The sequence below is a fragment of the Saccostrea cucullata genome, unplaced genomic scaffold (genome assembly GCF_032062105.1).
Source record: "Saccostrea cucullata isolate Sc308-1 unplaced genomic scaffold, CSIRO_AGI_Scuc_v1 ctg735, whole genome shotgun sequence".
Classification (NCBI taxonomy): Eukaryota; Metazoa; Mollusca; class Bivalvia; order Ostreida; family Ostreidae; genus Saccostrea; species Saccostrea cuccullata.
The window spans coordinates 137,926-266,979 of record NW_026928570.1 but is presented as its reverse complement, the minus strand read 5'-3'; the positions used below and the strand labels follow the sequence as shown (position 1 = coordinate 266,979).

Here is a 129,054-nt window from a genome sequence, read left to right as displayed (position 1 = left end):
TTTTATTTACTGAAAATTTCGGTAAAATTGATAGGTACGCGAACTCCTGTGTATTTCATGAGGTCATCTCAGTATTCCATTTATCACAGACTTTATGTTCTGGAAAATATTTTTAAGAAGCTGTCCAAATAGTTTTAGATAAAAATAGGTTATTTAACTTGAAAAAAATATTAATACAAATAAATCAAGCCCCCCTCCCCCTTTTAACATATTGGAGGAGGGGCTGGTAACATTTTATTGCCCCCTCACTTTAAACCCTCAGAAAACTATTTCAGATAATTATATTTTTCCCTGTCATATATCGATGTATACTTAAGGTATTAATATTACACTCACTTTGAGTCAAAATGAGGTTCCCTGTTGATTGAATTTCAAAAGATTATAGGGAGTTCACTCCCAGGGGCATAGTTTTGGACCTAATAAGAGCGGCGGTGGTTTGTATTATTATATGCTTTCCATCAATTCAAATATACAACAAGTAAAATTGATGCAAAGCATCAAATCGGCCGCAAACAAAATTTAGCATTTCAAAAAATACTTTCACAATTTAAAGCATCCATACAAGGAAGGCATAAGATATGTTCAAAGCTGAAATATAACACAAATAATGATTGTTTTTATTTCAGGCTGTCTTCAAAGTAAAATAAATATTAAATAATTTTCAAAAATTAAGTAGAAGTTTTAGTGCACTTGCTCATCAAATGGATTCATCGATGTAATAATGATTAATGGTGTTTTATCATTATCAAAATGAAGATGTAGGCATCTCAAGATGAACCACGTGCTGATACCCTGGATCTTTGTCATAATGCCAATAGTTTCTGCAGAGTAGGCTATGCTGCAAGACTCGGTGCAAAATTTAGGAATAAAAATATCCTTGTATCATCGTACAGCTGTAGCACATTCAAAACAAAATTTACCAGGTGAACAACTTTATAATTTTTTATCACCATGTACTTTTACAACGTCATTATTATCCGGAAAGTCATGACGATTTCTTTTCATATCTTACACACTCCCAGGTTGGGGAGTATCTATTGTAAACTCTTTTTATTTATCCAAAAATAATCAAATATCTGATGAGAAATGATAATGAAATTGAGATATAATAACATCAATTAATACTAAGTTTAAAGCAAGTTTTTAGAATATAATACTAATGATTTTATACGTGTTATCATTTAAGATTTATTTTACCGAACTAAAAAAAATAACGTCTCATTTCCCCATGTGCACTTTCTAACACTACCACAAATAGATCGGCCGCTGCTGCGGCCGATAATCAGTAAACATTTAAGGTAATGATGAATTAATATCAAAAAGTACAAAATCTAGCTTTAAGATAGAAGAATTTCTTTAGATATTAATTGTAATTAAATCATTTAATTTTTCAATCGTCGATCGTGAAATTTTTTTTTTTTAAATGGTCTAATTTCCTTATGAGGTTAAATTGACTTACGAGCATATAATTTCCCAAACGAATGTGTTTCTAAGACGTAATAGAATCGCAACAAGTGACGAAGTGGCCGCTTATTACAGTGTCAGTTAGGCTGTAGGTGATGATTTGAGTGGCCGCTGGCCGCGTTACACAAGTGGCCGTTTATTCCAGTTAAAATAAAAAGTAAAAATCGTCGGGGGGAACTAAAAGTGGCCGCTGACGGCGAGTGGCCGCTGATTTCGGGTGGCCGCTAAGACAAGTTTGACTGTAATTGCACTTTCCCTAATACTTATTTTAACCTCTTTGCCTTAATGAGAAAGAAAAAAATCACAAAATCTTCAAATTACATACTGAATTTTGATTGTCATTCTTAATGTGTATGAAGGACACCTATCTCTGCTGGGAAAACGTCAACAATTTTTTTTATGTATGGGACGGACAGACACACGGATAAACAGGAAGTTGACATCATATTTAAACTCAAATGTTACCCACCATGCATATGGCATGCCTTAGCAATTACTGTGCTAAAATTTCAAGCATCTTCAATGAATAGTTGCTGAGAAACTGCAATCGAACATTTGCTACGTACAGACACACAGGCAGACAGCTAGACAGACAGACGGACGGACTGACACACAAAGGTAAATCAGTATACCTCCCTCTCCTTCGTAGCGGTGGTATAAAATTCCTTACGAAAGGAACAGCAAAAGATCATTTCAACAACAGCAAAAACAAGTTGAATCGAGGAGGGGGGGGGGGTCACTCTTGACTATGCGATTTTCCTACTTAAACTAAGAGGTGCATGTATATGTTAAAACATTTGTATACTGTAGATTCCTAATTATACGCGAGGAATTAATTTCCGCGTAATTTCGCGAGAAGCATCACTCGCGAAAAAATATTACTCGCTTTTATTTTTATGGTGTTAAAATCTATGTAAATTCTATTAATAAACCGTCCATTCGCGAATTATAATTCTCGCGATTTGACGTTAAACAGCCAGTTCGCGATAAAAAGTACTCGCGAAAAATAAGGAATCTACAGTATATGTTTTAATTAATAAAGCAAGTTGCTTCCAAAAGATCGGTCATGATTTTATGTAGGTATTTATTGTTTCCATGGAAACAAATCCTGCTGCATTCCTGAATTATTTGGTTACCATAGCAACCTTTTTTTTAAATTATGAATTTCTATTTTCATGTTAGTGAAATGACAAGGTTTACATGGTTTATGGAATTTTTTTCATTGAAGAAGTTATATAATCATGCAATAAAGCAGTAGTTTTGTATATGAAACATATCAATGATTTGTATATGAAACATATCAATGAAAAGGATTTTCCTGAACTATTGGCTGCCATAGCAACCATTTTTTTCAAATAAATTAAAAATTAATATTTTGATATTTAGTGAAATACAATTAAATTCAATTCATTTTATCGAAAAAGAGAAAAAAAAATCACGAATGAAGCTAATATATTATCCGTTGTATACTTGTCAGTATCACAAAAAATGTGATAGCAACCATTATAAGGAAGTGTTCAAAAACTATTTGGTTACCATAGCAACATGATTTTAGACGTTTGAGTTTTTATTTATTTCTTTCTTTAAATGTACATAAGTGAAATAACAAATATAATAAGTGTTATCTATTTATTGAAGAAATTAAATCATGCACTGAGGCCACGGATTCTGCAAAATGTGTTTTTCCTGACTTTTTGGTAGCTAAAGTAACACATTATTTTTGTTTAATTTTTATGAACTTATATTTTTATCATAAATTCATACAGTGTAATATTTCAAAAATATGAGGTTTAGTAGTGTGATTTGTTTTACTTTTGATTCTTTTTAAAGCTATAATGGACAAAAAAGAGCCAAATGATGAATCTACAAATTAATCCAAAATCTCCATAGCAACCGTTTTCGTTTTATTTTATTTTAAGAAATATCACCTCTCTAGAAATTTTATATTTTGTTGAGTAAGGAATGACCTTTTCAGTGATGGTTGTTGTTTGTTATGGATTGCCCACGTTTTCTTGCTACTATGCTTAGAAAATGCCAAAAATTGGCATTTTCTCAAATTTGTTAAAATTTGAAAAATTCACTTTTCACTGAAAGACAACTCTTTTATGTCCAACTACTGAATAATTTCATCAGTTGTGGTAGTTACTCAAATAGATATTCTATCAAAGTAGGCAACAATTAAATCTGTAAATAATGTACAGAAAATAGATATTTATGATGAAGATGGTATACTTTCAATAGGTTGCTCTGTATTTTTGGCCTCAAAATGGTGGTTTTGGTTACCATGGCAACCGGGACTCAAAACAAAAAATTAACCCCAAAAATGTTCTATACATGGTGTTTCTACGTGGGTTGTTCGAAAAGTTCGTGGACGATGTCCATCTTCCTTATATTACTCAATGGAAATTTAAAACAAGCACATTATAATTTGTTTTGTTGATTTGTGAAGATTCATTCCATTCGATTTAACACAAATAAATTTACTTCATTTTAAAATCAACATGTTCTGTACCCGCGGAGCAACATAACGTCAATGAAACGTCAACATATAGCGTCGAGAATTTATAATAGATACTATACCTATATACATTTCACACAGAATATTCCATTGCCCATTCATTAAATTCTTTTTCTAATATTTGACATTTATTTTCTAAGAATTGATCTCATTGTATAATTTCCTTTGTTAAGGTTTTGATTTATTTTAGTACTCAACACTGCTTTCACAGGATCAGCAACTCTAAGCGCCTTTGTCTTTCATTTACGTTTCAAATTTTAAAGTTTTGTTCAGATGTTTACAGTAAAACCGTTACTTCACAGGTCATCCTCATCCGATACAGAGTCTCTGTCACTCTAATATTGCCTGTACTATTTTTACACACATGTACAACTCGCTTGTGACTTATTTTCTTGATTCCTTCAACATTTGTAGAGTTTATTCAGGATTTTTCCCGATAAAAACACAAAATTGCTTCGGTATCTGCGGCTCCGTGACGTTCTAAAACGTCATCGTTTTTGTCGTTTTAAATAAGGACTATACTTATCTTCTCAAGTTGATTTCTTTTCAGCAATGCATAATATAAAACCATAACTTGGTACACCTATCGATGTAACAATTCTTAATTTGAATTTCTAGTTAGTTTTTCGTTTTCCTCCATTTTACATAGAATATGACTATAGACATTATTTATTGTATTGTCTGTAACTGACTAAATTTTGACCTGCTCCGCGATCCGATTTTTACATTTTTAAAATCTGGATAAGTTTTTAATCAATCGTAATTTTTTGTCAAAATTAATACATATCATTTGGATTTATTGTTAAAATATTTCTATTAAATTTGGATAAAATATGACGTCAAATAAAAAAGATATGACAGTTGTCCACGAACTTTTCGAACAACCCTCGTACATTGCATGCAAAAAATCAGCCAAATCTGTGATGTACCATTTCCAATTTTTTTTTAAAATTCTTTGATTCTTACAGAGATTGACTCTTAAATAACCACCGAGACAGAAAGGCTTTCAGTTATGTGGAAGCGTCCTTGGGTTAAGTGAAGATTCTCAATTGTTTAAATCATGACCAAGGGGGTAGGGCAGGGCCATAATAGTTAAAGTTTTACATAATAAATTAACAACATTGATATATAAAAAGTTAAAGACTATGCTTAAAAACTACTTGGCCAGAAAAGCTAAAAGTTACACGGAAGCATCCTTGTTAAGTGTAAAAATAAACTCTAATCAAAGTTTTACATTCAAAGATAAACATTAATTGTTTTAAAATCTTTTTCTCAAAAACTACTGGGCCAGGAAAGCTGAAACTTATTTGGACGTATCCGATTCGAAAGTAATCAAATCATGACCCCCATAGGTAGGACGTGGCCGCAAAAAGGGAATCAATGCAAGGCATTATCTTAATTTTAAATATATTGGGGGGAAAATATATCTTAAAAATCGTGTGGCCTTTTGTTTATAAATACCAGAGGCCATTCATGCAAATTTTAAGAAATTGCAACAAGTTAACCCAATATGCGTGTTCTGTACAGATACGAGGAAGAAAGATGAACTTCACACAATTTATTCTCATCTTACAAATACAAATATTAACTTAACCCAATTTAACCTTAATTTTAAAAGACTAAAAGCTATCCACTCCGTAGTGTAAAGAATGTAAACAAATTAAATGCTAAATAAATATGAGAATTTTTGATTACCGGTAAACATGTCCATTTGAACTATATTTCACCTAATTATAAGAAGCTGCATAAATCATTTCGAAAACATCTTCTTTTTTTTTTAAATTGAATGTTTATCGCGTATAAGTATGTTTAAATTTTTTATCCGGAGAAGAGAGAAGAAACCGCTTCATGGGTATAATTTTATTGTTTGTTGCAAAAGGAAATCTAAGAATTCTTTTTTCTTTGAGTTATCTTAAAATAATTGTTATTAATTTCTTACCGTCGTATGCAAATAAAAAACAAATTCCGAATTTCCATGATGAAAGGGTGTTCATGCTTCAAACAATTCTACTTGTGAGTAAATCAATGGCTGGATATTTTGTTTTAAATTAAAAAAAGAACACAAATGATGTGTTGTAGAATAAAAAACAGCACTGCATAACTATTGATTTTAAATACCAATGAACGAAAGTCCTGCTAACATGATAGGACTTCTAGAAATTATCATTCTTTATATAGGTTTTCTTTCTTATGTTCTCCTTCGCTTCTCTTAGCCGAACATAAATCATGTCTTGTTCTAATTTGAAAATAAAACAAACTAGGAATATAGGATAAGACAAAGTTAGCCATTTATTACAGCGAACGTCCTACAATATCGCGTACGTAAGAGGGCAAAATAGCAATATTGGAGGATTTCTTAATGGAAAACAATACCAAATTCTGCTGCTGAAAGGTAAAATCAGTAAAACATCCCTGATTGAGAGATGTTTCCTGTCAATATTCAACAAAACTTTATTTAATATCTGAAAATACATCTAAAAAAAAATCATCAGATGTTATTAAAACTGTGATTAAAATAATCGAATGATTATAATAACAGATTCCAAAATGTAAACACCCAAAACCGAATGCCTGAAAAATACTTCGATAAACAAGATAGTGCCACTTCATGTTACCAACATCAACAAATAAAATAACAAGTAAAGTTAATACTGGTTCGATTGAATATCCGGAAGCTTTCAAAACCAAAGGACCCCGGTTCAGATCCACTGAGGGACACCCACTTTTTTTTTACCTTATTAAAAACAAAACAAAAAATTATTACTGTAGATTAAAAAGATACATGGAAATCTTTATCATTCAGACATGAATTCTATATATATCGTTTTTCAACACAACCTTAAGTACTTAACTAATAATAAATAAAAAACGGCAAAAAACATGCACCTAAGGACTCCTCCATGAAAATAATTAGGTATCGGTTGATGTCCATTTACTGTAGAATCATTATTTTTCGTGGGGGATCAATTTTCGTGGATTTCGTTTATGGTCCGTATCCCCACGAACACTGAAATACACAAACATTTAGCACAGTCGATAGATTTATCTTAATAAACTCTGCAAGTTACCCGCGAAATTATGTCCCCACGAACCAGTGAAATTTTCTTGACCCACGAACATTAACTCCCACGAACAATGATGATTCCACAGTATTTAGATCTCGCTTACGTTTAGTAATTATCGTATGTTTAATTAAAACTCTTTTTTGTTTCATAAACATCCCTTAAAAAGCAGTAAAGAAGAATTTTAAATGAAACAGGCTACAATCAATCATTTAACATACGAGTAAAGGTGCATGTCATCTCAGTATGAGTGCCACATTATCGAGAGGGACTTAAAACACTGTGTTTAATTATCTATAACAGCATTATGGCCAAGAAACCAAAGTGCAATTCGCATTTTGAAATAAACTTCCTTACATGTAGAGAAAAAAATGTAGGTTATTGATGATAGTATTGTTCAAATATAACTAAAACTATTATAAAATCTATGCTCTGATCAATACAGTTCAGTCGGAGATTTTCCGGGTTTTTTTTCTAAATACAGTAGCAGTCTTTTGTATCAAAAAACTAGGCTTATATCTGTACAAAGGGTGCTAAAAGCTAAGTTAAAAGTTTTGACCATTAATGAGTAAAATGTGCAAATTCGTTTTTTAAATATTCGATGGAATTCTGGAAAAAGAGCACCCGAAGTACAGTATATATTACATAGTATATTAGATATCAATAGATGAAAAATATGGAGCATGAAACCTATGGAGATAACAAACAGTATTCAAGATCATAAGTCAATAAAACAATAAGAAATAGGGGCAGAGCAAATACTGACCTCCAAAACATCAGAGGTGTGATCATGTGCCATGGAGGAGTGAGCATCCTCTGCCGACCGGTCACATCCGCCGTGTGCTCCTTGTCTGTCGGTAAATAATGGAAAAATCCGTCGTCAATTCAGTGTGTAAATAATGGACTAACAATTAGTATGAAAAACTTGAGTCAGAACTCAGTGATAAATTGTATTTACTGACAAGGTCATTGTATCGACCATAGAACTTACGAAATGGTGACTCTAAACGAGATTGCTGATATTCATTTTTCATCAACTTAATTGTCAATATATAATTTACCTATTTGTTTTTGAAAATTGTTCATACATGTACGTAGAGCATACTCTTGCATATCGAATCAACTGAGATGTGTAAACTCCGTATGCAGGTGAAGGTATATTGCTTCATAAGTAGGGGAAGTTTACGATTGTAAAGTTAAAGTCATCACGTTTAGCAAAGAACTTGGTTGTTAGATTACCAATAACGTCTTTTTCAAGTAATTATGTAACAGATGTTTCAGACTCCTCTGTGATATCTTCTATCTCAAGCTCACTAGGATATATCCTATCGACATAGGAATGGAAATGACCATTGTTAATTGACAATACGTCGTCGATATATCCAAATGTCGAGTTGAAGGCCAAGTGTTTTCTTCTTTTCAAGCATACGACTTTGCAGAAATTCTGCTTCATACGAATACAAAAAATAGGTCTGCTAATGACGGGGCGCAATTGGTACCAATGGGATTTCCAGTAGATTGTTGGAAGTCCTGGACTCCACAAACATGATGTGTCAATCTCTGTGGTATCATTTATTTCAAACGAATCGGGATTTATCGTGTCGACATAAGAATGGAAAGAACTTTTGTTAATTGACGATATATCTAATGTCGAACTGACGGCCAAAACAAGTGTTTCAAAGTGTTTCCTTCTTTAAATACATTTTTTAATAAAATTCTGCTTCATATGAATACAAAAATAGGTCTGCTAATAACAGGTTGCAATAGGTACCCATGGTAATTCCAACAGATTGTTAGAAGATCTGGTCTCTAAAAACCACATACATATTGTCAGTCAGTAAACTCGAGCATCTTTTTGGGAGTGAAAAATTCTCGAGAGGGACATTAAACATAATACAAACAAACAATTGCAAACAAAACAAATTAAACTAAACATGAAAATTCATGATTTAGTAGATTTCTTTTTTGTGATTAATACATGTACACTTGGCTGTTAAATTTAAACAGCAATTTAGAATTTTTTTTAAAAATGTATTGTACTAAAGAATCTCATACCATTGAATTATTTAAAATATTGTATAAATAAGAATCTCTCTAAAGAGCTAGAAATGAAAATTTCCCACAACAAAAATAATATATTTGTGAATGAAAATGTTAAAATACTAAAATATCTCTTCATAAAATAAAAGCACAGTCTTCCTATTAGAACTTTGGCTTGGCACCTTAATTTTTATTGAATTACCTACTGTAGATTGTTTAATCATGAGTTAATGTAAAATAAGTTAATGTAAAATAATATCTTTCATTAAATTATTGAAATATTTCCATATCTCTGATAGGTTCAAGTCTGTTTCTTTCATTGCATTTGGTTAGGTTTTCAGCAAATGTAAGCAAGTAAGATGGAATGAACTTAATGACTTTGTATCATTGAAAACACGTATTGCTGGGTTTTTTTCAGTCAATACGATGACTAAGCCCCCTTCGAAGTTAAATATCCACTTCGTACATCGAGCACAGTGAATAATGTACTCCTCAATTGGCTTTTTCATCGTATCGACCTCTAAATCAGCAATATTTCTATTTTATACTTTTACATGTATTAAGACTAGTGTTCTTGTTCTATTTAGATATGCATTTAAAAAATATTGTTTTTACGTTGGATGCCTGAAAATTTCTTTAGATAAATACTAGATCTCGGTTTCCGTGTTTGGTACAGAAGACATATCGTTGCTTTAATGTCCACCTTTGCTCTTGCTTTTGTTATCTTTATTTTACTGTAATTTATCATTACCTGACATACATCCATAATTTACCCAATAGTTTTGTTTATCGGCTAGCTTTTCAAATAAGTCAATATTTTCGAACAATTAACTAGATAACACTAATCAAATGCTAGACTGGTTTCATCGTATCACTTATAATTTAGTATAGCCCGGACACTATTCTCGCATCATGTCATTAACTAACGATGTTTATCAAGACAGAGCGTCTCGCATCATTAACCGAACGCGATCGCCATATTCTTTCTCAGTACTTTACCTTTTCTTAAACTGGACTGATATATGCTGGCCATAGAGATTGGTAGGATACCCGATCAAACTTCATTGTAAGGCTAAACATTCTTTTTCGGAAATTTTAGTTTTCAAAATTTTTAATTCATAGAATTGTGGTCCCCCGCTTTCGGCGTCTTCGTGGGTGTGATGTCATTATTTATCACAGGCAACTGACGAATGGATGGTATAACCCCCTTCCCCCTTCTGAGAAGTTTTATTAGACACAAAAAACTATCGAAAATGAATGATTCACCAGTCTATAATTCGCAGAAAATCTCCATCGAATCGGGGTATGTGTTTTCGAGATTTTATTTCTTACCTCTAGTATTTTTATATACTTATGTCCAAACGACATATCCCGATGAGCTTGAGATAAAAGATGCCACAGAGCCTGACATATCTGTTTCATATTTGCATATTTTATTCCAAAAAGAAAGGTAATCTAACAACCAAGTTTTAAGATAAACATGATGACTCCACTTATGCAGTAATATACCTTCATCACATGCATACGGAATTAAATCTCTCAGTTGATTCGATATGCAAGAGCATGCTCTACGTATGTACAATATCTAAAACGTGGTAAATTATTGACAAACAAGTTGATGCAACAAGGATATCAGCAGTCTCATTTAAATAACCATATCTAAGTTCTATGGTCGACACAAGGACCTTGCATTTTTGTCAGCAAATACAATTTATCATTGAGTCAAATGCTGACTGACGTTTTTCATACTATAATTGTTAGTCCATTATTTACACACTGTTGTGACGACGGCTTTTCTGTTATTTCCCTATTATGACCAGGAGCGGGGGATGGTCACTCCGTCATGGCACCTGATCCCACCTCTGATGTTTCGAAGGTCCGTGTTTTCTCTGCTCCTATTTTGTATTGTGTAATGAACTTTTGAGCTTGAATACTGTTGGTTATATTTTTAGGTCACCTGAGTCAACTCACTGACCTATTGCTATCCGTTTTTGTCCGTGCGTTGTGTGTAAAAATTTGAACATTTTCAGCTTCTTTTCTGCAACCACTCAACCAAATTTGGCATAAAACATATATGGGTGAAGAAGAACAAAAATTGTGAATTTCATGATCCCTGCCCCCCCCCCCCCCAGCTTGGGCCTGAGAGGTGGGGCTAAGACCACTATCATAAATGTAATCTTTAAAAATCTTCTTTACTCCTGGACATTAAGCAGTCAAACTGATTGCATAATTGGAATCAGCATTGAGTCCTCCAGGATCAGGGGTTCCAGTGCTAGGGCGGGGCTAAATAGATTATATAGTGAAAATGCATTATATTTTTGAAAATCTTCTCTGCTCCTGGGCATTAAATAAACTAAACAAGTACATAGTTATGTTGAATAAGGCTGTCTCTTCCAAAATTCTGAATTTCATGGCCCCGGGTTGGGGGTTCTGAGGTTAGGGTGGGGCTCTATTGATTTCATAGTGAAAATACATCAATCCTTTGAAAATCTTATTAGGGTTGGGCTCTATTGACTATATAGTGAAAAACATTAATTCTTTAAAAATCTTCTCCTCTGCTCCTGAGTATTAAACCAATGAACTATGTACATACTTATGATGAGGAAGGATGCCTCTTCCAGATTTGTGAATTTCAGGGCCCCAGGGTCAGGGATTTTGGTGTTAGGGTGGGGCTGTAATGATGATGTAGTGAAAATACAAGAATTCTTCGAAAACCTTTTCCTTTGCTCCATGGTATTATGCCAATGTTCTAAGTACATATTAATGATGATGAAAGGTTCCTCTTCAAAAATGGTTAATTTCAGGGTTCCCTTGGTCAGGGTACTTGGGTGGGGATGGGGGTTACATAGACTGAAAATAATTTAATGCTTTGAAATCTGCTTTTTGGTATTAATCAACCGTTTATGATGAAATAAAGTTTATGATAAAATTTCCAGAATTTTGAAACATGTGCCCCCAGGGTCCGTGGTTCCTGTGGGGTGGGTGCACAACTGGTTATAAAGTGAAATGCATTTTCTCTTTGTTACTCTGATCTACCTCGGGGTATTAAGAAACCCAAGTAGGCAAGCTAAGTGTAAAGTTATGATAAGCAATAATGCCTCTTTCAAAATTTTTAATTTCATGGCCTTTGATATAAAACACAAACCAATTCAAATGTTGGAAAGCTGTTACATGATACTAAGGTGACCTATAAGGCCCATGGGCCTCTTGTCCTTAATGTTTATTTCCTTTGACCGTCTTTGGCCAATTTCTAACGCAACAAAAGCCGAAAATGATATCAGATATCGAGATATGAGAATGAAAAGTAGGTCAAACTTCCATGGATGGTCAAGGTCACGAGGTCAGAAACCAAAGTGTATTCAGAAAGGACTTCTTATAGGTAAAACACAAGTTTAATATGAAAGCCCAATCTCCCTTATTCAAAAGTTATGACCATTTCAAGGTAATGTTTAAATTTTATGAAAGTAGGTCACAAGGTTAAGGTCAAAAGTCATAGTGTGTTTTGAAAGCTCTTTCTCAGACAATACACATGTTTAATATGAGAGCCCTACCTTTTCTCATTCAAAATTCATGACCAAGGTTAAAGTTATAGAAAATTAGGTTAAACTTCAAGGTCTCGAGGTCAAAAATTATTGTGCATTTAGAAAGGTTTTGTCACAGGTAATACAGATTTTACTATGAAAGTCCTACATTCTCATTCAGATATGTTTGCCATCCTGTAACTTTTTTCCCCAAAAATAAGTCAAAATGTTAGAGAAATTATTCCACTGTAGAAAAGGAGTGTTGTCATTGGTACTGGCATTGGAACATTTTTATTCATCTGTACACCAAATTGTTGTTTTTACTGAGCATAGTCCACTCAAATTTATAAAGAAAATGAAAAACAAGAATCAGAGATGGAGTTCAGAACTACAGAAGCACGACATTGTCATTAAAACATTCGAGGAAAAGAACATTTGATTACAGATGCATTGTCCAAAGTACATAGTGATTAAAATGTTATATTATTAAAATTTATGTAAATTTTGTAAAATCATATTGTTTAATTGCAATTAGTTTCATTACACTCAAACTTTTCTTTAAGGAAGAGGTGTTATTCTAATGTTATTAACAACTTTGTTGTTTCTTTTATGTGTGACGTCACTCGTTTCCCTTTGTGTAATTTCCGGAAGCTATTTAAGAACATTTGCACGCGATTGTCTGCCAGGACGCAGATTCAGCAGATTTGGGATTATGATGGTGGACGTTTGTGGACGCACTTTGTAATAAGGTCTTTTAACGTAACTGCGGGACAGTTCCTCGCACATGCGCACAAACGCTTCCGAGTGGAAAGCGTTATTAGAAACGGAAATGGTGAAATCTTGTTGTGTTTACAAGTGTCGAAACGTTTGTAATGGGGATTCCAGGTCAAAGGGTGTCAGTTTCTTTCGGTTTCCCAAGAACAAAAGAAAAAGAAGAGCTTGGATAAAAGCTGTGAACAGAGACGAATGGATACCAAACGAGCATACCTGGATCTGCTCTGAACATTTTATTGATGGATGGCACGGAGATGAACCGAGCGATGACAATTATGCCCCAACAATTTTTGCATATAAACAGAAACGATCAGAAGGGGATTTTAACAGGGAACAGAGAAGACTTGATCGAGAAACAACCAGGGTATCTACTTCTGACTTTCACAATTATAACTGATAAATGAAAGGGTAAAAAAAAAAATTAAACATTTAATTATGTTTGACAGGTCCAGCACAATACCCTGATAAAGGTATATATATATAGCTAGATAAAGCTATATAGCTTTATCAAGGTATTACAAATACCTTGATCAAGGTATTTTATGTCATGAAAATTAATAAAATATTATTCAAAAATCTGAATACTGAAAGTCGAGTTCTGAGTTGTTGTCAATGTGTCCACTCGTGCATGAAAAGAACTCGAGTATCAAAAAGAAAGCATAAAATAACGTCTCCTCACACGACACATTTTTATACTGAATTGTTTGTGTTTGAGTACTTTACATCCATGGGTGAATTTACTGACAACAACTCAGAACTCGACTTTCAGTATTTGATTTTTTAAAGATTTTTTTTTTGAATTTTCATGACATTAAATACCTTGATCAAGGTATTTCTAATACCTTCAGAGGCTGACAAATAGATTATTAAGGCACTTGCCCAAGGGCAAGTACATGGTCAAAATTGACTTGCCCTACCTGAATTTTTGCCTGCCCTACCATTAGCTTATACTGTATTTATAAATATTTCAAAAAAGAGAAAGACAAATACTGAGTTGAATATTGGCATACATATTGATTTTATTTTTGATAATTGATTAATTCACTTGCCCACGGGCAAATGGTTGATAAAATTTTACTTGCCCAATCCTAAAATTCACTAGCCCCGGGCGTCAGGCAATGGGATTTGTCATCCCCTGACCTGGATAAAGCTATATACCTTTATCAGGGTATTGTGCTGAACCTGTTTGATATGAGGTACAACTATATAGAGGTCGATCGACGTCAGACATGTTTTTTACCCAGATCTCATGGATCTTATTCACATAATTTTGCACATGATTCATAAATTACAGATATTTCCTTGCTAAATTCATAATTATACATGTAGGCCTATAAAATATGCACTACTTTTTTTAACTAGGAAAAACAGTGTTCAGAGAGGATAAACAGGGAGAGAGAATGTGCTAATTTAGAGTTTTCTCTGCTTGCGCATGGTTCCTACTGTAGAACAGATGTGTTTGGTGATCACAAAGTACAGATGCAAGTGCTTTAATCAGTGCCTGTGGTCATGATGAAAATGGACCAACAGATGATGTTGACATTAAACTGACTTGTGATTCAGGTACATCATGAATGAATTGATTAACAGTAAATTAGATTTTATTTGCAATATACATCTTTAGCAAGATACGTACCAGTATGTCAATTTCAATATCAATATAAAATATACAGTAAATTAAAATTTGTAAAATGTAAATATTTTTTTTTCATTCTTCTTGCTATAATTAAATTATTGATGATATGAAACATTTAAAGGTGTACAGTGTGAAGATGACCCCCTCCTGCAAGAAAACAGGAACCTTAAAGAGGAAGTAAGAAGACTCCGAGAGGACCTACGAAAACACAAATTCTGCTCTTAAAGATGATGATGGCATGACACGTTTTTACACTGGCCTACCTTCGTTTACAATCTTCTTGTGGCTGTACAAGTAAGTTTTGACATCTTTTTCTCAACTAATATTATTTTCACAAATGAATCTTTATACAAGTTAGGAATATAATAAACAATGAACATAATTACTTTCATGGATCAAAAACTGATTCACCTTTTTTCAGAGGTAGTGTACTATTTGTTTATGCAACAATTAAATTATATTTCAGTTGTAATTGACTGCTTAAATTTTTGGATTTTAAATATTACTATAATTTAAGTTAGCTTTACAGATGTGAGAATTCGAATGTTAATTCTGCAATTTCATTGGTTACAGTTACCTTTGTAAATGTTCAAGGATGACATATTGGAGAGGGGAGGGATTCGTTTTACAACTAGAGACAGAGTTGTCCGGATAGAATGTCATCATCTTGCTTACATCCAATTGATCAATTATTTGCCGTCCTTATGAGGTTGAAAGTTGGATCTTGTGCAGGATATATCAGAGAGATTCCAATCAGCAGTGCTTCATTTTCTATGTATTTTACTACCTGGATCAGTTTAATTCATGCTGAACTTAAGTTTTTAAACCCATTTCCACAGAGATATAATCAACAGAACTATGCCTGAATCCTTTAGATCTAAGTATCCATCAACCAGAGTGATTATTGACATACAAAGTCTTTTCAATCATCAAGAGCCTTATAAACCAAAGCCTTACATTTTCTAACTACAAGCATCATACCACTTTAAATTCCTAGTTATAAGTCCATGTGGAGTAATCACTTTTGTTTCTGATGCATGGCCAGGAAAAACTTCAGACCGTCAGCTAACTGAGGAATGTGGTTTTTTGTTGAGCCAAATGACAGTGTAATGGCAGAAAAGGATGTTACCATAGCTGACTTACTTGAAAAAAGACAATGTTCCTTAAACATTCCACCATTGAGGTATTTTTGAGAGCGCTAAGTTGTAAATGAAATCTTAGATTTACCCTAATCCCATATCTTAATTTAATCACCCCCTCCCAGTCAATCAACTCAGCATATATTTGTTTGTTTTTTGTTTATATTTCTTTTTTTTTTTAGATAAATCAGGAAAACATTGCATGGTAACTAGCTTAAAAAATTTTCTTAATATTGTATTCTAGGCACTTCTAACCAGTTTTCGACAGATGAAGTCTTCAAGACCCAGGAGATTGCTCAACTACGGATCCATGTTGAAAGAAGCATTGGGCGTGTGAAGAACTTTCACGTTTTAGAAGGAGTAATCCCCCTAACAATGGTCAACTTCATTACAAAGATATTCCAAGTATGCTGTTGGCTGACCAACCTAGATTATCCCCTTGTTGATGGGAAAAAGATTTCCACTGATGAATCATAACTCTGTAAGTATGATATCTAAATTCTTGTTTTGATTTTAATGAATTCACACCATAATGCATATTATTCATAATTATGTACTTAAAGCTGAACGTGACATGTAAATACTAGTAGGCATACAAGATTGCCGATATCATGCACACAATATACAAAACATAGAACCACTTAACAGGACCTCTCTTCTAGCAGTTCATAACACATCGCTATGCATCATTAGACATATTTCAAGACTTGTACAATAATGGATAAATTTGATCCATGTAAAATTTCACTAACTTTGGCATCATAGAGTAAACAAATTGCTCGTCAAAAAGAATTCGTTCTATAAAGATGTTGTTTGCCTTTGCTGCTGTCCACACAACAAAATCCACCCAAGGTACTCCCTTGATGGCCATTTCTCCCTGTACCTGAGCATAAAATTTGTGCGATTTTCTCAAAGTTGGCCCACAAGATGACATCTCAAGACAAAACTGTCTGTCATTCAGTTCTAAAATTTCTGAAATCTCACACTGGGTAATATTTTTACCCTTAATGGAAAAGGGGCACTTAATTTCAAGTAAGCCAATGTCTCCATTTTCCATTATCTTTCCGTCACTGGAGGCTCCAAGAAATGAGTATGTAGGATACAGCGTGATCCCTGTAGGAAGTACATCAGTGTTTTCATTAATGGCCCTTTTCATGGAAAGGTACTCCTCTCTGGCATCTGCTTCGTGGTCAATCCCCCACTGGACTGGTGGTGGTAGTGATGTGTATCTGAAATATTTTAAATTCAGAATAATAGAAAGGATAAGGTATCCTACATACATATTGACTACTTTACATTCTAGGTACATGTTGCTTCATCATTTGATGTACAAAAAGGGAAATAACTCCACCTACCATAATTAATTGAGCTTTAATTACATAAATAATATTGTTTTAAAAGGAAAATTACTTTTCAAGATTTGATCCTTGTAAGATCTGATTGACGAGAGATTTTGCTGGGGTTTCTCTTGCTAGAAGCACATCACCAAACATAGAACTTGTTATTCTGCCAAGGTGGAGAGCTCTCCACATTTCACAAATTCTCTGTCCCCTTGTCTTCTCCTCTATAAAGTTCATTAGTTCTTCATCTATCACAGGTGGAGGCACTGTTGAAAATTAGGATTACTAGTTAACAGTTACTAATTTTAATGAGATTGAGTTAATAATAATTGTTTTAATTCTATTTTTGGAAATTGGTCTATGTTTATAGGTTTATATTTAGGTTTTTTGACATATAGGATCAAAATTTTACTTTTAACTAACAGTTTTCATCTGATAACACCATCTTTTCCATTTTAAGGTACAATGGGTGCACAGATGTTTCCACCTCCACTTCAGCTTCTACAGCACTAGGGACATTGGAGTCTGGGATATTCCAGAGATGAGCCATACCTAGACAGCAAAGATTTTATTATTGAATCACTGCATAAAATGCTAAACATGTGTACTATAATCATCTAATCATTTTATTTTAAGATTTATTAAATATTTTTCCCTTTTCAAATTTTTTTTTTAAATTGATACTTATCTGGTAACTTTATGTTTTTTACTTCATACAAAAAATACCTCAATATTTATAATATTTATATATACTGCTCTAAAATTGAATAAAACAGTCATTAAAATATATCTTTCTCATTGCAGTGAGATGTTTTTTTTATATTCAAATTTCATTTTTTTTTGTATTTCGAACACGAGAATTTAAATATAATTTAAACCTGTATGAGGGAAACAAGCTCTTAGTTCCCTACGTTGATCCAGAGACCAAGCAAGGTTAGGATGTTTGTCCTCAGAATGACGAGGGTCGAACCTGGCCATTGCAGAACCATGGGATGGTGACATAATCTGGCTACATCATCATCAGCATCACAGCTTGCCATCGCCTTGGGTCTTGAGAGGTCAAGGTTACTTATAGGTTTTGGCTTTTGGTTCATTGATCGTGGCACTTTCCACTTGCAGAGTGTTGACGTACAACTTTGTTCCCCTTGTAAAGGTGCCTTTGCAGTGGATTGCATATTGCATATTGTGAAGAGTAGCCCCCCAATATGACTACATGCTTGAGCTAATCTGTATATGTAATTTACAGAAAATAAGAACATGTATATAACAACATATTTTTAGAATAACATAAAATGAAAAATTAGATTTCATATGATAATTCAATTATCTTTTAAATAAGAATTGTGAAATACCTACCCTATGGGGCATTGACAGTAGGCAAAATCCACCCTGTTTGAGCCATTGGCGTTACTGATACACACAAAAACCTGGTAACGTTGCTTTTTCATTGAGGCTAGGCAAAATGCTCTTATATACACTGTAGAGTCATCAATCTGAAATTTTTTGAAATAAATTATTTTAAATATTTTGTCATTTTTGGGGAAAAAATGACAATGAATAAGTATATAATATAATAATTGTTTTTGATGTCCAATTCCTGTTGTCTAGTCAAAGAGCCATAGCGCATTTGATAGTCACTTTCACCTATTCTAGTAGTGATTTTTTAAATACATTTTTTCACCAAAATTTTGTCATATAATGTTAGTTTATACATGCTTTAAAGCAATCACACAAAAATAATATTTATATATTAAAAGTTTGCTCATATGATAGATATAAAAATCCTTCAGTTTATATGGAGAATATAATAAGAATTATTAGGTATCCCCCTAAACAGTGACAAACTGTAGCTTAAGACCACCCTTAACCAGAAAAATAACTTCTTTATTAATAATTTTATTTGGATATGACTGCTCTTCATTACATTTAGACAATTTTGGTTAAAGGTGGTTTTCATATTGAAAATGTTGAACTATTCTTATCACCCAAAGTCATAATTGCTAGCTTCTTTTCTTTTTTATAATTTTCTAAATATCTTGTTTAGAATAAGGGTATTGAACAAGTAAAATGATTGTCATGTAACAAACGTGCAACTATGAAAATATAACATTGGTCTACAAATGATTACATGCATGTAAGTCCATCTTGAATTGAAAAGGTACATGTTTAGATCTATAAATAGAAACAGGTGATTTCCTTTTAAATACTTGGGTCAGCCGTGTCGTCGGTAACGCAGCTATGGCTCTTTGTAAGTTGCATGTTGCTCTTGAAAAAGATTTTTTTAAACAAAGACTGGATTTCCATATAATATTATTAACTTACCTGTGCAATACACATATCCTGGACATCACCAGCATCAAAATGCTTCACAGACTTATCTAGTCCTTTGAAGTTTTGCATTTGGATGCCTTGATCCCCCTGCCTGCGCCTGGTTATCATAAAATCATAGACTGTAGAAAATGAAATGATGGGAGGTTTAAGATCGTTGGTAATTATCTGATAATGAACTGAATTAAAAGGGGGCAAGTTTTCCTTGAATTGAACGTCGGTGGGATTAACAGAGGATGGTAATTGCACAACTGGAGTTAATAATTCTGATGGCGTTTGGCGAGACAATATATCACATATGAGATCATCCTTCTTTCTTTTTGTTGAATTGATCCCCAGATCAGCTGCAATGGTGCGTAATATACTAACATTTGTTTTTTTCAAGTTTTCGCGGGTCGCCATACTCGTTGCCAATGTAAACAAGGTAACGATAAACAGGAAATGTTTGTCACTCGTACATGAATTGATATAAATAACATAAAACATATTACAAACCAATTTTATTCAGTTTAATAAGCAAATATCAATTTAACAAAACTGTACGACGATTTTTTTCAAAATACTTTTGACGAAAATGAAGCGTGGAATGTTGCGCAGAACGACTCGTGTTTTATCCACTCGGAAGTACTTCTGCGCATGTCTGCACATATTATTAAAAAGGTCTATTCGGCCTGGACCAACCGTGGAAGTGCACATGTATTACACCAACCTGAGTAGCGATTGATGTCAGCGGAGCTGACTAATTTGATGGAGGATTTATGTATGAACAGCTGAGTAAATTCAGTCGGTATTGTGTATTTTGTTTGTAACTGTGTTTGGTTACTATTTGTTATTATTTGTTTTTAACCATTAAAGAACTTTATTCGGTAGTAATTAATATTTGCCCCCCAAATCAAACTTTCACGGAGAAATATTTTATTATGTTCTATAACAGGGGGATATATGCTGACTTCAAAGCACTGAATATTTTTATAAGCAATGACATCATATGTTTGAAATGACGTCACGAAAATGACGTAAATTTAAAATTTCCATGATTTCTACAGAAAAAGGTATATATTACATCAATATTTTGAGTAAAAGTCACCAAGCGCAGGTCTGATCAGGCTCAATGTTTTGATTGATATAATGTGTAGAATGATAATATCAATGAAATATGTAAATATCGTTCCTGAGCAAACTTGTGCTCTATAAATTTTAAAGCTAAAATTGTTGAAATTTTGTCCATTTTGTCCTCTTTCTAAAAAATGATGTGAAATCGGACTAGTTTGTGACGTCATAAAAACAAAAATTGTCAATAAACTACTTTGAAACTATGATATGTTCTGTTAATTTATATTTCTCATATTAAGGAATTCAGCACATTTCAAGAATTTTTCAAAATGTGACTTTTTGGGGGGCAAAGATATGCAATATACCGCATATAGTTCTTTTGTAAAAGTTAATTCGTTTTAACTGCTGTGTTGTAAGTGTATGTCATTGGGAGCCAAAAAATAGAATTGTATATTCGACACACGTTACAACCAATACATACATGTAGTTAAATGAATGGTTCGCGGCGATTTATATTCGCGAGTTTAAGTAGGTCGTGAAATCGCGGATATTTCTCGCACTCGAATGATAGTTGGAGTAAACCAAGGTGTCGTGTCACAGTATACGTAGGTGCTGGCACGAAAAAAATCCCTCGTTGCTCAGTAGCCGACTATAGGACAAAATTTGCAGCTCTCCATCGGCGAGTGGTGGCGTCTCCATGTGGATGAAAATTATCGAGAGGGATGTTTAACAATTTACGAAGAAAAAAAACTTCTTTAATGAATTAACTTGGGTATTCATAGATATGAATAGATATAAATGCAGTTGGGACAGTTTGGACAGGTTTTTTCGGAGACAACGAATCATAGGTCAAAATTAGCTTAAATGTATACCAATTACATCCATCATCCTATCTAAAGAATGGAAAAATTTGTGGAATCCTTTTGTCTTATACAACTCTTCTGGTTTACATTAAAATTAAAATTAGCTTAATCGTGGAAAATGATGCACCCTGATACAGAAAAAAGGCATGCACAGATCATAGGCATTGTTTGGACCCCGGGCCCTTTTTTATTTTATTATTCTCTTTAAAGCTTGGGTCGCGGTAGTTCGAATTCGACCGCGACCAATCAAAGTCGATTAAAATGGGTAGTAACTGTTCCCACGATGCACTCGGTACTTTGGAGTGAAACCTGCGGGTCCCTCGGATGAGACCTTAAAGACTCTCTCCCAGCAGTCGTTGGCATGATGAAGATCCTTCACTGCTCAATGGCGCTGAGTGCTGAGTTAAGGCACAATTTGAAGCCCTTTACCATTATATTGCGACAGTCCTGTATGACTTAAAAATTCTGCAACAAGACGTCTGTGATCCAGTGCGCACTAGTAATACCCCCGCTCTGATGTGAAGATACACTTTCATGTTAATATACACAAATTAATTTATGGAGAGACATACGAATAAAGAGGAAGATTTAGTTGATACCAGATCTGAGGTAAAAAAAAAATATGTATACCCTTTGAAAGGTCTTGTCACAGTGAATACACAGATGAAGTATGAAAGCTCTAGCACAAACTGTTCAAAGGTTATGTCCTGGGTTCAAGTTTGCTATTTGGTTTGTAAAAGTAGGTCACACCCCAAGGTCAAGAGGTCATATTTGACGTTACTCAAAGAAAGTCTTTTCACAAAGAATATAACTCTGATATATGAAAGCCATATTCCCACCCACTCAAAAAGTTATGGGCTATCTTAAAGTTGACAACAAACAGACAGGACAAAAACAATATACCACCGGGATCTTTCGATCCAGTGGCCAAAAAAAAACCCATGTATTACAGTCATTTTACCAGTAACGAATATTTACCAGTATCGAATATTTTTTTTATTTAAATATTCTAGAAAAACATAGTGACGGGTTTATAAAATCTTACTAGGTTAATACAATAAAAGGATGAATATTCTACCACTGTGTTGTGTTTTTGTAATATCTGCATGATTATTTCCAACAGTATTTACAATTTGAACCGATGACCTAGAATTTAACATGCGCAAGTGCAAGTCTAAGAAAACGAAAGTGTGTCGACAAATGCGTCTGAATAAAAATTTCGATATGTTCTCGATCCAGATTGAGTATTTAATCAATATTTAGGATAAATACAAAAAGATCAAATATTAAATTCAACGAAAATTGACTTCTGAATAAAATTTAACATCTAAACTTACCACGTGTTGTTTTCTTAGTTACGAACCACGAATTTTGGAAGAACGAAAAATGCCGTTTTACGGGATGCAAAAACAAAGAAAGCTGACAGGAGTGAAAATACAATCAAAACGATTTATAAACAAAAATATTCCATGAAAATTATGACCCAGAGATGATTGATTTATTATAATAACGCATGTCACTAAAAGTTTCTCATAAAATGCAACATTTTTCATATTGTTTAGTTTTAGAAAAATAATCATTTGAGTCAACAAGTAATGCATATATACTTTATGTAGAATTTTCTTGAAGGTATATTTCTACAATGATTTCGACCAACCGATTTCATTTATTAAGTCAGCAACAATAGAGGGCACCTGATTCGATACTGAAAAATCGATTCGAAACTAGAAAAAAAAAGGGGGTGTTATATTTGACAGCTCTGTCCCTGTACCGTTTATATTTTGGAATTTTTTGTACTACTTGTTTGTAGAGCTTAGAAATACAAATTAAACAACAACAAAGAAAATTTGGAAATTCAAAGATATGGGTTGTATTTAATACGAAACTAGAAACCGATTCGTTACTGGTAAAATGACTGTATTTTGGATGTTAGGAAAAATTAAAAACACTTAACTTGTTAAAGGGATTTAATAGTTGCTGTTTCTGATCGCGGTGTACTTTTGGAGCGGCCACTGGCTTATTCAGTATAGCAACCCAGATGTAGTCCTCAAGTCATAGTGCATAATGCCAACCAAAATAAAACGTTCACCATACAATATTACATAAAAATGGATCAATATTAACAAAGCTATTAATATAAATGTGCAGTATTGACCTATATTCTATGTTATCCATTTTGCCATTGATGAAATTGTTTACTGAGCAAATTCCATTAAACATTAAGATGTCACTTGAATGTCAAATAATAACTGTTTATTATTACTTAGTGAAAGTCGATGAATGTGAAAGATTCAATAATTACAATATTAATTTTATTTATTGATTCCCTATGCTTTGATTGAATGAGAACGAAATCAAGAAAAACATTACACTTCGATAAATTGTTGATTGTCAATGAATGTCCAAGATTCAGTAAATTACTATAAAAGCGCCACTGTACCGACACACCAATTGAGGTCGGGTTCGACGATAACGCCGCAACGACTTCCTGCATTAAAAATCACATCTGTTGACACTTAATGACTGCTATGGTTATGAACAATTAATAAATAATATAGCAGTATCATGATCAAAATAAAGAAAGTACAAAATCAATTAAATTTGGCAGGTTTTAGCATTTGGCATCTATAGGTGAAGAAGAACAAAAAGTGAATTTCATGATCCCTGGGTCCTGAGGGGTTGGTATTAAACCATCAAAAATCTATGTCTTCTTTTATCCTGAGCAGCAATTTGTCAAAATATTGGCATGATTGTAATACACATTAGGCCATTTACTAAAATTGTGAAATTCATGGCACCTGGGTTCTAGAGTAGGGTGGGGCCTGTGTTGATCATATAATGAAAAGTGATTTCTAAAATTTGAAAATCTTTCCCTCGGCATATTCCGATATTTAAAACTTAAAAACCTTTGCCTAAATTGACATTCTGGGGAAGTTGCATAGTGAAAAGTGTACACATGGCAAACTCTTCAATCAAAAAAAAACAAAACAAACAAATCCCTTCGTCTTCGCATCAGGTGAACGTGAAAATATATGATAAACTTTGTTAACGTACGAAGAACGATAAGCTGTGCAGAAAATCTAGAATTCAATGAAGAAAGAGTGATAACTCTAATTGCAGTAAAATTCCAAACCTGATAAACCCTTTTTGTTTTATTATTATATAGTAAGTATAAATATTCGATGTTTATACCTAGTAACTACATGTATATGAAATATATGGAGATAACGTACAGTAACGAACAAGCTCAAAAGTTCATTAAACAATACAAATCAGGAGCAGAGCAAACAAGAACCTCTAAAACATCTGAGGTGGGATCAGGTGCCAAGTAGTATTGAGTATCCCCTGCGGATCGGTCACACATGTGCTCCTCGCATGAACGGGATATAACGAGAAAATCCGCCGACAATTAAGTATTTTAACAAGTTGCCGTAATTTTAAAAAAGGAATGCAATACGTGGACCATATGAATGTGTTGGTAACCGAAATTTAATTTATGAAAATCTAGGTTCAGTGAATATTCATGTAGGTTTGTTTACATTTTCTACAATGATCTGCCTAGTTTGACTGGTAATAGTACGTTCATGGCAAAATTATTATAGTGTATCTCCCATTCTTTAAAAAATCGGACATTTTAATACATGTAATCCATAACGGCTGGGGTTTGACATCTGTTCTGAATTTATAAGGAAGAAATCTATCGTTAGAAAATAATATCTGATGTTACACGTGTAGCACAGGTCTGTAGTACGCAGATTTTTCCCGGAGGTTCCCCCTCCCCTACATGGAAAACCGTTGCTACAGGCCAGTATAAAGCTGTATTTGGATTGATGTATATCAAATTACTTTGCGAGCCTTGATGCACAAAACTAATGCCGGTGAGAACTTGTTCTATCTCCTAAAACCTAGAAGTAGTCATTGAATGAAGTTTTCATGTCAAGTTGCTTTTTAAAATGTTTGTGCCATAGAATCAATGTTTTGTTTGTATATAAAAGCATATGTTATAGAATAGAAATTCGGATCCACCAATGAATATATAAATATGATATGAAGATTTAAAAGCGAGATTTGCCAATGCATGGCATATTCTAATTCGAATAAAGTGAGTTATTCTACGTGAAATTTATCTTAGGGGGCGAACTCTCTAGCATTCTGCGTAGCCTGACGTATGCCCATGGTTCCGGTTTAACCTCGCTTGTATATTATCTGTGGGGACCTCAGGGTCCAGGCAATAATTCCCTGACAATTGGTATGGAAAACATCAATCAGAATTTGACTTAATGATAGATTGTATTTGCTGACAAGGTCATTGTATTGACTAAAGAACTAACGAAATAATGACTGTAAACGAGACTTTTAATATTATCGTTTCATCAACTTGTTTGTCAATATCTTACCTTTTTTTCAAATTTTTCATTTGTTGCGCCACAGGCACTTGTTTCAGAAATAAATTTTTAACAGACAGTATAATAAAAACACAAGTTGTCTAACTCCGAATTACACTCAGTGGCCCCAACCTCAGAAAAGCACTCATCTACTCTTTCAGAGAAAATGCACTGGCAAAATGTTTATTACCGTTGTCTTCTACGATAAAATATCTACACAACCATACATGGCATGCATGTCTTTGTTTTATTTTATCTCCTTAAACAACGTCAAAACTCTGCTCGCCGACTGGAAAAGTCGAATGCAACCATCAAATGGTATCGCTAATCTCAGGCAAAGAGCAACTTTAGCACCAGTACCCCTGACCCTCTGTGGGGCCATATTTAAGTTGAGGGTAAATGCTTATTACTATCATTCTAACAGTTTAACTTCTTGATGTTCTGGAGGAAAGAAGAAAATATTTTAAGATGGTATTATTTTGATGGTTTAAGCATACTCCTCAGGCCATGGGGGATCAAAGATTTCACAATTTTCCTTTCCCTTAACCCATAGATGCTGTAAGCCAAAATTGTTTGAAATGTGTTCCGCTCTTTCAGAGAAGAGGCTGAAAATGTATAAATGTTAACACACGACTCCGGACGAAGAGATAGCTTTAGGTCCGATGAGTTTTTTTAAATACTTCGAAAACGTTATTTGATCATAATATATTGTGTGCCAAGTCTTGTGGGCCGAGGTTTTAAAATTTGAAGCCCTACATGAGGGCATGTTCTCTTGAACTGAGGAGTATGAATTATTCTGTTTCAAAAGTTCAGCTGCACTCTTATCAATGCTGACCAAAGGTTCATGAAGAAAGAAATTCGGTAATAACCAATATTTGAAATCAAACTTTGATGGAGATATATTTAATTAAGTTCTTATATAAGGGGAGTATATGCTGACTTCAAAGCACGGGATATTTTCATAAGTAATGACGCCATATGTACGTAATGACTACAAACATGACGTAAATTTCAGTTTTTTAAATTTTACAGAAAAATGGACATATTTCGTTGATATTTTGAGTAAAAGTCACCGAGCGCATGTGTGTTCAGGATCAATATTTTGATGTAATGTGTAGAATGATAATATCAATGAAATATGTCAATATTGTTCCTGAACACACATGCGCTCTATAAATTTTAAAGCTAAAATTGTGGAAATTTTGTCCATTTTCTCCTCTTTCTGAAAAATGATATAAAATCGGACTAGTTTGTGATGTCATAAAAACAAAAATTGTGAATACACTGCTTTGACACTATAATATTTTCTGTTAATTTATATTTCTCATACAATTTATTGAATTCAGCATATTTCAGGAAGTTTTCAAAATTTGACTTTTGTGGGGGCAAATATATGCAATATACCGCATATAGTTCTTTGAAAAGTATTACGTCAGAGTATAACGAGTTCTATAACAGAAAATGGAGAAAAATAAAGATTTCACTTTATAATAAGTATTCCTGAATAAATAATTTCTCCTGAACATGCAAACTCTTGTAATATGAAACCTAACTTTCATGTTAGCCTTTACTTAAAATGCGATTTTCGATATTCCTAAATACAAATTAACGTCCTTACAAAGTCATCTGCCCAAGGTTACATTTATAAGCTTTCCAGAAGTGACATACATTGGAATTTCTTCACAAACCCTTTACCAGGTGATTAGTTTCTAATTAGTGATATAGTGATCAGTCTGTCCCTCCGAAATCTCTTGTCCGGAGCATATCTTCTCTCCCCTTGGTCCAATCTGGCTCATACTTCACCCAAAGAGTGCCTTTGGGTATCGCTTGTGCAGTGACCTTAAACCATGTTTCTAGGTCAAAGGTCAAGGTCATAGCAGAATTATTTGAAAAATCCTTGTCTGGAGCATATCTTCTCTCTCCTTGGCCCAATCTGGCACATACTTCACCCACAAAGTGCCTTTGGGTAACGGGTGTGCAGTGACCTTAAACCATGTTTATAGGTCAAAGGTCAAGGTCATAGCAGAATTATATGAGAAAATCCTTGTTTGGAGCATATCTTCTCTCTCCTTGGCCCAATCTGGTTCACACTTCACCCACAGAGTGTCTTTGGGTAACAATGTATGCAGTGACCTTGAACCATGTTTCTTGGTCAAAGGTCAAGGTCAAAGAATTATATAAAAAAATTCTTGTTCGGAGCATATCTTCTCTTTCAGAGTGCCAGTAGTCAATGAAAGTGCAGTGACCTTAAGCAAAGTTTTAAAGTCAAGGGTCAAGGTCAAAAATACCCTTTCTGTTTAAATTCTTGTCTGGAGCATATTTTCTCTTTCCTTGGCCTTATCTGGCTCATACTTCACCCACAGAGTGCCTTTGGGTGAAGGGTGTGCAGTGACCTTAAATCATGTTTCTACATCAAAGGTTAAAGGCATAGCAGAATTATATGAAAAATCCTTGTTCGGAGCATATCCCTGCCCTTTGTCCAAATAGGCTCATACCTCACTCACAGAATGCCTTTGGGTGAAGGGTGTGCAGTGACCTTGAACCATGTTTCTAGGTCAAAGGTTAAGATCATAGCAGAATTCTATGAAAATTCTTGTTCGAAGCATATTTTCTCTCCTATCGATCCAATGTGGCTCATACTTCACACACAGAGTGCCGTTGGTCAGTGAATGTGCAGTGAATGTGACCTTGAACAAAGTTTCTATGTCAAGGGTCAAAGTCAAAAATAGCCTTTCTATTGAATTTCTTATTCGGAGAATATCTTCTCTCCACTTGGTCCATTGTGGCTCATACTTCATTCACAGAGTGCCTTTGGTTAAAGGATGTGAAGTGCTTTTAAACCATGTTTCTAAGGTTAAGGTCACAGCAGAATTACATGAAAAATCCTTGTCCGGAGCACGTCTTCTCTCCCCTTTTTCCAATGTGGCTCATACCACATTCACAGGGTGCCAGTGGTCAATTCTAGGTCAAGGGTCAAAAATAGCCTCTCTGTTTAAAACTTTTGTTCGGTGCCTAATTTCTTTCCCTTTAAGTCCACTCAGCCTCAAACAAATTGACTAAGTTTGGAACATTTATGATTTTCCTTAAATATTTTGATACAGGATATGCAACAATTCTCCTGGAGGATACATTTCTTAAAAGTTTTCTAATTGTATTATTTTTCAGGGAGTAGTTACTTTTAAGTCTAGGGGAAAAGAAGTTATATGACGATTTATTTATAAGGATTTGTCTGCTTCCACCTTCTCATTCTCAAAGGAAAAAACGACCGCAAACTTTTCCGTATTATTTAAATCACACGACGGCGCTATATTCTGAAAAGTAACGCTTTTAGTGTAACGTTGTGACCGATGAACTGACTGTAAGATTAGAAAAATGTATAACGACGGTCAATTAACGATTTCTATGCAGAGTACATATTTTCGATTAAAACTAGAGGTACTGTGAGCAATTAGCTCACTAAATAATATCCCCGCCTTCCATGAATATAATGGCAGTGCCTTTGTTTTGCTATGGGAAACCCCAAATATGTGTCGGATCAAAAAGTAAAATAGGAGGTGCACAATGGCAATATGTAATAAAGATTCTTTGAAAGTTTCATCGAATTTCATTTAATGGAATGAGAGGAGTTGCAGATAAGAGATGGCGTCAAAGCGAAACAGACAGACGGACATACTGATTACTATAATATACCCTCCCGCTTTTCATGCGGGGGTATATTTAGGGTTTGGACCAAACTGATTTTGTACTCGAGTTCAAACAAACAATTATGATATATTACAAATACCAAAGCGCAAATTTTGCTTGCCATTTTAGGCAAGTAAAACATGTAACATCAAACGCCAGTAATAGTATCCTTAACATCTTACAATACGTGATATTGCATTGTAAATCCTTAGAAAGTGGAAAAAGATGATTACCCCGTCTGTCTATATCGATGTTGGGGAAATGATAACAGCTTTTAATATTATTTTGTATTTTTATCTAAGACATCAGAACATGCGTCTCGGCTCGAAAACAAGTTGAATTCACTTTTAACCCACAAGTTTATATAACACGATCGAACGTAGAAATCATAAACTTGAGCAGAAAAACATATTGTTGTCGACTCACTGGCACCGTCTGCACATGTACGAATTAATTTTAATATTGGTTTTTATATTAGATAATTTATTTCTCCAGGGAGGTTCCATGACAACGTCTTGTGTCTTGATGAGGTGGGAATATTGTTCCTCGTCAGATAAATGCCCCGTAACTAGGCTGAACAGACGCTGCTCATCATGTCAATTACAGGACCCTCCCTCGCACCTGAACCTGATGGCTCCCCACCACGATAAGGGCACCTTAATGGCCTGACACTCTAAACACAATTGGTTACAGAGAAATGCTCATAATGTTTTGTGGTAATCAGCTTTTAACACTTCTTTTAAAAAATGTACTTTTAATTAAAGAATGGATCCATACCCATCCCGTTTTAAAATTAAATAATGAATTACCACAGACAAGAGGTTATCGAATGTATTTTTTCTAGGTGATTTTGTGAATTTAATTCAGAATGTGATGCGATTTCAGTTATTAAAAGAGAGAGAGAGAGAGTGAATTGCCTATTAGACAAGGGATTTCAAACGTGGCGCATTTAAAAATTATACCATTTAATTCATCGATTGCAAAGTTTATAGAGGCAACATTTTTGTATTATTGAAATTAATTAAAGTATATTGACACCAGAAATAAGAAATTAACGGAGTTGTTTAAATGGATCCCAGAACTAAATATGGCAAAGTGCAGACAACTGAACCAACAGTTTCAAATATTTTAGCGATTTAAAAAAATGTTTGCTAAAATTTTAAAAGTTCAGTAAATGACATTACAATTATTGACCTTCGACCTGTAATGTGACTGATATGACTTTGACCTTAATTGGATTCCTCTACTATTTGTATTTAAATATCAAAAGTTACTATGTATATTTTGTAAGAGGCGGTTATAATACATTTAGACAGCATCAACCTATTCTGTATTATAGACTCCCATATGACCAATATAGGAGGTCTTTCATTGATTTTTTGACAATGTAATGATATTCTTTTTCTTGTATACTTAAAACAGACTTCTTGCGTGATCTGCACAACCTTAACAGCTTTATACTAAATTGCATACTGTAAATCACTTTTTATTCGCGAGAACTTTAAATCTCGCGTATAATAGAATTCCTCAAGATTATATAGAGCAATGACCACTATTCGTGAAAATTTTGTCTCGCTAATGAAGAGTCATTGACTATCTCGCGAAAAATAGGTGTCGCGAAAATTAAGTGATCTACAGTATAACTTCTGCTATTCAAAAGAACAACAAATACTTCTGTCTGGAATAGCAATTAAATTGTTGACAATGAATTGATTACTAGACAAAAATACTTCTCCCCTTATGATTCCAAATATTATTTTTAAATCATAAGTAGGTATTACGGAGGTCACCCCGAGGAGTGTTGTGTTTAATCAAGCCAAAGTCCTACACAAAAAATAAAAATCCAGTAGTGTGCAATCTTAGACATGTTAGATGTAACATATACTGACACGCAAAAGAAAAGCAACAAGCAGTATTCTAAAATGTTTGAATTTTTTATCTAATGATTTTCAAAAAAGAATACAGTAAGGCTTAACTCACTTTTCAGAACATCAGGGAATTGATAAAAATGTTAAATGTTTATCTTTTAACTTTACTAATTAACATATGACTGTTAAAACACCCCCTCCCAGCCATTCAATTACAACGTGCAAGACTGTCCTAAACAACAATTGCAGCTTGATTTTTACGATACAATAGGTTAATCAATATCGAGATCTGAGCGAAGGAATTATTCTTTGCCATTTTTAAATGCCTGTTTTTGAGATGATTAGGTCGAATTTTCTCTAACTTAGCGCATTGTAGTAACCCTTGGACTTCCGGTCCAAGGACTATCATTTATGCATATGATACATTAGACCCCGTTGAGGCGTAATGCAGTGTATTTTTGCATCATCAACTCTCCATCACCTTGACGTTGAGATTTTCCAGTTAGGCAATGAAAATGCTTACTTAAGACATTTTCGAGAAGCCCTAGCATCGTAACGGGAAACGAAAGGAGATTTTATTTTTTTGAAATATTGCTGCTTTACTTAAGATGAACAGTATAAACCGTTTAAACTCCCATAATATTGCCAAATGTTTTGTTAAACATGCAATTTTTGATTTATGTTAAGCAGACTCAAACTTGACTTCCGGTTATTGTATGAAAATCATTCAACTGTTAAATTACCAATATTTACCAAATTGAAGATATCTATAATTTTAAGATACAAAATTCTTTACATTACATAATTATTTCTCTCAAAGTAGGGTGTTGCGTTTCTTTTGCGTGTCAGTATATAAGCAATTTTGGTATGAGAGGACTTGCAATTACTTGGGAATGAAGTTGTCTAATTAAAGAAAAAATTAATTCAGCGAGACATTGCAAGTCGACACCAGCAACTGAAGAATTTCATGCCTTGATGCTTCATTCGATGCAAGTCTGATTTAGACAGGCTTATTTATTATTTTGGTAATAGACCTACTATTTAAAACTTGTAACATATATGTTAATTGTAGGCTATATCCAGCATCTGGGGCAGCTTTGATTATGCGCAACCCTTGTTGCATCGTCCATGCAAGTTTTAAACAGATAGGTTAAATAGCTTCAGGTCTTTCAATCTACTTAAAAAAACTTGTATCTGTTCTCTCATCTAAAAAATGTAGGTCAAACCCTGCATCCAAAGCAAATCTGCTCCAAAAACGTTTAATATCATGGGACCCTGACGGTAGTAAATCTTAATATTAAACATAACTTCGTTGAGGTAAGCTAACTTTAACTCGTCAATTCCATTAATCTTCATACTGACTAATTCGTTGAATGAGTATTTCTATATATGCAGAAAAAAGTCTAAATTAACAGTGATAAATCCATTTAAAAATTGAAACTATCATGTTATAAGGATAAATAACACAAACAAAAAGTTGATGCATGGATTGATAAATATTTTTTTGACTATCTTTGACCAAAAAAACTTTGATGTATCCATCAATTGTCGCCCGGGATATAAATGAAATAAACAATGGAAATAAGTACCAAACCACTTCGATATGTGTGAAAAAGACGTGTTTAAATGATGGAGACGATAGTCATAAAGATTTTGAAACTTTATTTTAATAAAAATCGAACAAAAACGATACCCTTTCAAACTTTATCAATTCCTTAAGTAAATGTTGGCTGCATAAAATATAAATTTAAATCAGACACCTGCAGCACCTAATTTCAAAAATATATTTCACTTTAAGAATATAAAACGCGAACTGTGTAACGTACGTTTTTATGCGATAAGTAAAATTCGATGTTTAAAAAAAAAAAATAAAAAGACCTGTCGTGTTTTTTTTTCGATAGTAAATGATAAGCAACTTTATATATTAAAATGAAAAAACATATATATTTAAAGATCCATTGTATTGAAGTAAATATATTATGTATCTCGTAATTTATATAGGGAATTCAAATGACATTAATTCTGATGTCGAATCTTTTTAACGTATAGTTAACCTTTAATTCTGAATAACTTCTCCCATCTCAAACCCCAGACACCAACATCTCACCTAAACTTATATGTATAGAACAGCACGGTCCTCCGAGCTGCAATAAGAAATGGCATAAATAATCCATAAAATATGTTGAAATCGTAAGATTTTTTGGTTATTAGAAAAGCACTTCTGAGTCGTTTTCTGTATAATTTTACAAAAAAAAATTGCACTTATGTGTAATATTGTGACAAATCTTAACGAGTTCTCTCACTTCACCTGGCAAACATTATACAGGTTACGTTCTATGAGAAAATATTGCTGATGTGTGAAAAAAGTGTGTTATCTATCCATAAGCTGAAGTACAGGACACTTATCAATTGTAAACTATATTTTAATCATAAGTAGGTAGTATAAGGTGTTCCTTATCGGTAAATACACAAGGATTTATATGTAATCTGTGGAAGTTTTCCTAAGTTTTTTTATTCCAGCAAACCTACCTAGCAATATTCAGAACACCTCTCAACACTAAGAAAAATATATGTTTCCGTCAAAAAGGTTCGTGTGTATTATTGGTTAAGATACGTGTAAATATTGACATACCATTTTGTCCTTTACTTAGGCATATTAATTTAATTCCCAATGTCATAAACGAAAGAATCAAAGCCCGCCTAGAGAAAATTACCCATCCGAGGAATGAAAATGGCGTAGATGTAAAGACAAGTACAGAAACTTCAGTTAGAAATGTCGATAATTTTTGCTATCATTGTCACTTTTTTCTTGGATATGCCAATTTCGGGTAAGTCAACCATTAAACTAATTATCTTGCATTAATTTAAAGAGTATATATATATATATTTTTAAACTTCTGAAAATTCAAACCGTTTACATGATTAAATAAACAATACTCTCATAATCTGTCCTAAAAAATTTTCAATTTGAAATAGTGCAAGTTGATTTTTATTTCTAAAATAGGTACCTGAATAACCTATAATTTTACCATTTCGTCCGATAACAATTTACGAAACTAATAAGTTGTTTTATCGTAATTAATGCAAATTAAATTTATAGGCGCTAGGGTCAAGGATAATGTATATTTTCGATATAATCAGAAAAATGTATCTTTATAGGCTAATTCAGAGGATCTGTATCCCCCGTTAAGGAATAAAACAGTATGAGCAGATGTAAATATGAAAGGGGGGGGGCGATAGGACGGATTTTAAGAAGGGCCGACGGGGCCATAGGGAGATATAGTGGTATAAAATGTACAATGTAATTGCAAAAGTCAAAAGTTCCTTGAAATATCGCCGGGAAAAGAAATGTTTCCACCGCAGAATTGATGAATTTACGACCTTTACTTTTCGATCTCGAAAGAAATATGAGTCTTCCTTAGGTCATAGGGAGTTGTGGTATAAAAATGTCATCACAAAAGCTCAAAGACTTCTCGATATATTGCGTGAAAACAAAAGTATTACAGAGAAATAATATCAACTACTTTTAGCGGTGGAAAAAAAAGTAAATTGGAAAATAAAGTTACAGGAACAATTTTAATTTTCTATATTGTCAAAGAAATTCGAACAATGTTCGTACCATTTTTTTCTGTAAACATTTTATGCCCCTTTCATCGTTTATTCGGGGTATATAGTTTTTGCCATGTCCGTCCGCCTGTCTGTTCCGATTTGTGCGAAACGGAACAAAATGCCAATATTAAGGCATATTAATCCAGTGGTAAACTACATTATTAAATATATATCTTAATTGACAGAATTTTAATACCTTTCACTGAGCCTGGAAAGTTTAGGGTAGGGTAGAGATGGACATTTGACACTTCTTTGAGGAAAAGGGGGGTCATCTCTAGTTTATGGAATCCCCTCCTCGGGTTTTATAATATGTGAATAAACAAAGGGATCCGAGACATGGGAGTCCTTTATCCCTGGGATTGAGATTTTAAAGGGACATGGACACAGTTTTAGCGAAAAAAAAAATCAAATTTATTTTTCCCTTTTTTACGTTAACAAATACTTAACAAAAGTATATTTAATGATTATCAAAAATTTGAATTTCAGTTGTCGAGATGCAAAACAGATTTAGAGCTCCAAACATTTGTTATGTAAACAAGGCCCATGCCACGTTTTTGTTTACAGAGATGAAATACAGTGTATACTAAAATATATTCGTTTTTTTTTTTTTTTTCAATAAAGAATTTTTTTTTATTTATTTTCATACCAAACACACGAATATACAGAATTTTTCACTCACCCTTTCATACATGTTGGAAAAGAAGAACATAAATACGTATATTTACAATAATTATGCAACAACAATTTCAAAATTAAACACACAAAAAAGACATTTCCAATTGAACATCTTTTTTATAAAAACTATTTTCTGATAGTTTTTCTTCAGTATAGTAATTATATAAAACTCAAAATATCTTTGAAAATGATACAAGACTAGTCTTGTTTCTAGAATGCTGAAATAAGTATTTCTTCACTAAAAGAATAATCAAGTTTATAGCTACATGATTTTTTTTTTCAAAATTACCAAAAATAACAGTCTTTACATCAAATTCAATTCTTTTAGCAGACTTTTGAAAAATCCAATCTGACAATGTTAGGCAAATCATAGAAACCTGTGGACAGTAAAAAAAAAAGAAATGTTTAATTGTTCTGGTTCTTGTTCACATAATGAAAAGTGGAGAATCTTTAATTTTAGACAAGTGTAAGTATTTATTTGTACCTAAAATTCTATGAATAATTCTATAATTGAATCATATTAGTGCTGAATCTTTAGTTAAGTATTTTAAGTTTGTATAAATGTGCTTCCACTTCAAATCAGATTCCAACTTTAAATCAATAGCCCATTTGTTTTCACAAATAGGCCTGTGCTGTATTTTAGACATTAAATGCTGATAAATATTTCTGGATCCTTTTTTATTCTGATAAAGTTTTTTTTAAAAATTCAGGTTGGTATGGTTTACCATAAGTAGTTTTTGACAATTGTTTGACATATGGCCATGAATATAAAACTGTTTGCTTTAGTCCCTCATAAGTGGTGAATGGCAACTTAACTAAAATAATCATTTGTGATACTTTCATAACTAATAAAATTGCCTTCTGTATCAAATAAATCATGCACTACATGGAACCCTTTTTCATACAATGTTTTATAAAATACACATTTACATTTTGTATTTTGAATCTTATTATTATACCATGATGGTTCTTACAATATATCTACATCATGAAAATTAAAACTTTCTAAAAATTCAGCAAAATAAAGAAAAGTTTCTTTCCAAAAAAATATTTTGTATGATTTTTGCCCTTTGTTTACAATATTCAGATCCAACCTGACAAAGTTTATTAATATTATTCAATAAAAAAAGTTAATTCTAAATACGATTAGACGGTTTCTAGTGATTTGCTGAATCCCGTTTTGTTATAAATATATTTTCTACGTGTAAACAAAAACAAAGCATGAGCCTCGTTTACATTATGAAGAATTTTAAGTTCTGTATCCTTTTTAAATCAACAACCGATGTTCAAATTTTGCTGAGCATTTCAATTGTCTAAATAAGGAATTGTAAACATTAAAATAAGGGTAAAAATGGAATTATTTCTAACTGTGTTCATGTCCGTTTAAGCATTGTTCCTTAATCTCAAGTGAATCGGTGTAACGAACACCTCCCTCCTTTTCTCCACAGGAGGAAAAACCTAGAAAGAATTTATACCGCACCAAAATATAGAAATGAAAAAACATCAAATATTTTTTCTGTAGGTGGAACATCTTGCTATGTGTGCGAGGAAACCACGTCGCGACAGACCTGTAAATCTGGGGTGAAACTTCTACAAAATAGAATAAAAGGAGGACTCTTTATCCGAAACTGCACTACAAGCAGATATTGCAAGGTTGAAGCTATAATGAACGCAGGAGGTAATGCTACGCTCGTGAATAAAAACGCAGGAATTGCATTTAGCAAGCGTATTAATTGATAGAAAAGATGGTGAATCATTATACAGCTGTAAATTTTGATATCTTTGGCATCGCCGGATTTTGATTCGAACTAGGTATTATTAAAAGTCATATAATTACAAGTAAATCAATAATGATGTCTCAATTTTGTCATCATTTATATTACATCCATGTTTAAATTATGAGGAAATAGAAGCATGTGTCTTGATTAGAACGTTTCGTTTAGAATTCCGAGATCATACAATTATTGGTAAATAAATCAATGTACTTAATAATTGATTTGCATTTTGTCGTCAGCGATACTCTTTAATGAAATAAAGGAATTGGATGTCAGTGTTCATTAAGAAAATTGCCTTTTTTCAAATGGTTTCCCAATTACAATAATAACCAAACTTATTGCAATTTAATTAGGTACATTGCTCGGTCATTTGTTTCAGTGGTAAATTTTGTCAATGGGTTAGACAATTTATTCAGTAATGGGTAATGTTTAATCACACAAAATGAAATAATTTTGTGATGGAACATTTCATTAATTTGATAGTTAGTAGCTTGTATTCTTTAACCAAAAATTAATCATATACAATAACAAGAGAAAAATATAGGATTATATGAAGGATTATTTTATAATGATCGTCGATTTTTTGAAAAAAAATGTTATTTCAGCATCAGTTGGCATATATCTTGTTCCTTATAACCATGAAATAATTTTGTTGCAGGTGCCACTGTAAGCTTTATACGTGGTTGTACAAATGGTGAATACTCCGGTCAAAATGTCTCTATACTGGCGAAAACGGTGCATCCAAACAACCAGACTCAGTGCGCTTATGATCACCTCTCCGGACTTACGTTTTGTATTGCACTTTGTCATACTAACTACTGCAATGGTCCCCAAATAACAGATACATCCGGAGGAACAATTTCACATGAAGTATTTTCACTGTGTATTACACTCTTTGTTCTGGTGATGGTCGTCGTTCGTACGTACCGGTGAAATGGTGGTGCCGGATGGAGTTTCTCTTCTTCACACACTCAAGAACAGTGCACAAGGAACAATAATGATCTTGAATTAACTGATACTCATCTCAGAGTTGAATGATTCAGCATCAGAAGATAAGACATATATTTTTATATTATGTGTGAGGAATACATGTAGGTTTTAATATAGACCACTATAATTCCATTCTAATGTAGCTAAGGAGATTATTTCTCAGTTTAATGATATTATAAAGGATTACAAATGGATACATGTATTATTAAAAATTTCGAAATAATTTCAAGTTCATGTGTTTCTTCGTTTATCGTCCTTTTCGAAATTTTTCACTCGTGTCAAGACCTGAATACACATGTACGTGCTGGGGAAGGGTTGCAAATTTAGACCTATACTGGCTCTCAGATAGGAGTATTTAAATGAAATCACATACTGCAACTTGATCTCGGTTTATGTTTCATCCGAAAAAGCGGTCTCTACGTCGAACCCGCAATGTAAGGACCAACCCCTTCTCGATTCTAGATCAGACGCTATATTAAATGATTGATTGATTGGATGTCGTTTAATGCCCCTCTCGAAAATTTTTCACTCATATGAAGACACCACAGGCACTTGTTTCAGGAATAAATTTTAACCCATAGTATGATAATGACACAAGGTATCTAACTCCGATTTACACCGAGTATCCCCCTCTCTTAGAATCGCGCTCATTTACACTTTCAGAGGAAATGCACGGGTAAACTGTTTATACCTATGTCTTCTACGATAATTTATCTACACAACCATATCTGACATGCTTGTCTTTATTTTCTTTTATCTCCGTAATCAGCTTCAATACTCTGCTCGCCGAGTGGAAAGTGAAACTCAACCATAGAATGGTATGTTCTAGTCTCGGGCAAAGAATTAGACATCGAATTTGATTGGCTAAAAATCTGTTTCTAAAATTACACCGGAAAAACATCCTAGTGTTTTTATGGAAAATAAGACACTATAAAATTTTACTTATTCAATGCAACATTTAAAATCTGGAATTGAATTTTTAAACCCACGCATTCTTTAATTTTTCTCTTTGCCCGAAATTAGCACATACCGTTTTATAGTTTAGTTCGACTTTTCTAATCGGCGAGTAGAGTTTTGACGCTGTTTACGGAGATTAAAGAAAACAAAGACAAGCAAGCCATATATGGTTGTATAGATAAATTATCGTTGATGGCATAGGTATAAACAGTTTTCCACTGCCTTTTCTCTGAAAGTGCAAATGAGCGCGATTCAAAGGAGGGGGTACTCCGTGTAATTTGGAGTTAGATACTTTGTGTTATTATTATACTATGGGTCAAAAATTCATTACAAAAACTAGAGGTACTGTGAGCGATGAGCTCATTAAATGATACCCCCCGCCTCCATATAGTTCATTCGTAACTACTCGGTCATTCTTCGAAATAGAAATAATATTTATCGTTCAAGGAAATGGCCGAGTAGTAACGATTGCCATATAGTTATAATGGCAAAGTCCATGTTTTGCTGTGGCCGGGAAACCCAAAATATATGTCGGATCAAAAAGTAAAATAGGAGGTGCACAATGGCAATATGTAATAAAGACTCTGTGAAAGTTTCACCAAATTTCATTCAGTGGTATGACAGGAGTTGCGGATAAGAGATGGGTACCCCAAAGCGTAACAGACGGACGGACAGACGGAGGACGGAATTAACGATTACTATATACCCTCCCGCTTTTCAAGCGGAGGGTATAATAAGTGCCTGTGGAAGACACCACCACTTACAATTGCCGACGGAGAGCTAAAAATGTTATCAAATGATTCGAACTTGCGATGTAAGGATCGACTCCTTACTTTGCGACTCTAAAGAAGACGCTCTAACCACTGCATCACGCTGGCGACTCACCATATTAAAACCCTGCCCAACACGGTCGAAATGCATTGGTAAGGATTAGAATTCAAAACATCCAACTTTTACTAGAGACAACCTTCAACGCGTGCAAGTCTAACACCATTAACAGAGAGTGATTGGTTCTCAAGTATATTATTCTATATGCAAAAAATTAATGAGCAAATTTTGATTGATACTGTGACAATTAATGAATTAAAAATTTAAAAATTCTCTTTTTGTCATAATGGTTATTATTAGCTTAAATATCATTTTTAAAATTTCTAATCAGATATTAGTATTTTGTAAGGTTATAAAAAGTTGTTGCATGAAATGCTCCACAAGATGGGGATATAAACAAAACATATTGAATTTCCGGTATGAATTGCAGTGCTTGAAATAACAAATAAATTGTAAACGTCTTTAAATGAAGTGAATTTTTTTTATACATTCATAACAGTGGTAAATAACACAACGATTTCTTTTTGCACTTCATATCATTATGGTCCATGAATCAGCAAATGAAGTGTGTTCGTCCTTTCTTTTCAGCATTCTGACATTCATAATTAGTCATTTTAGATACATGTACATGTATGAGCTGGATTTGTATTTGATTTAAATTTAGAATGATTTTTAATAACAATGGAACTCGTAAATTTTCTTACCTTGTCATTGGTCATTTGCAAAATTTTTTTGTTAAACAACATTTAGTTTGTAATCACAAGAACTCTAAAGTTGATCTCAAAAAAATGCTTGAGTTTTTGATTGTCAATATCTATGTGGTTTTTGGAGACCAGGTCTTCCAACAATCTATGGGAAATCCCATGGGTACTAATTGCGCCCCCTTGTTAGCCGACTTTTTTTTGTATTCATATGAAGCAGAATTTGTGCAAAATCTTATGCGTGAAAAGAAGAAAATACCTGCTGTGGCCTTCAACTCGACATTTAGATATATCGACGTCGTATTGTCAATTAACAATGGTATTTCCATTCTTATGTCGATACGATAATCCCGATGAGTTTGAAATGAAAGACACCACAGAGTCTGACACATCTGTTTCATATTTGGATATTTACTTGAAACAGATGTTAATGGTAATCTAACAACCAAGCTCTATGATAAACGTGATGACTTTAATTTTTCTATCTTCAACTTCCCTTGCTTATGCAGTAATGTACCTTCATCAACTGCATACGGATTTTATATATCTCAGTTGATACGATCCGCAAGAGCATGCTCTACGTATGAACAATTTCTAAAACGAGGTAAATTATTGACAAACACGTTGATGAAAGAAGAATATCAACAGTCTCGTTTCGGGAACAACCATTTGATTATGAGGGGAGGGAGGGGGGGGCTTGCAGATTTTGGAAATATGTGTCCTAGAAAATGTTGAAAATAAATAATCTGTCCTCCACCGGACAGGAAATAAATACTCTGCCCCCCCCCCCTCCCCCCCAAGAAATAGAGTTTTGGACTTAGATATTTTCCTTTTTTTTCTGCTTGTCAGACTTAAAGAAAATTAATAATCTGACCTTGATCTCATTGGAAATAAATAATCTGTCCTTCACCGACAAGAAAATAAATCATCTGACTGAAAAAAAATGCCAACCCCCCCCCTTCAGAATCAGATAGTTGTCCCCTTAAATTCTTCATTTCATAATTTCTATGGTTGATAAAATGACCTTGTCAGCAAATACAATTTTTTATTGAGTCAAATGATGGCTGACGTTTTTCATACTAATTGTTAGTCCATTATACACTGAATTGACGACGTATTTTTCCGTTATTTCCCGATCATAACAAGGAGCTGAGCATATGTCGGTTGTGAACGGTCGGCAGGGGATGCTCACTCCTCCATATCGCCTGATCCCACCTGTGATGTTTTGAAGGTCCGTGTTTGCTCTGCTCCTATTTTGTATTGTTTTATGGACTTCGATCTTGAATACTGTTCGTTATCTCCATATGTTTCATGATACTATCCATTTTTGTATCCATAAGTTTTTTTACCTTGTTTGATCACACTGAAAAAATTAAAGTATAAAAAAAAAATACAGAAAAAGTAAGGTAATAAATAGTTTTTAAAAGAAATAAACCATGTATGGTACATGTACATGTAATTTTTTCAAGTTTAATATTTGGAACCTTTGGATTCCTTTTAGCGAAGATTTTTTAAAATGCTTAAATGATTTATTTTTCGGTCGATTTGATGCTTTGCATCAATTTTACTTGTACTTTCTTCATAGTTGCTTTAATTATGATATTCTCGGGGTAGTTATAAGTAGTGAGGGATCTTTTTTTGTGCCAGTACTCTTGAAAAGGGACTTCGGTTAAGAAAACAACATGAATGTACAATAAAGGTATTTACAAAAGAATAATATTCTTCTCGCTCCCAAAATCATTTTACATGCAAAATTTTATGCACTCTATGTATTTTTCAATTAAATTCATTTCGTCCTACCGTCGAAATAAAGTCCGATGTCTTATAGCGTGCTGGGTAATCTGCAGAAACAACTTCCCAACGGATTTTCTGCAAAATCCATTGAATTTTGTTTTTTCAAAGCCCATTAATGGTTATATTCCAGAAAACGTGGCGAACGGTAGGAATTTTAATTATTCTCACTAGAATTCTTCTCAGGATATTTTTCCCTTCAAACGGTTTGAAGATTCTAATTAAATAATCAAGATGTCTACTCAATAAATTGCGACCCCTGAGACGTCTGTAATTGTCTTTTATTACAAATATTTCGCATTTTTTAATTCAACGTCATAGACGACAACATTAAATATTTTGTAAATCAGAAATTTTCAGATTTTCCTCAATGCAAACAAAGCCTTTGAAGATGTATCTATCTCGTTTTTAGAAAAGGCTATCATTACGTTTTTAATGTTCATTCGGAAGTTGAAACAAAGAATTGTAAAGGATAAAAAGAATTTTCTACCCCTAATATTCTTGAATTGACCGTGTCTTAAAGTTGAACGAAACTTATGGATAAGGGATTTTAAAACCAAAACTAGGATAAAAGGATTGCATGAGGCGCCTTTATATCTGGAATTCTTAAAATTAAATTACTTTTCTTTTTAATAGTCATTTGCAAAATTACTTTGTTAAAAACATTGTGATTATACGCACAGGTACTCTGAAGTTGATATAAAAAAGATGCTCGAGTTTCTGTTTGACAATATCAATGTGGTTTATGGAGACCAGGTCTTCCAACAATCTATTGGAAATCCAATGGGTACCAATTGGGCCCAGTTGTTAGCAGACGTATTTTTCTACTCTTATGAAGCAGAATTTGTTCAAAATCTTTGGCTTGAAAAGAAAAAAGACACTTTTTTGTGGCCTTCAACTCAACATTTTGAGTATATGGACGACTAGCTGCAATAATGCCGCCCCCCTCTCTCTCTCCTATTTTTTTTGGAGAGGGCTACAACTCCTTAGGATCTCCACAATGGTGCAAATGCAGGAGTGATTCACTCCCGCACAGATTTCGGCTCAAATTGTCAGTAAATGGCTATTTTATGAACATTTCTTACCTGGACTTCCAAATTATAGTTATCCAAGACATGCAGCTGTATACCGATCCAAAAATATACAGAACGATCCACATATCGGTTATTTTTCGTGTATTTCAACATCAAAACTTGAGTTTATTCGCCAACTTTCCTTACTTGTGCAGCAATATACCTTCATCACCTGCATACGGCGTCTTTATATCTCAATTGATTCGATACGCAAGAGCATGTTGTACGTATGAACAATTTCTAAAACGAGGCAAATTATTGACAAATAAGTTGATGAAACAAGAATATCAGCAGTCTCGTTCAAAGTCATCTTGTAAGTTCTTTAGTCGATACAATGACCTTGTCAGCAAATACAATTTATCGTTGAGTCAGATGCTGACTGACATTTTTTATACTTATTGTTAGTCCATTATTTATACACTGAATTGACGACGGATTTTTCCGTTATTTCCTAATCATGACAAGGAGCACACGACGGGTGTGACCGGTCATAAGGGGTTGCTCACTCCTCCATGGCACCTGAGCCCACCTCTGATGTTTTAGAGGTCCATGTTTGTTCTGCTCATATTTTGTATTGTTCTGTGGACTTTTATATATTGAATACTGTTCGTTATCTCCATATCCTTCATCTAATCAAAAAATTGCAAAATGGAAGATTTGAGCCTCTGGCTGCAACTGATGGAGTGATGGAAGCAGAAATTCTTCTATCATCGACTGTGACCGAAGAACGTTTGAAATTTAAAGAAAATTGATATTGAAAAGTTAACTGAAGTGGAGTGCACAATATTTTTCAGGCTTGAAAAAGATGATATTGGAATTTTATTCCATGCATTACAAATACCCGATAAAATAATTTGTCCGTACGGGAATACTTGTTTTAGACTTGAAGGGTTCTGTTTTTGCTTGCATATCCTAATAGACTTCCCAACATCAGCAAAATATCTGGAAGGTCAGATAGATTCCTCTCTGTCCTTCATTATTAACAATAATTTATTAGAAATATTTTTTTAATCATTCTCATCTCTTAGTCGACCTTAACAGCTCATGACTGTTAAATCAGAGTAGATAAATTATCCCATATTGTTCACATGGCAGGTGCCTTTTTTCAAAATTGTTGGGGATTTATTGATGGAACTATTCGACCAATTTACCTACCATTTAGAAATAAGAGGATAGCTTTTAATGGACAAACAGTAGTCCACTCACTGAAATACCAAAGGATAGCTTTACCTAACGGTATAATATAGCCCACATGTTTGAACCCATTTAAGGGAGGGGACATGTTACAGGATTACCGAGAGAAAGTCACTTAGATGATCAGTAAGAGAGGCATATAACTCCAGTTTGTGATGTATATGTGCTATATGGGGACCCATCGTATGTATATACCGTATAACGGGTATTTGCAGCCCGATGGAACGGGCTGCTCTATACATATAAGTTTAAGTGTTGGTGTATGGAGATTGAGGTGGGAGAAGGTATTCAGAATTAAAGGTTTTCTAAACTTTAGAAAGATTGTCAATCGGAATGTTCTTTACCTTTATAAATTACGAGATACATAATATATTTACTTCCATAAAGTGAATTTGTAAAATATATACGTTTTTGATATTAAATATATAATGTTGCTTCTCATTTACTATTGAAAAAAACAACAGGTCCCTTTTTTTAGAACATCGGATTTTACTAATCGCATAAAACGTACTCTACACAGTTCGTGTTTTATATTCTTAAAGTGAAATACATTTTTGAAAATAAGTGATGCATGAGTCTAGTTTCAATTATATTTTGCGCAGCCAACATTTATTTGAGGAATGGATAAAGTGTCGTTTTTGTTCGATTTTCATCCGACTATAAGTTTTCAAAATATTCTCGACTATCGTCTCCATCATTTAGACGCATGCCTTTTTCACACATATCGAAGCGGTTTGATGATCAAGACTCATTTCCATTGTTTACTTTTTTTAATTTCCCGGGCGACAATTGATGGTTACATCAATGTTTTCTTGTTTCTACTGTTGGAAATTTTTGCGATTTGCCCCCTTAAAAGTAATAAATTAATTTCTGCGTTTTCAATTTCTGCGACTGCATTATACCGCAAAAATTAATTTGAAGAGGAAGTGACAACCAGCTGTTAAGGGAAAATAACAGTTCAAAGAACCAAACAACTCGCATATTACAACCTTTTTATTCCCGTATCATAAAATGACAAGTCAAAATTATTTTAAAAAAATTTACATTCAAACTCTGAAAATTAAAAGTATACAAATGTAAAAGTAAAATTTCTTCGATCTCTAGAAAAACATCACAAACAATGACTTGGTATATTTGCTCAATAACACTAGTAAAAATGTGAAACAGCGAGATCTATTTCACAATTCACAGGATGGGAACTTGTATCCAACGGCTTCAGCGTTTCCACTTTTTTTCGAATCCTTTGTTCACCAGCCTTTTGTCCGGTTTAATTTTAGCATGAACTAAAATTCTGCAGACAGTGGCTTCAGAAAAGATAGTCGGAGATCGGGAATCAACGTTTTGTCCGTTTTACCTTTCTCTAAGTGCTTCGAGATAACGAACAACATTCAATATCAAAGTCCATAAAACGATACAAAATAGGAACAGAGCAAACATTGACCTCTAAAACATCAGAGTTCGGATCAGGTGCCATGGAGGAGTTAGCATCTCCTGCTGACCGGTCACACCCGCCGTGTTCTCTTTGTCATGATCGGGAAATAACGAAAAAATCCGTCGTCAATTCGATGTACGAATGAATAATAGACTAACAATTAGCATGAAAAACGTCAGTCAGCATTTGACTCAATGATAAATTGTTGACAGTTGTTTCATCAACTTATTTGTCAATAATTTGCCTTGGTTTAGAAACTGCTTCTGGGTATTAAATAAACTAAGTAAGTACATAGTTATGATGAGAAAGAGTGCCTCTTCCAAAATTCTGAATTTTTTGGCCCCAGGGTCAGGGGTTCTGGTGTTAGGGCGGGGCTCTATTGATCATATAGTGAAAATGCATTCATTCTTTGACAATCTTCTTCTCTACTCCTGGGTATTAAATAAACTAACTAAGCACATAGTTATGATGAGCAAGAGTGCCACTTTCAAAATTGTGAATTTTATGGCCTCAGGGTCAGGGATTCTGGTGTTAGGGCGGGGCTCAATTGATTATATAGTGAAAATGCATTAATTCTTTGAAAATCTATTCCTTTGCTCTTGGGTTTTATGCCAATGATTCAAGTATATATATATTTGTGATGAAGAAAGGTGCATCTAGCAAAAAGGTTATTTTTTATTTCCCTTGGGTCGGGGGGGGTAACATAGTCTGCTTTGAAATCTGCTCTTTAGTATTACTCAACCATTTTTGATAAAATTTGCAAAATTTTGAAATATGTGGCCCCAGGGTCAGTGGTTCCTTTGGGATGAGGTGCACAACTTGTTATAAAGTGGAAGTGCATTTTCTCTTTGTTACTCTGATCTACCTCTGGGTATTAAGTAAATAGAGTAAGCATGCTAAGTTTATAATTATGATAAGCAATGGTGCCTCTTTCAAAATTGTGAATTGTGAATTTCATGGCCTCTGGGGTAAAACGAACCAATTTTAATTATTTGAAAGTTGTTACACGATACTCAGGTGACCTATAAGGCCCGTGGGCCTCTTGTACATTTTCATATTCTCAAGAACCACTGGGCAAATTTCAACCAAACTTGCCACAAAGTATCCTTCGGTGAAGGGAATTCAAGATTGTTCAAATGAAGGGCCAAGCCCTCTTCCAAGGGGAGATAATTATGAAATAATGAAAAATTAATGGCATCTTTTAAAAATTTTCTTCTCCAGAACCACTGGGCCAGGAGAAATGAAACTCATCTGGAAGCATTCTCAGGTAGTGTAGATTTAAGTTTGTTCAAATCATGACCCCCGGGGGTAGGTTGGGGCCACAACGGATGATCAAAGGTTTACATAGGAATATATAGTAAAAACTTTCAAAATCTTCTTCTCCAGAACCACTGCGCAAGGGAGCATCCTCAGGTAGTGTAGATTCAATTTTTTTTTTTTCAAATCATGACCCTCGGGGGTAGGGCGGGATTACAATGGCTGATCAAAGTTTAAAATAGGAATATATAGGAAATTATTTTTTTAAAAAAATCATCTCCAGAGCCATTGGACCAGGAAAGATGAAACTCATGTGGAAGCATCCTCAGGTAGTGTAAATTTAAGTTTGTTCAAATCATAACCCCCGGGGATAGGGCGGAACCACAACGACTGATCAAAGTTTATATAGGAATATATTTTAGAAAAATCTTTAAAAATCTTCTTTTCCAGAAGCACTGAGAAAGGAAAGGTGAAACTCATGTGGAATCTTCTTCTCAAGAATAACAAAGCCATAATTGATCATATTTATATGGAAGCATCCTCAGGTAGTGTATATTCAAGTTTGTTCAAATCATGACCCCCCGGAGTAGGCGGGGCCACAATAGCTGATCAAAGTTTAACATAGAAATACAGCATAAAGGAAAAATATTCAAAAATCTTTTTCTCCAAAACAAGTGGGCCGGAATGGCTGATCAGAATTTTACATAGAAAAAATATTTTAAAAATCTTCTTCTCAAGATCAGCAAAGCTATGATTGGTGATATTAATATGGAAACATCCTCAATTAGAGTTAATTCAAGTTTGTTCATGACCCCTGGGGTAAGGTGGGGCCATGATGGGCAATCAAAGTTTTACATAGAAATATATAGGAAAAATCTTTAAAACTCCTCTTTTCAAGTATGACGAAATTATACATGTATGCTTTTTTGATAAAGTGACATTCTCAAGTAATAAAGAATTTAAATCCCCCTCCCCCAACAAGTAAACTTTTCAATACAGAGTTGATTTGTGTTTTTTTTTAACTAGCCCATGTGCCCAGGTGAGCGATGTGGCTCATGGGCCTCTTGTTTGTTTTTCGGATATGGGGCATGAGAATCATTGACGTGTACTCAAGCTGTGTCATGCTGTTAGCCCAGTGGTTGAGACTTTGCGTTATATGCAAAGCTAATGGAAAGTCAAAGGCTAGGTGCATGCAAAAGTTGTCCCTTTGTAGATCAGCTGAGCAGGTATAAATTCACCTGTTTCACCCCATTTTCCTAATAAAATTATAAAAATGGTCAATCTCAAATATTGTAAAACAAACCCTTAAATTTCATTTTGTATTATTTTATATCTAAAGCAAATAACTTTAGATTTTAGTTTCCCCAAACGCTCCCCAACTCCCTTTATGTGCCATATTCCCTGTTAGATTAAATAAGTTTCATTTTTGAACTTTTACAACATTTTCCCAGTGGTATATTCAAATTTTAGCATTGCACTCAAGTGAATGCATGTGCGTATGACCATATCATCTTGTCTACACTAGGCCTATCTATATATTTTGATATACTGTATATTAAAGCATTACCAAAAGTAATAAAAATCACTCATTCAAATGTATTTTTAATTTTACTTTTCCAAATGCACGGTGCACGTGCATGATGATCAAAAATCCCTTACATACGTACATTTAAATACTCCTGTTTGGTTGAAAAACAAGGGAGTTATAACCATTTCAAGTTTCAGCCAATCAGATTTCAGCACACGTGCATGCGCATGATTTCATGATTTTTTTTAATATCATATTGTAGTATATCCTAATTCATGACTATATTTTAAGTTTCAAAGAATTTCGTCAAAAAACAAAGGAGATATAGCCATTTAAAGTTTCAGCCAATCAGATTGCAGCACACGTACATGCGCGTGATTTCATGAATTTTTTCTATATCATATTGTAGGATATCATAATTCATGACTATATTTTAAGTTTCAAAGAATTTCGTCGAAAAACAAAGGAGATATAGCCATTTAAAGTTTCAGCCAATCAGTGCAGCACGCGCACATGCGCATGCTTTCATGAAAATTTTATATATCATGCTGTAGATCTTCATATATTTATGTTCAAAATTTCAAAGGATTATGACGAAAACATGGATATTGCCATTATATTCATAATCAGAGCAAAGCGCAGTGCATGCGCGTGAGATCTTATTTTGTGAGCTTATTGCTCACAAAGTATCATTACATTATGAGTTTCAAAAAATTTCATCAAAAAATAGAAAAGTTAAGGCAATATCCATTATATTTGTCATTTTACGTGTTGCACCGCGCTCTTGCAAGCCCACTTGACCTGAATTTTAAGGTATTAACTATTTCACCTAAGTCAGGTGTAACAAATGCAGTGAAAACTTTTCCCAGAGGAAAAATAATAATAATAATAATAATAATAATAATAATAATAAGAAACAGAGTAAAAACCCCCAACTTCTCCCATATGGGTGGTTATAAATTTCTGGTGAAAAAGTCCATGTTTTCCTGTGGCAGACAGGGAAGGACATACAAAATATGTGTTTTCAAGCGGGGGGTATAAAAAAGTAAAATAGGAGGTTATACCCCCGCAAAAGCGGCAATATAGTAATCGTTAAGATTCTGTGAAAGTTTCATCAAATTTCATTCCACTGGGATTTGATGAAACTTTCGGAATCTTTATTACATATTGCCATTGTGCACCTCCTATTTTACTTTTTGCGTATATTTTGGATTTTCCAGAGGAAAACATGGATACTGCCATTATATTCATATGGGAGGCGGGGGGTATTATTTAGTGAGCTTATTGCTCACAGTTCCTCTAGTTTGTATCGGGATCGATGTCGAATACTGCCTTGTATTACTATATACCCTCCCACTTTTTTTAAGGTATTCGGGGGAACAAATGCAGTGAAAATTAATGCAGAACAGATATGTAAATGTTGAATACTCAGTATATTTAGACACAATTACCATTTATTACTACATTTGTATTAGAATGTAAGGGTGAGATATGTCTTAAATTATGACCTTGAAAATTGTTCTTTGTACAATAAGTCTCCTAATCTTATTATTTGCATTTTTATTTTTTAAATAAATCGCTTTCCCCAATAGACTTGAATGCAATCTTGGTTAATTAACTACTGCTTAGGTAATTAATTTTTGGAAAATTTTCTCTCAGTACATTCTTTACTACTAACATGCATTAATTTAATATCAGAGTGCTGTGTACTTGATAGAAATTTAAAGAAGAGAATTTGCATGGTCCTATTAGGGATGGAAATCCTTAAGTACATGTACGTTGTTTACAAAATAAATCTATACTTATAAATTTTGCAAATAAACTCTTAAACGGCTGTACTAGCGTTCTTATTTATTCCTCTAGGAATACGCTACGTATAAGATGATGTCCGTAACTTATATTCAGATTTCACTCGCATAGTAATTATCGTACATTTAATTAAAAGTCTACTTTCAATTTCAGCCTCAAAATAACACAAAAGAGAGAACGGCTGTGTTTCCGGTTGGCGGATCTAAGACACTTGCATTGTTTAATGAAACTGACAACAAGCAAGCGCTTAATTATTTCATGAAACTTCATAAATGAATACGTCAATCAAAACTTGATGTAAGTGATATAAAAGAAATAAGTTTATAAGCCGCGATTACTTAATAAAAAAAAACAAAAATGTGCAAATCCTTTCCTTTTATGTCCGATTTCACTCTTTATTGAAAGTTCTAGAATGTCAGATAGTATCAAACCCAATGTTAAAAAGAAAATCATAGAGGTCATCATGAATGGGCATGGAAATAAGTAACACAATGAGTTTATTAATATATCTATATATTGAAAGTAAGTGATAATAAAATTTACAAAAAAATTAATGTCAATTAATGGCTATGGTTATTTGTTTTCAACATAGGTAAATTTCAGTGATTTTTGTACATACAGTCTTTTGTATTAAATACCTATACATGTATATACCTACTAAGTCTGTTTACATATTAAGTGAATACCTAGTCAAATTTCATTTTAAAACAAGATGTGTTTGTGAAACACTATGCGCCCGGCGGCAACAAAGTTCGGAAAAAGCTATTTTTAGCATTAAGGTCACAGTCAAGGTCACAAGGTCATTGACCTTGGTGTCATTTGAAAGAGCTTGTCAATGATTAGTCCAGTATGCGTACCAAATAATCTCTCATGGTTCAAAAGTTATAGTGAGGGTTCAAAAAAGCTATTTTTAGCATATAGGTCACAGTGAAGGTCGCAAGGTCATTGACCGTTGTGTCATTTGAAAGAACCTGATTAGTGGAGTATGCATACCAAATATGAAGTCTCTGTCTTTCATGGTTTAAAAGTTATGGCAAAGGTTAAAGTTTGCAGAAAAAAGCTATTTTTAGCATTACGCCACAGTTGAGGTCCAAAGGTCATTGACCTTGGTGTCTTTTGAAAGACCTTAATTAGTGGAGTATGCATACCAAATATGAAGTCTCTATCTTTCATGGTTCAAAAGCTATGGTGAAGGTTAAAGTTCGAGACAAACAAACAAACAAACAGACAGGACAAAAACAATATACGCCCTGGATCTATTGATCTGGGCGCATAAAAATGAACATTATTTGCACGTTTGCTTTTTTATCTTTGATGCAACTGTAAACAGAGTATCTGAAGTATAAGAGGCAATAAAATAGTTCTACAGATATTGAATAAGGTTTTTAACATGTGAAGAGAAAATCTCAATATTTGCATCCAATGAATAATTTTTCCTTTATTTCTTAAGAAAACCCGTTGCGTTAATCACTGCATGAGATACATTAGGCATGTCGCCTGTACAGATTTCTTGATCATTGGCTGTTCCATCAATGAAACGTATAAAGACGTTCGCATCATTAATACAATGATTAAACTTTTTAATCCTTCTTTAAATGATTATTTAAACAGATATAAATATAAACAATAAAATGTCTTTCTTGGTTATTACTGGAATTAACGGTCGCAGCTATTGCAGAAAAAATTTACATAACCCGCTTACGCGGATTATGTATTTTTTCTGCAACAGCTGCTTCCGTTAATTCCAGTAATAACAAACAAAGAAAGCATTTTATTGTATAAATATTTAAATTTCCAATAAATTTCCCTTATGATTCTTTACAAAATAGAATAGTTCATTTTCTCATGAGCTACCATGAATGAGCATGAATATCTCCATTGTTAGGTCATTATACCGCAGTCGACGTCAAAAAAATATGGTGCAATCTGTTTTGCTTTGAAAATGACAATTCAATGGCGTAAATCTATGGCAACTCATCAGAAAAATAATGTAAATATAAGAAATGAATTTCATTTTTGAAGATTCATGAGGTTATGAACTACGACGCTACACGCCGGCATACATGTTTTCATGAAGCGCTAATGAACACCAGACCAGATGTATAACATAGTGCAACAGGTATTAAAATAAAGTTTCTTTATAACATGTAAAGAGAAAATGCAAATTTATTTAAGTTACATGTAAACAAGGCGGGGGGGGGGGTGTACATATGTTACACTTCTTTATTTCTGTTTCTTTACTAACCGTGGGGTTTATTCGTCATGCTATAAGCCTGTATATCTAACTGTCGGTAGAAACTGAAAAATGCTTTTTGGAATATTCCTGTTAGCAGTAAAAAAAAAAGAAGATATAATTAGAAAAACTTTTCCCGCGCGCTTGCGCAGGGTATCATCTAGCTGAAATTAAATTAATCCAAAGCGGAAAATGTATATATTCTTTTTTTTTTTCATATCTATTAAATCTCAATTTCTTAAACCTAAATTGCGAACCCAGAGATATATACATATGTACAGTTTTCATTAGAAAGGAAAATGCGTTTTATTAAACTTTAAAAAAAAATGTCCCGGTTAATTCTTTCATTTGATAGTGATAAATAAGCTATTGATGTATTACTTTCACTTTTATCAATATAAAGTGAAGGAATCAGTATTGAATTATATAAAGATTGCAGATATTTCAACCCGACCTGATTTCGGCGCAAAGCACATAGGGTCTAATGCTATAATAAAAAATGATAATTATCCAACACAATGTGATTTATCTTTGAACATTTAATTTAGTTTTTTAACACAAGACATAGAAACATTAAAACAAAATATTTAAGAGGAGCACAGATTGGCCCGTCTGTTTGCGTGATATAAATTGATGAATTTGAGAGAGTAGCAAAATAATCTGCAAGTAAGTAAACTGCAGAACACGTCTGACATTTCAGAAAAAGTCAAAATCTTTTCAATCATGTCTAGACAAAAAGATAATTAAGTTTGTCGATTACAAAAACAAAGTTAAAGTAAAGGAAATGAGATATGTTGGACACGATTGATCTCTGTTAATGATCAGTTGAATAATGTTAAAATGAAATTAATTATTCAGTGTATCTGATTTTATGGTTTTTTGACTTGGTTGCATGAAAAATGATTCTGTTCTCAGAATTACAAAAATACCCATCAAAGTTTTTGGATGTAATCCAACGCAGGAAAAATATAATTAATTTACCATCAACAACCGAATAGAAATTCTCAATCATTTTCTGAATTTAGAACCTTTTCGTAAAAGCATGGATTAATAAATGAAAAAAGGGGTTTACATTTTCTATTGTCGATATAAAAATGATAATGGATACGAACATTACATGAAGGCTTGAGCATTCAATATTTCTAATACAGATAAAGCTTTTAATAAGGAATACATGTAAACATGAACTTAGTTTACAATCTGTCTACACCATATACTTAAAAAAACAAACTCACCGCAACGTCTAACATATTCAAAAATAACCAGTTTTGCATTTACACAAGAACAAAGTTTACACATCGGAGTCTTTGGTCGCTTGCGTGGCTTGAGCCGCAGTGTAAGTGTTTTTGGTCCGCCGGTATTCCTGATGAAGAACGTTTTTGAGAAATAATTTCAAGAAAGTGTCTCTGAACTGTTTGCTCATGGTGCAGTACAAAACGAAATTAATTCCATTGTTTATCAATGTGATTATATCCAATAAATCCCCCAAGGGGAGATAAATATGCATGAAAAAACTATCGTCTAGACCACCCATAACACTGAGGATCCCTTGAGGCGTTTCTGTAAGTAAAAATAGAATTACCACTGCCAGGAGCATCTTGGTTGTCCGGTTACTGCGACTTTTTTTCTGCTTCCGTGATGCCGTCGTCGTGCTGCTAGCACTAGTGGCCCCATTCTCATCCGACATGGGGACATTATTTAACAATTTCTTCCTTCGCTTTTCAGCATTTCTCATGGTATTCACCAGAAGAATACTAAAAATGGTCAATAGGAAACTTGGTAGGAGTTTAATAAGGATAGCTTGTATCCAGAAATTTATATTGTACAATATCTTTTCAAACTCACTCTCTTGTTTCATTTGTATGGTGTAGGTTGTTCCGTTTGGTATCACTCCATTTGGATCCGTAAAATTATGTTCTCCTATTGTAAAATTTACCGAGTACGGAACGCATACTAGTGAGACAACTATAACTACTGCCACGACTGCGATCTTCGCCTTATGAATGTTACAATACTGCGCACCCAGGCGAGGGAAACGAATGAAAATATATCGAAACAAAGCTAAAGTAACCGTTAGCCAGATTGATATAGAGTGAACAACAACACTAAATAATGCGTACCCGATATGAAATTGAGCTACCCCGTACGAATCTCGGATTGGGGTACTTCTAGTTCCGTGAATTACATACAGCAATAAAGCGTATGGAATGTAGGCAGCCATAGTTAAACCGTCTGATATAGCCAAACCAGTTAAAATAACATTTGTAGAAGTCTGCATATTCTTCCTTGTCAATACAACTATATTCAAAATATTTGCAACCACACCGAAAATGCAGATGATTGGTGCAAGGTAGCCATGAATTATCTGGTATCGGCTCTGGAAGGCTAACAGTTCTGGCACTTCACTGATGCCTCTCACAACTCCCATGTCTGATCCTGTAGTGTCGGTGGACAAAGGGCCAGAAATATTAAGTGTCATATCGGAAAACGTTGAGACATCAGAATAGTTCATTATTATTGTGCGCAAAATCGAGATGATTCTAGATGACAAGGAACACGGACAATTTTTCAGGCAAAGTCTTAATTATGTTAGCCTTTAAATGATGTTGCACAACTCTTGTCAAAAATTGCACAAATTATAACAAATAGATGTCAGGGGAAAATCGGGTGCAAACGGTATCCAAGAATGAGGTGACATCGTCCATCCAAGTGTTTGTTACCTCGTTAGCGGACACTGAAATAAAATAACAAACAAGAGAATTAATGAATATTGAGACGAACCATGACAGAAAATATAATAATAGGCATGACCAGAACACATAATCATAAGTAAAAGGAATTTCAATAGGACAATATCAATCAAGCACCAGGGGGCGAAAATTGTGAATTACAGCTGGATATAATCAAGGCATTAGGAGTAATATAATGTTTACCATCTTCTTTACTATGGTTTGAATTACATGAAACTGAGATTCGTGCTTTAGCGTATTATTGGTCTATGAGTGTCTCGATAATTCTTGACGAGGTTCTTTCGGCGATATCGTGCGGAAATGTGTCAATTCTTAAATACACGAGACAAGATCACGGCCAAAAGTAGATCACAAAACGCATATGTATAACAAATATGATTCAAGTATCTCATTTGATGCTGTATGCATTACTCGACGACAAATGTAAAGTTGATGTTGATTGTTTGTGTTATAATTAAATGGGCAAATTTTCAATTGGTTTTCCAAACTAAAAGAAAAAGCCTTTGCCATTCCCATTATAATCGAGACAGACGCAAAATAGTGCGAACTTTAACATACAAATACATTAATTTTAGTCTTGCTATTTTCCTTATTATTCAATTATATTGTTAATACGCAGCTAAATCATATACTCGTAGGCTGTTCAAAACATGCCAAATTTAGTAGTGAAAGTCAAGACCTTTTTGTACTTTCCTTAAAAAACCTTACTCTTTTTATATGTGACATATGAACTGAAGCCATTTAATTTTTTGATAGCAAAGCGAAATAGAGATTTCGTGGACAGGGCACTCGGCGCTTTTGTCAGAGCGACTCTAACAATGCTTTGAGTAATCCTCTGATCCACTTCATCTTCATTTTTGCTGTAGGCATCACGGAAAATCAATGTGAAAAGGATCAAGAAAACAGAATTTACGAATCTTGATGTCACTTAGGAAATACTTAAGTCCCTATGTTGGATAAGAATGCGCTCTAATCATGCCTACTTTAAACAAGAATAATTGACTCCAGTAATGCATTTCACATCTTTAATAACATTCTTTGCAACTATTCGGTCTGAGAACCATCTTGTTATAAAACCAAACAGCGAAAAAACATTATTTGGATATCAGTTCTAATTAAAACACTAATCAGATTGCAAAGAAGGCGTATTCGGCATGGAATCTGCAGAAATCAAAATGTAAGAATCATTCACAGTTTAAAAGACGATATTTTCGGCTGACCAAAAGTAGGCATACTAAACGCGTACGTGATCTATATAAAAGTTTACATAATATTGAATTTTTTTTTTTGGTTAACGTCTCTTTTGAGATTTTTTTTTTGTGGGAAAAAAAGTTTTCTTCACATCAAAAACTCCACGACTAAAATCATACTATTTATAAATAACTAATCATTTTGTTTGATAAAAAAAAAATAAACCTACAGGATCGAACCATAACATGTACGTTAAAATTGATTCCTTACTTATTGGACAAGTTGTATTCCACTTTGCTACATATATCATCGCCACGTAAAATAAGAATCTTTAAAGTCAAAATTGGAATTTTTCTAAGTCCAAGGGGCATAACCTTGTCAAAAATCGCTCGAAGGGGACATACAAAGTAATCTTTCCCATGTCTTAAAGCTATATACATGTATATCGTATCTAAGCTAAAAAAAATAAGTCTAGATTTACAATTTGTTATTTACGTTCGAATCAAAAATTTTCACCGATTATAAACTTAAATATGACCATGTTTCTATGGTTAAATTGACTTTAAACTGTTTCTGGTATATACATGTATTTAAATCCGAGTCGGAAAGAAATCGGTTAATGTTTTAAATCTCTGATATCCTTAAAACGCGGCTAGCTATAGATTCTGGACGAATTTAATTCTAAAGAGCCTTCGCTCTTTGAAAATAACAGTGTTATCCATTTGTACAAAAATTGTTCCATGTCAACTGTATCACACTTCTCTAAAGTCATTACGCTCAGCCCGTAGAAGAAAATAATAAATAAATATAACTTAATTGTGCTCTTGTTCAAGTCATTTGGCACAATTCTTCGAAATAATACCCTTTTAATGGTCCAAATTAGCGAATATATTTAATGGCATCTCCTCAGACAGAAACATTGGGTCTTTAATAACCATTCCAACAAGGCTCTCTCTTCTTTTGGGGGGTACCGGTAAGATACAAAACATACGTGCGAAGAATATAAAAAGTTATTTTTCTAAATTAATTTGGGCTTTATAAACTTTCTATTTATTACCTGGTGTCTATATAGTATATCCGAAACATGGGACATATAGTTTTGTTAGGTTTCTTTGTGCTTTCTAAAGAGGAAGAAAGTCCATCTGAATTAATTATTATCTTTTAAAATTGCAACAATATTAAATACATGAATATTGTTTAAAAGAAAAACTGAAGATAGGGATTTTTAAAAATATAAATTTTTGATAACTTTGGATAGAAATTTGTTGTACGCTGTATAGCATGTATATATATATATTACAAAATTCTCGCAGGAGAATTTGAAAAAAAACACGTTAAAGACAGATGATACAAACAATTTTTTTTTTGAAAAAAAATTGAAAATAACAACTTGTGTCATGTTTTAATGAGTAAAATGAATAAGTTTTACCGCGTAGATTTTAACTTTTTATTCAAAGTTTCGCAAAAATGTAATTTGAAGTGAAAAATATTTTTATACATTAATAAGGATGGTTTCAGAAATTCAGAATTTTGAATATCACAAAAGGTTTACAATTTCTTTATATTCTAGAAATTTATTATTTGCATCATTTGCAATGAAATTAGGCCAAAAAATATATACCAATCCAGGCATCCATATTTTATTTGTATCATCTGTCCTTAAAAAAGAAAAAAAAATTGCATAAAAATTGTCCGTCTTGTCATATCCATCATCAATCAGGGCAATTACCTAGTAAAAGAATATCTTTTACTCACTATTATCTAGGGAAAAATCTACAATTTAATTTTTTAAACAAAAGGCCCATGGGCCTTATAGGTCATCTGAGTATTGTAACAACTTTCCAACAAATGAATTTGGTTTGTATTTTTGACCTGAAGCCATGAAATTCAGAATTTTGAAAGAGGCACTACATTGATTACTTAACACCCAGAGACAGAGCATGCATATTCACTCTATAATCAGCTAGTAGTGCCCCACCCCACGTGCACACATTTCACAATTTTGGAAAAGACACCCTTGCTCATCGTAAATGTTTCATTAGCCCTAATACCAACAAATGGCAGATTTCAAAGCTTTAATTCATTTCCAGTATATAATCCTTAGCGAACCCCCCCCCCCCCCGACACCTCTGCCCAAGAGCCTTGAAATTCACAATTCTGGAAGAAGACCTTTAAATTTGCTCATCATAACCTTGTACTTAGATCATCAGCATAATACCCGGCAATAAAGGAGATTTTTAAATAATAAATGGATTCCTGCCCTGGAACACTGGAACCCATGACCCAGGAGCCATGAAAATCACTTATTTTGGAAGAGGTAACATTCCCTATCATAACTATGTACATAGTTTATTGGCTTAATCCCAGGAGCAGAGGAGAAGATTTTCAAAGAATTTGTGCATTTTTACAATATAATCATTATGGAGCCCCGCCCTTACACTAGAACCCCTGACCCATGGGCCATGGATAACATAATTTTTCTTGGTGGGCTCAATGCTGATTACAATCATGCAAACAGTTTGGCTGCTTGATGTCCTGGAGTAAAGAAGATTTTTAAAGAACCCCTCAGGCCTCAGGGGAAAGGGACCTTGAAATACACAATTCTTATTTCCCTTCATCCATATATACGCTATAGCCAAAATTGTTTCAGTTCAGTGGATTCAGAGAAGAACCTAAAAATGTTTAAATGTTAACACACAACGGTCGACGCACGACGACGGACGAAAACAGATACCAATAGGTCACCTGAGTCAACTCAGATGACTTAAAAATGACACTCTTTTGGTGATATTCGTGTTAGATTGAATTGTTCGAGGTATTTGTTCCAAGGCAATTTTGTACCCTTTACAAAACAAATCTGGCGCAAAATGCCACGCCAAGAAGACCACTATTATAGACAAACGTAATAATTGGTATTTTTAAACCCTAGAGGAGTTACTTAACATCGACTTATCTTTTTTTCCGATCTGGGAATACCATAACGCAAACTTCATTTCTTGCGGTGTACGAGATTTATTGTTTGACCCTCTAATTATATTCTACCATTTACGAAACTTTTCAAAAGCTAATTTGACAGTCTCACTTCCGATGGGTTTATTTGAAGATGGCCCGCGAGGTGTTGAGCGTATTCCATGAAAACAAAATAATGAGTTTATTTCCATAATCAATATTTGCATGCCGGATATTTCGTCAAGGGTGATGTCAACAAATTTAATGTCAATAGAATTGTAATGCATAAATCCTTCAAACATCAGAAAAGATGCCGAAAATCATGTTTCAAATTTGTTTCAAGATGTCTGGATTGTGGACAGGCTTATATAAATCATCTTTTTTAAACAAATGTTTGACCTCTCTCTAGCGATTGGCTAAAAATTTTACATTCAAGGACACGAACCAATAATTTTATAAATTTTCTGGAAAAAAAGATTTTCGTACCTACCCCGAGTCGGAAACAAACATTATGTTAAAAATTGTCATATTTTCAACCCCCAAAAATGGAATTAAATCACAAAATAAGATTATGCAAAATATAATGTGCAATAAGAACACATTCAGTTTTATAGTGACCTAACTTGTATAACAATTTCTTTGATTCTTGTTCATTTAATTATTTTTGAAGTAATTGATGATTTTATTGCAAAAACTACATGTACATAAAAATCACATTGCGATAGCAATTTAAGACAAGAGGCCCATGGGCCACATCGCTCACCCGAGCAATATGGCTAGGAAAAAAGCAAAAATCAGTTTATCATTCAAAAGTTTAAACCCAATAGTGGTCCCAACCAATCCTTAAAAGGGAGAGGGTATGATCTGAACAAACTTGAATCTGCATTAACTAAGGATGCTTGCATATTTCTTTGACTACCTGTGGCTGAATTACCCCTTACATTTGAACTTACAATGTGCCCCCCCCCCCTACCTCCAGGGGTCATGACTTGAACAAACTTGAATCTACACTACCTGTGAATGCTTCCATATAAATATTATTATTCATGCCTTTGCTTTTCTGGAGAAGATTTTTAAAGAATTTCCCTATATATTTCTATGTTAAACTTTGATCGGCCATTGCGGCCCCACCCTACTCCCGGGGGTCATGATTTGAACAAACTTGGATCTACACTTTCTGAAGATATATCCCTATAAGTTTCATCTTACCCGGCACAGTGTTTCTTGAGAAGAAGAATTTTAAAACATACTACCAAATTTACACTATTTCTGAATCATCTCCCCTTGAATAAGGTCGTGGCCCTTCAATTGAACAAATTTGAATCCCCTTCACCTAAGGATATTTTGTGCCAAGTCTGGTTGAAATTGGCCCAGTGGTTCTTGAGAAGAAGTAGAAAATGTGATAGTTAACGACGACAACGACGACGACAGACAACGGACAAATTCTGATCGAGCCGTCAGCTCAGGTGAGCTAAACAAAATCAAAAGAGATGTTTGTACAACACTTATGCCCTTCCCCAGACAATTGGAATTTTTCAAAGTCGAAGGGGCATAAACTTGATCGTACCCATAACAAAACTTGTTCTGGCAATTTTTATGAAAAATCTTTATACCAAATTTCATTTCAATAGGTGGAAACTCAGTGAAGAAAATGAACGGAAATTGCTAATTATTGGAAATTTTCCAAGTCTAAGGGGCATAACTCTGTCCAAAATGGTTCGATTATCCCAAAAAATCTGTGTCCCAAATTTCATTTCAATATGTGCAATCTCTGCGAAGAAAATGACGGAAACTGATGGTGGACCGACAGACAGACCGACCGACGGACAGCAGCAAATCAATATGCCCTCCCTTCTTCGAAGGGGGGCATTAAAAAATATTCATTCACAATCTGATCACATTAACACCCTTCCCCACAGTCACGCATTTTAACGCAAATACCATTTCCTATTTCTAACGCAAAATCACGCATTTACCGTTTCCCCGCAATCACGCATTTTCACGCACTTTAAAAAGTTCATTTAATCTTCAATTTATTGCCAAATTCCAACTATTTTATACTTGCTTGAATCTCATAAAATAAGAAATGATATTTTCTAATTAAAATATTATTTCAGAATATCATTTACGCTGAACTTTAGAGAAATTTGTATCCCGCTATAAAGTGCTTGCGGGGAAATGGTAAAGTAATATATCTTTGACGCGAGGATTCAATGTATGTTGCATAGCAATTCTGTAAGTTGTAAAGAGTTAAAACCTCTATTTTTAATATCAGCGCGGAAACGACGCCTTCCAATCTAAATTGTAAGAACGGTTTTATTCTTTTTTGAAGGGGATGTTCCATATTAACTGCTAATATTATATCATCGCTATGGAAACGTTGTCGACAGTAGACTTACGATTCAGGAAAGTCCCAAATGACATCATGAAATTGTGATAAATCACCACGGATCGGATTAAACGGGGAGCTTTCTTCATTTATCTTAGTAAATAGCATTGGTTTACCGAAAATGGCGTTGTTTGAACGGGAATTGGTGGCCCCAAGTGTAGATCCACAAATTATAACATATGACTTTTTATTGTGGATATTAAACAGATTCATGTTTGTTTGAAATATTATTTTGTGCAGTGTTGTATCGTATACATGTATATTACATAATGTTAATATACTGTTCTGATTTTGGGTCGACTTTTATTGTAAAAATAAAATCTCATTTTGTCATGTGTAAGTACTCCAGCACATCGTTTTGACAGTCGCAATCAATCCTACAATTGACATTGTAAACAACTGCAGACATCTGCAGTCGTGACGAGACATAAGTAAAATTACAGGAGAATGAAATAGCAGAGAGTTCTTTCTGACTTAAACGCAATCCTCAGGACTCGTTTAATAGAACAAATTTCTCTCAGCAAGTGTCAATTAAAATAGTCTCAGTCTATACAGGAAAATTGGGTTTTTTATGCGCCCGGATTGAAAGACCCGAGGCGTATATTGGTTTTGTCCTGTCTGTCTGTCTGTTTATCTGTTTGCCTGTAAACTTTAACCTTCTCCATAACTTTTGAACCATAAAAGATAGAGACTTCATATTTGGTACGCATACACCACTGATTAAGCTCTCTTAAATGACACCATGGTCAATGACCTTGTGACCTTGACCTTGACCGTGACCTGTACGCTAAATATAGCTTTTTTGTCGGCAAACTTTAACCTTCGCCATTACTTTTGAACGAAGAAAGATAGAGACTTAATATTTGGCAAGCATACTTCAATAATTAAGCCCTTTCACATGACACCAAGGTCAGAGACCTTTTGACCTTGAATGTGTCTTATATGCTAAAAATATTTTTTTTGAACCTTCACTATCACTTTTGAACTATTGAGAGATAGAAACTTCATATTTGGTATGCCTACTTCACTAATCAAGTTCTTCAAATGAAACCAAGATCAATGACCTTGTGACCTTGACTGTGATCTATAAGCTAAAGATATGTTTTTGTAACTTTGTTGCCGTCGGGCGCATAGTGTTTCACAAACACATCTTGTTTTTAAAAGTATAGGTGTAAACAGTTGGATACCAACATTATTCCTAATATAAGTACATTCCTGTATCCTCTATATAACAAGAAAATACATATAATTTAAACAAACTAAGGACATAAGGCTTCATCTACGAAATGTTTAATTCTTTTTAGTATTTAGTGTTTTTCACGTTATTTTCATTAGATATTATACTTGTGGTCATTGTAGTTAAGAAATAATTATATTTAATTACATTAATTATGCCCCCTTCGAAGAAGGGAGTGCATATTGCTTTGCTGCTGTCTATCGGTCCAAAGTCACTTTCCATTCATTTTCTTCGCAAAGGTTGCACATATTGAAATGAAAATTGCATGGTATACATATTTATCATAAAAATATTTAGATCAAGTTTTGTTTTCGGTATGATCGAGCCTTTTTTGTCAGAGTCATGCCCCTTGGACTAAGAAAAATTCCAATTATTTGCAGTTTCCATTCCTTTCCTTTGCAGAGGATTGAGATGAAATTTGGTATACAGATTTATCATAAAAAAATATATACATGTCTATTAAGTTCTGTTTTGGGTATGATGGAATCATTTTTGACATAGTTATGCCCCTTAGACTTAGAAAACCTCTAATTATTTGGGCGAGGGAGCATAAGTGTTTTACTCAAATCTCTGGTTTTGACAAAGACTTTTTAAAAATGGAATGCATGATTAAGTGATTGAAAAGTACAATTACTGTATTAAACCTTAACATTAAGCTTACAAAACAACATATATTTCATGTTTCCTCATTTATTTACTATTTCAAACTATCATATATTTTGTTTTTTAAAGAAAGCAGTTGTTCTTTTTTCAACAATTCCTCGGTATAAAGGTTGTAACTTTTACACAGAGGACCTTTTCGCCGTAGACATCTAAGAGAAACAAGAGTCCATTAGGAGGTTGGTGACGAGTTAATGGAGTTTAAAAGTTCTTTGCATTAAACTATATACCCAAAGGTATAGGAGCCCCTTAAATGTACATCATTTTTTTTTTAAATACTGTGCTCCATGTTTACTATGAAGGATATCAATGGCGTTTTTTTTAATGCAAATTGGACTGTAGACGCGGCAACAGAAATGTTTTCTCATTGTATAATATATCCTTATTCTGCCAACTGTTCGTTACACCATGTACATTTAATTACGCAGAATTTGTAAAGATAGCATTGTGTAGAGTACGGAAAAGGCAACGTCTGAATGCTTTTTTGTGATAGGTAGAAGTCTCTCAGCTGGCCGTATCGGTTATCTCCATATTGTCATTGGCTATCACTACATTGTTACGAAATCCGTCATTCACACTAATTGCATAATGTATTATTGAACCTTGCTTTCTACAGGTCCTTTGTCTTCACTTAATAGAAAAAAGATAAAGTTTCAGAACAGGAATTATGCAAACGAATCCATTCCACCGTCATTTTTTTTATCTGGAGATAAGTCAAACAAGTACATGTACTAGTAAAATATATTCTGGAATTTAAAGAGGTATTCATTGTTACCACATATTGACATCCAACAAATTGATGGAATTCCAATGGGTTTCTTTATGCGCCTTTTATAGCCGACTAGTCTTATATTCTTATGAAGCAGCATTTATTCGCAACTTTACATTAGAGGAACAAGTATATACTGACAAAACGTCAGAAATACTCAAGCTGTAGAAAGTCAAATAGGAAGTATCATTATATCCTAAAATGGTTTTAAGATGAGGGCTATATATATTGAGTTCAGTCCTCTGTTGAATAAACTACATGACTGTATACATGAAACAACATTCATATATTGAATTTTATTAGAAAAAAAACATAATCAATCGATCGTACTTAATTACTTTTTAAGATGAATTTACGTGACACACTTTCAGGAATATTTTATAGAGCATAGTAACGTTTCCGTTTCTTAATGAAATATTTTATGTAGACATTTAGTATACATGTACTTCAAACTATATACGTTTTTGTATTTTTTGCTTAATGACGTACATCTCATTCAATATATACATCAATTAAGATAGCTTGCTAAAAGCCTGTAGAAAAGTTTTTCAAAGTGAAAGGTCCTTCAGCTTATCATATAAAAAATCCACGTGACTACGGGTTCATACATCGTTGCAAACCACGGACAAATGTCATCCTCTCATTATCCGTGGCTTGAGATATATGGGGTTCATCTATCTGAGCGGCATGTCCAATGCATATTCGGTACGAACCAAAAGAAGTATATAATTTCCGGTACCAAAGCTTAATACGAGAATTTAATATTGATTTTGTGCTTTTATTTTACTGTCTCTCAAATTACACATCATTTGCAGGCCCGTGAAAAGCAATTTCAGTTGGGGGGTACAGACATACATTTTCTGGCCATGCATTGTAGAATTTGTTAACATGTTATAATATGTTATAATATGGTTTTTTAAATAATCATTTCCGGTAACCTGCGTCACCTTTCAGAGTCTGCAGTGGACTCGTCCAAGGATGCTTTGTCGGCGACTGTAAAAAGTTGCCTGAGATTCATACGCAAAGGAAAGTGTGAAATCTCTGTATAGAAACTGTTGCGGCTGCGACGCTTCACTCATTGTTCATTCGCCATAGAAAATATATAAAGCTATTTAACACTTAATATCTTTGAATATACAGACGTTTCCAAGATTGCCATTTTTGTTTCTAGAAATATTTTTATCTACAAAAATAATATATTTTTGTAATTTTAAACTGAGTAATTCGATGACCTAGCATCGTTTTAAACAGAATAATTTTGCCCCTATATACAGTAAAAATAGCTGTGGTTTCAGCTGACCTAGGGGCCATGAAATTCATAATTTTGGAAGAGGCACCCTTGCTCACCACAACTGTGTATGCAGTTAGGTTGTTGATACTCAGGGGCAGAGGAAAAGATTTTCAAAGAATTAGTGCATTTTCACTATATAATGAATACAGTCCCGCTCTAACACCAGAACCCATTAGCTTGGGGTCATGAAATTCGTTATGTTGGAAGAGGCACTCTTGCTTATTACAACTATGTATATTATAGGGTTATTGAACTTATATTGGTAAATACTGGCACAAGTTGGATGTGCACGAGCTTGCGAGTGCACTTGAACAGCCATCGAGCGTCCAATATTACATCATTCCGATGACCCTACCGAGCGATATGATTTGCTTATTTAGGTTTAAATGGGTCCAATACGTACTATATTGTAATAGATAATTTCATTTTTCTGTGAAAAATAAACACATCTTACCCAGATGCCACTTCCTTTCTTTAATTTAGCTCTGAGAATTTGACCAGACGACTTTTTTCCTTTTTTGTTTACAACGGGGCGTTCGATATTGAACGCTCGTGTTCGGAATGTTTCGGGCACATTCGTACACGTAATACAAACCCAGCGTTCAATAAAACGTCGAGACAGGCGCGGATTTTGACCTATTCATATTTCATATGAATTGAAGTTAGAGGGGGCGCCAACAGTTAGGCAAAAATTCCAAATTTTTACTTTAGGCCCCCACTTTTCCAGGGCAAAGCCCTGGTGGGGGCCCATATTTCACAAGCTATACTTTAGAGATTTTGTAGGGTAGAAAATTTTGGCCTACCAAGTATGCATATTTACATTTTCTAGAAAACTGTGAGTTACGTTAATTTTGACAATTAAAGGGGGGGGCTTTCGCGCCGGGTGCGCCCCCCCTTTCATATCCGCCACTGCAAGATATTGAACGCTAAAATTCTCCAGATTTTTTGCAGTATTTTATTATAGACTATTTATTAGCTATATAAAATAAAGGTAGTTTATAATAAGTAGTTTGACGAATGTTTAATACCAAGGAGCGGAGAAGAAAATTTTTCATAGAATTAATGCATTATTCTATATATACTGACACGCAAAACAAACGCAACAAGTAGTAATCTACAAATGTTTGATTTTTTTAACTTATGATTTTCAAAAGCGAATAAAGTAAGGCTAAACTCACTTTTCAGAACATCAGAGATTTGATAAAAATGTTAAATGTTTAATCTGTTTACTTTACTAAGTAAACTATGACTGTTAAAACACCCCCTTCCCAGCCATTCAAGTAAAACGTGCAAGACTGCCCTAATCAACAATTGCAGCTTAATTTCTACGATACAATAGGTTCATTTATATCGAGATCTGAGCGAAGGAATTATTCTTTTGCATTTTTAAATGCCCGTTTTTCAGATGATTAGGTCGAGTTTTCTCTAACTTAGAGCAGTGTAGCCACCCTTGGACTTCCGGTACAAGGACTGTCCTTAATGCATATGATACGTAAGACCCTGTTGAGGCGTAATGCAGTGAAATTTTGCATCAGCAACTCTCTATCACCTTTAAATTAAATTTTCCAGCTACAGCAATGGAAATGCGTACATAAGCCATTTTCAAGTAGCCTTAGCATCTTTACGGGAAACGAAAGGAGAGTTTAGTTATTGAAATATTGCTACATTACTTATGATGAACGGTAAAAAACTCTTAAAACTCCATAATATTGCCAAATGTTTTGTTAAACATGCAATTTTTGATTTCTGTTAAGCAGACTCAAACTTGACTTCCGGTTATGGTATGGAAATCCTTCAACCGTTAAATTACCGATGTTTACCAAATTGAAGATATTCATAATTTTAAGATACAAAATTCTTTACTTTACATATTATTAATTATTTTCCCCTAAAGTAGGGTGTTGCGTTTCTTTTGCGTGTCAGTATATATAGCCTCGACCTACCATGCAAGACAGCCGCCAAGTTCTAAATTTAGCAAGTTCGGCAGAATGTCATCCAAAACAATGAAAATAACAATCTGAATCCAAACCACATCTTTCTCTTATGTGCCAATTATTGTCCCCTGCTTTTGCGAAAGCCGGGGGACATTAAACCTCACCCGTCTGTCTGTCCGTCTGTCACAAAAACTTTAACCTTACTCATAACTTTTGATTTAGTGGAGCTTTGACTTTCATATTTCAGATTTGTATTCCTTGTGACAAGACCTTTCTTTGGGTACCACCAAATTTGACCTTGGAGTTTGACCCACTTTTAAATAAAAAGAAATTCCAAACTTTTACATTGGCCATAACTTTTGATCGATAGAAAATAGGGCTTTCATATTTCATATATGTATATATATATATATATATATATATATATATATATATATATATATATATATATATATATGTGAAAAACCTTTTATTGAATACCAACAACTTTGACCTTTTGACCTACTTTTTAAAAACTTTAACCTTGGCAATAACTTTTGAACGATTCGGGCAAGGGCTTTCAAACTTCACCTATGTAATACTTGTGGCAAGACCTTCCAACAAATTTGACCTTTGACTTTTACCTTTGAGATTTCCGTACTTACGAAAAAACTTCAACTTTGGCCATAACTTTTCAACGGTTAAAGCTTGTAGTACAGTCTTGATAATAAACATGTAAGAGAAGTTTTATTGAAAATAAAATTTTTTCCCTACCTTGATAATGTTGTAACAAAAAAACCTTATTACATAGCTTTTGACACATTCGACAAGGGCTTTCATATACTTCATATATGTAATACTTGTGACAAGACCTTTCATTGGATATAAACAACTTTGACCCTTTGATCTTGACCTTGGAATGTGACCTTCTTTTTAAAAACTTTAAGCTTGGACATAACTTTTGAATGGTTCGGGCAAGGGCTTTCAACTTTCACCTATGTAATACTTGTGGCAAGACCTTTCTTAAGAAACTCTTTGACCTTTTGACCTTGGAGTGTGACCTTCAATCAAAAAAATTTCCTTGAAAAAAAAAATTTTGAACTGGTGGTCTGAATATTTACAAATTTTTCTTGAATGACCTTACTTTGGGTACCAATGTATTTAATTTGCATTTAAGAAAAGTTTAATCTTAGCTATTTTGCCAAACGGGGTCATCAGTGTTTCACTTCCTTAAAACTTTTTATTGAGAAGAGGTATGACTTTCAAATTTGACATGTGTATTATCTGTGACAATATTTCACACAATACGTTTATTTAAATATATATCAGTGGAAAGTACTAATTGAAATAACTTTTGATAACAATAGGCCCATGGGCCTTACCTGTTAATAAGAAAATTACCTGAGCATCATGCAACAACTTTGATTTCCAACGATTGAATTTGGTTTATGTTTTAAACTAAACGCCATGGCATTCACAATTTTGAGAGAGGCACCATTACTTATCATAGCTATACACTTTGCGTATTAATTTATTTGCTTAATACCCACCCTTCATTCTGAACATGTTAAATAGTAATCTCCTCTCTGTACCCTTAAATTGCTTTTTCTGCTGATTTTTTTTAAATGTCAATAAAACGTGCAATCGCAATTAAAAATTTCCATTTTGTTTACTTTCAAACATTACCATGAATGTGATCAGAATTTTCAATATGCAAGAGAGAAGCAATCAGTGATAGAAAATTAAAAATACAGCTGTTGACGCCCAGTTTGTTTATTTTAAACTCTGCTTCGGGAAAAAACCGAAATATATACCCAGAAATCGTAACAAATTTTGGACTATTATAATTACTTCAATGACTTATAAAATCTTTAAAAACATGTTTAAACATTGCACGTTAACAAAAAATTCATATTGACGTCGTTTTGAGTCACAATAATCCGTAGAGCCACTAGCACACATGAACCCCTGACCCTTGGTCCACACATTTCACAATTTTGGAAGAGGCACCCTTGCTTATCAAAAATGTTTGATTTATACCAAGGAGCAGATTTCAAACAATTAATTCATTTTCAGTATATAAGTATAGCTCCTCATGGTACCCCTGACCCAGGGGTCTTGAAATTCACAATTCAGAACGAATGACCCTTGCTCATCATAGCTATATATACAGTTCTTCTGCTTAATACCTAGGAGCAGAGAAGAAAATTTTCAAAGATTTAATGTATTTTCACTATATAATCAATAGAGCCCCACCCTTAGACCAGAACCCTGACCCTGGGGCCATAAAATTCAAAATTTTGGAAGAGGCATTCATCCTCATCATAACTATGCACTTAGTTTATTTAATACCCAGGAGCAGAGAAGAAGATATTTAAAGAAAAAATACATTTTCACTGTATAATCAATAGAGACCCACTCCAACACCAAAACCCCTGATCCTGGGGCCATAAAATTCAAATTTTTCAAAGAGGCATTCTTCCTCGTCATAACTATATTCTTAGTTTGTTTAATACCCGGGTTCAGAGAAGGGCTTTCATTAATGTATTTTCATATATAATCTTGTGACAGAGCCTTTCATTGGATATAAAACACTGACCCTGGGGCCATAAAATTAACAATTTTGAAAGACGCATTCTTCCTCATCATAACTATATATACTTAGTTTGTTTAATACACAGGAGCAGAGAAGAAGATTTTCAAAGAATTAATGTATTTTCATTATATAATCAATATAGCCCCGCCCTAACACCAGTACTGATCCTGGGGCCGTAAAATTCAAAATTTTGAAAAAGGCATTCTTCCTTATCATAATTATATACTTATTTTGTTTCTTTAATACCCAGGAGCAGAGAAGAAGAATTTCACTATATAATCTATATAGTCCTGCCCTAAAGCATTAGAACCCCTGACCCTGGGGTCATGAAATTCACAATTTTGGAAGAGATTCTTCCTCATCATAACTATGTACTTTCTTAATTTATTAAATAACCGGGAGCAGAGAAGATTTTCAAAGAAATAATGCATTTTCACTATATAGTCAATAGAGCCCCGCCCTAGCGCTAGAACCCCTGACCCTTGGGCCATGAAATTCACAACTTTAGTAGAGGACTCAATGGTCATTACATTCATGCTAACAGTTAGTTGACTGCTTGATGTCCAGGAGTAAAGAAGATTTTTAAAGATTGCATTAATTTTAGTGGTTTTGGCTCCACCCCTCAGGCCCCAGGGGAGCAGGGACCATGAAATCAAAATTTTTGTTTCCCTTCACCCATAGATGCTTTATGTCAAATTTGGTGGAAATTGGTTGAGTGGCTGCAGAGAAGAAGCTAAAAATGTTCAAATGTTAACACACGACGCACGACGACGGACGAAAACAGATAGCAATAGGTCATCTGAGTTGACTCACGTGACCTAATAATATTTGATTAATACCAAGCAGCAGATTTCAAACAATTCATTCATTTTCAGCATACAAGTACAGCCCCCCCCCCGTCCTCCTGACCCTGGGGCCTTGAAATTCACAATTCTCGAAGATTAGGGCCCTTGCTTATCATAACTATATAGGTAGTTCATCTGCTTAATACCCAGGAGCAGAGAAGAAGATTTTCAAAGATTTAATGTATTTTCACTATATAATCAATAGAGCCCCACACCAGAACCCCTGACCCTGGGGCCTTGAAATTCACAATTCAAAATTTTGGAAGAGGCCCTTACTTATCATAACTATATAGGTAGTTTATCTGCTTAATACCCAGGAGCAGAGAAGAAGATTTTCAAAGATTTAATGTATTTTCACTATATAATCAATAGAGCCCCGCCCTAACACCAGAACCCCTGACCCTGGGGCCATAAAATTCAAAATTTTGGAAGAGGCAATCTTGCTCATCATAACTATACACTTAGTTAGTTTATTTAATACCTAGGAACAGAGAAGAAAATTTTCAAAGAATTCATGTATTTTCAATATATAATCAATAGAGCTCCGCCCTTACACCAGAACCCCTGACCCTGGGGCCATAAAATTCACAATTTCAGTAGAGGCACTCTTGCTAATCATAATTTTGCGCTTATTAAGTTTATAAAGTACTTAGAAGCCGCGAGAGAAAAAGATTTTCAAAGAATTAAAGTATTTTCACTATATAATCAATAGAGCCCCGTCCTAACACCAGAACCCCTCATCCTTGGGCCGTTAAATTCACAATTTTGGTAGAGGCACTCTTGCTCATCATAACTATACACTGAATTAGTTTATTTAATTCCTAGGAGCAGAGAAGAAAATTTTCAAAGAATTCATGTATTTTCAAGATATAATCAATAGAGCTTCGCCCTAACACCAGAACCCCTGACCCTGGGGCCATAAAATTCACAATTTCAGTTGAGGCACTCTTGCTCATCATAACTATGCACTAATTGTTAGTTTATTTCATACCCAGGAGCAGAGAAGAAGATTTCAATCAATAGAGCCCCGCCCTAACACTAGAACCCCTAGTCCTGGGGCCATAAAATTCACAACTGTGGTAGAGGCACTCTTGCTCATCATAACTATGTACTTAGTTTATCTAACACCCAGGAGCAGAGAAGAAGGTTTTCAAAGAAATAATCCACAGGGCCATAAATTTCACAATTTTGGTAGAGAACTCAATGCTGATTACCATCATGCAAACAGTTTGACTGCTTGATGTCCAGGAGTAAAAAAGAGGAAAATTTTAAAAATTGCATTAATTTGAGTGGTTTTGGCCCCACCCCTCAGCCCAAGGGGGGGCAGGGATCATAAAATTCACAATTTTTGTTTCCCTTTACCCATAGATGCTTTATGCCAAATTTGGTGGAAATTGGTTCAGTGAGAAGAAGCTGAAAATGCTTAAATGTTAACAACATGATATCACCTACGGAAAAACGGATAGCAATAGGTCAGAATTTATATAGGGGGGGGGGTGATATCACTTTTTCACAAATTTTGTTACCCTTTACCCATAGATGCATTATGCCAAATTTGGTGGAAATTGGTTGAGTGGTTGCAGAGAAGAAGCTAAAAATGTTCAAATGTTAACACACGACCCACACCGCTGGACGACGGACGAAAACAGATAGCAATAGGTCACCTGAGTTTACTCAGGTGACCTGAAAAATGACATCCCATCCACATAGACACCGAAAGCGAGGGACCACAATTTTTTGAATTTGTTATTAAAGTTCCCATCCGCAAAATAAATCACTCATATAGGGCGCCGTTTTGATATTTACTGCCAAAAAGTGATTTCACCTATTCAAACAGGTGATATCAACTATTCAATTGGTGATATCACCTATTCAGATTTTGAATAGGTGATATCACCTATTCCAAAAGGTGATATCACCTATTCCAATAAAAATAAAAAGTGATTTTAAAAAAGCTAATCGATTTATATTTACAATTCAGAATCAATTAGACAATGAACGTTTCCTTAATTAAACGGGAATGATATTGGGATTGTTTTAAATATATTATGAGGCCCAGATTCAAAATTTTAAAACAGAATAGACTTCAGAATTTGGAAAATTTGAAAGAATTTGATGGGACGAGCTTTCTACATCACTTCTCACTTCTGACACGAAATGCATAATTAAGCGGTATTACTCCTGTTCATTGTCGAACTGAAAATTTGCCTATCATTAAGTCCAAAAATCAATCTTCATAATGCTGTAAAGCTCGAATTCAGACGGAATTATATAATGATTCCATCTGAAATATAGATTAAGTTTTTGCTAAATATTGAAATCAAAGGCGTCTGAGCGGGGGTGGGCTTGCGTAAAATGATAAGACATAAATTGGGGCTTTATGCCCATAACGTGTTTTATTGGTTTTGTCCCATACTTTTATTTTGTATCGTACTGTCAATTTTCGTGCAGTGGGTATAGCGTATGCTCTAGGAGCTGAGCCTTACGTCGCGTGTTTGAATACACTGCGGGACGTGATATCCATCTTTCGAAAGAGAAAGTATTAAATCGAGGTCCCTTGTCGCAGTAAGCGTAAGCAAGAAAAAGATCCCTCATGGCTCAATGGTTCTAAGTATGAATACTTAAAAGTTTGCAGCGCTCCCTGGCAAGTGGTGGTGTCTCCATTTGAGTAAATCATTTCTCGAGAAAGACGTTTAACGTCAACAAATATAGCAACAAAATAATCAACTGGCTTCCGGCGCTTATGGACATGAGGGTGGATTTCAAAAATCATAGAAAGGAAGAGCGGTAGGCCAGTTGTAGGTCTTTATATTACGTCGCTGTCATGATTTGAACAATTTAGAACCTTACACTACTTCAGAAAGCAGCTTTCACAAAAATTTCTAAATTTCAGCTCTTGTGATCTAGTGGTTCTATAAGATTTTTAAAAAACTTTCCCCTCTATATATCAATGTAAAATTTAAATCCGCTATTGTGGTTTCACCCTAACACGGGGGCCACGATATTGATTATTTTGAATTAACACAACCTCAGAAAGCTTCGAAATTACTTACATCTGATTCAGTTGTGTTGTGAAGATGTTTTCTAAAACTTCAATTTCTAATCGTTGTCCAACCCTACCCCAGAAATGGAACAATTTAGAATATACATTATTCTAGCCCAGTGATGCTTGAGAAGAGTTTAATTTAGAATAAATTGAATTTTTCTACAAATTATTCAAATGATCAATATGAAAATTTGCAACGAAAACATAACTTACAGATCAAAAATTGAACAATGCGAAGGGAAAATCAGAATACAAATAAAAATACAATAGTAAATGGAAACTTATTCAATAATAACCACTGGTTTTCTAATATCAAAATTTTATTTTCATTTTGACGTGGAATTTCGTATGCCACAAAAATATTTACAGAGCAAACGAGTCTTAACAACCAACACGAAGAGAGAAGATTGCACATCAAGGGCATGTTACGCCGAAATGACTCCCGTTATATGCCTGAACGCGTTTTTTCCCTATACTAACTGAGGGAAAGTCAATACTGGTTTTCACTTTATTAATTTTCATGATGCCGTAGAGTTATGTGTTGTTCGTTTTCCTTGGAAAAGCCAACATTTCCTATTCTGGAATTGCATATCAATATAACTTCTGAACTATTGACTGCTAGTGCCAGACGAGTCAAATTTACTCATTTAAGATGAAAAAGCGAAAGAAAAGTATTGTTTTATTAATTGTTAAAAGAAATGAAGATATTTGTTTATATGAAGGACAGCGTACTTTCAAGGCATTATTCTAGTGATAGTTGACATTTTTTGGCTATCTTTTAATTAATCACATTAAGTACAGCTAGGTACTTTCTTGGCACTACATGTATCCGTTATTTATTCATATAAAGACTACAGTACATGTTTTGGCACTATCTGCTAATTATGCATATAAAGGAAAGCGCACATGTACATTTTTACATTGTCTGAGAATTATTGCTGTTAAATGAGAATGACTTGTTTGTACACAACCAAAAATTAAAAGTCCTGGATTAAAGAGTTCGATCTATTTAAACTCAATCTGAGTTTGAGGAACGAATTTAACAGTGTTAATTCGGATCAGAAAGAATTGTTCCTTTTTCATTTTTCACTCAACATCCAAAGGAAAAAAAAAAACACTTTTTATAAGAACGTATTGCAATTAGCAATCTTCATCTTTTTCCGTGACCTCAGAAAATTATCATTTCACTCGCCTCACAGGGAGCAGTGAAAATTACATTCTAATCTAAATCTAAATTACCGTTCGTTTTGCGATATCGTCTTTTCTGTCGATACCAAATCAATTTGTACTTATTCCGGCGAGGCATGTGGAGGACTCTTAAATACAAACGCAGTCCATGATAACTAAAATTCAATAACCGTTCCAAACCAATACCAAGATACGGTATTGATAAGGCGGGAAAAGTGAAATCTTTGCTGAAACATGTGATAGATGAAACCAAAAAAAATCTAATTACGATGGCCACGTTTATTTTCCTGTCAAAAGGTATACGTTAGGGTTCAAAACATTAAGCTCAAATCACTTGCCATTAAAAAAATTACTCTCTTCCTCCAATTTGAATTATGATATATCCAGGCATCTTTAATGTGGTAGTTTATTAAATCTGTATTTGATATATTGCGCGGAAAAAAATTATAAAGTTTATGACAAAATTTGGGGGGAAATGGGTTTCTCGGTACTTAAGTATTGACACAGTAAAACTTCCTTAAAATACTTTGATATGCTTTTCATGAAAGCTTGTAAATGAAACCTAGGTTTGCAATCTAAAATCTTAGTATAAAAAGGAGCATAGATAATTTTGCGTAATCGTGTGTTTGAATCCAGAATGGTATGACATGTTACATTCAGACTATTCATGCAGCAAGAAAAGAAGGACAGAGGAATGAATAGTTATTTTTGTTTTATGCTTTAAAAGTTTTTGCATCATGTGAATTTAAAAGTCATGGACTCCAAGTAATTAGCTGATCATTAAATACAACATTATATAACTCTTTCATGTTTAATTTTCTAGAACGTTGTTTATACTTTTCTAAAACGTAGTTTATACTTATCTTTTTAACATGTGAATGATTCCTTTTATATTCTAATATTGCCTTCCTGCTTATTTACTTTCTTTTCTTTGAAGTTTTAAACACGGCAAGTCAGAGTTCAGGAAATCAATCTTAATTAACTACTTCAGAAATCTGTACAATAATATCCTTATTTTATTCCCTTCAGCAATCGCCTTGAATTCTATTTAATATGTGTAAAAAGCTAATTCATTAATTCATTCGTTTGTGAATTGTACCCTTGATGCACGACATAATTGAGTGATATCAGTCCTATGCCTGTTATAGAGACTGGCCCGCAATTTTTCCGGACAAGATGGAAGTCGGTACATAGCGAAGTAGACCATCTCTTATCAAATGGTTAAATGTGCAAGTGGGAGGGAAAAGGGCAGCATGTGTCAGGTCTGATGGTCATTTCTGTATTATTACTAGAAATCTAAATGTGTTAAAAGCACAGAAATCAATCCCTCTAGGACTCCGTCCATACAAATCGCAATAAACAGTCGCAGCAAATCCCGGAGGTTATTTAAACTTTTCACTAAAAGAAAAGATATTTTGAGGCATTGAAGAGCATTGTAACAATACCAAACATTTGAAGCAATTTGTGATATTTTTTTTAGCACTAGATGCTTTGACACCAGCTTATTGATATGACAAACATATGACAGTGAAGTATAGCTACCAGGTATTTATTGGATAAATATTCTCCATGCAAGGAGCTTTATATCTCTCCATTGTAACTGTAATGTTCATTAATCAATGCACTCATAATTAAGGTTATATTTGTGTGTTATGTGTAAAATGTTTCATACCTCATCGATTTCTAGTCACCTATCTACAGTATTACATATGCTGTACATTTTAATATGAGCCAAGGGCCTTTGCAATAAAAAGATCTTTTAAGTTTTTTTTTTGTTTATTTGGTTTCTTTCCTTTTACATTTTTATGTATTGATCAATGTGATTTATTTTAAACTTTACTGGACAGTTATGATTTCATACTCGTGTATAAGCAAAAATGAAAGGAAGACTGTTCAATTTGCAAAATTAACTTCAATGCAATCATAGTCCTTTAATTGATAATTATTTAATCATTATAACATACCTTTCTTGGATGAAGTCGAGAAAAAAAATAATCCACTACAATGAAAACATTCCTATTTATCATCATGTAAGGGGGAGGGAGTTACATGTAGCGAACATTTTTAAAATTGCATTTATATAAGGATATCCCTTTCCCTTTAGTATAACAATTCCAAGCACAACGAGGAAAGAAGGAAAAGCGTGCAGTAAATATCATTCCCTGTTATAGCTTATGCGTGAAATTGAAAAAAAAATGTCTGTTTTAAACCTTGAAGGCAAAATAATTTGCATCAAAGTAGAAGGAACCTGACGTGCTAGTCACACAGTACTGCCAATAGGTACCCCAGAGCTATTCAAATCAAGAGTTGTATAATCAGACTGAGCCTGTGAGTGATTTGTACATTGTACGTTAACGTCTTTTAACACAAGGTAAAACATTATAGTTTAAGTTTATTACCAGGTAAAGACATAAATGACTAAGAAACCAGGAAAACTCCAGTCTACATCGGGAACATTCTGAAATACTTTTTACAAAATCAGAAAGAGCAGGATATCTCATTAAACATTGGAAGCAGTAATCGACCCAATAGAACAGTATTTTAAATAAATAGCTTTTTCTCGGTAGAAATGTTTTATGGAGGATATGTTACTGCACAAAGCACCCTTTTAAATTCTCCTCTTTTTTATTTCCGGAATGGTGAAGGCATTGAAATTCCATATTGGAAATCAGTCAGAATGTTAAATGGCCTCCATTCGCACGTTGCTTTAGACGTGAAAAATATTATTTTCTTTTTTAGTTAGCACATATCAGTACAATTTTCACTTAATTATAAAAATTGAAGGACATTTAGCTTCGTATATTAAAGCAGAAAATTTAACTTACCTGAGCCGTTAAGATGAAATCTTGTTCTGCACATCAACTCCCGTTCGCTGTAATTTAATAAGATAACATCTTAATACAGGCTTCAAACTTTATGTACATATAATAAAAAAAAAGATATGAGAACCTATTGGTCGTGATTCATAATTAGCATAGAGACCGACTGAAGCTCTCACACTATCAGTAAAAAAATACATCAGATTTCTCCCTTTGATTTTTTTTAACATGTATGTCTTCACACATGTACAGACTGTATATAACGTACACGTTACAAGTATACCAGACACTAAATCTGTCACACTACATCAATTTATCTTTTAAGAGAAAATTTGAAAATTCTTGTATTCCAAATAATGCGTTGTGAGACAAGACATATCGATAAGCGCTCAACTTTTCAGAGAAGGCAAAAAAAATCCTTTATTCTAAGTTATGCTCCAGTAAAACAACTATTATCATTCAATCTGAGTTATGTTCCATCGAGTCAAGAGGTTGTAATACCATATAAGGCCATTCCAAGTTTTTTCTATGTTTAGCGTCCGCGTGTGCCTTGGTTTTTGACACCCCATATTATTAGTTACACAGTCAGTTAGTGACCTAATACGGATTCATACAGGGTGTGAAATGGAAATCCGTATTGGGCGAGGCGAAGCCGAGTCCCAATACGGATTTCCATTTCACACCCTGTATGAATCCGTATTAGGTCACTAACTGACTGTGTTACGAATTTATCCCGCTGAAGACCTTTTTCAATATAAAAAAAAATATCTGTGCATATTATGAAAATATTAAGTTTTAATCCAATAACAATCAACATAAAATATCGTTACGGTAACAAGGAATTTAACTAAACTACCTACGTAAACCGTTTCTTAGCCACTATTTTTATTTACAATAACAACGCTTCGAACAGAATCGCGTGCCCGATTTTCATATTACGCCTTGACGGAGACGTATTTCAGGGCGTCACGTGATTCGCTTTTATCCAATCAGTAATCGACAAATTTGTCTGAAGCGGGATAAAAGAAAAAACACAACATCAGGAGTCCTGAAATTGATTAATTAAATCGAAATTTTAAAATTTTGTCAATTTCTTCAAATAATTCTATACAGTAAGTTAAATTGGGTGTATTTAAAGCATTTAATCCCTTGTTTTTGCTTAAGAATAGATATTTCTTCTATTAAAGCAGTTTAGTTAGATCAAATCATTTGAAGGGCGTCATTTTTAGCCGGGCTTATTGCTCAAAGAGCAATTGCCGGCTTATGTCATCCTGTTCAAGACAGGATGTCAACCCCATAGTCGCCGTTTTAAAGTTACGTGTAAAAATATAGTTCTTACTCTCAACCGCTTCTGAGATAATTAAAACGCTAAATAAAGCAACATAAATAAAACGAAGTTTTATCTAAATAAATAAACATTAGTAATAATGACTTTGAAAACTTCAGTCTTAAGTCAAAAAACATAGTTTATTGGCGTAAGGATTTCTGATAATCAGTGTTATCGTAGTTCTCTACACTAACGAGGAAAAACAGGAGAGAGAACCAGACTGGCCTGTTTGTTTACATTTAGCCGTAATACCAGGTTAATTTTGATTCTGACAAAATCGGACCGTGGTATTTGGATCGAAAACTCACTGTCAGTGTCTTATATAATTTATACTGCTAGTTTTAAAATAGTTTTTTCATAAGAATTTTTAATCTGATATTCTTGTTATTTATCCGTTAATACAATATAAACGTATGATTCATGTAAGTACTTCTGAGTACTTTGATTATGACTTTTAAGCCTGTGTTTTATGTTTTGGCTTGTGTGTTTTTTGCGAATAGGTAGGTAGGTTTTTGAAAGATGGGTGGACGCTAAACAGAGAAAAAACTTGGAATGGCCTAATTATTTAAATGTTTACAATTTAAAAACAAACGGTCATAATGTACCGTGAAGACGATTGAAAATTAAAATGCGACTTCAGGACGCACACGGATATATAGATTCTTCTAGAGGTTCTCAATAACTGCTATTAAAGACAAAGATTGAAACATTGATTTAAAATGGAAAAACAATTTCTTATACGTTATAGAGGGTCTCTGTTGGTTTGAACACTAAAATATATTAATATTAAATTCGCTTTGAACATTTCTACTTTTTACATTGACAGTCAGGCAGATCATGATCAGATAAGATATAAAGAAGAAAGACATACAAAATATTGACAAAGTAAATCGGACATTTCTGATTGAACATTGTTTTATCGAAATTAAAAGAGCGTTATTTAGAACTTTTTACTTGTTTACAACATTATCAAGGGAATATTACTAAATTTGATATTATTTTCCAACATTTTATGTACTCTGATAATACAACTTCATAAAAAAAAATTGTGATTGGTTATCCAGAAAATCAGCTTAATTTCATATTTAGCATCAATGGTCTGGTCTCCAAAGATTACAAAAAAGTTGACAATTGGGAAATCAAGGATCCAACAAACTGCTGGAATCCCAGTGGGCTTAAATGTTGCTCCATCATAAGCCGACATGTTTTTACATTTTTATTGTTTCAAATTGTTTGGTATATGAATTTTGAAATTGATTGCAGATGTTCCATCTCCCTGGTATAGTGCTCTAGGTGGATGCGACCTCTCTAAAGATGGGGAGTGCTTACTCCTCCCACGCACCTGATCTTACCTTTTGAATGTACTGATGATTTTATGCCCTTTTTATCAATTTTAATTGTTAGTTGTTAGATTAATGTTCGAATTTTTCTACATTTCATTTCTTGTTAATATCATATTAACACATATTCCTGGTTATATCATATCAAAACATACATTTGTGCGCCTATGTAATGCGATCGAAAAAGAATTTTTAAAATTTAATAAAAAAGCCAGTGCAGCCAATCTACTATTACTTGTCTGTTTTATTTACTATGATTCTTTCTAAAGAAATGTTCGTCAAGTCGGAAATGCATTAAAGGATGTTATTCTATAGACAAAATGACTTTGCCGTTTATTATACGTGCACCGTGCTGGTTTACATGATTATGTGATTATCAAGACACTAAATGTATCTGACTTGATAAGGTTTAAGTGACACTTTACCATGCATCTGACTTGATAAGGTTTAAGTGACACTTTACCACTCTTAAAAGATAGATGCTAGTGTCATCCTTTAAAAAGCGTTTCGTTTTCCTTAAGCTGTGAATGCGCAGCCGTATCACAAATATTAACTGAAGACACCAAGTTACCTCGTAAGACTTACCTCTTACAATGTATCATACAACCTTAGAATATGTCATGACATTAACACCAACCCCCCCCCCCTTTCAGCAATAATTTTGTCGATGTATTTAATACTATAGAAAACTAAGCTACTATATGCTTGTGTCTCCTAAATAAAAATGTCTGATGACCTTTCTTTGTCTGTTCAGAAATTTTTGGTAGTTGATAGTGCCCCCCATTCAAAATGTTTGCCCCTCCCCCCATTTGAAATTGCTTCGTATAGTTACGCCTCTATATGAATGAAAAAATTCTCGAATGGACGTAAAACAACATACAATCAATCAATCATATCTACCTCATAAACATTGTATCTGTAGAACATTTTCAAGAACAAAACCTTGTATATGAGTGTCTAAATCATAATTTTAAAAATGTTTTATTATTGCATCTCTACGAATGGGATTTATAATTTCGAAAGCGTTGTTAGCAGAGGTTTAGGTATTATTTGAGGAAAATTTTAGCAACAATCAAATTTTCGTCCAAGTAGCTCTATAAAATAGGGATCAGTTAAATATTGGTGCAAAAAATTTTTTTAAAAAATATTGTAAAAAGCCATGTACTTTAAAAATTATCTCCATGATTTCCATGTATTATTTGATATATTATTTCTAATTTCTAATCTTCCTCAACAATACACTTAGGTCGATATTGATCATAAGCGACAATAAACGGCGGTGATAATAACGAGATACTACAGTAACAAGTACATGTATATAGTAGGTAACTATATTGATAGAAAACATCAATTTCAAGAAGTTTAAAAGTCTTATCGGTCACCTTCGTATAAAACAACATTTTAGAGGATCCTTACAGTATAGCATTAACTGAAGAATAAGCTTTTATGCCTAGAAAAGAAATAGGTTGCATGATCATGATCAATGAGTATAGTTTAGTACATCTATTCCGTAAGAACCCATAGATAAAGTTCTAAAATCTCCATTTATCATATCACCAAGGACACTTTAAATAAATTGTTTGTGTCTTTACTATTTTTAACCCCATATCATACGAAAATGTAACTTCTCACACACGCTTCTCTTGGTCTAATAGGTTATTCTGTCAATTTCTCACACAGGCTACTCTTGGTCTAATAGACCATTTTGTCTTTTTTTAATATATCTATTTAGTACAAGGCAACTAAGACTTATTGTATTACAACTAAGATTTAATGTTTTATAGAATAAGATTTTCTAATAATTGTTTTACTCTATTATAATCTAATAGAGCCTTGCCCATGAGAGAACATTTGAGAAAACATTTGTCCAGGTGTTACCAAATCTAGTAAAATGCCCTGAATTATCAATAAAACTTACTCTGTGTGCCTCAGATATAGCAGAGATTCATTGATTGTATTTTGTTTAACGACCCATTCGAGAATTTTTCACTTATATAGACACCCCTACAAATGTTATTGTGATTTAAATTCAAGACACGTGGTTTAGGTTTACCTATTCAAAGGTTATAGGGAAGAACCAGTTTTATAAATAAAATTGGCAGTAAACAGGAAATCGCTATAGTCTGTTTCTTCTGAAAACATGCCCTGTGAAAAATGTGTTTCCACACCTTTCTGAAAGACTTTCATGATTTTCAACAGAAATGGGTGGCTTAAAGGGGGGGGGGGGTTTAAATATAAATTAATACATCTTATCATAGTTTACTGCAAAAAATTACAGCTCACTAGCGACCGATACGCTGGTAAAAAATGTGTAATATCATCTACACTGACAAACCTTTGTTTGCCTTACATGGCTATTTCTATTAATGCGCACAGAGGATCTTACCACGAGCAACTGACCAATTGTTGATTGAATACGTTTACGCCAAATACCTACGGTACATGTTTACATGTTATTATCAAGCGTAAAATTCCTGTAGTATTCGTATAGTAACCCATAATGCAATTCTCATTCATCTGATTTGTCAGATCAAGTCACATTGGTGCCTCATTTGCTAGTCTGACGCCAAAAAATATAGTCCCGGTTCCCATGCAAAATATTTGTCCAAAAAGAAATTTTAATTTATGACAGCAGAAAATCATAGAGAATACTTATAATTTAAACTTGAATGAATTAAGTACATTTCTACAGAATAATATTATAGGGTGGTGAAAACTAAAACGCAACATAACTTTTCTGTTTACCATGTCTCCACGTGCTAGTCACTTCCTAGCCACATTTCCGTGAATAATTTACCCTATCTCGCTGAAGTCTTGCTAACTTTCGCCAGAGCCAATGTCAGAGCTACTCTGAACTCATCGGGTTTTACAATTTGCATAACACCGAAAAAGTAAAGGTTCCGAACACATCAGCAGGGGTGATAGAGACGTCACCATATACCGATGAAGGGCTTCAAATTTTCACCTTTACTCGGCACTCAGGGCCACTGAGCCGTGAGGGATCTTTATCGTCCCAACGCCTGCCGTGACACGGGACTGTTATTTTCACTTTAAATAGCCGAGCTCATGCCGAAAACGGATGATACCACTTTTTATCCCATGTTAACCCCTTCTTCCCGTGGATATAGCTCATGTGATATCGTTTTCGTATCCCACAGTTGTGACGTCAATGGTTTAGGTTAGGGTATTGAAGTAAGACAAGATGTGTTTGTGAAACATTATGTGCCTGGCGGCAACAAAGTTTGAAAAAAAGGTATCTTAGCATATAGGTCACAGTCAGGGTCACAACGTCATTGACCTTGGTGTCTTTTGAAAGAACTTGATAAGTGAAGTATGCATACCAAATATGAAGTCTCTATCTCTTATGATTCAAAAGTAATGTCGAAGGTACAAAAAGCTATTTTTAGCGTGTAGGTCACAGTCAAGGTCACAAGGTCATTGACCTTGGTGTGATTTGAAAGAGCTTAATTAGTGGAGTATGCATACCAAATATGAAATATCTGTCTCTCATGGTTCAGAAGTTATGGTGAAGGTTTAAAAAAGCTATTTTTAGCATATAGGTGACAATCAAGGTAATAAAGTCATTGACCTGTTTGACATTTGTAAGAGCTTGATTAGTGGAGTATGCATACCAAATACGAAATCTCTATTTTTTCCATGTTCAGATGTTATGGCGAAGGTTAAAGGTTGCAGACAAAGACGCTATTTTTAGCATACAGGTCACAGTCAAGGTCAATGACGTTGGTATCATTTGAAAAAGTTCAATTAGTGGAGTATGCAAACCAAATATTAAGTCTCTATCTTTCATGGTTCAAATGTTATGACGAAGGTTAAAGTTTGCAGACAAACAAATTAAACAGACAGACAGGACAAAACAATATACGGCTCGGATCCGAGCGCATAATAAAGTGGAGTCCTATATATAAAAACTGTGTAAAACATTGATTGTTGAATATAAACCAAATTATAAAACATGGGATAAAAAGAATATCACATGATTTGTAGTTGGATATGATTTGTATCCATTTCGTTGTGTGTTTTATCCCCACGCCAGGCCTCGGGGATATAAGACACACAAGTCGTTGGATAAAAATCATATCCAACTACAAATCATGTGATATCCTATATTTATCGACTTTGGTCAGTCGCGCGGCCGAAATTCGAACTAAAGACCTCCCGATCATGAAGCGAGGGCTCTACCGACTGAGCTACATAATAGTACCAGGAGAAGAGAAGAGTATTACAAAAACAATGCATTGTTACTATAATTTATTCAACCCTACCCTTACACCAAAACCAATTCACGAATGTGGAAGAGGTACCCTCATCATCATCACTATCCATTTAGCTGAAATTTTCCCAAGAATTAAGAACAACAATTTGCCACTTTATATATAATCATGAGCCCCCCCCCCCCCCCCCCCCCCCCCCCGGAAAACATCAGATCCCTCTACCTTAGGACCTCACAAGTTTTAAAAATTTGTAACACACGTTTACCAACTATGCACTATGTTCATCTGTTCAACACTAAGGAGCAGACAGGACTATCGAACATAGTATTTTATTTTAATGTTATTAAATAGAACCCTACCCATTCACCAAAACATTTAATCCAGAAACCTTGAACCAAATACTTGCTCATCATAGTGATACATATAATTTCTTTATTTAAAACCAGGAGTAAAAAGGAATACATGTATGTTAAAAAATTCAATGTTTTAGTCCCAACCTTTCACCAGAACCCCCAACCCTGGTGTCGCGAATTTCATAATTGTTGAGACATCCTTACTTGTTATAATTATGTACTTAGTTTGTTTCAATAATAGCCAGCATCCGATTTTAAATGTAGAACCAACAGTGCTCCGCCATTACATCAAAACCCATGATTAAGGGGCCATCAAATTCACAATTTTGGAACAGGTAGCTTTGCTCATCACAATTTTTTTATCTAGTTACTTTGTTTCGAAATCAGTACCGATGAAACATATTGAGATAACGAACAGTATTGAAGATCAGAAGTCCATAAAACAATACAAAACAGGAGCAGAGCAAACATGGACCTCCAAAACATCAGAGATGGGATAAGGTGCCATGGAGGAGTAAGCATCCCCTGCCGACCGGTCACACCAGCCGTTTGCTCCGTGTCATGATTGGGAATTAACGGAAAAATCCGTTGTCAATTCAGCGTATAAATAATGGACTAACAATTAGTATGAAAAACGTCAGTCAGCATTTGACTCAATGATAAATTGTATTTTGCTGACAAGGTCATTGTATCGACCATAGAAATTACGAAATGATGACTTTAAACGAAACTGCTGATATTCTTGTTTCATCAACTTGTTTGTCCATAATTTACCTCGTCTTAGAAATTGTTCATACGTAGAGCATGCTCTGGAGATCCTCAAAAGAATTAATGCATAATTTTCACCAAAGAACCCTTAGAGTCCTGTCCTAGCACCAGAACCCCTGACCAAAGAGACGTACAGTACATGTAACGTTCACAATTTTGGTAGAGGGCTCAATGCATTTTACACAATCATAAAACAGTTTAACTGCTTAAAGTTCAGGAGTAAAGAGGGTTTTTTAAAAATTGCGGTTGGTTAGGGACTATGATATTCAAATTGTGTTCCTCTTTACCCATGGATGCTATATTCCAAAATAGATTGAAATTGGTTCACTGCAGTCCAGAGAAGAAGTTGATAATGTTTAAATGTTGACGGACGACGCACGTAGTCAGACAAAAATGAATACCAATGGCTCACCTGAGTGACTCAGGTGATATAAGAAAGGATTTTCACCCAGCGAAATATTTTCCTTGATGGATATAAAAAAAGTTCACATAATAACTCGGTTTTAAATATTGAACTCTTACTCGAGTAAATACAGGGCAGTTTTATAAGCACTTAGGTAGAAATATCTGCTAATAAGCATATTAACAATATATATTTTCAATATCATGGGGATGTAGTCAAAATATTGATTGTTGAGGCTAATGTACTGAATATAATTAGACTGACACCCATTATATTCCTTCTTTGCTTACATCATATTTTCCCTTAATATTAGTATGCAGATATATCTAATGAATTGGAGTTCTACATCTTCTCAGTCAAAACAGCCTTTGTGTCTGCATTAACTTCTTCATCATTGTTTAATAAACTAGAAAATCGAGTTTTTGTGGAGGAGATTAGGAACTACAGTAACTGACAATCGTTCTGTTCGTCCACTGATGATCCAATCATAATTTTAAAAGTCAAATTATTTAAAAACGATTGCTTACACACCTGGAGGTGAATAAAAAAACCCACTTTGGCGAAGGTATGGTCACTGGAAATTATGATATAATCTATATCCTGAAGTTTCTAATTATACTAGCTCTGATGGTTAATACTTACAGTGTGTAACGAAGGAAGAGAAAAGTAGCATTTGAACTTGAAACTTTGCAACGGCAATAAATTGAAAATTGTTCATTGGTTTAATGAATCTTTTCTTGGCAAGATTAATGGTAATCGGACAAAAACTGTAGGAGGAGTAACATTTTAAAAATTTCTCATGTGCCAAATTAGTTTGAAATCGGACCAAAACTTTAGGAGGAGCATTTTTGAAGAATTGTTTAAACAAACAGGCGGATACCTTACTATCGCATAACATCTTCTAGAACTTCCCAGGACATGTAGTTTTGGTCTGTCTTTATGAATTTTATTGTTTGCACGCACATCTTAAACCTTGTCTGTATCTTATAACTTGGTTGAAGTTACGACGTTCATATATCACTTGTGTTCTTTGGTGTCGAGACCTTTCCTAAGATACCAGCGTACTTTGACCTCTTTACCTTATAGTTTGAACGACTTTTTCAAATTAGTACCAAAGTTTACCCATGGCCAAAACTTTCTTTGGAAAACACGTTTACCATTAGTTCATTAATTGAATGAATTTGACATCCATTCGAAAAATTTATCCTTAATTTTGTCATAGCTTTCATGGCCGTAGGAACCGGGCGAAGGGGGGGGGGGGGGGGGGCAGGGAATAATTTTACCGATATATAGATATCTATAGAAAACATAGATACTGTTTGAATGCGCTCAATAAAAACGTATGATTTTCTTTTTGCCTGTCAAAGAATTTTAGGTAGTTGATAGCGCCCCTCAACTGAAAATGTATGGCTGTGACCGCCCAAACTGGACTTGCTTCATACGGGCCTGGCTTTAAACGTTTTGTACTCGGACTTTCATACATTACTTCTGTAATATTGTCAAAGCGTTTTGGGGGGCAATGTGACCTTCAACAAAGGTCACTGATTGAGTTATACTTGAGAAAAGTATAAAAATTCCATCTCTATTAAGAGAAGAGAAACCTTCATAAAAAAAGAGAACTATCGGAAACAGATATTTGTTAGAAACATTGAAATTAAAGCAGATCCAAGTCTAATTAAAAAAAAAGATATAAAGTTGTGTGTTGTCCATTACATTGTACTTTGTTACAAAGAAACATTGAAGCTTTGTTTTTCTTATGGCTGGATGATACAAACTGTTTTATCAAAAATCCAGAAAATACCAACCTTAATTATATTTACTGGGATATATGAATAAAATAATTTAATTTTTCAGCACAGAGTTTTAATCCGAAGTTTCACAAAAATGGAATTTAATGTAAGAAAAAATTATAATAGATTAGTAAGGACGATTGCAGAAAGGTTGAATTTCGAACATCAAAGGGAGTTTTCAAATTCTAAATTAATATGTTTATTATTTGCATTATTTACAAAGAAAAGAGTTACAAAATTATAAACCAATCCAGGCATTCATGGTTTTGTTTGTATCATGTGTCCTTAGGTACATGTACCAAAGTACTTGACAAAATGATTTCTAGGTATGTCTACACCTTGGAAGTATCATTATGGCAAGTTCAAGGATAATTTCTATGCAATGCATGATTTTTACTTAGCCAATTATTGGTAAAGGATTTCAGCAACTTAAAGGGAGGAAAGGGTACTGACTTTAGCTAGTTGACCTTGTCTAATTCTCGGATCAACGACATGGCACATTCCAAACGCAGAACAGATTTAAAATTTCGATCCGCTCTATATCTTAGTAAATGTATCTTTGAAAGGAAGAATCAATGAAAGCATATTTCTGATACGAACTAGTTTGCAAAAATATAATTTTGTGAGCACTGTCCAAGTTTTTTGTTCTTCAGCTTAAGATTTCTTGAAATCTACATCTTGACGATTTAATATTCACAGATTTTTGTAAAAAGAAATCTGACTGTGCGAAGTTATTATAAAGTAGTATCCATGGAAAGATTTCAATAAAATATTCTCTGACTGTAAATAATTTTTTTTTATCCTTTCATATATAAAAATTATGGGAAGAATAGCATTATGAATCTATTACATTTGTTTCATTTATTTATTAACTGACATAACTTCTTTCTTCGAATTCAAAATCAATTAACAGACTAGATAAAGTTGTTAATCAATATGTGTAACACACCATGCAATGTTTTGTCAAATTGTTTTGTTTATCGAAATCACATGAATAGAGAAATATTATGATTTATTAAACTGTTTTACATGTACAAGTACTTGTGTACCAATGATATTGCATTCATGATATAGCTGAAGACATATCCTTGGCGAGCTCACAAAAATATTACTCCGGAGCATTTTTTTTGAAATTGCCAGATACATCTCAGCCTGGGTTATTCCCTAGGATGCAGAGTCCGACATATCTGTTTCATATAAGAATATTTTTCTACAAACAGATAATTATATGATAAAAGTGATGACTTCATCTCTTTTATCGTCAACTTTCCTTACTCAGGACAGGCAGTTATATACATATATCACCTACATAGCTTGCACGGAAAAGGTCCCTATCTACACAGTGACCCTGGTATCTGAGCATACATGTACATGTGGCTCTCCTCTGGTAAGTGGTGGCGTCTCCATATGAGTGAAAACTTTTCGAGCAAAACTTTAAACAACCACAAAAACACACAAAACCCATATTACATACAAATTGGATTTATGTCTGCCAGCTAAATTGATATGCAAAATAAATTCCTACGTACGAACAATTTCTATAACAAGGCGCTTTTGACAAACAAGTTAATGAAACAAGAATATTGACATCGTTTAGAGTCATCATTTCACAAGTTCTATGGCCGATGCAATGACCTGGTCAGCAAGTACAATCTGTTCAGTCGAATGCTGACTGTTATTTTTATACCTGTTGAAAGGTCACCATTACAACACTGAATTGTCTTCATATATATTTTTCCCGATCACGACAAGGCGTACACGGCGGGTGTGACCGGCCGACACTGGGGGATGTTAACTCCTCTGCAACACCAGCTTCCACCTCAGTCTGATGTTTTAGGAAACCGCGATTACTCTGCTCTGCTCTGTTTAAATGAGCTTTACTGAGCACGATTACTCTTAATTATCTTCATATTTTCTTCCCATTATATCCAATATTTCCTTTTCCAAATTTCCTACTTTCATAATGCCGATTTGGCGTTAATCAATATGCATGTACAATCAATAAGTCTTTTTTCAAGAGCTGATAGTTCTTGCACAGAAGACACTATCGGGGATATCTTTAAATAATGTCAATGAGATGTAAACAAAAAAAAAAAAAAAAATCAGTATTGCAGATATCCACTTTGTGTCAAATATTTAAAACATGTTCATGATGACCATGGTATTAAAGCATGTAAACCTGCAAAATATATACCAATCATTCAATTCGTGTGACCACTATTAGTGTCCTTGACGAGAAGTTCGACACAACTTGCGTGCTTCTGTCACCAAAGTGAAGCATCAGTCAAGACCTATTCGTGTCGTTTGAGCGAACCAAAGCAAAGCGAGTAATTTCAGACCGTTAAAGTGAAATTCTTAGATTTGTTAGAAATATTTCGTAACCACCTCAAAAGAATCAATAGGCTTCAGAAAATGAGTTGCCTCAATAGTTTATGGCAGAAATTAAAGCAATTTTTAGTGACAATTTGTGTTTCATGGAAGTCACACCGATTGGTCATGTCAATATTTGTCTCACTCTCGTGTGCCTGTAACATCTAAATATAATTCTTCTTGGAACGAGTTTATTACCTTGTTAACTTTAGGTGATTTTGAGGACACTTATTTTTATGTATTATAGTTTCCTGATGAATATGACCAATTTTATTTTTTTATTTTTTTTTTTCAGAATTACAAGGGATAATATTTTTTTTATCATAAATACTTAAAATTTTATCAGTTTTAAATGTTATTAAATAATTATTTCAATTATTCAAGGATCAATTATTTCAATTATTCAAGGATCAATTGTATGGAGGAGGAGTTGATTTAAATAGCTTCATGTAAACTTGATAGAAAGCACTGAGTTAATTTCATTTAATTACAAATAGAGATATATTGTATTTTTCCCCTTAACTCATGAATGGGGTGGTCTTTATCTTTTTACTTGGCAGTAATACTCGCTGCACTGAATTCAAGACATCGACAGAAAGAAAAAATTTAAATAATAAGTAAACGTTCTTCCATACTGGATAGAAGTTATGGAGTGGGCGTGCTGTTTGAATTAGCAAAACATTTTATTATGCAGTCTTCCCATTGTTCTAGGAATTGACCCTTATGTCGCAGGTTCTTATTGCGGAACGTGGAGATTGGTCCTTTGGACGAAACCGTGTCGCAGTAGGTGCTGTCAAGGGAAAAAAATAATCTTATAGCTCAAATACATTAAGTGCCGATGGAGAATTTGCAACGCTCCACCGCCAAGTGTCGCAGTCTCAATATGATCTCGAAGGGATATTAAACATACACACCAAAGTCTTCCGAAAGGGTTCTAAATTTATTAACTCGTAAATCGTACTACTGGCAATACATGTTAATGAACAACTGAGGCTTTTCACATGTTTGCTGTTACATAAGAATGAAGAAAAGTGAAGAAAGCGAAGTGTTTGATCGTTATCTCCATATATTTTATCTTAAATACCAGTAAACCGTATAATTAAAGTTCAGAATCGCACTTTAAATATGACGTGATTAAAAATGAATTCTTTAAAGATTTTTTTCATTGTAAAAATACACACTAGTGCTAGAATTTGAATCCTAATATATATATCTCCTATAGAAGATATATTAAATTGTAGGAATCTATTTCTATGTATAAATCTCAAAACATTCATAGTAAATGTGTACTTTTCTTACAGCCACTTTAATATTATTCACTTGTTTACAAGAAAAAAGGACAGTTATGCTCGACATATGCTTTGAATTTGAGATCAAGGGAGCTGGCAGAAACTTAATATGAAAGAATTGACTACTGTCTTGGAGGTTTATCTCTTTCTCCCACTTAACATGCTTCTTCTGTTAATATTCTTAATGATATCTCTCCCTGTGATTTTTCCAAAAAAAACCAAACTTGTTCCGTTTCTTTGAGACTTATGAGAAACATAATTTTTACATCGATATTTTAATATCAAAACTTTCCCAATTAATGTACTCTATTTTGAATTTAGATAAGAACTTGTTTTGTTCTTGTCGAAAGTTATCATAGGACAAAACACTCATCTGAGGCAATGTAAAGAAATTCCTCTGTGAAAAACAGTACATCAAAGCTATAATTAAAAGTGCACATTTTATAATCATTGATTTAAAGCGATTCCTGTAAAACCTGAGATAACAGAATTGGAATATATGAAGATAACGAAAAGTATTCAGGCCTAAAACTTCATTCAAACTATACAAATTAGGAGGAGAGCTAAAACAGAAGTTGGATCATGTGCCATGGAGGAGTGAATATCCCTAGCTGCAGAAAGGTCACCATTCACACTCGCCGTGTTCTCCTTTACATGACCGAGAAATAATGGGAAAATCCGACGAGAAAACAGGAGATGCTTGTGAAACACTTATGCCCCATCCACCAAATAATTGGAATTTGTCTAAATCCGAGGGGCATAATTCCGTCCAAAATGATTCGATTGTACCAAAATAAACAAAAAATGACCTAGATATTCTTATGATAGATCTGTATACCAAATTTCATTTCAATACGTGCAACCTCTGCAAAGAAAATGCACGGAAATTGCAAATAATTGGAATTTTTCCAATTTTCCAATTTCCAAGTCCAAGGGGCATAACTCTGACAAAAATGGCTCGATCGCACCCCAAATAGAACTTGACCTGGATATTCTTATGATACATCTGTATATCAAATTACATTTCAATAAGTGCGCATGCAACCGCTGTGTATAGATAATGGCCAAACAATAAGTATGGTAAAAAAAATCAGCATAGATTATTTTAGCTGACAAGGTCGTTGTGTCGACCATAGAACTTAGGAAATGATGACTTAAGAAATCTTGATCTTCTTGTTTATCTACTTTTTTGTCATTAAATTACCCTAGAAATTGTTCATATGCAGAGCACACTCTTGCGTATCGAATCAACTGAGAGTGAGATGTAAATCCCGTATGCGGGTGATGAGGATATATTGCTGCCTAAGTAAGGGAAGTTGACGATTGAATAGTTGAAGTCATCACGTTTATCACAAAGCTTTGTTGATACATTACTATTAACGTCTTTTTCTGGTTAAAAAAATAATCCAAATATAAAACAGATGTTACAGACTCTATAGAATCTTTTATTTTTAGCTCATCGGGATATATCGTGTCGACGAATGATTTTTAATTGATATTTCGTCGTCGATAAGCCTCTAAATTGACGACCACAGCAAGTGTTTTCTTCATTTCGCGTATATGATTTTGAACAAGTTCTACTACATATGGATACAAAAATAATCTGCTGATTAAAAAAATATATATATTTTTTCAAAACATTCCTTTGTGAAAAAAACTTCTGAACCTATGCTTTATAATTATATTGGAGATTTGGATCTTCATACAATTGTCAAGGATATTTAATTTTTACGTCCAGAACACGTAAAGCTGCTCGACCTAGAAATTTTGATGAATTTATATATATAAACACATTTTAGCCTCGTTTTAGTTAAACTTCAAATACATGATAAATGTTAACCAGAAGTCTGTCGAGACTGAAGCCCTACTGGTTTGTACTTATAACAAATGAAGAGAAAAGTAGCAGTTGGGACTTTAAACTTTACAACAGCTATAAATACAGTAATGATGTCTGATCTGTTAATTGAGTTCTTTTTGTGGCAAGATATTGCAATAACACTAAAGCTGTAGATGTAGCTTTTAATAAACTTTAAAAATATTTTCAATTTTAGTAACCATGGCAACACCGTTCATTGAAATCAAAAACCGATAAACAGAATTATATATCTTAGTGTAGTTCTTCTTGTGTGCCAAGTTATATTGAAATCAGACCAAAACTGTATAGGAGGAGGAGAATTTTAATTGTATTGCACAGAAATTTCTATTTTTAGTAACCACGGCAACACCGTTCATTGAAATCAAAAACCGTTGAATAGAATTATGTATTTTAGTGTAGTTTACTTGTGTACCAAGCTACATTGAAATCAGACCAAAACTGTAGGAGGAGTAGCATTTTGAAAGTATTTCACAGAAATTTCTATTTTTAGTAACCACGGCAACACCGTTCATCGATATCAAAAATCGATACACAGAATTATGTATCTTAGTGTAGTCTACTTGAGTACCAAGCTAGACCAAAACTGTAGGAGGAGTAGCATTTTGAAAGTATTTCACAGAAATTTCTATTTTTAGTAACCACGGCAACACCGTTCGATAGCTGCAGAACTGTAGCTCTCTGCTTGAGAAAATTTGAACAGATAAAGAAGAGCGCTACAGATCCAACCGTTGTAAAAACCTTCGACTTACACCGACGATTTTTTGTCGCTACTTTAGGTATTTGCATATATTTCGTGTAGTTGAAACTTTCTCTGGCTTTTAGAATTGCATCCTATAATTAATAATATGTTGAACTCTTATTTGTGATACTTTATTAAAGTTTATTTACCTTTTAACGGTCTGAAACAGTCCTGTATATAGTTTTGTGATGTCAGTTTAAAAGAGTTCCATTTCGACGTCCGTAACCACAAACAGCCATTTGGTAGCGTTGAAAGGTAAGTTTAATTATCAGGAATTGAAGTTAAATGTATGGTCAATTATTAAATACCATTTTTAAAGTTGTGGAAAGTATAAAATACAAGAAAAAATACCCGAAGTGAGTGACAAAAAACTGTCGGCGTAAATCAAAGGTTTTTAAACGCTTGGATCTGTAGCTCTCTGCTTTATCTGTCCAAATTTTCTCAAGCAGAGAACAACAGTTCTGCAGCTACGATATCGAAAACCTACGGAAGCGTATTAGGGCCGCAGTATCTTTTATTAATTTGTTATAACAGATTATCAATTTGTTTAAACAAATTATTAATTTGTTATAACAAATTATTAATTTGTTATAACAAATTATTAATTTGTTATAACAAATTATTAATTTGTTATAACAGATTATTAATCTGTTACAACAAATTATTAATTTGTTATAACAAATTAGTAATTTGTTATAACAAATTAATAATTTGTTATAACAAATTAATAATCTGTTATAACAAATTAGTAATCTGTTATATAGAGAATAATACATACCCTTTTCCATATCACATCCTGTATACAAATACAAATACAAATCCTGTATCAGCCCGAGACACCAATATCAGCCAGAGGGCCGAAGGCCCGAGGGCTGATACAGGATGTGATGTGGAAAAGGGTATGTATTGATATGTTTATTACATACTTAGTTATAAAATACAGCATACATTAATTTGAGAAGAAAATAAGTAAATAATCATGCATGGACTCCTTACATACATGTACATGGTCCATTGTCTAATACAATTTGGGTTTGTTTCTACTTCTGTTTCAATGCTCTAGATCCGTAATTTGACATTAATCTATAATTACAAGTATTTGTAAATTAAGATTAACCTTATTTTCCAAAAGTTAAAATTAAGAGAATATGAACCCACCAAAAATTGTGTATGATCACAAGTACTGTTTTTGTGGTTTAATTCACTAAGGGTGTGATATTTGACGTCACAATAGCCGTATCAGCCCTGCAGGGCTGATACGGCTATTGTGACGTCAGCAATATCGCATATGCAAAAAACTTGTATTTATTACTAAGTGTGTAATAAAACAAATTACTATTTTTGGACATTTGACATGTACACAGAACTATGGAATCTATATCAGATTAAAAATCTTTAAAATATTGAATTTGTGAAACAATAAGCACACGGTCTGCAGAGCTTTGACTTATGTGTTTCTTTCAGGAGCTCAGACTTTTCACTTCAAACATCAATGTCATGATAAATTGCATCAAAGTCCATGATTCTATTCCTTATTATCTTATTCTTAGAAGCTTTAATGAAACTTTGTCCGTACGTGCCCCCCCCTCTTCCGACTCTGTTCTGTCATAGCACCCGATTCGTATGCTAGGAAAAATATTATCTTATTTAAGGTATGCAACAGAATGTTACAATATAAATTGTTTTATTTGTATTTTGTTTTTGTTCATTTTAACTCTCTCTCTCTCTCTCTCTCTCTCTCTCTCTCTCTCTGGGTTCTCTCTTTACATGTGACATGATCTAGCTACTTTGAATACTGCTTGACAGTCATTTATGCCTACTGTTCAACCCCATTCATGTATAAAGGAAAAAAATCTTGAAACTGAATCCCAGTTCCATATATACAAAATCCTGGATCTGCTCCTGTGGTGAACCTCCATGGTTCCGTATAAAGCTGTGAGCAACAAAGGCAACATTGACCAAAAAGAATTTGCAGATAATTATCAAGGAAAAAATTCATTCCGTAACAACTTTCCCCGGAAAATGAAAGAAAAAACCCACAATATTCTTGAGTGGGTAGCGCTTGGTAAAATTCAATATTTAATACCTGTTGTTTCATTATTTTGTATGCGTGAATTTTTTATAATAAAAAAGAGCTTGCTGGAAAAGCTTTTAATAGTCCAACTAAAGCCTTATTATTGGCCAAAAACTTTGACAGTTGCAAATTATTTTCAGAAATCCGTTTTGTACTAAGATTTTTAATTTGATCTGGCTTTCGTATAGATCTGTATACATTTCAAATTTTGTCAAAATAGTGATTTGTTTTTTCAAATTACTAATTTGTTTTAAGAAATTACTTAATTGTTTTAACAAATTATTAATTTCTTATAACAAATTATTAATCTGTTATATCAAATTATTAATCTGTTTTAACAAATTATTAATCTGTTATAACAAATTATTAATCTGTTATAACAGATTAATAATTTGTTATAACAGATTAATAATTTGTTTAAACAAATAATTTGTTTAAACAAATTAAAAAAAGATACTGCTGCGGCCCTAATACGCTTCCGTAAAAACCGATATACAGAATTATGTATCTTATTGTAGTCTACTTGTGTGCCAAATTATATTGAAAGCAGACCAAAACTGTAGGAGGAATAGCATTTTGAAAGTATTTCACAGAAATTTCTATTTTTAGTATCCAGGGCAACACCTTTCATCGAAATCTTACACCGATAAATAGAATTATATATCTTAGTGTAGTCTACTTGTGTGCCAAGTTATATTGAAATCAGACCAAAACTGTAGGAGGAGTAGCATTTTGAAAAATTGTTTACAGAAGGACGCCGGACGCATTACTATCGCATAAGCTCATCTGGTCTCTGACCAGTAGAGCTAAAAATCGGGTCGTATGACACAATAGGTTTTGTCATATTGCTAAGCAAGCTTTTATGGCTAAAGAAAGCATGAAGAAAAATTTTATTTTAAGGATTTATATTTTTACCACGTACAATATGAACTAAATATTCGTTATCAATAACCCACGAAGAATATATTTCATTGAAACCATAAACGAGTGTAGTGGATCCGTTGTTAAAGACAACTGTTGGGAACTACCCCTCGACGGTATTCTCAACATTAAAGTCTCAGTATTGGAATTTGTCGATGTACGCTCTTATGAGGACAAAATCATGAGTTATCAGTTCCCTTGGAACGTTATGAAACGGGAATAAATCTTTGATTGCTCTGTGTTTCAGTATGTGCATTGAATTCATGTTTAATAGCTCCCCCTACGAACATCATAGTGCCAAGAAATTTGTATTAAGGGTCTCTCGTTTCTTATTTTCTTCCGCTTGAATTTAAGTGTTATTGTGTACATGATGTTTTACAAATGCCTTTTTCCAGGAACATTAAAAAAAATATTCAAAGATCTTGATTCATTTATCAATCAACACCTGTGAATAATTATTAATTTTGCTTTCGAATTAAATATATTCTGTACATAATCTTCACAGAAACATGTTTCTAAGACCACGAACCTATCCGAGATACCCGGTATAAAGAAATGCATTTAGACTAGGCATCTTTCTGTTTGTCGTGGACACTGGGACTTCGCTAGAAATAAGAAACAGGACCGGCATAACCAGAGCACATTCAAAGGCATGTATTAACTAAATAATATATCTACAGATGAAACATATTTACGAAAATTTAGATTGAATACCCCTAAGATAAACTAGAATGTCATCAAAACGCGGATCTATCCTAGTAAATAAGTGGACGAGCATGGAGATTCCAGTTTACCTCGAATAAACTTTGTTGCGGGGTATATCATTTCTACAATGAATCCTCTCAAGCTTATAAGACAAAAGTTTTGTTTCTTCCCATGCATTTTACAGCACTAAGTTATGGTTTAAACATAATTTACTTTTGATTGCAATATTACGATCCGCGGAGGCATTGAATTGATTTTTTTTTAACAAGATGCATTTTCCAACATATTATTTTAAAAGGTTTTAAAAGTTGGTGTTTTCACACAAACGGGCTAGGAAAAAAGGGGGAATATCATCAAACGGAGGAAAACATACTTTTAACACGTGTTCTGCGTTTTCATTCTTTTTCTTTTTTCATTTTTTTTTTATTTTTGAAAACATTTATTTAACGTAAAGTCAACCTTCTTTGATATGTATGAATATGTAAAATACCTTTTTGTAGCAAACGTTGACTTTTCCGTCTGGAAATAAAGGACTGTTTATGACTAGCGTTTTATATCAAACCTGTGAATCATGATCAGAGCAGACATTTTCTGCAAATTAGTATGAAAAAAACACCTTCTACCAAGAAGCGCTGTCTGAAACTTGTCGACGGGAATTGAAGATTTATTTTCCGAACGAACTTACTTTGAATAATATACAATTATTGCTGGTTTTTGAGGTCAATACAATGATTTAGCCATCTGAGGAGTACAATATTCACCGAGCCCGAAGGGCGAGGTGAATATTGTACTTCGAAGATGGCTAAATCATTGTATTGACCGAAAAAACAGCAATAATTGTTTTATTATATGATTCACTGATAAAATGATACAGCTCATTACTTGTTTGCATTTAATTAAGTCCTAGCCAAATGCAAGAGAGAAGCAGAATTAAAATGTGAATAAACCCTACCTGGTAGTCGTATCAATTTGAAATGTTTTTTTTTAAATCAATTTTAGTTGCCATGAAAGAAATATATATGTCAGTCTTTTTTATAGGATAGATTTTGAAAGGAAGGAGTATTATCAGGAAAACTGACTGCCAAAAAGTAAAAAAAAAATTGTTGTTCAGTAAATGTGTTGGAAGGGGGGGGGGGGGGGGGGCTTCATCCCCTCTTACCACCCTCACCTAAAATATATATTCACTTACGTTTTGTTCACATGGAAATAAAAATCATAGTCGTTTAAATAGCTTTCTAAAACAATTTGTATCAATTTGGAATTTCCCAATCTATTTTTAGATCAATGTAGAGGAAATAAATCCTTGTATTGACCTGGAACGTCACGTGCAGGTCAATACAACGTAATATTTTTCTAACATAGTTGGATCTCAGCCAATCAGAGAGATGGAAATTATTCAATCATATAATAATATGAAGATATTCATAAAAACAAAAGATCACAGTGAACGCTTCTCGTCCGCTCATTTGTTACTTGTGAAAATAAGGAATAAGATCAATAAAGATGTCTTACAATAGTTTTTAATTTGTATTATTATAGACTATTTTAACTGAACATCCTAAAAAAATAATATCATGTCAAAATGACTTCTTGACTTTAGGTTTTTAAAATGTATTTTCAATAGCATCTTATCGCCAGTTATGCGATACTCTGACATATCTTTATCTATGCGATGTTTTTGATTTTGATCTTTCTGTTTTAAGTATATATTCGATCATAGTTTTTATTTTGAAGCGATATTTGTCTGCTTTCAATTTAAAATCACTTTTAAAAAAACTCTAACTGAGATGCGGATGTATTGAACATTGTCCAAAGAAACATTTAAAACATTTTATTGAGTTGGTGAATTACTTGTTACAAACCAGAATCACTTCAACACCTTTGGATTTAACGTCAGGTAGATTATACATTCTTAAGCATCTGTTTGTATTTTGTATATCTAAATAAATGCATGATTTTAAACACAATTAACACATTACAAAATAATTATAACCGCAGGAGAATGCATACCTTAATGAGAGAAATCTCCCGACGCATTTAACGGGGAATAACAAATGAGCGACGTATGTAAATCCAATATCGTACCGGCAGCTGATCTTCCGAAAAAACAATGCGACTTTTCTCTTCTTACACTCGATCTATATTGTTCTGGGTCTATTGATTGGTTTCTGGATTTCACCATGGCTATTGATTGGTCGTCTTTAATCAGTGTTAGAAATACCTCGGTTAAGCACCTTAATATTATTAAATAATAATATATACATGTATTGTAGGTTTTTCATAAATATGTTATCTATTTTTTTCCCCAAACTGTTGATAACTAAATAATCCCTAATATATATATCGTAAAACAAATTGCTATTTCATTTTTGTGCATATCTGACTTCAAACTAATTGCAATGCGCAGAAAAATTAAAGCCATTTAGCCGCATACTTTAATTTGAAAGTTTTGCAACATTATTTTATTGTTTGAATTAGTGCAAGAACAGCTGTGGCCTCTGATTCTTGATTGTACTTAAACTTTTATATATCTGGGGGGCCTGGACGGAGTGTTTAAGGATACATTCATATACTTGATATAATCTCGTTACATAGGAGGAAGTACAATGGGTTTGGAATGTTTTCATACAAGCTTCAAGCTGCGTCCTCACTAGACGTGCTTCATATTGCCTTTGTAAAGGACATTTCAACTCTAGCTTCACAATCATCTTTCTGTGATTCCAACAAGCAGTTCAGTGTCAAGTTTTTCATTAGGGGTTATCTTTCTAAGAGGTTTGTAGGTGCTCTGTCGCTGCATGATATGCAGACATTACATTACGATAACTCGTTGCACCTGTTAGGTTTATTTTAGAATCCATAACAAAAACTTTACGATAGATAATAACGGAAACCTTTTGAATGTATTTTTGAATGTAAAAGGTGTAGACAACGAACACTGATTTGTGTAATTTGGTATAATTTTTCCAAGAGTTTTATCTTTAAATTTTTGAACAAATTTTAGTTTGCATTTCCTTTTGATTTAAAGGTAGGAGAAAATAAGTCAACGAAGACCAGATTTCACTGTAGAAAACCATAGATGATAAGATCTTGGTATCTGATCTGATCGGGATAAAAATACTCTTGCTTTCCCTTGACTTAGGGTCAGTGATCGAAGGAAGCTATAGCAAAGACCAAATGATCTATTCAAATACCATATCATAGAAAGGACATCCCAAAGACATTAAAGCAATTTGAAAAAAAAACAGGGAATTATCTTTTCCAACGATAAATTAAATTCCATGTTCTTTAACATAAAAATGCTTTATCAATTACAAAAATAGAACGTACTCGAATTATTTACCTAAACAGATGCTTAATTTTTTGATTGACAATATACATATAGTTTTACAGTATAGTTTTGGACAGCAGGTCTATCAATAATCTGCCAGAATTCCCATAGGAACAGAACTATTCTAACATTAATCTGAAGCAGAATTTATTCAAAACTTACATCTAAAAACGAGAAAAAAAATATTTGCTGTGGTCTTCATATCTGTCGGATGGAACATTAAACGGGGTACCGTGTCAAGAATTGTACCTCCCTTGGAACGCTAAATATCGTTTTTCTGATTTTCGATAAAAAAGTGTCACTAGAAAAACCCAAAGGCTTTCAAAATCGTTCATACAGTATTTTTATTTAATCCGTCGAAATATGGCTGAAATATTGCCGACTCGGAGTATATTTAACAACACAATGAATCAATCCTCTCGACGTTTAGATATATCAACAGCGTATTTTCAAGGGAGAAAAATTATTTCCATTTATATGTTTGTACGATACATGTATATCCCGATGAACTTGAAAGAAAATATTACACAGTGTCTGACACATCTGTTTCATATTTTGATATACTATAGTATATCGACCCTCTCTACGCCAGTGTAAAATGTTTTTTGAACATTGAGAAAAATATATTATATAAAGTTTTTTTATTAAGCTTATTTATTCAATTCTCAATGTGTGGTACGTGGCCTTTAACTCAGGGGAAAATGTTTTCAAATACAACAGTAATATAGAAATCACTCTTAATTACTTCCATAGAGGAAATACATGTAAATAACACGTTCATTTGACTTTGGCTATTAAAATGTTAATACTTGAATTGATTAATATACTGTAACTTTTTATTTTTTAGAATTAAGATCTAAGGGCAGATCTCTGCCTGCAGAAAAATACAATAGAATCTGAACAATGTCGTGCCAGAGAGGGTTCTCAACTAGAGAAAGACTAATGGTACATGTACCTAATAACAAAATTCATGACGACTTAATTTATGTTATAGGAATTTATCTATTTCTCCATAGGGATTTATGTACACATCGTACTAACAACTTATAAAACAAGACAACCTATTGAATAACAAGCTGATAAAACAAGGAGTTTATTTCGCAAGCGCTTTGTTCAATATAGTGGCCTTGTCAGCAAATACTATCTATCACAAAGACGAATGATGACTGACATTTTTCATAAAAATTGTCAATTTTTAATTAACACATTGATAATCCCTTTTTTATAACAAGAAACACACGGCGGTTGTGACCGCGCCTGTTGACAAAGAATGCTCAATTCGTGGCCCCTAATTCATACGTAATGATCGATTGCATCTGCTGACAGTGCAATTTATCGATGAAAACGTGCTTACATGTTAATGAAATTTTCACAGAATCAAGAAGACAATATCAGTAAGTGATATAATCAGTGAAATTAAATTTGACCGTTTTATATTAGAGGCAAGGTCAGGTCAAGGTCATTATCTTTTTCCTTAACATTAAGAATAAAAAAAATACTGTTGCCAATCATGTGATACCTACCTCTATTTCAAAAGTTTAAAGATTGTTCTTTTTGCATAAAAACATATTACTATATCGGGTCTATAGCATGATATTACCAAATTTACATAAATAATTTAATTTAACTGGATATTGGCTAATCCGAATTTTCTCTGTTTTTCTTAATTTTTTAGGATATATTAGTTATTTTCATATGCTTCCTATATTTAACTTTTTCTTATTTTCACATATAATAAAGTAGTCTTATAAATGTACAAAAATGATACAAAAACAAAAAGTTTTGATCGTTTACTATGGATTTTTGGCTCAAATCTGCACTTTGATGGGAAGCGTTTAAAAGCTAACAAAGTTCTAGTTTGTTTGGAAAATCATATTTATTTGATTTATTTTGAAAGTTTAGTCCCTCATTATTAATTCAACTTACATTTGAAAATTTCTCCAAGTCTTCGATTGTGTAAAAATTAGAACTTTCATTGTTCTATTATAATTTTGAGAGGCAGAAAAGAAGATATTTTCATACGCCACCATTATAGTCCCTGCTAGTTTTCAAACGCAGTTTACAATTTTTATTTAAAGTTGTACCATTGTGATGAGGAAAGAAAAATATGGTCTTTTAAATTCCTTACACCTCAATATAAAAGACATATAAGCAAATATACTTTGAATGTTTCATCTAGTCAGAAACCAGAGAAGAATCCTACCTTAAGCTGGTTGCTTAAACCCTTCTTTTATCAACTTGTTTGTCAATATCTTGCAACATTTTAGAAAATGCTCATTTTTATCAATTCAACGGGGAAATATAAATTTTATTTGAAGTTGATGATGGATTATTGCTTCATATGTGAGGAAAGTTTACGATAAAAAAGAGAGGAGACTTTACAGAGGTTTCTTAATAATAATTCTGCTTCATACGAATGAAAAACTGTCTACATGTATTAATACCAGGACACAATTGGCAACCATTGGAATTCCGACAGTGGATGGAAGACTCTGTCTCCCAAAAACAACATAAGCTTCGTCAATCACGAACTCGTATCATTTTATTTTTGATTGTCAACTTCAGAATACTTGCATTTACAATCGTACATGTTTTTAAAGAAATAATTTCGCAAATAACCAAGGACAAAATATGATGCATTTTCAAAGCTTAATCAATTAACCCAATATTATATAATAAAAGTCCAAGTCCTTGGTGGACACTGGCGTGTAAATTTAACAGATATGGTATAGATAAGAACGCGTAAATTAAACCGATAAAACAATACATGTTTTTGAACAGACAGTGCATTTTCTACACATATACATGTACAAGTATGTAACAAACTTGCAAGCATCAGGGTCGTAAGTTTTAATCTAAAGGAAGCGAGGTTAATTAAGCTCGCTGGGAAGGAAGTAAATATCACCTGTCAAAATTATAAAGAGAAATTAATTGTAGAAGATCTATCTTCGATCAATGAAAAAGGTGAAGATAACGAGCAGTGATCGATCTCATGAAAATCTTAACATATTTCTTTTCTGTGAAATGTGCATAAAGAAGTACATGTAACGCTGGAAATTCCAGTGGAGGGATCAGGTGCCTAGGAGGAGTAAGCATCCCCTGTTGACTGGTCACACCTGCCTTGTGCCCTATGTACTGATCAGGTAGACGGAACAGTTCGTAGTTAAATTCAGTATATACAGGACCCTATATATAGGAAGTAATAAGGCGAACCCTTGCTAACTTTCTTTGTGTTCATGTACTTATATGACTCACATCGGTTTTGAACTGTATTCCCTATCGAAATTGCCAGAAACACCTTTAAATTGTTGATTTACTTGCTCAATAGGTCCATTGTCACCTTGAGAATTATGATTTTATTCGCTTTTATAATAACGAGAATAACAAAAAAAAGAAGATATTTCTCTACATCTGAAAAACCAAAGAAGTCAAGGTCATCACTACTATCGGAGGCAACAGCGGCCAATCTATTTGTGTTAATGTTAGAAAGTGCTCTTGGGAAAATGAGGTGTTTCTCTCAAAGGTGTTCTTTCAAAATAATTCCCCTATTCATAGCATGCGTTAAAGTGATGAATAAGTAATTTTAGAAATAATGTTATATTATCTCTTAAAAATTATTGTTAGGAAAGAATTCAATTTTTTTTATCAATTTTTATCCGAATTCAAATTTTACAAAAAATGCTTACAAGAAGTGCTTCCAAACATGGGAGTGTATAATTAATAAAAGAAACTCGATATATAATCACAAGATCCGGGTAAATTTTAGTTTAATATATTAAAAGTCGGAAAAATATTGCTACATTTTTTTTTTAGCTATGCGAAAGTAAGGTGTCCGTCGTCCGTCTAGCTGTCTGTCTGTCTTTCCGTCTGTCTGTAAACAATTTTTCAAAACGCTACTCCTCCTACAGTTTTGGTCTGATTTTAATATAACTTGGCACACAGGTAGACTACACCAAGATACATACTTCTGTGTATCGGTTTTTGATTTCGATGAACGGTATTGCCATGGTTACTAGAAATAGAATTTTCTGTGAAATTCCTTTAAAATGCTACTCTTCCTACAGTTTTGATCTGATTTCAATATAACTTGGCACACAAGTAGACTACACTAAGATACATAAAATAGTGCATCAGTTTTTGATTTCGATTAATAGTGTTGCCATGGTTACTAAAAATAAAATTTTCTGTTAAATTTCTTTAAAACGCTACTCCTCCTACAATTTTGGTCTGATTTCAATATAACTTGGCACATAAGTAGACTACACTAAGATACATAAAATAGTGCATCGGTTTTTGATTTTGATGAACAGTGTTGCCATTGTTACTAAAAATAGAAATGTCTGTGAAATTCCTTTAAAACGCTACTCCTTCTGCAGTTTTGGTCTGATGGCAATGGCTTCTTTTCTCATCGTTTGTTATAAGTACAAAGCAGTAGAGCTACAGTCTCGACAGAGACTTCTGCTTTGACTTTGTTACAGGTGCAAATGTCAAACCGATAATTTTTCGATACTTTACATTCATTTTGATGTCCATCATCACATCTGCAGAAATCTTCAGCATTTCGAGATACCGTTGTAACTTAGTTGATGCTTTGCATCAAGATTTTCTCTTGTTAATGTTTGCTGTAAACACTATCTGCGAAAGTCGAAACATTAAGGTTGCTGATTTGTAACTTTCACACTTTTTTAATGATAATTATACTTTATGTACAAACACGTGTTTTCTTCACATTTTGAGTTCAGATCAACTTTTCACGTCTTGGAAAAAGGACACTCCGTTTCAAGATCTAGTTTTTTAATTTAGAATTCAAGAGTGTAACCCTTTTTTCTTGTTTATATCATTAAATCAAATAACCTACTCTGTTGTAATTTGTCTTTGTTTGTCGTTATTAATATTTCACATTTTTAACCGCATCTCACTATCAAGGAATATTAAACTCGCCTTACAATATATTCTGAAATTAAAAAGCAGGAATAGATAATCAGATAATCCTGCTTATGATCGTGTTATTCACGCAGTATGAAAACCGACAACGTTAAAACTGGTCAAGGATTTTAAAAAATGTCGAGAATTCTTTTGACCTAAAAGCACCTCATATTATTCTGAAATACCATCATTTCCAAATACTTTTCAAAAGCTGATGAGTGACATACATTCGATATGGCCCAGGGGCCTTACAGGTCACCTGATTATCATGTAACAACTTTCCAACAATTTAATTTGGTTGTTTTAAATAAAAGCCATGAAATTCAAAATTTTGAAAGAGGCACCATTGTTTATTATAACTATACACTAAGCATGCTTACTTTGCTTACTTAATATCATAAGTAGATCAGAGTAACGAAGATAAAATGCATTTCCACTTTATAACCACCAGTTGTGCACCCCAACCCACAGGAATCACTGACCCTGGGGCCACATATTTCAAAATTTTGGATATTTTATCATGTTTTAAATTTTATTGCATCATAAATGGTTCATTAAAACCAAAGAGCAGATTTCAAAGCATTATTTTATTTTCAGACTATGTACCCCCCCCCTCCCCCGCAGTACCCAAGGGCCCTGAAATGAACCATTTTGGAAGAGGCACCTTTCTTCATCATAAATATCTTCCTAGATCGATGGCATATTACACAGGAGCAAAGGAGAAGAAGTTCTAATATGAAGAATTAATGCTTTTTCACAAAATAATCATTAGAGCCCAGCCCTAACACCAGAACCCATGATCCTGGGAGGTATGTCCAGTTCACGATGTTTTTTCGATATTGTCGACATCGCAGTGAAATACCAGTCCTCCTAATATCATAACATATTCAACATGACAATGCTGGATATAATACCTTTGTTTATCTCTCTATGTATTATATTGTTAAATGATAATAAGTCCACACCTTGTAAAGATTTCTTTCCCGTTTTCTGTTGTTTACTATCGTTCACATCGTCGACATTGCAATGTTGGTCGATATCGATTCGACATTGTGTCAACATTGCCCTTTTTATATTTCTTGTTAATATCGTCGACATCGTCGACATCGCAATGTTGCTTGATATCAAGTCGACATTTTGTCAACATTGCCCTTCTTATTTTTCTTGTTTACATCGTTCACATCGTCGACATCGCAATGTTGGTCGATATCGAGTCGACGTCGTGTCAACATTGTCCTTCTTATTTTTCTTGTTTACATCGTTCACATCGTCGACATCGCAATGTTGGTCGATATCGAGTCAACATCGTGTCAACATTGCCTTTTTTAAAAATCTTGTTTACATCGTTTACATCGTCGACACAGCCATGTTGGTCGATAATGAGTAGATATTGTGCAAATATTTTATTCTTATTTTCTTGTTTACATATTTGTGTTGGCCTATATGAAGTCGACATCATGTCAACATTACGTTTCCTCTTATATTTATCTGTCTTGGTTACATCGTTGACAACATATGTAACTTATAAAATCATATTATATAAGTGTCGTATATTATTTTTCTTCACAATAGAAATAATACGGTATCAACGTAGACGTCGTAAAAGCGATACCGCATCAACATTGTTTACACTGCGATGTCAACGATGTCGACAGGTAGAAACAAGACCAATGTAGACGATGTAAACTCGATATCGTTTCAACATTGTTTACATTGCGATGTCGACATACAATAGAGAAATAAAAACAATGTAGACGAAGTAAACGCGATATCGTTTCAACTTTGTTTATATTGCGATGTCGACATACAGTGAAGAAATAATAACAATATGGACGATGTAACCGCGATATTGCATCAACATTGTTTACACTGCGATGCCGATGTCGACAATGTCGTCATGTAGAAACAATAACAATGTAGACGATGTAAACGCGATATCGCATCAACATCGTGTGCAGTGCAATGTCTTGATAATGAATAAAAACAATGTAGACAATCTAATCACAATATCGTGTCAACATTGTCGTTATTGCGATGTCGACAATATCGAACTGATAAAGTGAACTGGACATGAATGGACCCAGGGGCCATGAAATTCATAAATTGAGAAGAAGCATCGTTCCTCATCATAACTATGTACATAGTTCATTGGTTTAATACCCAGGAGCACATGAGAAGATTTTCCAAAGAATTAATGCATTTTCACTATATAATAAATAAAGCCCCGCCCTAACACCAGAACCCCGATCCAGGGGCCATGAAATTCATAATTTTGGAAGAGACATTCTCGCTCATTATAACTATGTACTTAGTTTGTTTCTTTAATACTCAGGAGCAGACAAAAAGATGTTCAAAGAATTAATGCATTTTCACTACATAACCAATAGAGCCCCGCCCTAACACCAGAACCCCTGACCCAGAGGCAATGAAATTCAAAAATTTGGAAGAGGCAGTTTTATTAAACATAAACATGTACTTGGTTAGTTTATTAAATCCCTAGGAGCAGAGAAGATTTTGCAAAGAAATAATACATTTTCACTATATAATCTATTTAGCCGAGCCTAGCACTAGAACCCCTGACCCAGGGGATATGAATTTCACAATTTCGGTTGAGGACTTAATGCTGATTACAAGTATGCCAACAGTGTGACTGCTTGATGTCCAGAGTACAGAAAAAGATTTTTAAAGATTGCATTAAATTTTAGTGGTTTTCGCCCTACCCCTCAGGCCTCAGGGGGGCAGGGACCATGAAATTAATAATTTTTCGTACCCTTCACTTAAAGATGCTTTGTGCCAAAATTGATTGAAATTGGTTGCAGAGAAGAAGTTGAAAATGTTCAAACGTTAATGCAATGCGCAAGACGGACAAAAACGGAAAGCAATATATCACCTGAGTTTACTCAGGTGACCTAAAAATTCATTTAGCCGAAAATAAGCATTCCAGAGTTCTACAGTCAGGGTTTAAACCAGAGGTCTCTCTCGAGACTGGAGCTCTACTGGTTTGTACTTATAGCAAAGGAAGAGAAAAGTACTTAAGCAGTTGGAAATTGAAACTTTTCAACAGCAATAAATAGAAAAATGATCCTTGATTAAGTCTCTTTATGTTCTTAGTGTAGTCTACTTGCATGTCACATTATATTATAATCAGACTAAAACTGTATTTGGAGTAGCATTTTGAGAGTATTTAACAGAAATTTCTATTTTTAGTAACCATGGCAACACCATTCATTGAAGTGAAAAACTGATATATAGAATTATGTACCTTAGTGTAGTCTACTTGTGTGCCAAGTTATATTGAAATCAGACCTAAACTGTAGGAGGAGTAGCATTTTGAAAGAATTTCACAGAAATTTCTATTTTTAGTAACCACGGCAACACCGTTCATCGAAATCAAAAACCGATACACAGAATCATGTATCTTAGTGTAGTCTACTTGTGTGCCAAGTTATATTGAAATCAGACCTAAACTGTAGGAGGAGTAGCATTTTGAAAGAATTTCACAGAAATTTCCATTTTTAGTAACCACGGCAACACCGTTCATCGAAATCAAAAACCGATACAAAGAATTATGTATCTTAGTGTAGTCTACTTGTGTGCCAAGTTATATTGAAATCAGACCAAAACTGTAGGAGGAGTAGCATTTTGAAAGAATTTCACAGAAATTTCTATTTTTAGTAACCATGGCAACACCGTTAATCGAAATCGAAAACCGATACACAGAATTATGTATCTTAGTGTAGTCTACTTGTGTGCCAAGTTATATTGAAATCAGACCTAAACTATAGGAGAAGTAGCATTTTGAAAGAATTTCACAGAAATTTCTATTTTTAGTAACCACGGCAACACCGTTCATTGAAATCAAAAACCGATACACAGAATTATGTATCTTAGTGTAGTCTACTTGTGTGCCAAGTTATATTGAAATCAGACCTAAACTGTAGGAGGAGTAGCATTTTGAAAGAATTTCAAAGAAATTTCTATTTTAGTAACCACGGCAACACCGTTCATCGAAATCAAAAACCGATACACAGAATCATGTATCTTAGTGTAGTCTACTTGTGTGCCAAGTTATATTGAAATCAGACCTAAACTGTAGGAGGAGTAGCATTTTGAAAGAATTTCACAGAAATTTCTATTTTTAGTAACCATGGCAACACTGTTCAACGAAATTGAAAACCGATACACAGAATTATGTATCTTAGTGTAGTCTACTTGTGTGCCAAGTTATACTGAAATCAGACCAAAACTGTAGGAGAAGTAGCATTTTAAAAGAATTTCACAGAAATTTCTATTTTTAGTAACCACGGCAACACCGTTCATCGAAATCAAAAACCGATATGCAGAATTATGTACCTTAGTGTAGTCTATTTGTGTGCCAAGTTATACTGAAATCAGACCAAAACTGTAGGAGGAGTAGCATTTTGAAAGAATTTCACAGAAATTTCTATTTTTAGTAACCACGGCAACACCGTTCATTGAAATCAAAAACCGATACACAGAATTATATATCTTAGTGTAGTCTACTTGTGTGCCAAGTTATATTGAAATCACACCAAAACTGTAGGAGGAGTAGCATTTTGAAAAATTGTTTACAGACAGACAGACGGACAGACAGACAGCCGGACGGACGGACGGACGACGGACGCATTACTATTGCATAAGCTCTTCTGGTCTCTGACCAGTAGAGCTAAAAATCAATTATGTTGCAGCATCTTTAGTGATTATGATTACCTCATATACATACTTAGTAGAATATCAGAATCTCATTGGTCAAGGTAACGTGACCGTCATTTTTTTTTGTTATCAAAACGTCCCTCTCAAGAACTATTCACTTAAATTTTCATCCCCTTATAGATCTGTGAGTGTACTTTTATTATTTCCTATGACTCACCGAGTTACATTTGTACTACAAATATTGTAAATGAAATATCTATCACGGTTTACGATAATTACAGTGAACTAAAACGGTATTCTAACACATCGTAAAAGTACATATACAGTATAACAATCAATTAATACCCATTAGATTGATTGATTGATTGTATATTGTTTAACGTCCCTCTCGAGAATTTTTCACTCATATGGAGACGTCACCGTATGCCGGTGAAGGGCTTCAAATTTTGACCTTTACTCGGCACTCAGGGCCATTGAGCAGTGAGGGATCTTTATCGTGCCAACGCCTGCCGCTGACACGGGACCTCGGTTTTTAAGGTCTCATCCGAAGGACCCGCAACTTTCACTTTAAAGTGCCGAGCGCATAGCGAAGGAACAGTTGCTACCCATTATAACGACTAGGTCAGTCGCAGCCGAGATACGAACTCACGACCTCCCGATCACGGAGCGAGCGCTCTACCGACTGAGCTACCGTGAACGGTAATGCCCATTAGAAAATCGAGCCCTATAACTTAATACAATAACATAATGTAATAACTATATTTCATTACTAGCATTACAATTTTAATTTCATCTCTTGTATTCAAATTAAAAAAATTACACTGTCGATTTGTAAGTTAAACTGAAAAGGTATTGTGAAACATTTATCATTAATTTAACCGATACATGAACTTATTCTGAAAACAGTATTATTTACTCATAATCTATGAAAAAAAAGATATAAAACATATGGAAGACACAAATGGTATTAAAAATTCATCTTTATCGAGGATTTGTTCTATAACATGCACCATCGAAAAGCTAGGTGTCGTATTTGATACAAATTCTCTGAAGTAACACACGACAAAGTAAAGAACTAATGACATTTCTAATGTCCAATACACGGAACGAGCAATTGGCTTTCGAGAGAAACCACCTATCAAAATATGTCAATGCAGTTCATATAGTGATTACCGTCGGTATCGTCTTCCTAGGAAAACGGTTTACAGAGTTGAATTCTTTTACAGTCTTCGGACTATACGTCACTTGACACTATATCTCTCTTTTGTGATTGGTAGAAATTGTACAATGAGAAATTCTTCAATTATTTCGTTGGTTGAAATGCCGTTCAAGGCAAGGGCAGTCATTAAAATAAATTATAAATAACATGCTTTTTTGCAACAACTTCAAAAAAAATTTATAATTTCATTGCAAACAGAATTCATCTTTATAGCTTACAACCTTTACAGCTTGTATTTAGCTGCAGATCTATAAATATATATATATAATACATAATTATATAAATATATAATATATGGTCTGAAAAAATGGGGATAGACGGCTGGTCTGTCAATATATTATTTCTTTCGGAGTGCTACAAATCTGCAGCTAATTCCAAGCAAAACAATTTTTAGTAAGCTAATATTAATAAGAGACACTTGGTAAATTATGAATGGAAATTTCTCTTTGATTCCTAGAATTGAGGATTTGTCCATTGGTAAAGTTAGAATCCAATTAACAACTTGGAAAAAAAATGAAAACTTGTGTTTGCCACCGTTGGCAAGCAATAGACAATATGACTCTTTCGCCAATCAAAAAATCAAAGTTAAAATGAAATCGAGTTTCTCTTTGCGTGAATACACGGTAAACGTTAATATTACATTAAAGAGTCGACATAACTCAGCCCCCGTCAACAATATCCGTTTCCCCTAGAACCATTACATTATGAATCAAATCCTTTTGACTATTGGATGTAATTTTTGTATTATTCATAGGTTGTGTTTAATCGTGAGCTATCGACAAATCCATTTGCTTTCAATCGCTTAAGAGAAATAATTGAAATACTAGCTGATTTCAAATTACTGCTAATATAACCAAGCATTCTATTAGACACTTTGTGTTACCTTTACACTCCATAAGGGAAATTATTTTAAGTGCCATACTACTGGATTAATATTAATAAAGGCAGTTCCACATTTAAATTTAGCCATCCTTGAATTGGTATTTCATAATGACCGAAATCCTACAATTTGTAGAGATTAAGTCAGATTGTGGTATACTCGGGAATACTCTTATACTAGTTTGCTCATTGTAACATAAATTTCTTTTCTGTTTCATTTTACTTTACGTAAATAACGTAATTTTTTTTTTTTTTTTTTTTAAATTTTTTCTTGATTTTTAATATTTAAGGAGTCTCAAGGCTTTTATTTTTATTAATTATTTTATTCAGTGAATTAGGGGAATACAACAGTGAGTGATCGTAAAAAGACTCAAGCAATAAAAGTCTTTAAACAGGACATATCTGTTTCATACTTGGATATTTTACTTGAAAAAGACACTAATGGTAATCTAACAACGAAGCTATATGACAAACGTGATGACTTTAATTTTTCTATCGTCAACTTCCCTTACTTATGCAGCAATATACCTTCATCACCTGCATACGGAGTATATATATCTCAGCTGATTCGATACGCGAGCATGTTCTACGTATGGACAATTTCTAAAGCGAGGTAAATTATTGACAAGCAAGTTGACGAAACAAGAATATCAACAGTCTCGTTTAAAGTCATCATTTCATAAGTTCTGTGGTCGATACAATGACCTTGTCAGCAAATACAATTTATTATTGAGTCAAATGCTGACTGACGTTTTTCACACCAGTTAGTCCATTATTTATACACTGAATTGAATTGAGGACGGATTTTTTCCGTTATTTCCTGATCATGACAAGGAGCACACGGCGGGTGTGACCGGTCGGCAGGGGATGTTCACTCCTCCATCGCACCTGATCCCACCTCTGATGTTTCGGGGGGCCGTGTTTGCTCTGCTCTTATTTTGTATTGTTTTATGGACTTTGAGATTGAATACTGTTCGTTATCTCCATATCCTTCTTATAGTAAACCTTAGAAATTCACTGGGAAGTATGGAGTTGGTATATGTTATAAACTTGATGACTTTTTCTATCGTTTACGTTCTTTACTTCTAGAGTAATATTCCCTAATCAACTACATAGTGGGTTTAGTCTCCAAACCTATTTGATTCGCAAGAGCATGTTCTACACTTTCTTAAGACCAGGCGAGCTATTGACAAATGGATAATAGTACGTGTACGTGTCGCTGGAAGTCACCATTTTGCATCGCCAAGTTCTGTGGTCTTTCTAAGAATTACCATATAAGCAGACTAAAGGGAATGCTGACTGACATTTTTCATATAAATTGTTAGATCATTATATGCTTACTTTTCTCTGTTTCCCCGATCATGACAAGGACCACTCGGCGGGATTGACCGGCCTCCATGGTAATTGATCCCATTTCTGATATTTTAAGAGGCCAGTCTTTGCTCTGCGTCCGATTTGTATTGTTTTAATGGACTTTTTTTTAGTTTGATATCTGTTCATTAACACTAGTATATATTATAAATGGAAGTAACTACATTTATTGTTACATTCATGTATTTATTGTCTAACCTATAAAGCGTCTTTAGCCTGATAAGTGTTCATTATCTCCGTATTTCTTGAATAAAAGTCACATCTGTTAATTGATAAACTGGATATTAAGTGTTTTTGATTGACAAAGACACAGCAAGTGTTTTAAAGTTTAAAATAAATTCTGCTTTTACAATACATAGAAATATAAAACTATACATTGCATGTACATGTAGTTTCACTATACAATGGATTGATGGAAGACCTGACCTATTTGAGTATGTACTCCATGTTCAAACTCATACTCCATAACCATAATCCTGCTCCTGCGTTCCCCTCTAAGTTGTATAAAAATTTTGAATAGTGTGATCAGAGTACAAGTCTGAGCACTAAGTTCGGATTCAATACGTTTCAGATCACCAAAGTTTCGTGTATATTCTCAATGAGAAACTCCAGCATCCTTTTATTAACAATTTTAAAGTACATCGTATTTGTAAAAGCGGAGTCATATTTACCAGATTACATATTATGTCTTCTATTTTGATGACAAAAAATATGGAGATTTCTCCGTTCATGTTTGAAAAACAGACGCCTACATCAACAAGTCATGTTTTCATTTTAAGGAAGAAAAATTGCCGAGACTTCAAAATATATTTCGTAGAACCTGTGTGTGTGTGGGGGGGGGGGCATATAAGTTCCAGCTTTTGGTAACATTTTATTGATGCTATGTGCATAATTTTAAAATGAACCTTTGAATTTTTAGCGATTTTAAATTTTACATATTCATTAAATTTTCGGAGATTCACACTTGATTTACAACACTTGTTGACAATTCTGTAGCAAGGGTACGTCATATGTGTCTATCTCCGAATACGACTTAAAAAACTACCGACCCAGCATTAAACAATAACAATTTATAACTGTAAAGTTTCTCCTTTACAGAAGTGATATGTATCTTTGTCAGGAGTACGAATATCGTAAAGATAGGAACTTGATGGAACACTTTTTGGACTCCAAAGTGAAGATTTTTATGAAGTGAAGGAACGAAGTAAAAGGAGGAAAGATGAATTCCACAGAAGTAAAAACTTTTTTTTTAATTTGCCGTTTAATGCAAGAGAACGAACTTGTAGGTTAAGATGAAAATTTACTTACTGAGAAATCGTAGCTCCCAAAAACTTTATTTAAAAACAAACATAAAACAAAATCAAAAATAAAGAAAAAAAAAACCCAAACAAAAGACCCTTTATGTCGTATATTTTTTATCGTAAAATAAGAAAATTATAAATATACTGGAACGAAGTGTCATCGAATATGAATAACAGACTCTGAGGTTTATTCTAATGATGAAAAAATATGTGAAGATAATAAAATTTAATTTATACATAAATAATTTAAAACAAAGATTTTTTTTCTCAAAAGAAACATAAGAATCATCAAAAGAAAAAAAAATAAATTTGCTACTATAGTAACTATGTTTACACCAACACTTCATGAAATAAATTAATACATTGTACGTACCTCGGATAATTAATTTAAGGAGCTGCTTTGAAAGATATCCCATCAAGAACAAAGTATTTCACTGTTATAAACTCCAAAATCTCTGTAGGATTTGTATTGCTAGAACTGGTCACTGCAATGGGAAAAACATGGATTTAAAACCACTTCATCAGAAAAACATGTCCAGATCGCGTAAAGATGCGTCCATCTCTGCAATATGATTTATCATCAATCGCTAAGCTGAAAACAAAGAAAATCCATTCCTATTAGAATATTTATCTTACTAGTCAATATGGTATGTGTCAATGAATTATAACTTTCTTGTATAATCAATTGTTTGCTAATGGAATCTGGACCTCTATATTGATACGGAAAATGAATATAAACTTGGGAATTAATCATGCTCTTCGATATTTTATCAACATCAAAGTTCTTTGCCTGTTTTACGACAGTCAAGCAATTTTACTAATAAAAAACAATCTCTGGCCTACTGCATACACAGCTAAAATAGTGCATAAGTGATATGTTTGTGAGGCGTATAATACATCCCTATCATCACTTTCATATCACAATAAACCCTTATACATGTATTTGTTTAATATTTGTAGGACGTAATGGGACATAACAAAGGGTACGAATTTCATCAGATTGATATCATTAAAGCAGATGATTTAGTTTTAATAATAATAATAATAATTGTTTTTATATAGCGCTTTTCTAGCATAAATGCTACTCGAAGCGCTTTACTATACATTATTACTCCAGCAGACCTTAACAATCCAGAATCTTTCTCAGTGCAAGCTGCCGTTATCAGCGCTAGAACACTAACATTCTGACAATATCTTTCACTGTCTATGGCCAGGTACCCCTTTTACACTTGGGTGGAGTGAGGAAATTTGTGTAAAGTGTCTTTCCCAAGGACACAACGTCGGCTTGTCGTGGCCAGGATTCGAACTCGCAACCTTTCGGTTTGGAGTCCGACACCTTAACCACTGGACTACCGACGCCACACACGTTTAAGGCTAACAAATAAAATCAGTACTAATTATTTTGCTAGTAAGACATTGTACACAATGACTTATTTGTAATCTTTATTCTTGGAATAAGTTCGACCCTCTGATTGTTTATATTCTGCAAAAAAAGTTGGATCCTCAGGTTCAACTTGTTAAATAATAAATGATTTACGTTCAAATGTAGCCTGCTATTACCAGATCATTAAGTGGCAGATTGTTAAGAATTTTGGAATTACGGTTGCTCTATTAACACCTTTGATTGCAAATGGAGACAAACATGTACACAGAAATTAAAACACACACCAGATTATTATCCGATCTATATGCACCGAATATTATAGGTCAAAACACTGAGGTAACTATGATTAATTTCAAAACCCAATTTAGAAATAGGCGCCTGTTACAGCACTTTCATCAGCTTTCAGATCAAATCACATAAGATTATGTGAGTAGTATGTAAAATTAAACGTTAGCATTTTTAGGTTTATCATGTAATATTTGTATCTGTACATTATCAATTCTTGTTCTAATAGCTATACGTTTTAACCATCTTTTCTCTGCAAAGAATATCAAAGTATGAGGGCTTATGTAAAGGTTTCTTTTAATTAGTAGAGAACTTTAGGAAAAGACGATTCTACTTGACGTAAAGATAGTGTAAACTCGAAAAAAGCCATCTTAATTAATGATCAAAGGAGATTCGTGAAAGTTGGAACAAGTTCCCCATATAATCATTAAACAGCCTCACTACCAAACCTCGAAAGCGCTGTTTCTCACTTAGACGTAAAACTGCTAAACTTAGATGAACTCACTCGTTCTGCTCCTTTGAACGCTTTGTAGCTTGTGTCTCCACTTTAGTCATAAAAAATTACAGTTAACTGCCAAAGAAATCGACTTTTGAAAAAAAGGACATCGTGGGTTGGAATTCAAAATGCACTTCAAATTCTAAAATTATTTCTAAACAATCAAGTTTCTGCATTTTCACTCTCTAGATACAACGGACAAAAATACATACAGTATAACATCATGACGAATGAAGTGTGCAAACTTTGGCATAAAATCATTATTAGTGTAATAAATACTTCATATAAAACGAATGCTATTTACATATTTCAAAGAACAAGCAATTAAATCTACATGTATATATAACTACATACATTTAATAATTCTACAAATCCAGGGGGAGGGGGGTCGAACACCGCCCCAAATTTGAGCATGCTCTTTCTTTTTCTTTAAGCGGAAGACAAATTCTCTGAATTTACGAATTCATGCACTCAAATTAAGTGTTTTCTAAAAGCTAAAATCGGGGTATTACTTAACTTAATTGCTATGAATTCACCATTTAAAAGTAGACATTAAAGTCCTCTTGATATCGCTGCACTGTCATTGATGACGTCACAGACTTGTTTGACAAGAAGCTAGTTTTTCTGTATTTGAGTCGCAAGCAAAGCTATTATTTTAGGATATAAATATGAAAAATAAAATTAAACAAGCGTTATCTGATCAAAATAAAGATATATTTTTAAATGTATTAATCTTTACTTTGTAAACTTAATAAATTGAATACTAGTACATGTATGTTAAGACCTTGTATAAAGCTGCAGTAAGGCAGGTTATACATTTATGTTGTACCAGAATGACAGACACAGCCCGTCGAAAATCTGAAAAGTTCAACAATATCCGCTTCATTAAATTATGAAATCTAGTAGCTATTGTCCAAACTATGCTGAAAATTTGTGCACGGTTGCTTTAATTCATATTTTATCATTATTTCGGTGTGTATTATAACAATCATGAAAGTTTATCGAAAAACCAGAAGTCTCTGTCGAGACTGTAGCTCTACTGGTTTGCACTTATCAAAAACCATTGCACTATTTTATGTATCTTGGTGTAGTCTACTTGTGTGCCAACTTATTTTGAAATCAAACTAAAACTGTAGAAGGAGTAGCGTTTTAAAGGAATTTCACAGAAAATTCTATTTTTAGTAACTATGGTAACACCGTTCATCGAAACCAAAACCCGATGCACTATTCTATGTATCTTAGTGTAGTCTACTTGTGTGCCAAGTTATATTGAAATCGGACCAAAACTGTAGAAGGAGTAGCGTTTTAAAGGAATTTCACAGAAAATTCTATTTTTAGTAACCATGGCAACACCGTTCATTGAAATCAAAAACCAATGCACTATTCTATGTATCTTAGTATAGTCTACTTTTGTGACAAGTTATATTGAAATCAGACCAAAATTGAGGAAGGAGTAGCGTTTTAAAGGAATTTCACAGAAAATTCTATTTTTAGTAACCATGGCAACACCGTTCATCTAAATTAAAAACCGATGCACTATTCTATGTATCTTAGTGTAGTCTACTTGTGTGCCAAGTTATATTGAAATCAGACCAAAACTGTAGAAGGAGTAGCGTTTTAAAGGAATTTCACAGAAAATTCTATTTTTAGTAACCATGGCAACACCGTTCATCGAAATCAAAAACCGATGCACTATTCTATGTATCTTAGTGTAGTCTACTTGTGTGCCAAGTTATACTGAAATCAGACCAAAATTGTAGAAGGAGTAGCGTTTTAAAGGAATTTCACAGAAAATTCTATTTTTAGTAACCATGGCAACACCGATCATCGAAATCAAAAACCGATGCACTATTCTATGTATCTTAGTGTAGTCTACTTGTGTGCCAAGTAATATTGAAATCAGACTAAAATTGTAGGAGGAGTAGCGTTTTTAAAAATTGTTTACAGACAGACAGACAGACAGACAGACAGACAGACAGACAGACAGACAGACAGACGGACGGACAGACAGACAGACAGACGGACGGACGCCGGACGCATTACTATCGCATAAGCTCTTCTGGTCTCTGACCAGTAGAGCTAAAAACACACTGAATTTTACATAATATCCCGGAATGAGGAAGTTGCTCCAGCTCTTTTCATGTTAAGAAATTTGTCTCAAATAAAACAAAATCATTTTCCTAGAGAAAAAATATGTGTTAAAATATTGAATATTTTCGATCTGTGCTGCCGTACATATTTTTTCTAATTTTAAACATTTCACGTAATAAACAGCTGATGCAAATAAAGTCGCTTTTGTGCCAAACACAGAAGACACTTATTAGATGTATTTATCAGAACTAACGCTGTTTAAAAATGATATCGAACTCCATATTAATTTTCTAAGACTACTTTAAGGCGTATTTCGAATGAGGGCTCTTAACATAGCTGCGTAGGGGTCTTCCTTAGGCCAAAGGGAGATGTTGAGCAAAATTTCAATTCAAAAGCTCTAAGGCTTCTCGAGATATCGCAATGACACTAAAGTGTACAGACAGATGGAAAAGACAGACCGACCGAAATTATCCCTAAGCGGGGGGAAAAAAGAATAAATATATGTGAAATGTTAAATTGAAAACGTTCTAAATATTTTCAATAAAAATATTGATGCATGAATAGAACAAGAACTATTGATATAAGTGTATTACATACTAGTACCTCGCAGTGTACATTCTTTTGTCCCAATGTTAAAAGGGAAGTTTTAAACATTTTCAAATAAATATATTGATGAATAAATATAGCATAAACCATGTATGGAAATAAATGTATTACATACCTGGCAGTGTACATTCTTACGTCCCAGTGTTATATCTGCAGCATATGCGCCCTAGGTTGTCACAGACTGACATGAAATTCCCCGTCCAACTTTATACTAGGCCTTATGCAGTCGAACAATGATTGGTTGTTCATCTTTAATAATCATCTGGTACTTCTGGGGAAAATACGTTTTGACGTTGATGCATATCATATCATACTTAAAAACGATAATCCTTTCCAGTATATATGTCAAAATTATTAAATTTTCCCAACAGGAATATTAATTTTGCAAGCGAAAAATGTTTCTTCAATGTACTTTTATATGCAGCTATAGGTGTTTATTGCTTATTTTCAATGTAATTTTAACAAGTTATTAGTTATTTATATATCTTATTAATCCCGAGGAACTGAGATTATAGAAGTCACATGGACTAATCACTTTTAATAGACTTATAAGCTTGAATACTGTTTGTTACCACCATTCATTACATAGAGAAATCTTATTTCACCTGTTTACATACTTTTGTCCCGCTTTTACTGAAACTGTGTGAAAATGAAAAGGGTAAAGGTTTCAACAGTGACCGATCTCAAAAGATCTATCAACAGTACAAAACTGTAAAGAGGACTAAGCACGGATCCTTGGAAATTGAAGACGTGGGATCATGTGCCCAGGAGGAGTAAACGTCCCCTGTTGACCGGACACTCCCCTTCATGAGCACTGAGAATAGATCAGGGATACACAACATAGTCAATTCTAAAATAAAGACAAATGCTTGCAATTCGTGTAAAACAGATTACTACCAAATTATAGGTACAATTTGTTAATAGAATTTACGACATCAGTTAAAACAAGGTTGTTGAAATCCCTGTATCATCAATATATCTGTCAGTAGCCTGCCTCTGTTTAAAGCAATATGAGCTGCATTTTTGAGAATTTTATTTTGCTGGTAAAATATGTTATCATGATTAATCTGTATGTTATCTAAATCATTATGATCAATAAAACCTAAATAAAGTTTAAAAATGTGACAGAAGAAATACTTCTGTATAACTGAATGTACAGTATCATATAAGAAATCATTGTTGTACAGGACGACAATAATTCAATTTTGCTTCAATCAAAGCGTATAAAAAGTTCTTTCATAACAAATATGAACAATAGAAGTTAATAAATGTTCTATTTTTCTGTCAATGAAATAGTTAATTAAAAATTTGCAACATTTTTTTTCGATGTCAAACATGCAGCTCATACTGCTTTAAAAAAAACGGTCGTACTCGGTACATGCTCTTGTGTATCGAAAAAGTTGGAAGATGGAAACACCATATACAGGTGACAGCGGGATAGTACTACATAAATATGAAGTGGACGACCGAAGAGTTGAAATCATCGAAGATTCGGGGGTATATAGTTTTGTGACCTGTCTGTTCTTCTGTCAGCACGCAAAAACTTAAACCTTGTCCATAACTTTTGAGTGGGCGGGGCTATGACTTTCATATTTCAAAGGTGTATTTCTGTATTTCTTGTGATATGACCTTTCCTCGGGGACCACAAAATTTGACCTAGTGACATTGACCTTAAAGTTTGGCCCACGTTTACCCAAAAAAGTCAGAACTTTAACCTTGTTCATTTCTCTTGATTACTAGTAGCTGGTGCTAGGACTTTCTTTCTTCACATGTGTATTCAATGTGACAAGATCTTTCTTGTATAAGGAGGTATAAATAATTTTGACTTGACCTTCGAGTTTTGCCCACTTATAAACAAGAAATGTTTGTTAAACACTTATGCCCTCCTCCCCCAAAATTGGAATTTTTCTAAGTCCAAAAGGGCATAAGTCCGCATAAGTATAACTCTGTCAAAAATGGTGTGATCATATCCAAAACGAACCTTGACCTAGATATTCATCTGATAAATCTGTGTACCAAATTTCATTTCAGTATGTGCAACTGCTGCAAAGAAAATGAATGGAAACTGCAAATAATTGGAATTTTTAGGTCACCTGAGAAACTCAGGTGACCTGTTGCCATCCGTTTTTGTCCGTCGTGCGTAGTCCGCCGTGTGTTAACATTTGAACATTTTCAGCTTCTTCTCTGAAACCACTGAACCAATTTCAACCAAATTTGGTATACAGCATCTATGGGTAAAGGGAAACATAAATTGTGAATTTTATGGTCCCCGCCCCCTGGGGCCTGAGGGGTGGGGCCAAAACCACTAAAATTATTGCAATCTTTAAAAATCTTCTTCTTTACTCCTGGACATCAAGCAGGCAAACTGTTAGCATGAATGTAATGAGGATTGAGTCTTCTACCAAAATTGTGAAATTCATGGCCCCAGAGTCAGGGGCTCTAGTGCTAGGGCGGGGCAATATAGATTATATAGAGAAAATGCATTATTTTTAAAAAAAAAATCTTCTTCTCAGCTCCTGGGTATTAAATAAACTAAGTATATAGTTATGATGAGCAAGAGTGTCTCTTCCAAAATTGTGAATTTTATGGCCCCAGGTTCAGGGTTTCTGGTGTTAGGGGGGGGGGGCTCTATTGGTTATATAGTGAAAATGCATTTATTCTTTGAAAATCTTTCTCTGCTTCTGGGTATTAAATAAACTAAGTACATAGTTATAATGAGCAAGAGTTCCTCTTCCGAAATTGTGAATTTTATGGCCCCGGGTTCAGGGGTTCTGGTGAGGGCGGGGCTCTATTGGTTATATAGTGAAAATGCATTTATTCTTTGAAAATCTTCTTCTCCGCTTCTAGGTATTATACAAACTATCTAAGCACATAGTTATGATGAACAAGAGTGCCTCTTGCAAAATTGTGAATTTTATGGCCCCAGGTTCAGGGGTTCTAGTGCTAGGGAGGGACTATATAGATTATATAGTGAAATTGCATTATTTCTTTGAAAAACTTCTCTGCTCCTGCGTATTAAATAAACAAACTAAGTACATAGTTATGATGAGCAAGAGTGCCGCTTCCAAAATTGTGATTTTTATGGCCCCAGGGTCAGGGGTTCTAGTAGTAGGGAGGGGCTATATAGATTATATTGTGAAATTGCATTATTTCTTTGAAAATCTTCTTTTCTGCTCCTGGGTTGTAAATAAACTAACTAGGCACATAGTTATGATGAGCAAGAGTGCCTATTCCAAAATTGTGAATTTTATGGTCCCAGGGTCAGGGGTTTTGGTGTTAGGGCGGGGCTCTATTGATTATATAGTGAAAATGCAATTATTCTTTGAAAATCTTCTTCTCTGCTCCTGCGTATTAAATAAAGAAACTAAGTACATAGTTATGATGAGCAAGAGTGCCCCTTCCAAAATTGTGAATTTTGTGGCCCCAGGGTCAGGGGTTCTTGTGTTAGGACTGGGCTCTATTGATTATATAGTGAAAATACATTCATTCTTTGAAAACTTTTTCCTTTGCTCCTGGGTTTTATGCCAATGATCCAAGTATATATATTTATGATGAAGAAAGGTGCATCTAGCAAAATGGTTATTTTATGCCCCCCTGGGTCGGGGGGGGGGGGGTTACATAGTCTGAAAATAAATAAATGCTTTGAAATCTGCTCTTTGGTATTAATCAACCATTTTATGATAAAAGGATGACTGCACTTAACGCTATGCTTTGGGTCTTTTTCGATCGCTTCTGTTGGTTTTAAATGTTAATTTAATTTCACTTTTATTTATTTACTACAGAAGTATGCCCATTTGACACCTAATTAAAATGTTAAAAATAATTTTACACTGTAATACAATAATTAATTTCACGTGTTTTTGTCCTTACGGTTTTCCGAATACAAAGAATTTATATTTACCTGCCCTTGATTAAACATTATGTATGTATGAGAGGGGGAGCTAACATCGTAAGAATGGATCTAAAATTAGACTGGATGAATAACAATGACATATTCTTTGACACAAATACATTATTTACAAAGGTTGAAAACGTTTGAGCCCATCCATGTAAGTAAAGAATATATTAAATCGATGGATGATTATTCAACGTGTTCGAACACAGTCTCCTGGTAATCACAAAACATGCTATCAATAAGTCACGTGACGGAATTTAGTTTTCACAAAATTACCTGAGGAAAGATATCACGTGGTGAATTATAATATTCAACGTGTCACAGCCCTTGGTTACAACATAGAGAGCTATTGTAAGAAGAAGCAGTTTTTCTCTTTTAAACCATGAGCGCATGTCTGTCTATTATTTCTCCTTTTAACAAAACATTACAAAAGCATATATACAACTACTGTTAAAAGGAGAACAATAGACAAACATGCGCTGACTATGTATAAAGTCAGTAAAGAAAGTGGGCGTCCTCATTATCGTACGGAGATAGAAGAAATGGTGTTGACCCCAACCTCAGAAAACAGATTCGTACATTGTAAATACATACTTTTATTTATTGTAATTAAGTAAAGTTGTAGATTAGATGTTGATCATTTCTGCAATTGAAAGAAAAATATCTGTTTTGAAAATTTATTTTGACGCAAATTTCGCATATCTTCAAGTGCAGTCATTCTTTGCAAAATTTTAAAATATGTGGCCCCAGGGTCAGTGGTTCCTTTGGGGTGAGGTGCAAAACTGGTTATAAAGTGGGAGTGCATTTTCTCTTTGTTACTCTGATCTATCTCTGGGTATTAAGTAACCAGAGTAAGCATGCTGAGTGTATAATTATGATAAGCAATGGTGCCTCTTTCAAAATTCTAAATTGTGAATTTCATGGCCTCTGGTTTAAAACACGAACCAAAGTTAATTGTTTGAAAGTTGTTACACAATACTCAGGTGACCTATAAGGCCCGTCGGCCTATTGTTCTAAGTCCAAGGGGCATAACTCTGTCGAAAATGGCGCGATTGTACCCAAAAAACAATTTGGTCTAGATATTCTTATGATAAATTTGTATACCAAATTTCATTTCAGTATGTGCAACTGCTGCAAAGCAAATGAATGGAAACTGCAAATAATTGGATTTTTGTCAAGTCCAAGGGACATAACTCTGTCAAAAATGGCTCGATCGTACCCAAAACAGAACTTGACCTAGATATTATCATGATAAATCTTTATACCAAATTTCATTTCAGTATGTGCAATCGTTGCGAAGAAAATAAACGGAAACTTGGTGGACCGACAGACCTACCGACAGACAGCAGCAAAGCAATATGCCCTCCCTTCTTCGAAGGGGGGGGGCATAAAAAAAACTTTGACCAAAACTTTGTACGGTCGGACCTAGCTAGGGTTTCCATATTTCACAGATGCAATCATTATGAAAAGACCTTCCTTTGGAAAGCAACAATTTTGAACTTTTCGCCTTAGAGTTGACTTGCATTTGAGAAACTTCAACCCTCTACATAAGCTTCCATGCGGAGGCTTTAGTGTTTCTCAAACGCACTTTGTTTTTATATTGGTCCTTATGGTCAGTAGTCAGTAGAACGTCCAAAAAAAGAAACAGACTGTGTGGCATACTTTGTGGTATCTTTAAGTTGAAGTTCAGCGGAATGTCTCGAATCGACTTATGCATGAAAGTACTTATTGTTATTAATTGAAAATGAATGGTACATCTAAATGTCAAGTTGAAAACCATCACAAATGTTTTCTTCTCATGAAGAAATTTCAAATAAATTGTGATTTTTTGGCACATTAACAGCAAGTGAACTTATAGAGGATGACAGGGTGTGCCGAGTATAATTCAATTGGTTTGTTGGAAATTTTAATCATCAAAGAATGCTGTCAATAAGAAACATGTAACCCTTTACTACTATTTACGGGCAACATACCATCCCTTTCTAAAATATATTATTAAACACGATTGATTGTCTTCAATAATGAATTCCTTGCCTAGCACATTTACTAGTATATTCCGATATCTGATGTCATTTTCTTTTTTCAAGTTTTAGAAATGGAACCTGCCTATATGGTATACACTGCAAGAAAAAAATAACGGTAAGTTTCCGCTTCCGATGATATTTAAATGGAAATACAGCTTTGCCAATAATATGAAATATCTGGAGATAACGAACAATATTCGAGCTCATAAGTCCATTAAACATTACAAAATAGGAGCGCAGCAAACATGGACCTCCAAAACATCAGAGGTGGTATCAGATGCGATGAAGGAGTGAGCATCCATCCATCTTTCTGAATTCAATAATCAAGAAGTGAAAAAAGAATTAAATAGATTACATAATCAGTACGTACTGGTCCCTGCGGACAAAGCAGGTATCAACATTGTCTTCGTTTGTAAGGCTCATTATATAAATAATTGTATTTTAGAAGAAGTTGGATTTAAGGACATACGCAAGGTACCTTACCTACTGATTACCGTCTTCCTTGGAAGACGGTATTGTATAGTTGAAGTTTTTTACAGTCTTCGGACTATGCACTTCCTCTCTTTTGTGATTGGTAGAAAATGCATGATGAGAAAATTTTCAATTATTTCATTGGTTGAAATGCGGTTCAAGGCAAGGGAGATAACTTTCTGATGATCTAATTTTCGTACGACTTAACAATTTTGCAAGATTTTCAATCTTTAAAAAAATGACAAAACGAACAACAAAATCAGCAGTAATTAATTCCTAATAACATGATTTTTTGTATAGCAAAAAATAAAAAGATCTCTTTAACTTCATTATAAATAAAATTTGATTTTCATTGCTTGCAGGCTTTACAATTTGTTATTATTCTTTTCCCCTTTCTTGTTTGAAGAAGGAAATGGAATCAGCCGAGGTTTTCCGAAAGCTCTCGGCGAGTCAAAGTTTACGGAGATGACCGAGCGACAACCGTGGTAGGGCTAATGCCAGTAAAAAGCTAATGTAGAAATACAAAATCAAGAAATCCAAAAGTATTATACGGCCTGATAGGTGTAGATCAGTTTACAGTTTAAGATTGTTGCTAAAGACGGGAAGCTTTTTAAAAAAGCTCTACTTGTAATTCTATTTCGTCATAATTACTTCCGGAATTATGTGAGATAGTAGTACGCATGTGCAACCTCAGTGTGGTACGAGTTATGAACGAAGAAGGACGTGGTCCTTCAATTAGCAACTTCA

General features: G+C 33.7%; 1 protein-coding gene and 2 pseudogenes across 3 annotated transcripts; 1 reads left to right on the top strand and 2 right to left on the bottom strand.

Moving 5' to 3' along the window:
- The first annotated feature begins 13,376 nt into the window (after window positions 1-13,376).
- LOC134277995 (uncharacterized) lies at window positions 13,377-18,211 on the top strand (annotated as a pseudogene).
- Window positions 16,650-20,456, bottom strand: LOC134277994 (uncharacterized; annotated as a pseudogene).
- A 33,592-nt stretch (window positions 20,457-54,048) lies between these two features.
- Window positions 54,049-122,104, bottom strand: LOC134277993 (G-protein coupled receptor dmsr-1-like). 3 transcript variants are annotated; one of them, XM_062760297.1, is made up of 4 exons: window positions 122,033-122,104; window positions 117,429-117,540; window positions 79,177-79,223; window positions 54,049-56,261 (listed from the first exon to the last, which is right to left on the bottom strand). In XM_062760297.1, the coding sequence occupies exon 4, from the start codon at window positions 56,037-56,039 to the stop codon at window positions 54,819-54,821; it is 1,221 nt and encodes a 406-aa protein (XP_062616281.1). In that variant the 5' UTR covers window positions 56,040-56,261; window positions 79,177-79,223; window positions 117,429-117,540; window positions 122,033-122,104; the 3' UTR covers window positions 54,049-54,818. The 3 variants fall into 3 exon arrangements, with proteins under 3 accessions (XP_062616281.1, XP_062616280.1, XP_062616282.1); XM_062760296.1 differs by lacking the exon at window positions 122,033-122,104 and having other exon boundaries at window positions 117,429-117,620; XM_062760298.1 differs by lacking the exons at window positions 117,429-117,540; window positions 122,033-122,104 and adding an exon at window positions 101,368-101,449.
- Window positions 122,105-129,054: the final 6,950 nt, after the last annotated feature.

Excerpts from the sequence above, each read along its gene's own strand:
- LOC134277993 (XM_062760297.1), bottom strand. The coding sequence starts at position 56,039 with ATGAACTATTCTGATGTCTCAACGTTTTCCGATATGACACTTAATATT.